This window comes from Pseudophryne corroboree, chromosome 8, assembly GCF_028390025.1.
Source record: "Pseudophryne corroboree isolate aPseCor3 chromosome 8, aPseCor3.hap2, whole genome shotgun sequence".
NCBI lineage: Eukaryota > Metazoa > Chordata > Amphibia > Anura > Myobatrachidae > Pseudophryne > Pseudophryne corroboree.
This window is the reverse complement of record NC_086451.1, coordinates 118,524,067-118,668,245: the sequence shown is the minus strand read 5'-3', so window position 1 is coordinate 118,668,245 and position 144,179 is coordinate 118,524,067. Positions and strand designations below refer to the sequence as shown.

The following is a 144,179-nucleotide window of genomic DNA, read 5'->3' as shown; positions in this document are numbered from 1 at the left end:
CAGCTTAGCTATGAAACAAGCTGAGTGGTTTCTTGGAGCTCCATGGAGATCAGCCGTAGTGCCAAGAAACCTGGACCGGGGAGCCAGGCTGCCCAGCTCTGGAGCCCAAATCCAGGCTGCAGGCAGTGAGAGGGGTCCCGGGCAGGTTTCTGGAAGTCAGTTTAGGAGGGAAAAACTTCCCCCCAGCCAGACTGAACGGCACCGGGGAGTATCCTGACTCTCCCAGATGGGAGAGTCCAAGGAGACCGACCACTCCCCACTGTCCATAGGGAACAATGTTAGGTGTGCATGAGACCAGAGCATGCACAGCTCATGGGTAAACATTGATTGGTTGTGCACCACAGGGCGGGCTTACCCCCTGTGGTAAGGGGTCTTGGAGAGGGATAAAAGAAGGGCAGTTGGCCCATAGGAGTGTATTGTAACATCTTCTTCTGCTGAAAACATCTTGATTGTATGCTGTTGCCCCTAGCAATAGGGAGGAGCCTTTTTAAAGGTTATTTGAGCAATAAACACCTTTGCCTCAAGAAGACTGCTTCATCTTGTGACCTACAGGGTTAGGCCAAACCTAGCCCCGTTCTCCGGCTGTCCAGGGAAGCACCTGACGTCTCCAAGCTCCGCCTTCCGCCAGCTACCGGTAGAGGCCTAGCAAATGGCTAGTGGGGATTCGTCAGCACCACACAGCTGTGGTAAGGCAGTGCATCGGCACATACAGAGCAGAACCGTGGTTCCAAACGCCACGGCAGGTTAGGAGTTTGGTGGTGGCAGCAAGAACCCGCCCACAACGCAGTGGGTGGAGTCAGTAACAGGCGGTTACTGACGGTAAGCGGGAATCCCCTATGTGGTCAGGCCTCGTGCGGCTTGACCTTCCATTCTGTGCGCAGTCAACGGGACGCGGCAAGCGGCGAGTGCTTCCGTACGGTACCGTCCTGTCACAGAAATTGGTGGCATAGTGGTGGGATAATCCCAGGCGGCTTTTCATCACCCGATTGGAGAAGCCGAGTTACTCAGGAGAGGAGTAACTGCAGCGCAGGAGAACGCACAAGATGGCGGAATTCAGCGGAATGTCCAAGGATGATCTGGAGATCGTATGCCAGGGGAAGGGTGTGGATATCCCTTCCAACGCGTCCAGGAGCGTCATGCAGGCGGCGCTCAGGAGCTGGGAGAAGTCTCATCAGGTGGAAGTGGAAAGCACTGACGGCTTCAGCATCGCAGAGGACGGCCCAACAGTGGACCTTCGTAAGGAACCGGTGAGAACCACAAGCCCCGCCCTCTCTCACAGCAGCAATGTTTCTCAGCAATCCCTAGCAGGGCCAGGATCCCAACGTCCCAGGGGGGGCGGCCCGGATACCCTAGCAGATTGGCTAGCGGAATTGGGGGAAAGGGCAACGGAGCAAGAGCGCTTGATCATCATCCAGATGTGGCGTGATGAGCGGGCACCACAGGCTGTGGTACCCCGGGAGCCGTTGTCAGCTGTTGTACACAGATCAGGACGTATACAGTTTGCCAAGTTTGCAGACAGTGATGGGGACATTGATGGACATTTGCAAGTCTTTGAAAGGACTTGTAAACTACACGATCTACCCAAGTCAGAGTGGGTGAGACACCTTGTGCCCACTCTGCATGGAGAGGCCTTGGAGGCCTATTGAGGAGTGGCGACGGAGGACTGCGGGAACTACGACGAAGTCGCGAAGGCCCTCCTCCAGCGATTCTTCATCACTCCCGAGTCTTACAGGAAGAAATTCAGAGACTTGCCTAAGAATCCTAGCAGCACCCATGAGCAGTTCGCCACCCAGCTGCGGCAGTACGTGGTGAAGTGGGTGAAGGATTCGGAAGCCACTACATGGGACGCACTGATCGACCTGATCTGCAGGGAGCAGTTCTACCGCAGGTGCGCCCAAGAAGTGAAGGAGTGGGTGCTAGATCGGGAGCCACCCAGCTTAAAAATGGCTGCCCAATTAGCCGACAAATATGTGGCAATTCGGCCACGGGGGCAGAAGCGCCCCGCCAGCAGCCAGCTCCAACAGACTGTACCACCAAGGGGACCACCCTCTTCAGCTCATCAACCCCAAAGACAAGCATCTTCCAACCCGGGTGCTCTTGGCCAGCAACCGCACCGCAGCGTCCCTGCAACTGATCAGAGATCATCGGTGCCACGACTGGAGAAGAAGTGCTACGGCTGTGGGAAAATCGGACATCTGAGGATGAACTGTCCTGCATCCCAAGCACCCCAGACTCGTGCCCCAAATCCGAGTGCTGGAGCCCGGCTTGCTTGTTTGACGAGAGGAGATGAGATTACAGAGACTGTTCCCCCTCCAGTCAGTCCGATGGAGTGTGGCGAGAGACAGGTGCACTCTGCGGAGAGAGTCACCTGCATGGCCAAACAGCCCCTACACAACATGTGGAGGCACCTGCAGCCAGTCCACGTGGGACCCCTGCAGGGAGAAGGCCTAAGAGACTCTGGGGCCTCAATCACTGTGGTGAGCCCCCACCTTATAGATCCTGCTGCAGTATTGCAGGGTCGCACTGCCACGGTCACCCTGGCAGAAGGAACAGAAAAAGCGGTTCCCATGGCAAGAGTCTACCTGGACTGGGGAGCTGGACCAGAGTTGCAAGAAGTTGCCATCATGGATGGTCTCCCAACTGATGTGGTCCTAGGAAATGATCTGGGTGGTGGGATCGTCACTATGTTTGTTGGCGCCATTCCCCGGAGTCAAGTTCCAAAACCACCGTTGACATCAGCTACTCCAGCACAGCCCAGCCCAGAGGAAAAGACTACAGCGGCTAGACAACTGCCAGCACAGCCAACCACAGCATCAACCAGCCCAGAGGAAAAGATCACAGCGGCTAGATCAGTACATCGACCCCGCATGCCTTTTGCCTCTGGTATGCCTACGTCCCCTAGCAACACAGAGGATGTCGGTTCCAGCTCGTGTGATCCTGTGGGGGTGCCCAATGATGCTCCTGACCCAAGTGGTTTGCCAACTCCGGCGGTGAGTATGAGAAACCACACTGACTTTTCCATGACTGACCCCTACCAGACTGACCCTAGTAGTCCCCACCTAGATCCCCCTGTAGAGTGTCCCAATTTAGGAGAGATTGAGGGCCACAGGCAGGAGTTTAGGGATGCTCAACTCTCTGACCCATCCCCGAAAGGCATGAGGCGCCACTCTGGCAGCGGCCTTGACAGGGTTGGGGCGGGGAGTTTGACCTGGCGGGAAGGGTTAAGGTACAGGGTAGCCAGGAAAGTGGGAGGGAATAGACCAGATAGGGAATGTGTCCAACTGGTCCCCTCAGGGAACGTTCCTGCGCAACCGGTGTCGGTTGCCAGCGAAACCCCTTTGGACAGTAACCCGGAGACAGACCGTACCCTGAAGTGCCTGACACAGAGCTTACCCTGGTCTGGAATGTCGGATGACGCCCAGATCAACTGTAAGGCTGGTGCCATGCGTTGGCAGCCGGGGCACTCCAGCGGTTGTGTTGTCTCTGGGCCTCTGCCCATAGGAGAACCCTTGCAGCAAGTTGCTGTGGACATAGCAGGTCCCCTGCCTGTGCGCAGTAGATCGGGGAAGACACGCAGCCTCCCTGTAGTGGATGCCACACAGGATCCAGAGGCTGGTGGTCTGGCCGCCATCACTGTGGCACAGGTAGCGGACGAGGAGGAAGGAGTAGGCCTAGGTGACAGGGTAGGTTTCCCGAGTCATAGGTCGACAGAAAAGGATTGGAGGGCAGGTCTGACAGTTAGGGCAGACAGTTGCCAGATAGGTATGACGGAGGTGCAGTGCCTGGGGCACCATGTGGGAGGAGACAGGGGTAGGCCCAACCCAGAGGGGGTGGAGGCAACCAGAGGCTGTCCCCGACCCACATCACCCAGACCGGTACTGACCTTAGAACCTGTAAGGCCCTACGGACATGTTGTCATTGACTTTAATCCTGTAGTGAACCCCTTGACAGAGATGGCTAGGAAGGGCATTCCCAAGTCAGTGGACTTTGCACCCGCTTGCGAGTTGGCATTCCAGTCATTGAAAGAGGCTCGGGTACCCGCTCCAGTGCTGATGGCGCACATTCTTGACCAGGACTGTGTGTTACGAACTATTGCGCCACTGCACGGACTGGGAGCAGTACCGAGCCAGAAAGAGCCATATGGGCAGGAGCACCCTGTGGCCTGGTTGAGCAGGATACTGCTATTGTGGGAGGTGGGGTACGCCACAATTGGGACACCGTGGGTGGCACTTGTTTGTAACCGGCCCCCCACCGTGGTGACTTACCACCTACCTGTCAGGTGGCTGCAACCTACCTTGGGGGAATTGGACAGACTTTTGTGGTGGAGCCTTGAACTTGGACTTCAGGGGGACTATTTGAACATTGTGCACCCACGAAGAGAGGCCCACTACACTATGGATGAACTGTCTAGGCAAGAGCCTACACCCCCCCCAGGTAGCGTCCCCTTCACCCCAACGGACTGCGGGACCAGGACCCAAATCGTTGGGACATGGGTCCCTGGTTGACCCGCTTGAATGGAGGGGGGAGGAGTGTGGCCGGAGAGCCCCAGCCACGAGGAGAATGGCCGCCTGCGGCACTGAAGGGGTTAACCCCTAGTGCCCGGCGCCATTCTTAAGGACAAAGGGCGCTTGGCGCCAGATTTGAAATATGTGGGGCGCTAGGCGCCGTGTTTATAAAAATGTTAAAATCCTGTATTTTAAACTGTGCCGTGGTCCCGGACCCCTCCGGAGACCACGGCAGGGAGGACAGCCCCCCGGCGCGCTCAGCAGAGTGTGCACGCCGGGGGAGAGGGCAGCCGCTGACCGCCGGAGTCCGGGAGCTCCGCTCCCGGCAGCGGCCGATGCAGCCCCGGGCGCACTGGAGTGTGCGCGCCGGGGAGAAGGGTGAGCGCTGCGGCTGGGAGCTCGGCTCCCGCTGCAGTGCTCTCTGTGAGAGCCGCCGCTGGGGGCCGGGAGCTCTGCTCCCAGCGCCTCAGCCCAGCACGGGTGGCCAGCCGCAGCAGCCGGGACGGACGTCCCGGGCTGCTAGCCGGCGAGGGGGGTGCGCTGCAGCCCGGCTCCCCGCCGGATGCTGCAGCGAGGCCACAAGTCAGCACCGCTCACGGGGGACCGGGCTAGCCGGCTCCCTAGCGGTGTGGGGGAAATTAGGTTGGCAAGCAGGCTGATGAGCGCTGGGGTCCGGGAGCTACGCTCCCGGCGCCTCAGCGCTGCAACAGAGCCAGAGTCACGGCGGCCGGGACAAGTGTCCCGGGCCGCCGGGCTTCAGTACAGGGGGGTGCGCCGCTGCGTGCGGCGGGGCCACAAGAGTAGTGCCACACTGGGGGGACAGGGAGAGCCAGCTCCCTGGACCCCAGTGGCAGGCAGACAGGCTGGAGGGTGGGGGAAGCCAGCCCCATACCTCCAGCACACAGAGAGCCCTAGCAGCCAGGCTGCAGGGCTAGTACACAGTAGTTACAGAACGAAACATTGTGTAAAATAATGACATACAGTGTGTTGTAAGGCACTGCAGTGCCTGAGTATGTAGAGTCTGTGCAGGGCACAGGCTCAGTGTATATTTACAGGGAAATGTACAGTGTGATTTAAAATGTAATGTATTTAAAGATAAATTGCACTTACTTGATTGTGTGTCCCAGGAGGGGGGAATCCATAGCTGTGCAGGCTGATGGATTCTCCCAGACCTTTTCCCCAAAAACGGAATGTTTTCCCATCCAGCCTCACATTTCCAAGAGGCACAGGGAGAGAGAGAAGCAGCTTAGCTATGAAACAAGCTGAGTGGTTTCTTGGAGCTCCATGGAGATCAGCCGTAGTGCCAAGAAACCTGGACCGGGGAGCCAGGCTGCCCAGCTCTGGAGCCCAAATCCAGGCTGCAGGCAGTGAGAGGGGTCCCGGGCAGGTTTCTGGAAGTCAGTTTAGGAGGGAAAAACTTCCCCCCAGCCAGACTGAACGGCACCGGGGAGTATCCTGACTCTCCCAGATGGGAGAGTCCAAGGAGACCGACCACTCCCCACTGTCCATAGGGAACAATGTTAGGTGTGCATGAGACCAGAGCATGCACAGCTCATGGGTAAACATTGATTGGTTGTGCACCACAGGGCGGGCTTACCCCCTGTGGTAAGGGGTCTTGGAGAGGGATAAAAGAAGGGCAGTTGGCCCATAGGAGTGTATTGTAACATCTTCTTCTGCTGAAAACATCTTGATTGTATGCTGTTGCCCCTAGCAATAGGGAGGAGCCTTTTTAAAGGTTATTTGAGCAATAAACACCTTTGCCTCAAGAAGACTGCTTCATCTTGTGACCTACAGGGTTAGGCCAAACCTAGCCCCGTTCTCCGGCTGTCCAGGGAAGCACCTGACGTCTCCAAGCTCCGCCTTCCGCCAGCTACCGGTAGAGGCCTAGCAAGTGGCTAGTGGGGATTCGTCAGCACCACACAGCTGTGGTAAGGCAGTGCGTCGGCACATACAGAGCAGAACCGTGGTTCCAAACGCCACGGCAGGTAAGGAGTTTGGTGGTGGCAGCAAGAACCCGCCCACAACGCAGTGGGTGGAGTCAGTAACAGGCGGTTACTGACGGTAAGCGGGAATCCCCTATGTGGTCAGGCCTCGTGCGGCTTGACCTTCAATTCTGTGCGCAGTCAACGGGACGCGGCAAGCGGCGAGTGCTTCCGTACGGTACCGTCCTGTCACAAATACGCTTAACAATTTTAATAAAATATTATGTTTAAACATTCATTTATACTGTTGCAACAGATTATAAAACAATAATGTGTGTATTTAAAATTTTTAGGGCAAAAGTATAGCACTGCAATAGGTTTTGAAAAGTCCCATATATTTAGTATGGATTGTATATTGTTGGCCGGTGCTCATAAGAGCCAGTTCATCCCCAAAATAAGTGCCACAGTCCAGGAACAACTCTATGCGAATAATATATTACCAACTGCAGTTAGATTGACCTCGCTGACTTGGTTCAAGATGTTTACTTGGTCCGATTAGTCGCTTGGGTCCAGATTTTGCAGGTGTTCAATTCGCTGATGGCAGGTTCCTATATCTGACTTCTAGGCGTTTGTAGGGGGATGATGTAACAACGTCCAGCCAATCCACCAACGCGTATCGCTGTTTAGCACAGCTTTTTCAAGGTGACATGTTGCAGTGACTGGATGCCCTTTATATAGCAGTGCTAGTTGCCCATGTAAAACAGGTGTGTCAGGTTAAAAACATATAAATAATACATAAATTAGAATTCTATCCAGTTTCCAGATAAGGTGACAGGTTTTGAGACTTTAAAGCTATTAGTATATGCTGTTTTTCTAAATACAAAGCTCTTTTAACATATAAACTGTAAGATAAGTATCGTTTCCCGATCATGTGATCGCGGGTTTTACTTCCTGTATCTGGAGCTCACATGCGCTCCAGTTTCCTGTATTTGGAACGCAAACTGGTTCCTATTGGTTAGTGTCCGGTCACGTGACCGGAACGAGGCCAACCCCCAGCAGGCTCCGCGCCCTGTTACCAGGCAACGAGCCACACAAAGGGATTAGCTCCGGCCACGTGACCGGACGCTCAGCATCAGTTTATGCATCGCTTAGGGTCTCCATTACCAGATACATTTTAATATCATGTGACCAAGCGAGCCAGTGATCTCATATACATTTAATTAGGTGGTTTCAATAGATACATGATTATTAAATATCGAGACTAAGAAGAAGGACTATATATGATATTCTCAACTTAACACCAACATTTTTATAAATGTTTAATCATATTTAAATATGTCTAAACCCAATTATGTTCATATGTGATACTTTAAGTATAGGGATTAGTGCCATCTTGTGGTAGTAAAATAGTATGACACTCTCCTTGTGATTTTTAATAAACCTGCTATAAAAAATCATTATCAGAGGATCATTTGATATTTTATATATAGTTTCAATAACCAAATTAGTTCTTACTCTATATTTGTAGATATATATATATTTCTATCAATTAAACCCTTTATTAGCATGTGTGGAAAAATGCTTAAAGTCTTAAATTAATACCAATTTAGAAAGAGAGAAGATGTTTTACCATTTTAAATTGTTAACTTCATCTATACTAAATAAAGGCAATATTAGAGACAACATACAAATCTATGAACAGTAGCAGATTAGGGAACATCCCAAGATAAATGTATATACAAATCAGTATATCAAGAAAAATTAATTAATCAATAGTGTGGACATATCAACCTATAAGGATAGAGCAGAGTTAGAGGACTGCATTCAGCAGTGTTCAAGACCTGTGATTCTTCAGGTAGATGGGTCCTTATTATGATGGAGAGCAAAATGTCGGGAAACGCTATGTTTACTAAACATAGCGTTTCCCGACATTTTGCTCTCCATCATAATAAGGACCCATCTACCCTAAGAATCACAGGTCTTGAACACATCCCCAAAACAACTAGGGGGGGTGATAGATTTACTAGACTCTGTAAACAGGAAATTTTTTGGACCTTTCAATTGAATACACTCTTTCCCAGCGGTCTAAACGAGGCACTTGAGCTGAATGCAGTCCTCTAACTCTGCTCTATCCTTATAGGATGATATGTCCACACTATTGATTAATTAATTTTTCTTGATATACTGATTTGTATATACATTTATCTTGGGATGTTCCCTAATCTACTACTGTTCATAGATTTATATGTTGTCTCTAATATTGCCTTTATTTAGTATAGATGAAGTTAACAATTTAAAATGGTAAAACATCTTCTCTCTTTCTAAATTGGTATTAATTTAAGACTTTAAGCATTTTTCCACACATGCTAATAAAGGGTTTAATTGATAGAAATATATATATATCTACAAATATAGAGTAAGAACTAATTTGGTTATTGAAACTATATATAAAATATCAAATGATCCTCTGATAATGATTTTTTATAGCAGGTTTATTAAAAATCACAAGGAGAGTGTCATACTATTTTACTACCACAAGATGGCACTAATCCCTATACTTAAAGTATCACATATGAACATAATTGGGTTTAGACATATTTAAATATGATTAAACATTTATAAAAATGTTGGTGTTAAGTTGAGAATATCATATATAGTCCTTCTTCTTAGTCTCGATATTTAATAATCATGTATCTATTGAAACCACCTAATTAAATGTATATGAGATCACTGGCTCGCTTGGTCACATGATATTAAAATGTATCTGGTAATGGAGACCCTAAGCGATGCATAAACTGATGCTGAGCGTCCGGTCACGTGGCCGGAGCTAATCCCTTTGTGTGGCTCGTTGCCTGGTAACAGGGCGCGGAGCCTGCTGGGGGTTGGCCTCGTTCCGGTCACGTGACCGGACACTAACCAATAGGAACCAGTTTGCGTTCCAAATACAGGAAACTGGAGCGCATGTGAGCTCCAGATACAGGAAGTAAAACCCGCGATCACATGATCGGGAAACGATACTTATCTTACAGTTTATATGTTAAAAGAGCTTTGTATTTAGAAAAACAGCATATACTAATAGCTTTAAAGTCTCAAAACCTGTCACCTTATCTGGAAACTGGATAGAATTCTAATTTATGTATTATTTATATGTTTTTAACCTGACACACCTGTTTTACATGGGCAACTAGCACTGCTATATAAAGGGCATCCAGTCACTGCAACATGTCACCTTGAAAAAGCTGTGCTAAACAGCGAAACGCGTTGGTGGATTGGCTGGACGTTGTTACATCATCCCCCTACAAACGCCTAGAAGTCAGATATAGGAACCTGCCATCAGCGAATTGAACACCTGCAAAATCTGGACCCAAGCGACTAATCGGACCAAGTAAACATCTTGAACCAAGTCAGCGAGGTCAATCTAACTGCAGTTGGTAATATATTATTCGCATAGAGTTGTTCCTGGACTGTGGCACTTATTTTGGGGATGAACTGGCTCTTATGAGCACCGGCCAACAATAAACAATCCATACTAAATATATGGGACTTTTCAAAACCTATTGCAGTGCTATACTTTTGCCCTAAAAATTTTAAATACACACATTATTGTTTTATAATCTGTTGCAACAGTATAAATGAATGTTTAAACATAATATTTTATTAAAATTGTTAAGCGTATTTCTATCCAGTTTCCTAGCGCTTTTTCTTGTTTATTGTGATCATCGTAGTCGACACTGGAGTCAGAATCCGTATCGGTATCAGTGTCTGCTATTTGGGATAGGGGTTGTTTTTGAGACCCTGAAGGGCCCTGTGACACAGTTAAAGCCATGGATTGACTCCCTGCTTTTTCCCTGGACTCTGCTTTGTCCAATCTTTTATGTAATAAAGTCACATTTGCATTGAAAACATTCCACATGTCCAACCAATCAGGTGTTGGCGTGCCGACGGAGACACCACAATCATCTGCTCCACCTCCTCCTTAGATGAGCCTTCCGCTTCAGACATGCCGACACACATGTACCGACACCCCCACACACTCAGGGATATATCTATATGGAGACAGTTCCCCCAATAAGGCCCTTTGGAGAGACAGAGAGAGAGTATGCCAGCACACACCCAGCGCCACCGTACTGGAATAAAATCCCAGTAGTACAGCGCTTTTATAGTAATATATATATAAATACACTTCACTGCGCCAAAGACATGTGCCCCCCCCCCCTCTTTTATGCCCTCTGTAACCGTGTTCAGCACGGGAGAGTCCGGGGAGCCAGCTTCTGCAGTGTGCTGTGGAGAAAATGGCGCTGGTTAGTGCTGGAAGGATCAAGCCCCGCCCCCTCACCGGCGGGCTTCGGTCCCGCTCAAATTATTTATACTGGCGGGGGTTTATTAATATACTGCCTCTGCAGTATCTATTTTATATGCCAGTGTCCCTTGAGCTAATAATGCTGCCTAGGGCGCCCCCCCTGCGCCCTGCACCCGTACAGTGCCTGTTGTGTGTGATCTGTGTGGGAGCAATGGTTACCTCAGTGAAGATCATGAAGTCTTCTTCCGCCTTTGAAGTCTTCTTTCTTCTCATACTCACCTGGCTTCTATCTTCCGGCTCTGTGAGGAGGACGGAGGCGCGGCTCCGGGACGAACGGCGAGGGTGAGACCTGCGTTCCGACTCCCTCTGGAGCTAATGGTGTCCAGTAGCCTAAGAAACAGAGCCTATCATTTAAGTAGGTCTGCTTCTCTCCCCTCAGTCCCACGATGCAGGGAGCCTGTTGCCAGCAGTGCTCCCTGAAAATAAAAAACCTAACAAACATAAGATTTTAAACCTACCGGTAAATCTTTTTCTCGTAGTCCGTAGAGGATGCTGGGGACTCCGTAAGGACCATGGGGAATAGACGGGCTCCACAGGAGACATGGGCACTAAAAAGAACTTTAGGTATGAGTGTGCACTGGCTCCTCCCTCTATGCCCCTCCTCCAGACCTCAGTTAGAGAAACTGTGCCCAGAGGAGACGGACAGTACGAGGAAAGGATTTTGTAAATCCAAGGGAAAGATTCATACCAGCCACACCATTCACACCGTATAACATGGTATATATGAACCAGTCAACAGTATGAAACAAAACCAGTATCAGTCCAAAACTGATCCAACTGAAACATAACCCTTATGTAAGCAACTATATACAAGTCCTGCAGGATGTTGTCCGCACAGGGACGGGCGCCCAGCATCCTCTACGGACTATGAGAAAAAGATTTACCGGTAGGTTTAAAATCTTATTTTCTCTTACGTCCTAGAGGATGCTGGGGACTCCGTAAGGACCATGGGGATTATACCAAAGCTCCAAAACGGGCGGGAGAGTGCGGACGACTCTGCAGCACCGAATGAGCAAACATTAGGTCCTCATCGGCCAGGGTATCAAACTTGTAGAATTTTGCAAAAGTGTTTGAACCTGACCAAGTCGCGGCTCGGCAAAGTTGTAATGCCGAGACGCCTCGGGCAGCCGCCCAAGAAGAGCCCACCTTCCTAGTGGAATGGGCCTTAACCGAATTCGGTAACGGCAATCCAGCCGTAGAATGAGCCTGCTGAATCGTGTTACAGATCCAGCGAGCAATAGTCTGTTTAGACGCAGGAGCACCAACCTTGTTGGCTGCATACAGGATAAACAGAGCCTCTGTTTTCCTAACCCGAGCCGTTCTGGCCACATAAATTTTCAATGCCCTGACCACATCTAGGTACTCGGAATCCTCCACGTCCCTTGTAGCCACAGGCACCACAATAGGTTGGTTCATATGAAAAGAAGAAACCACCTTAGGCAAAAATTGGGGACGAGTCCGCAACTCAGCTCTATCCACATGGAAAATCAGATAAGGGCTTTTGTGAGACAAAGCCGCCAACTCTGACACTCGCCGTGCCGAAGCCAAGGCCAATAACATGACCACCTTCCAAGTAAGATACTTCAATTCAACTGTTTGAAGCGGTTCAAACCAATGAGACTTAAGGAACCGTAACACCACGTTAAGGTCCCATGGTGCCACTGGAGGTACAAAAGGAGGCTGGATATGCAGCACCCCTTTCACGAAAGTCTGGACTTCTGGAAGAGAAGCCAATTCCTTTTGAAAGAAAATGGATAAGGCCGAAATCTGAACCTTAATGGAGCCTAACTTTAGGCCCAAATTCACTCCTGTTTGCAGGAAGTGGAGAAAATGGCCCAGATGGAACTCTTCCAGAGGAGCAGTCTTGGCTTCGCACCAAGACACATACTTCCTCCAGATACAGTGATAATGTTTCGATGTCACCTCCTTCCTAGCCTTTATCAGCGTAGGAATGACCTCCTCCGGAATGCCCTTCTCCGCTAGGATCCTGCGTTCAACCGCCATGCCGTCAAACGCAGTCGCGGTAAGTCTTGGAACAGACAGGGCCCCTGTTGTAACAGGTCTTCCCTGAGAGGAAGAGGCCACGGATCTTCTGAGAGCATTTCCTGTAGATCCGGATACCAGGCCCTTCTAGGCCAATCTGGAACGATGAGAATCGCCTAAACCCCTCTTCGTCTTATGATTCTCAGTATCTTTGAGATGAGAGGAAGAGGAGAGAACACATAGACCGACTGAAACACCCACGGTGTCACCAGTGCGTCCACTGCAATCGCCTGAGGGTCCCTTGACCTGGCGCAATATCTCGGAAGTTTCTTGTTGAGGCGTGACGCCATCATGTCTATTTGAGGCAGACCCCACTGACTTGCAATCTCTGCGAAGACTTCCTGATGAAGTCCCCACTCTCCTGGATGCAGATCGTGCCTGCTGAGGAAGTCTGCCTCCCAGTTGTCTACACCCGGAATGAAGACTGCTGTCAGAGCGCTTACATGACTCTCCGCCCATCGAAGAATCTTTGAGGCTTCTGCCATTGCCACTCTGCTCCTTGTGCCGCCTTGGCGGTTTACATGAGCCACTGCTGTGATGTTGTCTGACTGAATCAGAACCGGTAGACCTTGAAGTAAGACGAAGGCCGTTGTATATGGCCCTCAATTCCAGAATGTTGATGTGTAGACAAGCCTCCTGGCTTGACCACAGACCCTGGAAGTTTCTTCCCTGTGTGACTGCTCCCCATCCTCGGAGACTCGCGTCCGTGGTCACCAGAACCCAGTCCTGGATTCCGAACCTGCGACCCTCTAGAAGGTGAGCACTCTGCAGCCACCACAGGAGAGATACCCTGGCCCTGGGGGACAGGCGGATCATCTGATGAATCTGTAGATGTGACCCGAACCACTTGTCCAGAAGGTCCCACTGAAAGGTTCTGGCATGGAACCTGCCGAATGGAATGGCCTCGTAAGATACCACCATTTTCCCCAGCACTCGCGTGCAGTGATGTACCGACACCAGGGGTGTATCTAGGGGTCCAGGCGCCCCTGGCAAAGTATGGGACTGGCGCCCCCCATATTTTTAATAGGGAAGGTGCATGTGCAAAAAAGGGTCATGATCTTGTGGGAAAGGAGCATGACTATACAATAGTACCCCCTAATCAAATTACGCTACCCATCATGCCCACACAGTAGCAGTTCCCTTTACACATCATGCCTATACAATAATCCTTTTCACACTGTGGAGACATCAGCAGTGCCTGGCCTGGCCGAGGAGACAATGCCACCTAGGCCAGGTGGTATAATCAAATAGTAGTGCAGTGAAAAATAGTGCAGTGCAGCGCACCGCACTACCTAACTCAGATGTCCGGCACCACACCATACTACGAGATCAAACTGAAAATAAACTGCAGCTCCCGACAGCAAGGGTTGTTGGGAATTGTAGTTTAATTTCAGTTTCTTCCCTGTACTGCATTGTGGTGCTGGACACCGGTGCCAGCTTCAGCCTGCTGAGCGAGCCTCCACACTCCATCCCAGGCAATGCACAGGCAGCTCGGCACACCAGGTATTGCCAGACGCTATGGCCCTCATTCCGAGTTGATCGCTCGCTAGCAGTTTTTAGCAGCCGTGCAAACGCATAGTCGCCGCCCACGGGGGAGTGTATGTTTGCTTTGCAGGAGTGCGAACGCCTGTGCAGGAGTGCGCCTGTAAACACATTTTGTGCAAAACAAGACCAACCCTGTAGTTACTTATCTTGTGCGAAGATTGCTGCAACGAGTGACACGGTATTGACGTCAGATACCCACCCAGAAAACACCTGTCCACGCCTGCGTTTTTCCAAATACTCCCAGAAAACGGTCAGTTGACACCCAGAAACTCCCACTTCCTGTCAATCTTCTTGCGACTGCCAGTGCAACTTAAAGCATCGCTAGAACCTGTGCAAAACCACGATGCTCGTTGTACCCGTAAGTCGCACGTGTGCATTGCGGTGCATACAAATGCGCAGATTTGCCATTTTTTTTACCTGATCGCTACGCTGCGAAAAACGTCAGCTACTGATCAACTCGGAATGACCCCCTATGGCTTAAGGCAGGGGTCTTCAACCTTTAAGACAGTGTGGGCCACATTAAAAAAGTCAGTGAAATCCGAGGGCCACTAAACACATTTTGCTGCCTGTGCTCCAGGTCTCCGCGTGTTCCCCGCTCCCTCCCCAGCAGTTATCCCAGGCTCAGGAGGCCTTCCACATATTATATATACATATTTACAGTGGTGCAAGTAGAAAAAATGTGTTAATGGTACTGTGTGTGTGTGCGCCAAAAAATGGGTGTGGCTAATAAAAAATGGGGGCGTGATACACATATGGGGGGGCCAGATACACATATGTCACCAATAGTGCAGTGCCATATACACATACACCCCCAATAGTGCAGTGTCAGATACACATATGACCCCAATAGTGCCAGATACACATATGCTTCCAATAGTGCCAGATTTAGATATGCCCCCAGTAGTGCAGTGCCAGATGCATATATGCCCCTAATAGTGCCAGATACACATACGCCCCCAATAGTGCAGTGCCAGATACACATATGCCTCCAATAATGCCAGATTCACATATGCCCCAGTAGCGCAGTGCCAGATACACATAAGCCCCCAATAGTGTCAGATACACATGTGCCCCAGTAGTGCAGTGCCAGTCCAGATGCACATACTGTATGCCCCCAATAGACAGCACAGGCTCCATAATCATTCCCCCCTACATATAAAGACAGCACAGGCATCATGATTAATCCCCCTCCCCCCCCCCCACATTGAGAGAGCACAGGCACCATGATAAATCTCCCCCCACACACACACACAAACATATACAGACAGCACAGGCACCATAATTAATCCCCCACCCCCCCACATGTACAGACAGCACAGGTATTATGAATAATCCCCCCCCACACACACACACACACACACACACACACACATGTACAGACACCATAATCGCCCACCCCCCACATATACAAACACCATACCTCCCAACATGACCCTCTCCAGGAGGGACAGAATGCTCTGCTCCTGGCCTTCCCTCTTAATTTATGATTGCCATCACCTGTGCTGAAACACCTTTCTAATCCATTAACCTGTTCAACACAGATGATGGCAATCATACATTAAGAGAAAAGTCCAGAAGCAGAGCATTGTGTCCCTCCTGGAGAGGGTCATGTTGGGAGGTATGCAGACACCATGATCACCCCCCTAACATAGACAGACAGCACAGGCATCATGATTAATCTCCCTCCCACACATTGAGAGACAGCACAGGCACCATGATAAACCCCCCCCCACACACAAACATATACAGACAGCACAGGCACCATAATTAATCCCCCTCCCCCCCCCACACATGTACAGACAGCACAAGCATCATGAGTAACAAACATACACACGCAGCACAGACACCATGATTATTCCCCCCCTTATATATAGACACACACTTCTATACAGACAGCACATAGACAGCACATGCTCCCGCCACGCCAGGTCCCTGTACTCACGCAGGACAAGGTTACTTCCCCGGCATATGTAAGGTTACTTCCCCGGCATATGTAAACATAATACCTCACCGCAGAAATGAGTGGAGCCTCTCACCACACACGATCAGGCTCAGCCTGAGAGGAGCACGCTACCCGGAACTCAACGCCGCGTCACGTGACACAGGCAGCTACTTCCCCTACTTCCCAGCAGCCAGTGCAGCTGCTGCAGCGCAGGGATTCATACAACGCGGCGCTGAGCTCCAGAGCGCTCCGGAGGATATTTATTTAAAAAAAAAAAGTAAAAATATAAATCAGTGCTTGGCGGGCGGATTCAACCCATTGGCCAAGGGTGGCAACGTCGGGCGGCGCCCCCTGCTCGGCTGGCGCCCCTGGCGAGTGCCATCCTGGCCAATAGGTAGATACGCCCCTGACCGACACCCTGTCTGGCTTCAACAGCTCCCTGACCAAGTCCCGCAGTTCCTGGGCCTTTTCCGTCGGGAGAAAGACCCTCTTTTGTTCCGTGTCCAGAATCATGCCTAAGAAAAGGCAATCTGGTTGTTGGAACTAATCGTGACTTTGGCAGGTTTAGAATCCAACCGTGTTGTTGTAACACCCTCAGGGAGAGTGATACTTTGACCAGCAACTGTTCTCTCAATCTCACTTTTATCAGAAGATCGTACAAGTATGGGATAATTGTGACCCCCTGCTTGCGCAGGAGCACCATCATCTCCGCCATTAATTTGGTAAAAATTCTCGGGGCCGTGGACAGCCCAAACAGCAACGTCTGAAAATAAGATTTTAAACCTACCGGTAAATCTATTTCTCCTAGTCCGTAGAGGATGCTGGGGATGCCGTAAGGACCATGGGGTATAGACGGGCTCCGCAGGAGATAGGGCACCTAAAAAGAACTTTGACTATGGGTGTGCACTGGCTCCTCCCTCTATGGCCCTCCTCCAGACCTCAGTTAGAGAACTGTGCCCAGAGGAGATGGACAATACAAGGCAGGATTTAGCAATCCAAGGGCAAGATTCATACCAGCCCACACCAATCATACCATGTAACCTGGAACATACATAACCAGTTAACAGTATGAACAAAACAACAGTAACGGTCCAAGACCGATGTCAACTGTAACATAACCCTTATGTAAGCAACAACTATATACAAGTCTTGCAGAGTTTCCGCACTGGGACGGGCGCCCAGCATCCTCTACGGACTAGGAGAAATAGATTTACCGGTAGGTTTAAAATCTTATTTTCTCTTACGTCCTAGAGGATGCTGGGGACTCCGTAAGGACCATGGGGTTTATACCAAAGCATCCAATCGGGCGGGAGAGTGCGTATATGACTCTGCAGCACCGACTGAGCAAACGCTAGGTCCTCATCAGCCAGGGTATCAAACTTGTAGAATTTAGCAAAAGTGTTTGACCCCGACCAAGTCGCCGCTCGGCAAAGTTGTAAAGCCGAGACGCCTCGGGCAGCCGCCCAAGAAGAGCCCACCTTCCTAGTGGAATGGGCCTTAACCGAATTTGGTACCGGCAATCCAGCCGTAGAATGAGCCTGCTGAATCGTATTACAGATCCAGCGAGCAATAGTCTGCTTCGAAGCAGGAGCGCCAATCTTATTGGCCGCATACAGGACAAACAGAGCCTCTGTTTTCCTAATTCTAGCAGTCCTGGCTACATAAATTTTTAAGGCCCTGACTACGTCCAGGGATCTGGAATCCTCCAGGTCACTTTTAGCCACAGGCACCACAATAGGTTGATTCATATGGAACGAAGAAACCACTGTCATCAATTCAGCTCGATCCACATGAAAAATCAAGTAGGGGCTCTTGTGTGACAAAGCCGCCAATTCTGACACTAGCCTTGCTGATGCTAAGGCCAACAACATGACCACCTTCCAGGTAAGAAATTTCAATTCAACCTTGTTAAGTGGTTCAAACCAGTATGATTTTAGGAACTGCAACACCACGTTCAGGTCCCATGGTGCCACTGGAGGCACAAAAGGGGGCTGGATGTGCAGCACTCCCTTTACAAACGTCTGGACTTCTGGAAGAGAAGCCAATTCCTTCTGAAAGAAAATCGAGAGGGCCGAAATCTGTACCTTAACAGGGCCTAATTTCAGGTCCATATCCACTCCTGTCTGTAGAAAGTGGAGAAGACAACCCAGATGAAAATCTTCCGTAGGTGCATTCTTGGTCTCACACCAAGACACATACTTTCGCCAGATACGGTGATAATGTTTTATCGTCACCTCCTTCCTAGCCTTTATTAAAGTAGGGATGACCTCTTCCGGAATCCCCTTTTTCGCTAGGATTCGGCGTTCAACCGCCATGCCGTCAAACATAACCGCGGTAAGTCTTGAAATACACAGGGCCCCTGCTGCAACAGGTCTTCCCTCAGAGGAAGAGGCCAGGGATCTCCTGTGAGCATCTCTTGTAGATCCGAGTACCAGGCCTTTCGAGGCCAGTCTGGGACAACGAGTATCGTCCTTACTCTTCTTCGTCTTATGATCCTCAACACTTTTGTGATGAGAGGAAGAGGAGGAAACACGTAGACCGATTTGAACACTCACGGCGTTACCAGAGCGTCTACTGCTACTGCCTGAGGGTCCCGAGACTTGGCGCAATACCTCCGAAGTTTTTTGTTGAGGCGTGACGCCATCATGTCTATTTGAGGAGTTCCCCAAAGACGTGTTACGTCTACAAAGACTTCTTGATGAAGTCCCCACTCTCCTGGATGGAGATCGTGTCTGCTGAGGAAGTCTGCTTCTCAGTTGTCCACTCCCGGAATGAAGACAGCCGACAGAGCGCTTACATGATTTTCCGCCCAGCGAAGGATCCTTGTGGCTTCCGCCATCGCGACTCTGCTTCTTGTCCCGCCTTGGCGGTTCACATGAGCCACTGCTGTGATATTGTCCGATTGAATCAGAACCGGTAGGTTTCAAAGAAAACTCTCCGCTTGTCGAAGGCCGTTGTAAATGGCCCTGAGTTCCAACACATTGATGTGTAGACAAGACTCCTGGTCTGACCAAAGACCCTGAAATTTTTTTCCCTGTGTGACCGCTCCCCAACCTCGGAGGCTCGCGTCCGTGGTAACCAGGATCCAATCCTGAATTCCGAACCTGCGACCCTCCAGGAGGTGAGCACTTTGCAACCACCACAGGAGGGACACTCTGGTCCCTGGGGACAGAGTTATTTTCCGATGTAAGTGCAGATGGGACCCGGACCACTTGTCCAGAAGGTCCCATTGAAAAGTCCTTGCATGGAACCTTCCGAAGGGAATGGCCTCGTAGGCCGCCACCATTTTCCCCAGAACTCGAGTGCATTGGTGAACTGACACCCTTTTCGGTTTTAGCAGGTCTCTGACCATGTTCTGGATGTCTTGGGCTTTCTGTATTGGGAAGAAGACCTTCATTTGTTCCATATCCAGTATCATACCTAGGAACGGTAGTCGAGTTGTCGGAATCAACTGTGACTTCGGTAGATTTAGAATCCAACCGTGTTGCTGGAGCACTCTCAGAGAGAACGCCACACTGCTCAGCAATTTCTCCCTTGATCTCGCTTTTATCAGGAGTTCGTCCAAGTATGGGATAATTGTGACACCCTGCTTGCGCAGGACCACCATCATTTCCGCCATTATCTTGGTGAAAATCCTCGGGGCCGTGGAGAGTCCAAACGGCAACGTCTGAAATTGGTAATGACAATCCTGTACAGCGAATCTCAGGTATTCCTGATGGGGGGCATATATGGGGACATGAAGGTACGCATCCTTTATGTCCAGAGACACCATAAACTCCCCCTCCTCCATGTTGGCTATTATCGCTCTGAGAGATTCCATTTTTAATTTGAATCTTTTTATGTACAGGTTTAGGGATTTCAGATTTAAAATAGGTCTGACCGAACCGTCCGGTTTCAGGACCACAAATAGGGTTGAGTAGTAACCTCTTCCCTGCTGGTGCAGGGGAACCTTGATTATCACTTGCTGTATACACAGCGTTTGAATTGCAGCTAACACTATATCCCTTTCCGATGTGGAAGCTGGTAGGGCCGATTTAAAAAATCGGCGCAGGGGCACCTCCTCGAATTCCAATTTGTAACCCTGGGAAACTATTTCCAACACCCAGGGGTTCAGGTCCGAACTGACCCAGGCCTGACTGAAAAGTCGAAGACGTGCCCCCCCCGGTGCGGACTCCCTCGGGGGAGCCCCAGCGTCATGCTGTGGGTTTTGGAGCAGCCGGGGAGGACTTTTGTTCCTGGGCACCTGCCGAAGCAGGTGCTCTCGTGCCTCTGCCCTTACCTCTGGCAAGGAAAGAGGATCCCCAACCTCTTTTGGACTTTTGCGACCGAAAGGACTGCATCTGATAGGGTGTAACTTTCTTTTGCTGTTGGGGAATATATGGTAAAAAAATTGATTTACCTGCTGTAGCTGTGGAAACCAGGTCCGTCAGCCCATCCCCAAACAATACATCACCCTTATAGGGTAGTACTTCCATATGTTTTTTGGAATCCGCATCACCCGTCCATTGGCGAGTCCATAAGGATCTTCTCGCTGAGACAGACATGGCATTGGCCCTAGAAGCTAGCAATCCAATGTCCCTTTGAGCATCCCTCATAAATAAGACTGCGTCTTTAATATGGGCAAAGAGTTAGGAATATAGTATCCTTATCCATATTATCAAATTGATCTGTCAGCTCATCTGTCCAAGCTGCAATTGCGCTACACACCCATGCCGACGCAATTGTCGGTCTTAGTACAGCACCCGTATGAGAATAAATACACTTTAAGGTAGTTTCTTGCCTGCGATCTGCAGGGTCCTTAAGGGCCGCTGTGTCAGGAGATGGTAGCGCCACTTTCTTGGACAAGCGCGTCAGGGCCTTGTCCACAGTGGGGGGTGATTCCCAAATCTCCCTGACCTGCTTAGGGAAGGGGTATGCCATATAAATTCTTTTGGGGATCTGCGGTCTCTTATCCGGAGTCTCCCAAGCTTTTCCAAAGAATTCATTTAATTAATGAGATGTGGGAAAGTTAATAATCTGTTTCATTTCCTTAAACATGTGTACCCTTGTGTCGGGGACCGAGGGTTCATCCACAATATGCAACACATCCCTTATTGCCACAATCATACACTGAATGGTTTTAGTCACCCTAGGGTGCAATTTTACTTCGTCATAGTCGACACTGGAATCAGAATCCGTGTCGGTAGTAGTGTCTTGTGTTAAGGGACGCTTTTGAGACCCCGACGGGCCCTGTGAGTCGGTCCAATCCGAGGATTGACCCCCTGATGTCCCCCCTAATTCAGCCTTATCAAGCCTTTTATGTAAAGATGTCACACTTGCATTCAACATATGCCACAAGTCCATCCAATCTGGAGTCAGCACAAGCGACGGGGACACACCACTCATTTGCTCCACCTCCTCCTTGGAGAAGCCTTCCACCTCAGACATGTCGACACACACGTACCGACACCCCACACACACAGGGATTAACCTAGAAGGGGACAAAACCCCAACCAGGCCCTAAGGAGAGACAGAGAGAGAGTATGCCAGCACACACCAGCGCTTAAAAACACTGGAAAAATATGTCCAGATAGCGCTTTTCTATATATATAATATGCCAATTCCCACTCACTGCGTCGCTAATGTGCCCCCCTCCTCTTTTTTCCAGCCTGTGAAGTTCAGCAGGGTAGAGACCAGGGAGCCAGCGTTTTCCTCATGCAGCTTCTGTGGAGAAAATGGCGCTGGTTAGTGCTGAGGATCAAGCCCCGCCCACCCGACGGCGGGCTTTGGTCCCAGTGATTTTTCAATAAAAATGGCGGGGGAACATAGATTTACTGCCAGCCTAATCAAACTGTATTTGCCCAAATGTGAGGTTTATTGCTGCCCAGGGCGCCCGCCCCCCCTGCGCTCTGCACCCTTCAGTGCTGCTCTGTGTGTGTGTGACTGGGAGCAATGGCGCCTTTCCTCATGAAGATCTGATGTCTTCTGCCGCCTAAGATGTCTTCTGCCTTCTCTATCCGGCTTCTATCTTCGGCATCTGTGAGGAGGACGGCGGCGCGGCTCCGGGACGAACCCCAGGTGAGACCTGTGTTCCGACTCCCTCTGGAGCTAATGGTGTCCAGTAGCCTTAGAAGCAGTGCCCAACTTCACAAGCCAGCTCTGCTTCTCTCTCCTCGGTCCCACGATGCAGGGAGCCTATTGCCAACAGGACTCCCTGAAAATAAAAAACCTAACAAAATTCTTCTTTAACAGAAAACTCTGGAGAGCTCTCTGCAGTGCACCCATTCTCCTCTGGGCACAAGATCTAACTGAGGTCTGGAGGAGGGGCATAGAAGGAGGAGCCAGTGCACACCCATATTCAAAGTTCTTTTTAGGTGCCCTATCTCCTGCGGAGCCCGTCTATACCCCATGGTCCTTACGGAGTCCCCAGCATCCTCTAGGACGTAAGAGAAATTGGCAGTGACAATCCTCCACCACAAATCTCAGGAACGCCTGATGAGGTTGATAAATGGGGACATGAAGGTATGCATCCTTTATGTCGAGACACCATATTATCTCCCTCTTCCAGACTTGCAATGACCGCCCTGAGCGATTCCATCTTGAACTTGAACCTCTCTAAGTATAGGTTTAAGGATTTTAAATTTAGAATGGTTCTGACCGAACCGTCCGGTTTCGGGACCACAAACAGGGTTGAGTAATAGCCCATCCCCTGCTGCAGCAGGGGAACCTTGACCACCACTTGTTGGAGACACAATTTTTGAATTGCTGCCAAAACTACCTCCCTCTCTGGGGAAGAAGTCGGCAGTGCCGATTTGAAAAACCGGCAAGGAGGCACCTCTTCGAATTCCAGCTTGTACCCCTGGGAAACAATGTCTATTGCCCCGGGATCCACCTGAGAGTGAACCCAGACTTGGCTGAAAAGACGAAGACGTGCCCCCACTGGAGCGGACTCCCCCAGCGGAGCCCCAGCGTCATGCGGTGGATTTAGTAGAAGCCAGGGAGGACTTCTGTTTCTGGGAACTGGCTGTAGCTGGCAGCTTTTCCCCCTTGCCTTTACCTCTGGCAAGAAAGGAAGATCCCTGAACTCTCTTGGATTTATGCGGCCGAAAGGACTGCATCTGATAATGTGGCGCTTTCTTAGGCTGTGAGGAAACATAAGGTAAAAAAGTTGATTTACCAGCAGTAGCTGTGGAAACTAGGTCCGCGAGACCTTCCCCAAACAATTCCTCACCTTTGTACGGCAAAACCTCCATATGCCGTTTTGAGTCGGCATCACCTGACCACTGTCGGGTCCACAGTGCCCGCCTGGCAGAAATCGCCATAGCGTTTGCTCTGGACCCCAGTATGCCTATATCCCTTTGAGCCTCTCTCATATAAAGGACCGCATCCTTAATATGTCCCAGGGTCAATAAAATAGTTTCCCTATCCATCGTATCCATATCCGCAGATAAGGTATCGGTCCATGCTAGTACAGCGCTACACACCCATGCCGACGCTATTGCCGGCCTGAGTAATGTACAGGTATGTATGTAAATTGACTTCAAGGTAGTTTCCTGCTGAGGTCAGCAGGATCCCTGAGGGCCGCTGTATCCTGAGACGGCAGCGCCACCTTTTTGGAAAGGCGCGTCAACGCCTTGTCCACCCTTGGGGAGGATTCCCACCGTATCCTGTCCTTGATAGGGAAAGGATACGCCATAAGAATCCTTTTGGGAATCTGCAGCTTCTTATCTGGAGTTTCCCAAGCACTTTCAAATAACTCATTTAATTCAAAAGAAGGTGGAAAAGTAACCTCAGGCTTCTTTTCTTTAAACATGTGGATCTTAGGATTAGGCACCGCAGGGTCATCTATATTATGCAGCACATCCTTTATAGCAATAATCATATAATGAATACTCTTTGCCAATTTTGGCTGCAACCTCGCATCATCATAATCGACACTAGAGTCAGACTCTGTGTCGGTATCTGTGTCAACTAACTGAGAAAGCGGCCGCTTCTGAGACCCAGAAGGTCCCTGTGACATAGGGAAAGGCAGGGTATGACCCTCTTTGTTGTCCCTGGACTCGTTTGTGCAATAAATTCACATTTGCATTTAAAATATTCCACATATCCATCCAGTCATGTGTCGGTGTTGCCGACGGCGACACTACACTCATGCGCTCCACCTCCTCCCTAGGAGATCCTTCCGCTTCAGACATGCCAACACGCACGTACTGACACACCACACACTCAGGGAAAGCTCTATCTGGAGACAGTTCCCCCACAAGGCCCTTTGGAGAGACAGAGAGAGAGTATGCCAGCACACACCCAGCACCAATAATCTTGGGAAAAAGAAAAAATATTACCCAAACACATCGCTATTCACTGCGCCCAATTATGTGCCCCCCCCCCCCCTTCTTTAAAACCCTCTGTCACCGGTGATCAGCAGGGGAGAGTCCGGGGAGCCAGCTTCTCAGCGTGTGCTTGAGGAGAAAATGGCGCTGGTGAGTGCTGAGGGAGAAGCCCCGCCCCCTCAGTGGCGGGCTTCGGTCCCGCTCTTTCTTTAAACTGGCGGGGGCTCTGAAATAATATCAAAATGAGTAATTATATTCCTAAAAGCCAGTGCTGAGGTCTACATTGCAGCCCAGGGCGCCCCCCCCGCACCCCACAGTGTGCGCTGTGTGTGTGTGTTGTGGGAGCAATGGCGCGCAGCATTACCTCTCCAAAGCTCTGAAGTCTTCTGCCGCCTGTGAAGTCTTCTGCCTTCCTATACTCACCCGGCTTCTATCTTCCGGCTCTGCGAGAAAGACGGCGGCGCGGCTCCGGGACGAAACGCTAGGAAAGACCTGCGTTCTGGCTCCCTCTGGAGCTAATGGTGTCCAGTAGCCTAAGAAGCAGAGCCTAGCATTTAAGTAGGTCTGCTTCTCTCTCCTCGGTCCCACGACGCAGGGAGCCTGTTGCCAGCAGGTCTCCCTGAAAATAAAAAACCTAACAAAATACTTTCTTTTCAGGAAGCTCAGGAGAGCTCCCTGTAGTGCACCCAGTCTCCTCTGGGCACAGTATTAAACTGAGGTCTGGAGGATGGGCATAGAGGGAGGAGCCAGTGCACACCCATACCTAAAGTTCTTTTTTAGTGCCCATGTCTCCTGTGGAGCCCGTCTATTCCCCATGGTTTTTACGGAGTCCCCAGCATCCTCTAGGACGTAAGAGAAAGTCTTTTTCAGAGAAACTCAGGAGAGCTCCCCTGCAGTGCATCCAGTCGCCTCTGGGCACAGGATCACACTGAGATCTGGAGGAGGGGCATAGAGGGAGGAGCCAGTGCACACCCATTCTATCCTAAAGTCTTTAGCGTGCCCATGTCTCCTGCGGAGCCCGTCTATACCCCTATGGTCCTTACGGAGTCCCCAGCATCCTCTAGGACGTAAGAGAAATCAGGATTTTGGTACTTACCGATAAATCCCTTTCTCCGATTCCACAGGGGCCACTGGAGCGTAGTTACAATGGGGAAATAGTAGGCAGTAATTGGGAGCTGGCACTTTAAAATTCTAACACTGTGGCTAGCTCCTCCCCTACTATCTCCCCTCCAAGCCAGTCTACGTAAAACTGTGCCCGAGGGGAGCTGGAATAAAACAACCTTAAGGTAGAGGAGGTTAATGACGCCCTGTAAACCAGGATAACACAAACTAAACCTGGAACAGAACCTAACAAAAAGCAGGTTAACCTGAACTCAACAAGCAGGCACCTAGTGATCTGCAAACCTTGAAGCAAAAAACATGGAGGAAACAGCGCTGGGCGGGCGTCCAGTGGCCCCTGTGGAATCGGAGAAAGGGATTTATCGGTAAGTACCAAAATCCTGATTTCTCCTTCATCCACTAGGGGCCACTGGAGCGTAGTTACAATGGGGACGTCCTAGAGCTCCCAAAACGGGTGGGAGAGCGCTGAGAGTCCTGCAAAACCGCTCGGCCAAACTGTGATGCAGAGGCCGCAAAAGTGTAAAACTTATAGAATTTGACAAACGTATGTCGGCCCGACCAAGTAGCCGACCGACATAAAGTAGTCATGGAGACCCCACGGGCAGCCACCCACGAAGGTCCCACAACGCGCATAGAGTGCGCTGAAATGGAAAACGGAGCCTCCTGAGCAACCGCCAATAAGACTGTCTGATGGTCAGATGTATCCAACGGCCCATCTTATGCTGGGACCCCGGCTATTTAGTACGGGAGCATCGTACAGAACAAAGAAGAAAACCGTCGAATAGCCGAAGACCTCTGTAGAGAGAGAGTCGGCGAGCCCTGACAACATTCAAAGAGGGCCGAAAACACCAGTGTCAGATTTATATGAAAAACTGACATCCCCCTGGAAGAAACGACCGCTGAGTCTGAAGCTCAGCCGTAACCCCAGTCGAAAAGGGGGAGTTGCCAATAGAGTACTCCCTGAAAGAGAGCCCGAACTTACGGCCGCCAGGCTAATTTCTTTTGGAAGAAAACCGAAAGAGCAGAGACCTAAAATTCAGGTCAACGTAGTTTGAAGCGCAGCCGAGTAAACCACCCAGAGAAAACCAAAGATGACAGCTGAATGGTAAATCAAAAGGGGAAAACCCCTGTTATCCACACTATGCCCCTTAAAGTTTCCCAAAGTGGCAAAAGCGAGAAGAGGTAACCGACTTCCGAAATCGGGGCCCAGTAGGCATAACCGAACTAGGGAACTTCTCCCTTCTGAGGTCTCGTGAACAGCCACGCAGTTAAACGAAACCAGTGTAAGATTGAACAAAGAAAAGAGGACCCTGTTGAAGTAGACAGTCCTGCAGAGGTAGGAGCCAAGGCTCCTCTACTGACAACAGGTGCAGGCTGGATCTTTAAGTCATGCGCGGCCAAACCGGAGCCACCGGGAGGACTAGCGCGCATTCTCCCCTCCTGTGTTACCGAAAGTGAGGTAGAAATAGAAAAAGGAGGCAAGATAGACTAATCAGAAACTCCCAGGAGCCCTGAGGGCATCCTCAGCTATTGCCGCCAGAGCTCCCGTCCGAGAGTAGTAAAGGGTTAAAGAGTCAGTCAGAACGCCCTGAGTTCGATCCAGAATCTCCGCCAACAGCGGACCAGCTGACAAAACTCCGGGAAATGTCCCCTCACCCGGGAGTCTGACCTGGCGGCTTGACCTGGAAGGAAGATTGTTGTCCTCCGCTCAGAGGGGAATGTAGGCGACCTCTCTTTGCGTCGCAACCTGACTGAAGTAAGAGAGTACCTGGTCCCTAGGAAGGAAAAATCCTCTGACGGACCGAGTTGAGAACCGTCTACGAGGAGCATAAATTGGACCCGTGTCGAACCAGAAGCTCCTGGATCCTCCGGATATTCAGAAGCAACCTGATCTGTAGAGTGGGATTCCAGCAGTAGATTGTCCAATTAGGGAACAAACGTCACTCCCTGCCTTTGAAAAAGAGCTATTCTGTGATCTTCCTAAACCCGTGGGAGCGGAAGAGAGACCGAATGGAAAGGACTGACCCTGAAAATGAGTATCCTGTAATGCGAATCTGAGAAAAGCCCGATGAGGAAACCCAACGGAGTTCAGTAAACAGGCATCCTTGAAGACAAGGGACGAGTAAAACCCCCTTTCTTCTTCAAACTAGCAATCGCAGACTGAAAGGATTCTAAGGCCAGAATAGGCCTGGCCGAGCCATCTGGCTTTGGCACGGGAAAAGAAAACAAAGGCCTGAGAAATGCCCAGATTCAAATGATATGTGAAAACAGGGATCAACACCCTTTACGGTTAGAAGCATCTGGAGCGCCGCCTGCAGTATGACTGTCTTGTCATCGTAAACCGGCCGACCCATGCCAAGGGACCCCTGAGACGGCTGGACTCCAAAATCGAGTCTGTAACCGCCCAAGCCTTCCCAGTCCTCCCAGTAGGACCACCGACAGGCGCCTACCCTGGGACCCCCCAGGTGGTAGGAAGGTCTGACCTGCGGTGGGTGTGTTGGATGACCTAAAATCAGACTGGACCGAGGATGCTGAACCTCTGCTTCAGCCTGCTACCATGAGATCCCTTGGCAACGGAGATACCGCCCGTGTGGAGTCGAAAGCCTGAAAGGGCACGGAAAGATCTAAAGGAAAGACTGGTAAAGGTCCGATTTGGAGCTGGGGCAGCAGTAGGGGAAAGAAAAGTGGACTTACCCCCAATGGTTTGAGAAATCATGCAGGAAGTTCCTTCCCCTGAACCAGCTGCCCCTTAGGATTCCATGTTCACTGTCGCAGCCCCAGAGGTCGTCGGGTTAAGACAGCCCAAGCGAAAATGCAGGTTCCGAGTATAAGACGTGGAGACCTCAAAAGAATATAAAGCAGAATCGTGATTCTGATCTGTCCCAAAGCATCAGTTGATCCTGATGCGAATTATCCAGTAACCTAGAGGACAATTGTTCCACAACCTACCTGCTCCGGACAAGGTCGAACCCCTGCTGTCGCATATGTCTCTCAGATGGATCCCTCAGCAAGGCTGCCCCAGGAAAAACGGCAGCCTGATGGACCGGCGATACATTGAGGGGTATACCCTGGAGAGGTTCTGATATCGTTTCCTGCTATCTGCGGGAAAAGGATAGGCAAACAAACATTGTTCGATACCTGAAATTGTGAATTCGGATGTTTCCCGGCCCCTTACCGGAGCATGCCCAGCTCATTCGAAACTGAACAAGTCGCTGTCATTTCGTCCTTGGCGTCAAACCCCGAGGGACCTGAAGTGTCCGACCTCTTTACCTGCAGCACCAGACGAACTGCTGTACAATACGCCTCAATATCCTGAGATACTGTGAAAACGTGCAGTCGGATGTCTCCAGGACCCAGAGACACTGGTTCGGACTCCACCGGAAACAGACATCCTCAGTATCCCAGACATCTATTGCCTCCTTCAAGAGAGGTCTGTCATTCGCAGCGTCGTGTAACATGGAGGTTAGCAACCTCCTTTTAGAAACCTAGGGAGAAGAAATGACGGACGGGGTCTCTGGTAACGGTGACCTTACCTGCATAAGCTGAGCTGTTCAAACAGGAACGTCCTGCAGCTGCATTGAGGGCTAATTAGATGGCTCCACCGCACAATCTACACGTAACAGGGAATTCTCTGTCCTGGGTGTTACGTTTAGTTAAACGAAAAGAGAAAAGACAGGTTAAAGAAGTGTAACCCTCTATAAACTCTGCACTATAACGTGCAGTGACAGGCACATATCCCTTAAAGTTGGTGTTTGATGGCTGATACCACACACATTCCCCCAAATTACACACAGTATTATTACCAAGTGAAAACAAAAGAGTAATAAAGGGGTGACAACAGCCGCCCTGTATGTAGTGTACTGCTAATTTAGTAAACTCCGCTGGTTGCCCAAAACGGCGGTCAGCCTGTGAGTAAAGCCGGGGGAAAAATTAATGTGGCAGGGTGAAGATATGTGGGACGTGAACCCAGGTCTGTGTTATTATAATATATGTCGGTGGAGCTTGTAGTTCTATCTTATTGTAAATATTCAGAGAGCCTAACTGTGCCCTGATAAAGAGCAGTAGTGAGCTGACTCCATATTCCATAAACAGGGGACTGTGTGTTGAATTAACAGCCATAGCCCCCCTGACAAAGGGGCACTGACCTGAGCGTTAGGTTTAAGCCCCCCCCCCCACTCTGGCGCCTAACTTTAAAATCGACGGCGCTAGTTGAATATATATGCATATATAGATCCAATCCCATATAATATTATATATAAAACAAACTATATAAAATATAATATAATATACATACAACAAAATATGTATATCTATATATACCCTGCCACAGGAGGAACACATGAAGAAAAACTACTCACTGCAGTGATGAGAAGCTGACACTCACAGCAAGCAGTGGAGTCCGGGTAGAGGTTTTCCCTGCAGAGAGGAAATGGCCGCCAGCACCAACCGAGCCGCAGGTGGCCGCCGGGAGCCGAGGTCCAAGACGGGAGGAAGCCCCGCCCCCCGTTCTGGCGCCCAAATTTAAAAACTTTAGCCTTCCAGCAGCAAGTCAGCGGGGAGCGTCCTGCCTCCCCCGCCGGTCACACAAGCCGCGGCCGGGAGCTGAGCCCGCCGAGCAGAGCGGGAGAAAGCTCCGCCCCCTATCCACCAATGTACCAAGCTCCGGCGCAAACTTAGCGGGGAGCGCCCTGCATCCCCTTACGGCCCTGCGAGCCACGGACGGGGAGCGGGGGCGCTTAGCCCGCCGGGTCGAGCGAGATTAAAGCCCCCCCCCAGTAATGGCGCCAAAATATAAAATGATAAAGGTGCCCTCCAAAATAAATCTTTTTTTTTTTTTGTCATACAATTGAGCCCATACTGTATGAGTGGAGGGGGGTTTTAAACATTGGATCCGGCTGGATTTGAACCCGGGACTCCGGGAACTATATGCACTGAATAAACCCTCTGAGCTATAGAAGCTGCTTAGACCAGGGACCCTGAGCGTGGCCCCCATGTATGGGAGCAGGGAGTGAATATAAAAGACACATCACATATCAAAGTTTCAGATTGGTGTCTGTACTCACCGCTGTTGCAGGATCCTGATTGAGTGGCCCCGACACGCAGCGGTGTCCGGCCACTTATACTCACCGCTGCCATGCTGCCGGAATCTTCTGCTGGTGGAGCGGCCCCGACACGCGCCGCACGCAGCGGTGTCCGGCCAGCTCAGGAGAGCTCAGTGTCTCCCTCAGCCTGGACCCATCCCGAGCCGCACGCAGCTGCGATGGGACCCCGCCGGCAGCTCCCGCGGTGCAGACTGGCAGTGGCAGAGCTGCCAGTCTGTGTGTGTGTGTGAAAGAAAAATAATAAAGAAAAAAATCTTCAGCTAACACCCAAGTGAACCAGCTCCCACGGGCACTAACTAAGACTGGCTTGGAGGGGAGATAGTAGGGGAGGAGCTAGCCACAGTGTTAGAATTTTAAAGTGCCAGCTCCCAATTACTGCCTACTATTTCCCCATTGTAACTACACTCCAGTGGCCCCTAGTGGATAAAGGAGAAAATAATAATATAGTGCCCATTACAATAATTTACAGTGTATTCTGCATTGTCTGTGACTTGTGCTAGCTCTGCTATCTGTTTTCTCTTTTCAGCATTTACCTTTCTCAAACAACCCTAAGAATAGGTGTTTAGGGGTTCACATACTTCACAGCTACCAGTGTCACAAGGAGGCTGCTGCCCCTCTGTTGGTCTCATGCAGGTCCTGTGCAGCGGGTTTATCACCTCAGGACATTGTACAGGATGGTTTTTGTGCATCCTGTTATATCCCACCTAACCAGCCAGCCCCTCCAACTCCTGTGCAGGCTCCCGCTTGGGCTTCCTTCTCACAGCTCCTAACACAGATAGCTGATCGCCTGGCAACCCCCACAGTGGCTCCCAGGTGCACCCCGCTATGCCGGTCAAAGCTCTGACCCCTTCCTGGGTAGACATGCTTTCTCACTCAGTGCAAAGTCTAGCTGCTACTACTTCTACTTCCTTTCAATAGATGTTACAGGGTGACAGACCCTTGCCTACTAAAGCCACTAGGCGTGGTGTGCCATCCTCACAGTCTACGTATCTTTCAGATTCTGAGGCATCATCTGGTGAGGCAAAGGAGACCGACATCTCACTGAGTCCCCCTCAGGAGAGGAGGCGCGTCAATCTACCTTAGATGTTTCTGCACCAGTGCGGGACATCAAATCTATTCTTCAAATAGAAGAAGAGGAGGAGCCCACTCCTTAACCAAAAAAGTCCCAACTATTTAAGCGCTAGAAGGTTGATAAAGATGAATTTCCTCAGTCTGAGCATCTTACAGAACTCCTGCATGAAGCATGGAATACCCCTAGTAAAAAGTTTCAGCTACCGAACCACCTAGCTCCATTTTATCCTGTTCCGGTAGCTGATTGTGGTAAGTGGGAGATTCCCCCAGCTGTGTATTCCCATGTGGCCGGTCTGGTGAAAACCTCTATTTTACCTATCCCTACCACATCTTCTTTAAAGGAGAATACAGATAGGAGGATTGAAGCCAGTCTCAAATCTGTTTTTATCCTTTACAGGGACTATTACTCGACCCACTATGGCTGCTGCCTGGTTTACCAAAACCATTGAAAGCTGGGCAGAGGCTTTGGAAGACAACCTTCCCTCTGACATTCCCAGGACACATGAGAACATCACACAGGGCACATCATGCATATCTGGAATGCTGTATTTTACCTCAGGGAAGCGGTTCTGGATACTGGTCTCCTGGCTTCCAGGGCATCTGCTAACTCTGTGGTAGCCCACCGCATCCTCTGGCTCCATTCCTAGAAAGCGGACATGGATTCCAAGAAGGCCCTGTAATTGCTGCCTTACACTGGAGGTATCCTCTTTGGCGTTTGGAGTTAGACAAAATCGTGGCTAATCTGGCTGCTGCCAAGACTGCTTTCCGACCCTCAGCCTCTGCTCCACGGTCCCTTTCGCCCACAATGCAAAGCTAAAGGTCACTCATTCCCCAGACAGGCATCTTCCACAAAGACCTCCAAGCCCAGAACCAAGCAGGCCTGGGCAGTCAGACACCAACTACCAAGCCTGATGACAAGCCCTTAGCCGGACTTCAGTTCACACACTCCTGGCATCAGACCACCACAGACGCCTGGGTGCAAAAAATAGTCTCTCACGGTTATGCTATCTCATTCCGGAGATGCCCCCCTCAGCAATTCTTTTGCACAAGCCCCCCATTAGACCCAAACAAAGCCTTGGACCTTTAGGAGGTCATTTAGTCCCCGTTGCAATCAGGGGTCATAGTTCCAGTTTCTCTCTTACAATGCAGGACTGGTTTTTACTCTACCCTATTCCTGGTTCGGAACCCCAAGAGGTCTCAATCTCAAATTTCCTCAACAAGTTTATCAGGGTGCCCTGGTTTCGTATAGAAACCCTTCACTCTACTGTCCTAGCTATGGAGCCTGGGATTTTATGGTGTCCCTGGACATTCAGGATGCCTATCTGCATCTCCCTATAGCACCTTCCAATCAGCGGTTCCCACAGTTTGCTGTACCCCAACAACATTACCAATTTTGAGCAGTGCTCTTTGGTCTTTCTGCTGCTACCAGGTTCTTTACCAAAATTATGGCCGTAATAGCGGCACAGCGGCGTCGCCAGGGGGTCAGAATACTCCCCTACCTGGACAACCTGCTGATTCTCGCATACACTCCAGTGCTGCTTTACTGCCATCTTCAGTTGACCATTGCTTTCCTACAGAAGCACGGCTGGCTCATCAATTGGAAAAAGTCATCCCTTCTGCCTTCTTAGACGATGGTGCATCTGGGTGCTCTCCTGGACTCTCAGGTACAACGGATTTTTCTACCAGCCGACAAAATTTCTGCTCAGCAGCAATGGGTCCGCTAGTTGCTTCACTTTCGACGTGTGTCAATCCACTCAGCTATGCAGGTCTTGGGGTCAACGGTGTATACCTTTGACATGGTAGAATGTGCCCAGTTCCACTCCAGACATCTACAACACCTTATACTATCCAGATGGAACAGACAACCACATCTCATCAGGTCGCAGATGATGGTCCTATCTCCAGAAGTTTGTCCGTCTCTAACTTGGTGGCTCCACACTTGGACAAAGGACATCCCTTCTGGATTCCAGATTGGGTTCTCCTGACCACAGATGCCAGTCTCTGTTGCTGGGGGGCAGAGTCCGGTCAACACTCCTTTCGGGGCCATTGGACTCCCACCAAAAGCTGCTTACCGATCAACGTCCTGGAAATATGAGCTGTCTACAGAGCACTCACGCTGGCATGGAACATTCTTCAGGGCAGATCGGTTCAGGTCTAGTCCGACAACACCACTGCGGTGCCATTCCTCAACCACAAGGGAGGCACTTGCAGTTGGTTGCTCACATCATCCAATGAACATCATCTCCTGGCCATCTCTACAGTGTTCATACCAGGGATTCTCAACTGGGAAGCGGACATCCTCAGCTGTTACAACGTGCACTCCGGAGAGTGGTCTCTACACCCAGAGGTCTTCCAGCTTCTGGTGGACAAATTAAGCCATCCAGACATGGACCTCATGGTCTCATGACACAACCACAAGTTCCCGTGTGTGGGTCCAGGACACAAGATCCCAAAACAGCCTTCGTGGACGCTCTGGCAGTGAAGTGGACCTTCCGTCTGCCGTACATCTTCCATTCCGGTCTCCCTTATTCCGTGGGTTCTTCTGAAGTTCAAGCAAGAAGGAGGCACTGTCCTGTTGGTAGCTCTGGCAAGGCCCAGGCATCATTGGTTCTGCAATCTTCAGAGCCTCTCCATGGACGCTCCATTTCCACTTCCTCTACGACCAGACCTGTTGTGTCTGGGTCCTTGTATACACCTGGAACTAGCTTGTCTGTCTTTCACGGCGTGGCTCTTGAGTCATCCCTCCTAAGGTCCAAGGATTTCTCTCGCTCTGTGATCCAGACCACACTCAAAGTGTGGAAGCCGGCCTCAGCCCTTATCTATTTCCGGGTGTGGCATACATAGTTGTAGTGGTGCACTGCAAGACGCTATGACCCCCTAGTTTTTTGAGTTTCCCAAATCCTTGCCTCTCTTCAAGCTGGATTGGATCTCGGACTACCCATAGCCTCTCTGAAAGTGCATGTCTCTGCTCTGTTAGTTTGGTTTCAGTGCAGAATTGCTCCATGGATATTTGCACCTTTCTTCAGGATGTCCTTCGTATTCAACCTCCCTTTGTCCTTCCAGTGGCTCCGTGGGATGTGTCAGTGGTTCTCCAGGCACTTCAAGAGCCTCTGTTTGAACCTCTGGAATCAGTGAACCTCAAATGGTTAACAGCAAAGACTATTCTGGCTATTGCATTGGCCTGAAGGGTGTCAGTTTAGGGGTGCTCTCCTATTGCTCTCCCTTTCTGATCTTTTATTGAGACAGGACTGTTCTTCGAACTTGTCCTGGCTACCTTCCCAAGGTGGTGTTCCGTTTCCACTTTAACAAAGAAAGAGTGGTACCGGCCTTCCAATCCCTGATCTCTCTGCAGGGAAGGCCTCCCTGGACATGGTCCATGCCCTCCGGAGCTACATGGATCGTTCCAGTTCTCTCTGGAGATCGGATTCTCTCTTTGTACTCTACAGGATTCCACAAGAGGGGCTGGCCTGCAGACAAACAGACTCTGGCCAGATGGCTTTTTATGACTTTCTCACAGGCTTACACACAGGCTGACCTTCCTGTGCCAGATAAGGTCTCTGCTCATTCTACTCGCTCTGTGGGTCCTTCGTGGGTCGCCCGCTGTGGCGCGTCTGCAGTAAAGAGCTGTGCAAGGCAGCCGGCTGTCCACACCTTTCTCAGGTTCTATGCCTTTGATACTTTTGCCTCTCAAGATGCTTCATTTGGACACCGGATTCTCCTATCCACTCAGGAGCATCCCCTCCCTTGAACAACTGCTTTGGAATCACCTGTGGAGAACCAAGGAAACCGAAGAAGAAAAGGAGAGTTATGGTACTTGATTTCAGTTTTTCAAGAACTGCTTGTGCTCACATAAGAGACAGAATTACACTTTATTTTGGTTTATACTGAACTTTTGCCTTTGAAAAAGTCACTGAAGTGACGAAACACATTGGGTTCCGATCACTATCTGTGCTTTCTGGAGTTAGTGTCTCTGCTTCAACCGCTACCTGACTAATTGCCACAGCATACTACATCCAAAGAAGCTGACACAGACTCATAGTGGCTCCACGTGCTCTATACAGCAACCTAATTTTGCTGCAGGATTTGTTTACTACAGCTATAGGGGTGAAGCAGGCACGGGTGTCCTATACCATGTTGCTTTAGTACACCTCTTACAGAACTCAATCTAGTCCCAAGCTGCTAACCGGTCACATCACAGCATCGTGATCCTCAACTACAGGACTTCCATGCTGCAGGAGGCAAAACATCTGCACAGAGACTATTTGATGCTGTGAGCATACTTACCCACAAAATATATAAAGGAGCCTGGTCAGCTACCTATTTTAGTTTATGGATACAGACTGGTTGGTATCGGGATCCTGGCATTTGGGATGCCGGCTGTCAGAAAACTGACAGCGGCATCCCGACACGCAGTATCCCAACACCTGTGCGGTAAGTATACTAAACCCCTGCATCCTAACCCTCTCCAGTGGTGCCTTACCCTCTCTCCCTCCGCAGCCTAACCCTAAACACCCCTCCCTACAGCCTAACCCTAAACTCCCCCCCTGCAGCCTAACCTTAACCGCCCCCCCCAGCTTAAACCTAACCTCAACTCCCCCCCCCCCCCCCCCCCCCCCACCACCACCATCTAATGAGTTACCACACTTGCCATCTAATGATATAAAAAAAATTATTCTACACTGGTATTCTCACTAGTCACTAAATAAGATATCATGGGCGGAATTCAAATGCTGCCGCCTCCTCATGGCCCCTATCACGCCCGCAGCTATTCAAATGTTGCAACATCAGCATTTCAGCTCGCTACCCCCGGGGGTGGCGAGCTGAAATGCGCGAAAAGTGATCCATTTGGGTGGCCTACCGGGACTTTTCGCTATTACGCCCATGTAAAGTAGCTACACCCGACTGCTAAGGACGCAATAACAGAGGACAATTGTATATCGCCCTGTCACTTAAGATGGGAGATTGAGCGTGATATATCAATTGCATCTCTCCCAATATGTGTAACCTTGTATGATGGATTTTGACTAGAAGGCATCAGGTCCTTTTTAGAATCAATCTTCAGTGTCTGCCATTTCCAATTCTTGGGGGAGAGCATTGCAAGGTTACATGACTCTTATGGTAAAGACCCCTTTGCCCAACTTAAATAATTGAGGGCATGTTTCGGATACACACATATTACAGTCCCAATTCCAGATGGCCCCATAATGTGGAGGGTTGGGATGTGGTGCCCCTGAATTGGCAGAGCTGGATGGCTTTAGTGTGGCATACCCTTACATTAACACTAATTTCTTTAGCACTATTTCTTATTTTAATTACATCTGATTTTTGTATCACTTTCTCTATAGCTTTGGCTTCTTAAACACTAATCTATTAATATTATAGTTTTTTTACTGGTATGCTGTCTAATGCTGATTTTTTTTTGGGGGTGCCACGCCCTGCACCTAGATATAGTGCTAGGGATGCCCAATATATATACAGAGAGGCCTTGACGTGGCTTGGGGGCTTACACATACATTTGCACAGATTTATGTAACCGAGATCTCTGAATTCTAAGATATTGTATGGGATTTAAATCAGGTTACTGCTATCATTCAGGGTGCTGGGGGAAACAAAAAGTGTTTTTTTTTCTTGACCAATTCCAGATGCCTACAGTGATTTTAAAGTCCTAAGTTACTAGCCGCCTCCAGCCCCATGTCAGTTATGGTATAATAGGTCGACATCAAATGGTCTACATGTACAAGGGTCGACACGTGAAAAAGTCGACATGAGTTTTTTGTATGTTTTTTTGTGTCAAATTTTCTCTTCCACCATATGGAACCACAGTTAGTGTACCGCGTTTGCTCGCCATGATTCGGATAAGGTGACTCGCTATGCTCGGCAAGGTTACTATTCCTAACCGTCCACGTGGATGGTAAAGTATGAAACAGTTGAAAACATTCATGTTGACCATATACTGTGTTGACCACTGTCGTGTCGACCCATCATGCAGATACCTCCATGGCCACAAGAGCAGTTGTCATTAGTAGTAAATGTACTTACATCTATCCTATGCTTGGTGCAGAAGATGCAACTGAAAAGTGTATAGACAGTTCATGCTTATGTCCAACTATGCATAGACTGTAATTCTGATTAAATGTCCTCACTGAATACCCCATCAAAATTTGTATGAGGGTCATACACATTATAATTGGATGTTAAGTGAGGACATTTCAACAGATTTGCGGGCTATGCATAGGGAGTACGTGCAGTGCGCAAACACACAATAATAGGATTTTAATACCTACCGGTAAATCCTTTTCTCCTAGTCCGTAGAGGATGCTGGGGACTCCAAAAGGACCATGGGGTATAGACAGGATCCGCAGGAGCTTGGGCACACTAAAAAGACTGACTGGGTGTGAACTGGCTCCTCCCTCTATGCCCCTCCTCCAGACCTCAGTTATAGGAACTGTGCCCAGGAGAGACGGACATTTTGAGGAAAGGATATTTGTTAAACTAAGAGCGAGAAACATACCAGCCCACACCACAAACATACCGTACAACTGGAGTAGCATGAAACCAGATAACAGTATGAACTAACAACAGCAACAAGCTGAACATAACTGATACACAACCTCGTGTAACCGAAAATAACCAGTATCAACCTAACTGCAAGGAACAGTCCGCACTGGGATGGGCGCCCAGCATCCTCTACAGACTAGGAGAAAAGGATTTACCGGTAGGTATTAAAATCCTATTTTCTCTTACGTCCTAGAGGATGCTGGGGACTCCAAAAGGACCATGGGGTCTATACCAAAGCTCCAGAACGGGCGGGAGAGTGCGGACGACTCTGAAGCACCGATTGAGCAAACATGAGGCCCCCATCAGCCAGGGTATCAAACTTGTAAAACTTAGCAAATGTGTTTGAACCCGACCACGTAGCTGCTCGGCAAAGCTGAAGTGCCGAGATCCCTCGGGCAGCCGCCCAAGACGAGACCACTTTTCTGGTAGAATGGGCCTTTACTGACTTTGGCAACGGTAGCCCAGCCGAAGAATGAGCTTGCTGAATCGTATTACAAATCCAGCGTGCAATAGTTTGCTTAGAAGCAGGATTTCCAATCTTGTTGGAAGCATACAGGACAAACAAAGCCTCTGTTTTCCTGGTAAGAGCCGTTCTGGCGACGTAAATCTTCAAAGCTCTTACAACATCAAGAGACTTTGGAACCGCCCCAGCATCTGTAGCCACAGGCACTACAATAGGTTGGTTAATGTGAAACGAAGAAACCACCTTCGGCAGAAATTGTTGACGAGTCCTCAATTACGCTCTATCCGAATGGAAGATCAAATATGGACTCTTGTGAGACAAGGCCGCCAACTCTGACACTCGCCTGGCAGACACCAGAGCCAAAAGCATGACCACTTTCCAAGTGAGAAACTTTAACTCAACCTTACGCAAAGGTTCAAACCAGTGAGACATAAGAAACTGCAACACCACTTCAAGATCCCACGGCACCACAGGCGGCACAAATGGAGGATGGATATGTAGCACTCCCTTCACGAAAGTCTGAACCTCTGGAAGGACGGCCAATTCTTTTTGAAAGAAAATAGATAAAGCCGAAATGTGCACTTTGACGGAACCCAATTTCAGGCCTGCATCGACGCCTGCTTGCAAAAAATGGAGAAACCGACCCAAGTGAAACTCCTCCGCCGGAGCTGCTTTGGTTTCACACCACGAAACATACTTTCTTCAAATACGGTGATAATGTTTCGCCGTAACCTCCTTCCTAGCCTTAAGGAGAGTGGGGATGACCTCCCCAGGAATACCTTTTCGAGCTAAGATATGGCGCTCAACTTCCACGCCGTCAAACGCAGCCGCGGTAAGTCCGGAAACACGCAGGGCCCCTGCAGTAACAGGTCCTCTCTTAGAGGAAGCGGCCAAGGATCTTCCACAAGCAATTCCCGAAGATCCGGATACCAGGCCCTGCGTGGCCAATCTGAAACGACGAGAATCGCCTGAACCCTTTTTCGTCGTATGATCCCCAGCACCTTTGGAATGAGAGGAAGCGGAGGGAACACATACACCGACTGAAACACCCACGGAGTCACCAGGGCATCCGCTGCACTGGCCTGGGGGTCCCGTGACCTGGAACAATACCTCGGAAGCTTCTTGTTGAGGCAAGACGCCATCATGTCTATCAGAGGAATTCCACAACGCCTTGTCACTTCTGCAAATACCTCTTGATGAAGAGCCCACTCTCCCGGATGGAGATCGTGTCTGCTGAGGAAGTCTGCTTCCCAGTTGTCCACGCCCGGGAGGAAGACTGCTGACAGAGAGCTTACGTGCTGTTTCGCCCAGCGAAGGACTCTTGTGGCCTCCGCCATAGCCGCCCTGCTCCTTGTTCCGCCTTGGCGGTTTACGTACACCACCGCTGTTATGTTGTCCGACTGGATCAGGACAAGACGACCCTGAAGAAGGCTCTTCACTTGTAGCAGGCTGTTGTAAATGGCTCTTAACTCGAGAACATTTATGTGGAGACAAGATTCTTGGTTTGACCATTTTCCCTGGAAATTTCTTCCTTGTGTGACTGCGCCCCAGCCTCGGAGACTTGCATCTGTTGTCAGCAGGACCCAGTCCTGGATTCCGAATCGGCGTCCCTCTAGATAGGCGAGAGCTTTGCAGCCACTACAGAAAAGAAATCCTGGCCCTGGAAGATAGACTTATTTTCCGGTGCATGTGCAGGTGAGACCCGGACCATTTGTTCAGCAGATCCCACTGAAACACCCGGGCATGAAAACTGCCAAACGGAATGGCTTCGTAAGCCGCAACCATCTTCCCTAGAACCCGAGTGCATTGATGAATCGACACACTTGTCGGCCTCAGAAGCTCCCTGACCATTGTCTGTATTTCCAGAGCTTTGTCTTCCGGAAGAAACACTCTCTGTAACTCCGTGTCTAGAATCATGCCCAGAAAGGGCAGCCGAGTGGCCGGGATCAACTGAGACTTTGGCAAATTTAGAACCCAACCGTGTTGTCGCAGAACCGACAGAGAAAGATCCACATTTCTTAACAACTGTTCCTTGGACCTCGCCTTTATCAGGAGACCGTCCAAGTACGGGATAATTGTAACCCCTCGCTTGCGAAGGAGAACCATCATTTCTGCCATGACCTTGGTGAAAACCTTTGGGGCCGTGGAAAGCCCAAACGGCAACGTCTGAAATTGGTAATGACAATCCTGCACCGCAAATCTCAGGAAGGCCTGATGCGGAGGATATATCGGGACGTGTAAGTAGGCATCCTTTATGTCGACGCCATAAAATCCCCCCCTTCTAGGCTGGAGATCACAGCTCGAAGAGACTCCGTCTTGAACTTGAAAATTTTCAAGTATGGATTGAGGGATTTTAGGTTCAGAATCGGTCTGACCGAACCGTCCGGCTTCGGTACGACAAAGAGGCTCGAACAGAACCCCTCCCCCCGCTGGGATGGGGGAACGGGAACAATGACCCTCTGTTGACACAACTTTTGTATTGCAGCATTTACCACATCTTTTTCCGGAAGAACTACTGGCAAGGCCGAAATGAAAAAGCGGTGAGGGGGCATCTCCTGAAACTCCAGCTTGTACCCCTGAGACACTATGTCTAAGACCCAAGGATCCAGGCCCGATTGAACCCAGACCTGACTGAAGATCCGGAGATGGCCCCCCACCGGCCCGGACTCCCGCAGGGGAGCCCCAGTGTCATGCGGTGGACTTGGTAGAGGCGGGGGAGGACTTTTGGTCCTGGGTGCCTGATCCTACAGGCGACTTCTTTCCCCTTCCTCTACCCTTTGAAGCGAGGAAGGACGAGCCTTTTCCTCGTTTGTATTTATTAGGTCGAAAGGACTGCATCTGCTGATGGGGTGCCTTTTTCTGTTGTGTGGGAACATAAGGAAGAAAAGATGACTTACCCGCAGTCGCGGTAGACACCAGGTCAGCCAGGCCGTCACCAAACAAGACACTACCTTTGAAGGGAAGCGCTTCCATATTTTTCTTGGAGTCGGCATCAGCATTCCATTGAAGGATCCACAGCGCCCTCCTGGCTGAGACCGCCATGGCATTGGCTCTTGATCCCAAGAGGCCAACATCCCTCGCCGCATCCTTCAGGTAATCTGCAGCGTCCTTGATATAACCAAGAGTCAAAAGAATATTATCTTTATCAAGGGTATCCATATCAGAAGCTAAATTATCAGCCCATTTAGCAATAGCACTACTCACCCATACCGACACCACAGCAGGTCTGAGCAATGCACCCATGTTAACGAAAATGGCCTTCAAAGAAGTTTCCAGCTTGCGATCCGCCGGATCCTTGAGAGCCGCCGTGTCAGGGGACGGAAGCGCCACCTTCTTGGACAAACGGGATAGAGCCTTGTCGACATTCGGAGACGACTCCCATTTTTCCCTGTCATCAGAGGGAAAAGGATACGCCATGAAAATTCTCTTGGGAATCTGCCATCTCTTGTCCGGAGACTCCCAAGCCTTTTCACAAAGAGCATTCATTTCAGGAGAGGGGGGAAACTTCACCTCAGGTTTTTTCCCTTTAAATAATCAAATCCTTGTTTCCTGCACAGCAGGTTCGTCAGAGATACGTAAAACATCTTTAATAGCCACAATCATGTACTGAATACTCTTAACTAGCCTTGGGTGTAAAGTAGCCACATTGAAATCGACATCGGAATCAGAGTTCTTGTCGGTATCCGTATCTACCATCTGGGTAAACGAATGTTTTTGTGACCCCGAAGGGGTCTGCACCTGAGCCAAAGCATCCTCCATGGATTTCCTCCATACTTGTGTCTCAGACTCAGATTTATCCAGCCTCTTAGACAATGAGGCCACATTTGCATTAAGTGTACTTAACATAGTAACCAAATCAGGTGTCGGATGTGCCGACAGAGTCATATCCAACTCCTTTTCTGCGCCCCCAGTACCTTCCTCGGGGGAGGAACACTCAGCCTCAGACATGCCAACACGTAGTACCGACACACCCACTGCCCAAAACTAGGGGACAGATCCACAGGGAATTCCGGAGAGAGAAACACAGAGGGAGTATGCCAGCTCACACCCCAGCGCCCATATATCATACCACAATAATATATGATGATAGCGCTGCCCTTAATGATAAAAAAGCACCAATTTATCTGTGCCCCCCCGTGCACACATAGGTGCGCAGCTTTTCACAGATCCTATGTGTTTTCGTGTGAAAGCAGATAATATTTCTCACAGTAAAAAATGGACTACAATTGGATAGCATGATAATGACCAGTGGCAAAAAATGACCACAGCTAAGGGAATATCCCCCATAGCATACAAGAGGTAGTAAAAATATTTGGCTATAGAGTGTGTGAACTATTCAGAGATTGATGGATTATCAAAGATATTCACTAAAATCAAGTTACTTTTATTGTATTTACAGATGCATACATTATACAAACACAAAATAAAATTTAAAAAGTGGCAAAAGTTCCAGTGCTGGGCTTTACAGAGAACAGAACCCTCTTGGCATATTTGGAATTGTTTGGAGTCCTATAATATTTTATAAATCACTGTCACAAACTGCAGGTTCCAGTTCTAGGTGGACAGCTGTTGATGTCATAGAAGTTGTTTTTGTTTAGGTTCTTCGATAGTTCCTTGCTGCTTATGGAAGCCAGAGCAGCAGACGGAGTTCTGGTTTGCCAGCTTAGCACAGCAGATACGCATAGCTTGGAATTCGTGCTCACATTTGCTCTCCATGTAATTGTTCACTGTGGATGCAGAACTCAAGTTAGACAGTTTTGCTGAATCATTGAGGATGTGCTTGATGCACCAACTGCTTCTCGGAGCTTACCTTGCAAGCACTTTTGGATTGCACATGCTGCTTTCTGACAGGGATCCTTTCTCTGAGACATCAGCGCCCTAGTATAGTGAGATGGTTATAACAGAGAGACCTCACTATAAATGATTTTGAAAGTTGACTGGCCAATAAAAAGAAATCTTAAAAACACGAATTCACACTTTCAAAAATGAATTCAGGCAAAGAAACCATATAGTGTAGCCATATAGGAAACTGTAACCCCTAATTTAATTTATTGGCGGTGGGGGAGGGTTATTTATCAAAGCTTGGAGAGAGATAAAATTGTGATAAAGTACCAACTAATCAGCTCCTGCCTATAAAATGTAAGTCAGAAGCTGAATAGCTATCTCTCACAATTTTATCTCTCTCTCTGAGCTTTAATAAATACCCCAAGAGAGAGAGGGGCTTACCATACTATTGAATCACACAAGTTCTGGGGCTGACTGACTTTAAACCTGCATTTCACCTAATTTTAAGCAGCTAGAGAACCTGTGTAATTCATGAGTGTAGTAGTTCCCAAACATTCTACACTGCTCAAAAAAATAAAGGGAACACTAAAATAACACATCCTAGATCTGAATGAATGAAATATTCTTATTAAATACTTTGTTCTTTACATATTTGAATGTGCTGACAACAAAATCACAAAAATTATCAATGGAAATCAAATGAATTAACCCATGGAGGTCTGGATTTGGAGTCACCCTCAAAATTAAAGTGGAAAAACACACTACAGGCTGATCCAACTTTGAGGTAATGTCCTTAAAACAAGTCAAAATGAGGCTCAGTAGTGTGTGTGGCCTCCACGTGCCTGTATGACCTCCCTACAACGCCTGGGCATGCTCCTGATGAGGTGGCGGATGGTCTCCCGAGGGATCTCCTCTCAGACCTGGACTAAAGCATCCGCCAACTCCTGGACAGTCTGTGGTGCAACGTGGCATTGGTGGATGGAGCAAGACATGATGTCCCAGATGTGCTCAATTGGATTCAGGTCTGGGAAACAGGCGGGCCAGTCCATAGCATCAATGCCTTCGTCTTGCAGGAACTGCTGACACATTCCAGCCACATGAGGTCTAGCATTGTCTTGCATTAGGAGGAACCCAGGGCCAACCGCACCAGCATATGGTCTCACAAGGGGTCTGAGGATTTCATCTCGGTACCTAATGGCAGTCAGGCTACCTCTGGCGAGCACATGGAGGGCTGTGCGGCCCCCCAAAGAAATGCCACCCCATACCATTACTGACCCACTGCCAAACCGGTCATGCTGGAAAATGTTGCAGGCAGCAGAACGTTCTCCTTGGCGTCTCCAGACTCTGTCACGTCTGTTACATGTGCTCAGTGAGAACCTGCTTTCATTTGTGAAGAGCACAGGGCGCCAGTGGCGAATTTGCCAATCTTGGTGTTCTCTGGCAAATGCCAAACGTCCTGCACGGTGTTGGGCTGTAAGCACAACCCCCACCTGTGGGCGTCGGGCCCTCATACCACCCTCATGGAGTCTGTTTCTGATCGTTTGAGTAGACACATGCACATTTGTGGCTTGCTGGAGGTCATTTTGCAGGGCTCTGGCAGTGCTCCTCCTGTTCCTCCTTGCACAAAGGCGGAGGTAGCGGTCCTGCTGCTGAGTTGTTGCCCTCCTACGGCCTCCTCCACGTCTCCTGATGTCCTGGTCTGTCTACTGGCAGCACCTCCATGCTCTGGACACTACGCTGACAGACACAGCAAACCTTCTTGCCACAGCTCGCATTGATGTGCCATCCTGGATGAGCTGCACTACCTGAGCCACTTGTGTGGGTTTTAGGGAGGTCATACAGGCACGTGGAGGTCACACACACTACTGAGCCTCATTTTTACTTGTTTTAAGGACATTACCTCAAAGTTGGATCAGCCTGTAGTGAGTTTTTCCACTTTAATTTTGAGGGTGACTCCAAATCCAGACCTCCATGGGTTAATAAATTTGATTTCCATTGATAATTTTTGTGTGATTTTGTTGTCAGCACATTCAACTATGTAAAGAACAAAGTATTTAATATTTCATTCATTCAGATCTAGGATGTGTTATTTTAGTGTTCCCTTTATTTTTTGAGCAGTGTATAATCTTGGCACCCTGTAGTATCAAAATTCTTTTCTTGGCAACCAAAAGGTTGTTCAGGAGAAATTCAGAAAAAAATATTCAATTAAATAAATTGTGCTTATACATAGGCTTACCATACTATGGGGGATATCCAATTAGCCCTGGTAATTTAAGGGGATAATTGTCCCGCCGGGGGGCTATCCTATTAGCCCCGATAAGCCGACACGATCGGCGGCTTATCGGGGGTTACCTCATGCTGCACCGGGTGCTGGCTCCTGACAGCTACCGGTGCAGCGCTGCAGTTCCGGCTCTCTCGGGTCCCATGTGACCAGGGGAAGATGGGGGATTCGGGTCATGGTGTTGCCCCGGCTTCCCCGCCAGAGATAAGCGACAAGTGCCGGCTCCTGCGCCACGGCACCCTCCCTGCAGTCCCAGCCTGCCGCTGCTGCGGCGCGCTAGGGACACTGCAGGTCGTCGTGGTTATTGGTGATTTTGTTTCGCCTGCCTACCAAATCTCCGGAAACAGTACCATTTGTGAGTTTTCGGGAGGTCCATATTGGATAGCCTGAAAAAAAAAGAAATCAGTGAAACATCGGAAAAAAAGTCAGAAATACGCCCGGTTTTTGGACCTGATGTTAATTCACTGGTAACTGGATATCCCTCTGTCCCTTTAAACCACAAAGCTCATGGATTACACAGGTTCTGTGGCTGATTAATATCAGGTGAAATGCAAATTTGAAGTCAGCCAGTGTAAATCATCAGGGCTGAAACACACGCCGGCTTTTGCCGGCCTGGAAAAAGCCGGATGGCTTTTTTCCGTGCCGGTACTGTAATTAACTGTGTAAGGGGTAGGGTCCTTTCACACTGCACGGCCCCGGCCCAGCTGCCGGGTTGCAGCCGGAAATAACCACTGGAAGGTCCGGTTGCCGGGCCGGGGCCGTGCCGTCTTTGTAGGCAGTGGACCATGTGTGTGAAGGGGAGCTTTCACACACAACGGGTTTTTTTCAAGCCGTGTCTGCTGCTGCGCATGCGCACAGCATTACACACGGCTCAAAGCCGTTGTGTGTGAAGGACCCTCCCGGATGGCAAAAAGCCGGACAAAGTTTGTCCGGCTTTTTGCCATCCGGCAAAAACCAGAGCGTGTGTTACAGCAATCAGGGTTCCAGTTTAATGGGATAGTATGATAAGCCGACTCATCCTTAGGTTCAGTTATGTGGTGGTGGACAGGATTCATTTCTGTTTGTCCACATATTTTATGACTGGAAGCCACAAGCACTCGTTTTGCCTCTTACATTGACCATGAATAATTTTAATTTGGTCCTGAACCACCAAGTGTGCAAGGTCGACATGGTTAAAAAGGTAACGGAAAATGCTGACACGAGTTGTTTTTTTTATGGGGGGGTACGCCGTAAAAAATGACTAGGCACCCCAATTAGTGCACTGCATCTACTTGCATGCTGTGGGTAAAGTGCCTCGCAGTGCTCAGCACAGCTTACTATGCCCAATTGTAATCCATATGGATGGTAAAGTATGAAAAGTGTGAAAGTGAAAATAATTGCAAAAAACTCTACCTTTTCCTGTCGACCTAATGCATGTTGACAAATAGTGATCGACCTAACGATCCACCAACCCAGGGCACCCCTGCAAGTGCCCCAAGGCACCCGGGGGCAGATTTATTATGCCTTGTGAAGTGATAACGTGAAAGGTGATAAAGCACCAGCCAATCACATACCCTCCAACTGTACCTTTTTTTATGGTCTGTACCGATTTTTGGCTCTCCAAACTTCCATTGAAATTATAGGGAAAGGGGCGTAGCCACAACCCCTTTACCCATGGCCACGCCCCTTTACTAATTTGTACCGCTTTTTATGTGTAAAATGTTGGAGGGTATGCAATCAGATCCTAACTGCCATGTCACAGGCTGGGTTTGAAAATGACAGTTAGGAGCGGACTGGCTGGTGCTTTATCACCTTCCACTTTATCACTTCACCAGGCTTAATAATTGTGCCCCCCAATTTGGTAACCACTGGACTAGTGGGATAGATAGCATTGGTCACTCAGTTAGTCTAGCTCTATAATCTGTCATGCACGTGTAAAATAATGCACAGAAGCACGCTATTCCCCTGCTACTGCCCCTGGTTTACCTCAATACCTCTCCTCCTTCAGTGCGGGCGCAGCAGGCATACTCCGAGTCCGGAATATTCCGGGAATAGCAATTTAGCAAAATAATTTCAGGCAATCAAGACAATTTTTAGCTATGTTGAAATTGTCCCCTCTTTTGGGTCCCTAAATTACATACATCGCCATTTTCTTGAAGACCAAAACTAAGGCTAGTTTACACAATTGACCCCAGCAAAATGAAGCTTGTAACGGACACTTACTGTATCTGAAGCACTGTATAGTATGTGCTGAAACGCAAACTCCGGCACAAGAGCCCGTGCTGCTACTCAGTTGGGGAGGACGGAAGATGGCGGTGCAGGCTGTGCACATAGAGGGCGATGCCTTCCTGGTCTGTGTGGCCCATTCTCTAAGCACGGAGCGGGAGGAGGTGATGGGCTTGTGTATAGGCGAGGTAACCGCAATCCCAGCTTGTCCTGTATAGCTGTGTTACCCATGTGTGCCATTGCTGCCCAGTAGTAAAGTTCGTGGTACTGTTACCCCAACGCTGCATTGTGTCCATTCTATACATGCCAATGGTTACTGAGCATCTAAATGCCTCCATTGTAATTTATTACTTTATCTGTGTGTTGTGCAAGGGAATTTCCTATGTCTATATGCACTGTTGGATGGCAGTGGGAGCAGGGCTGAAGCTTACACTAAAATAATGTGGGAGGAAATGATTTATCATGGGGCTGCATTACTAAGCATTATGCCTTATGTGTTCCATGATGAAAGTTTGTCCTTTTGCTTGCGGTTCAGTTTAAATGTTCTAACCAGTGCCACTACAGCCTGGAGAGAGGTACGGTCACCAGGGCTGGATCTAGGGGGGGTGAAGGGGGCGACCGCCCCCCCCTAACACAGTCATAGCCACGCCCACTTTTGAGCAGAAGAGAGCTCTCCTGGGAGAGCCTGAGGCAGAACGATGTGCTGCAGCATATACCACAGCAGCTCAGAGGAGCCAGGAGAGCAAGGGTTACAGAGCATTTACCCCTCAACTTGCTGGTGTGTGGGTACTAGGGCTAATAAATACAATTACCCCATAGCATAGTCACATGTACATAGAACAATCACAAGGCTCTATCTCAGTCTCACTCAAAAAGTTCAGTCAGAATTGAGAGAGGAGGAGTTAGGAGTGCAGATGGGAGGAGTTGGGACTGTAGAGGGAGGAGTCAAGATTAAACCGTAAACCGCCCCCCCCCTAAAGAAAAGTCTATATCCGTCCCTGGGGCCAGGTACAGCAAATGTACTGCTTGTCTATCAGCCAGGTACATTGGAGCAGGTGAAATCACATATATATATTATAAACTCTGTTTTAGTAAATCATTCTCATTATTGGCTCCAGCATTAAGGCACTGGTGATACAATGAAGCTGGCACTACTTATTTTTACTGTAGGCATCAGCATAGAAGCATTTTTGTTGGGATTATGGGGCATGTTTATTACAATCTGCATTTTAAATGCAGATGTGATAAATATTTTTTCTTAACTTTGCAACATGAAAATGGCTCAACCACACGGCTAATTGAATCTACCCCGTCTTAACTAGCACTGGGTATGTTGTACATAATTTTAAACAGTCTCTGGGTCTAGACTCTGAGGACGAAATTTAATTGTTTTCGGCACAGGTAGCCAGTAGATGGCGCGCAGCGGAGCTATTCAAGTGTTTCTCCATTGAGGCATGATTAGCTGGCAGGGCCAGATTAACAATGGGGCGGATGGAGCTACAGCTCCAGGCCTCCACAAAGAAATGGGCACATCAGTTGGCAGCATGGGCTGCCATAAATCAGAAGTATTAAAATTGCATTTCTATTTTCCACACACAATGATGCAATTTTTGCACTTTTATATATTTAAGGAGATGTGGGGCTGATAGTGTACGGGGCCGCGCTGGCATTTCAGCTCGCTACTCCTGAGGTGGTGACCTGAAATGTGCTAAAAGTGGCCCATTTGGGGTGACTACTCACATCGAGTGCGTTACTTTGGTCGGGTTTAGCTGCTATACGTGGCTAAACCCGACCTCTCTTGGTGCGATGTGCGCAAATAAAAATAAAGAACAATTGAACATCACCCTCTGATCTCCCATCACTTTAGGAGCGATATAACAGTTGAAGTATGCTTTCTGTTAACCCTTAATGAGCAAAACTTTATATATTTATTTTTAATTGGTGATAACTTTATTGCTTATTCTGTCAAAGTAACTTTTATATTTTATGATTGATGAATAAGTTATTTTCTCTTACGTCCTAGAGGATGCTGGGGACTCCGTTAGGACCATGGGGTATAGACGGGCTCCGCAGGAGACATGGGCACTCTAAAGACTTTAGATGGGTGTGCACTGGCTCTTCCCTCTATGCCCCTCCTCCAGACCTCAGTTAGATCCTGTGCCCAGAGGAGACTGGATGCACTGCAGGGAAGCTCTTCTGAGTTTCTCTGAAAAAGACTTTTGATAGGTATTTTATTTTCAGGGAGCACTGCTGGCAACAGGCTCCCTGCATCGTGGGACTGAGGGGAGAGAAGCAGACCTACTTAAATGATAGGCTCTGCTTCTTAGGCTACTGGACACCATTAGCTCCAGAGGGTTGGAACGCAGGTCTCATCCTCGCCGTTCGTCCCGGAGCCGCGCCGCCGTCCTCCTCACAGAGCCGGAAGATAGAAGCCGGGTGAGTATAAGAAGAAAGAAGACTTCAGATCTTCACTGAGGAACCGCGCAGCGGTAACGCTGTGCGCCATTGCTCCCACATTCACACACACACACACTGACGGCACTGTATGGGTGCAGGGCGCAGGGGGGGGCGCCCTGGGCAGCAATAATAAACCTCAAGGGACACTGGCTGACATATATATACTGCGGAGGCAGTATATTAAATAAACCTCCCGCCAGTATAAAGAATTTGAGCGGGACTGAAGCCCGCCGGTGAGGGGGCGGAGCTTGATCCTCCAGCACTAACCAGCGCCATTTTCTCCACAGCACGCTGCAGAGAAGCTGCTTCCCGGACTCTCCCCTGCTGAACACAAGTACAGAGCGCAAAAAGGAGGGGGGGGGGGGCACATTTATTTGGCGCAGTGAGTGTATTATTGATATATATAAAAGCGCTGTACAGACTGGGATTTTGTCTTAGTGTCCAGTGGCGCTGGGTATGTGCTGGCATACTCTCTCTCTGTCTCTCCAAAGGGCCTTATTGGAGGACTGTCTCCACATATATATCCCTGTGTGTGTGTGGGTGTTGGTACGTGTGTGTCGGCATGTCTGAAGCGGAAGGCTCGTCTAAGGAGGAGGTAGAGTAGATTGTGGTGTCTCTGTCGGCACAGTCGACACCTGATTGGATGGATATGTGGAATGTTTTAAATGCAAATGTGTCTTTATTACATAAAAGATTGGACAAAGCAGAGTCCAGAGAACAAGTATACTGCTATCTGAATATTTAGTACAATTATTCTGTGATATACATCCAGTATCTACGGTGCATTGTTATATCTATACTCATACATAGTAGTATGTAAATGACTAGTCCAGTGCAGCTTTATTGTTTATATGTAATAACTTCTGCATTGTACATGTGACTGGGTGTGCCTGGAGCTGCTGTGTGGATTCCATTCTTGTGTATCACACTACTCGCTATCACTATATTCTGTACCCTGGATGGCTAGGTGCGTCAGGGTCTTTATATTTATATATATATATATATATAATATTACATAGGATATACTGTTTTGGATTTGTTCTCTGTGTGTTTGTCACCTCATACCGCTCAAATCCTCTGTTTGTGCTCGGTATTTACTGTCACATAACATGGGGTTATTTGCTGGTATTATATTTGTCTGTCTATATTGTACTGTCATGCTCTAAGTCTACATTCCTTATAATTTCTGCTACACAGGGCGGGAAATCCGCGGACGCTCCTGCATCATACAGTACTTGCACCACGGATTTACCTGAGGGGGAAGTTTTAGCTACTGGTTCAGGCACTAGGTGTCATACATCTCCTAGTCAGCCCGCAGCACCTGTGGCTACTCAGGAACCACCCTGGGAAGCATTTTCAAATATGCTATCTACACTTGTATCGCGTCTTACGCCACCTGTGGGCCCTCCTGTGTCATTACAGCCACATATTGTCCCTGTGGTGAACCCGCCATGGGTGGATTTACTGGTTCCGGTATGAATGGTCGACCATGTTATGGTCGACAGTCATTAGGCCGACCACTATTGGTCGACATTGACATGGTCGACATGGACACATGGTCGACACATGAAAAGGTCGACATGAGTTTTTTAACTTTTTTTGGTGTCGTTTTTTGCGTAAAGTGACTGGGAACCCCAATTAGTGCACCGCGTCCCCTCGCATAGCTCGCTTCTCTCGCCATGCTTCGGGCATGGTGCCTTCGCTCCACTACTGCTTCGCTCGGCACAGATTACCGTTCTAATCGTAGTCCACTTGGATCGTAAAGTATGGAAAAGTTCCCCAAAAGAAAAAAAGTAAAAAAACTCATGTCGACCTTTTCATGTGTCGACCATTTTCATGTGTAGTCCATGGCAATGTCGACCAATAGTGGTCGGCCTAATGACTGTCGACCATCTGAACGGATACCGGATTTACTATCTACTCAGGTGCAAATATTATATCAATCTTTGATTGCTCAACCTGCCCCTCGAAAGGGGCCAAGGGGTCCTCTAAGCGGGCCATTTCTTCCTCCCAATCCACTAATATTTCTGATAATTCTGATGAAGAGTGGGAATATACTGATCCGTCAGACACTGATTCAGTTGCTTCTGATGAGGATTCTATAACACAGGTTGATGTTCCTGACCTAGTGGAGGCTATTAAGCTGATTCTCCAAATGGAGGATGACGCTGAACCCACTTCTACGTCTAAGAAACCTGATAAATTCAAACGTCTGAAGGTTGCTAAGGTAGTCTTACCACACTCTGACCATTTCATTGACATACGTCAGGATCCTGGGCGTCTCCAGGAAAGAAGTTTTCCCTGTCCAAGAAGATGCTAGCTCTTTATCCTATCCCTGCGGAGTTGAGTAACAAATGGGAGACTCCACCACCAGTGGACTCTCATGTCGCCCGTCTTGCGGTGTCCTCGACTCTGCCTGTCACCTCGCTGAAGGAACCGACGGATAAGCGCGTGGAGGGTTGCCTCAAGTCTATTTACACTCTTAGTGGTGCTGTGCATAGACCCACTATGGCAGCCTCTTGGGCTGCAAAAGGAATTGAAGCTTGGGTTCAGGCAATTGAAGATGAGCTACCTCAGGATTTTTCTTTCACTGCCAGGCAATATCTGTCTTATATTACCACAGCCTACCATTATATTCAGGAGGCGGCCTCTGACGCAGGAGTAATGGCGCCAAGGCATCTACTACGTCTATTCTGGCTCGTCGAATTCTGTGGTTGAGGTCCTGGAAGGTGGACCTGGACTCCAAAAAGACCTTGAAGGTGCTCCCTTTTAAGGTAGACATCCTATTTGGGGAGAATCTGAACAAGATCGTAACTGACTTGGCTATGACCAAGACAGTGTGTCTCCCAAATACTAATCCTTCTGCTCCGAAGGCTAAAATCACCGCCTTTCAGTCCTATCGGGCTCCAAGGAAAGCAAAGGGTCAAGCGTATCAGCGACAGGCTCGTGCTTCCAACACCACTAAGCCTAAATCTAAACAATCCTGGGCCGCCCGTCAGCCTGCTTCCAAACATGACAAGCCTGCTGCATGACAGGGCGGGCCTCCCCCTGGGGGACCCCAGGGTGGGAGGCCGACTTCTGCAGTTCGCCCAGGCCTGGTTAAAGACCACTTCAGACGCCTGGGTGCGGGAAGTTGTCTCTCACGGGTACGCAATCTCTTTCAAGAGACGTCCCCCTCGCCAGTTCTGTTCAATGGTAATCCCCTCGGATCCGTTGAAAGCGCAAGCTTTACACCTGGTTGTACAATCCCTCCTGGAAACAGGAGTGGTAGTGCCGGAACCTTTGTCCCAGAGAGCCAGGGGATACTATTCGACTCTGTTTCTAGTTCTGAAACCAAATGGGTCTTTCCGGCCTATCCTCAACCTGAAATCATTGAACAAGTTTGTGAGAGTGTCCAAATTCTGTATGGAAACCTTGCGCTCTATTGTGCTGGCCGTGGAACCCAAGGACTACATGGTATCCCTGGATATACAGGATGCTTACCTGCACATACCTATTGCCATTTCGCTTCAGCAATATCTGCGGTTTGCTATTGGCAACATTCATTTTCAATTCCAGGCTCTGCCATTTGGACTGGCCACAGCACCTCGGATTTTCACCAAGGTCATGGCCATGATGACGGCTTTCCTCCGTCGTCAAGGAATCAGGATCCTGACGTATCTGGACGACTTGCTGATTCTGGCGAACTCCCAAGATGTCCTCAGTCATCTGGAGATGTTGGTCCAATTCCTACAAGCCCACGGGAGGCTCATCAATTGAAAGAAGTCCTCGCCGGTCCCTGCTCGGTGCATGGTGCACCTGGGGTCGCTGCTGGACACACACAGCCAAAGACTGTTTCTGTCTCCAGAGAAGGTCCTGAAACTTCAGGACAAGATCAGATTCTTCCTCTCTCACCAGAGAGTGTCGATACACTCGGCGATGCAAGTACTAGGCCTCATGGTGTCGGCTTTCGACATGGTGGATCACGCTCAATTTAATTCCCGCCCTCTGCAGAGGTCAATCCTTTCCAAGTGTGACGGCCTGCCTCATCGGATCGGGTCTCAAATGATCTCCTTGACTCCGGAGGTTCGTCTGTTACTGAGCTGGTGGCTACAGGCCAGCAGCTGAGCAGGGGCCATTCCTTCTGGATCTCCAACTGGGTCCTCTTGACAACGGACGCCAGTCTGCGAGGTTGGGGAGCGGTGTTGGAGCAACAATTTCTCCAGCGTCGGTGGACCAGGGAGGAATCTCTCCTCCCGATAAACATTCTGGAATTGCGGGCAGTGTTCAATGCGTTGACTCTGGCCCTGCCTCTGGTACAGAACAGGCCTGATCAAGTACAATCAGACAACGCCACCACGGTGGCGTACATAAATCATCAGGGCGGCACTAGAAGCCGCATGGCAATGATGGAAGTGTCAAAAATCCTCCAATGAGCGGAACGCCATCTACCAGCCTTATCGGCAGTGTTCATTCCGGGAGTCCTCAACTGGGAAGCGGACTTCCTCAGTCGTCAGGACGTAAACGCCGGAGAGTGGAGTCTTCATACAGAAGTCTTTCAACTCCTAGTGGACAAGTGGGGCCTACCAGATGTAGACCTGATGGCATCTACACACAATCACAAGGTTCCGGTCTTCAGATCAAGGAGAAGGGATCCTCAAGCAGCGTTCGTGGACACACTGGAAATTCCATGGAACTTTCGGCTGCCATACGTGTTCCCTCCAGTGTCACTCCTACCCATACGGAAGTTCAAGCAAGAAGGAGGAATACTACTTCTTGTTGCTCCAGTGTGGCCCAGACAGCATTGGTTCTCAGATCTGCATGGTCTCTCGATAGAGCATCCTCTTCTACTTCCTCAACGTCCAGACCTCCTCGTTCAGGGACTTGTGTCTACCCGGACCTGGCCAGACTGGCTTTAACGGATTGGCTCTTGAAGCCTCATTCCTGAGATCAAAAGGGTTCTCTGAGGCGGTCATTCAAACTATGTTGAAATCCCCTAAGTCAGCTTCGGCTTGGATTTATTACAGGGTCTGGAATTCTTACTTCACTTGGTGTGCTGCTAAGAATTATGATGCATATTCTTTCAAAACTCCCAGACTTTTGGCTTTTCTACAACAAGGCTTAGACTTGGGCCTTCGTCTGGCCTCCCTCAAGGTCCATATTTCTGCCTTGTCGGTGTGGTTTCAGAGAAAAATTGCGTCTGACGTTCACACTTTCGCTCAGGGTGTTTTACGAATTCAGCCTCCCTATGTCCCTCCTGTGGCTCCATGGGATCAGTCTGTTCTGAATGCCCTACAAGAGTCTCCATTTGAACCTATTGAGTCTGTGGACCTGAAATGCCTTACGCTTAAGGTCGTGTTTCTGTTGGCTATTGCCTCTTCTAGGAGGGTGTCGGACTTAGGCGCTTTGTCCTGTCATCCACCCTTTCTGATTTTCCATCGTGACCAGGCAATTCTGAGAACTCGCCCAGGTTACTTACCTAAAGTGGTGTCATCTTTCCACCTTAACCAAGAGATTGTGGTTCCAGCCTTTATCTCTTCTGACTTGTCCCCCAAAGAGCGGTCTTTGGATGTGGTAAGGGCTCTCCGTATATATGTGGAGAGAACTGCCTCTGTCAGGAGGCCAGATACCCTGTTTGTACTATTTGGTTTCCACAAACGTGGCTGGCCTGCGAATAAGCAAACTTTGGCCAGATGGATTAGAATGGTGATTGCACAAGCTTATGCACAGGCTGGACTCCCAGCTCCTGCTGCTATTAAAGCCCCTTCTACTTGGTCGGTTGGATCTTCTTGGGCGGCACGCCGTAGTGCGTTCGCAGAACAATTTTGCAAGGCAGCTACATGGTCCTTTGTGAACACGTTCATCAGATTCTATGCCAGGCATGTCCAAACTGCGGCAACCCAGCTGTTGTGAAACTACGTATCCCAGCATGCCCTGACACAGTTTTGCTGTCAGAGAATGCTAAAGCTGTGTCAGGGCATGCTGGGATGTGTCGTTTCTCAACAGCTGGAGGGCCGCAGTTTGGCCATGCCTGTTCTATGCCTTTGATACTTCCGCCTCCCAGGATGCTTCCTTTGGACACCGGGTTCTTTTGCCTGCTACAGTGCATTCTCTCCCATGAGGAACTGCTTTAGGACATCCCCGATGTTATTCACTGTGGAATACCAGTGTACCCCGCTGCAGAAAAGGAGATTTATGGTAGACTTACCATTGTTAAATCTCTTTCTGCGAGGTACATTGGATTCCACAGGGCGCCCACCCTGACTCACTTAGCTTCTTTGGGTTTGTATGGCATTAGCCGCTAGTCCCTTCTTCTGTCGTGAGAATGTGGTTCTGTGTGACTAACATCTACCATCTCTCTTACCTGCTACTGCATTGGACTAGTTACCAAAACTGAGCTCCAGTGCCTGGAGGCAGGGCTATAGAGGATGCATTGCAGTGCATCCTGGGAATAGTCAAAGCTTTAGCCTGTTGGTGCCTCGGAACAAGATCCAACTCTACACCCCAATGTTATTCCCTGTGGAATCCAGTGTACCTCGCAGAAATATTTAACAATGGTAAATCTACCATAAATCTCCTTTTTTGTTAGCCTATTTGATTAAATCATTGGCATTATTATAGGCCTGGCTCTAATATTGATCACAGCTGCACATCACTCCTCAAAAGCAATGAATATACTCCACTTGCCAAATTCCAATAAACTAGTTACCAGCCCATCAAAATGACGGAACAACATACCAATTATGTCAGCGCTGGCGGCTGTGAGTGCCCGAATGGAGCAACACTTGAGTTGCTCTTTTGGGCACCATCTAGTGACTGCCGGTGCACAGAACTTTTGTTTCCCCCCCATAGAGGTGAGCAGGATTAGCCTTTTATTATATTGGATAAGAGACAGGATAGTGTGTGTTTATGAAAACACAAGCATTGTGCTTCTATATGATCATGGAATTTGGTCAATAGTACATAACTCCTATGATGCCATTGGCTTAAAAAGAAAGGCAACTTGCATGTTTGTCCTAGTGATTGCTTAGCAATAAATGGTTATACTTAATATCTCACAGGTGGACACCCAAAGAGTTGTGCACATTCACTCAGTGATCATCTTGCGGCGTTCAGACAAGAGGAAGGATCGAGTAGAGATTTCGCCTGAGCAACTGTCAGCAGCTACAACAGAAGCTGATATATCCTAAACATTTGTGCATATTTCTGCGTTTTGTTTTTCACTTCCTCAACTCACCGTAATACCTTGCTGAATTGTCGTAGGATACATGCATTCACAGTTTACGAGCAAATCCAGGAAACACTTTACAATATATATGTATATGTGTGCGTGTATATGTCTAGTGCAGTGAATTGTGGACAGTTGTGTATACATATTTGACTGAATAACTATTTCATGAGTACAATACATTTGTATACACTCTAATACAGTGGGCAAAGATTTTTATATAGTTGAACGTCATAGCTGCTGTTACAGTAAAGCTTTCATTTTATTTTTTTTATCAGTGGGGTATTTAGAAAGGTCTGTGGTGTATTTCAGCTAGAGATGAGCGGGTTCAGATTTACCCGAATCTCCTTATTGGCTATCGGACGTCACGTGTTTTGGTTAACAAATAAATAAGAAAAATCCAGAAAATAAGAACTGAGTAAATCCGAACCCGCTCATCTCTAATTTCAGCATCTCCTATAGCGATCAATCCAATTAGGTTTGGCTTTGCCATGCAAACTCACACCCGCGAGTCAGGGGGGCAACATCCGCACTTTACGGGAGCCCACACTCGGTCAAAAGTGATTGTAGCCCTGAGCTGATTTGGCCTAAAATCGGGCCTAGAGGGCTGCAGTTCAGGGGCCGTTTCCAGTGTTGAAACGCAATGGCACCTTGCACCTAATTGGGTTGAGCCATAGGTATCTTGTGGTGTTGCTTTACTTTTTTTGTTTGTAGCAGTTTCTTTAGTGTTTGGTATTTTTTTTCAAAGCTGTTGTTTTGGCTGTGATGGGCAAAACAATGCATGTAGGTAATATAAAGTTTGTTTATACATTTTTCATTTTTATTTTATTTTTCTACTTCACTATTTATGTTTCCCCTTAACACCTCTCTGCACAGACTGACGGAGATCACTGGACGTCCCGTGCGAGTTGTTGGCTGGTATCACTCCCACCCGCACATCACGGTTTGGCCTTCCCATGTTGGTGAGCGTCTTGGGGTAATATACCTGAGGGAGTATATGTAGCAGAAACAGAAAGAGATAAAGGTGGCTCTCGTGTGTTCCCCTCTTGTCCTTCCCTTCCAGATGTGCGGACTCAGGCCATGTATCAGATGATGGATGTTGGCTTTGTTGGACTAATCTTCTCTTGCTTTATAGAGGACAAGAACACAAAGGTCAGTGAGGATTGCGGGTTTCTCTAACGTCCTAGTGGATGCTGGGGACTCCGTCAGGACCATGGGGATTAGCGGCTCCGCAGGAGACAGGGCACAAAAATAAAGCTTTAGGATCAGGTGGTGTGCACTGGCTCCTCCCCCTATGACCCTCCTCCAAGCCTCAGTTAGGTTTTTGTGCCCGTCCGAGCAGGGTGCAATCTAGGTGGCTCTCCTAAAGAGCTGCTTAGAAAAAGTTTTAGGTTTTTTATTTTCAGTGAGTCCTGCTGGCAACAGGCTCACTGCATCGAGGGACTTAGGGGAGAGAAGTCAACTCACCTGCGTGCAGGATGGATTGGCTTCTTAGGCTACTGGACACCATTAGCTCCAGAGGGATCGAACACAGGCCCAGCCATGGAGTCCGGTCCCGGAGCTGCGCCGCCGACCCCCCTTGCAGATGCCGAAGATGGAAGAGGTCCAGAAGCAGGCGGCAGAAGACTTTTCAGTCTTCCTGAGGTAGCGCACAGCACTGCAGCTGTGCGCCATTGTTGTCAGCACACTTCACACAGCGGTCACGGAGGGTGCAGGGCGCTGGGGGGGCGCCCTGGGCAGCAATGTATAATACCTTTTTATGGCTAAAAAATACATCACATATAGCCCTTGAGGCTATATGGATGTATTTAACCCTTGCCAGATCTCACAAACTCCGGAGAAGAGCCCGCCGAAATAGGGGGCGGGGCTTATTCTCCTCAGCACACAGCGCCATTTTCCTGCTCAGCTCCGCTGTGAGGAAGGCTCCCAGGACTCTCCCCTGCACTGCACTACAGAAACAGGGTAAAACAGAGAGGGGGGGCACTTTTTTTGGCGATATTACTATATTTAAGCTGCTATAAGGATACAACACTTATATAGGGTTGTTCCCATATATATTATAGCGCTTGGGTGTGTGCTGGCAAACTCTCCCTCTGTCTCCCCAAAGGGCTAGTGGGGTCCTGTCTTCAATAGAGCATTCCCTGTGTGTCTGCTGTGTGTCGGTACGTGTGTGTCGACATGTATGAGGACGATGTTGGTGTGGAGGCAGAGCAATTGCCGGTAATGGTGATGTCAACCCCCAGGGAGTCGACACCGGAATGGATGGCTTTGTTTATGGAATTACGTGATAATGTCAGCACATTACAAAAATCAGTTGACGACATGAGACGGCCGGAAAACCAGTTAGTACCTGCCCAGGCGTCTCAGACACCGTCAGGGGCTGTAAAACGCCCTTTACCTCAGTCGGTCGACACAGACCCAGACACGGACACTGAATCTAGTGTCGACGGTGAAGAAACAAACGTATTTTCCAGTAGGGCCACACGTTATATGATCACGGCAATGAAGGAGGCTTTGCATATCTCTGATACTACAAGTACCACAAAAAGGGGTATTATGTGGGGGGTGAAAAAACTACCTGTAGTTTTTCCTGAATCAGAGGAATTGAATGATGTATGTGATGAAGCGTGGGTTAACCCAGATAGAAAAGTGCTAATTTCAAAAAAGTTATTGGCATTATACCCTTTCCCGCCAGAGGTTAGGGCGCGCTGGGAAACACCCCCTAAGGTGGATAAGGCGCTCACACGCTTATCAAAACAAGTGGCGTTACCGTCTCCTGATACGGCCGCCCTCAAGGATCCAGCTGATAGGAGGCTGGAAACTACCCTAAAAAGTATATACACACATACTGGTGTTATACTGCGACCAGCCATCGCCTCAGCCTGGATGTGCAGTGCTGGGGTGGTCTGGTCGGATTCCCTGACTGAAAATATTGATACCCTGGATAGGGACAGTATTTTATAGACTTTAGAGCAATTAAAGGATGCTTTTCTTTATATGCGAGATGCTCAGAGGGATATTTGCACTCTGGCATCGAGAGTAAGTGCGATGTCCATATCTGCCAGAAGAAGTTTATGGACACGACAGTGGTCAGGTGATGCGGATTCCAAACGGCATGTGGAAGTATTGCCGTATAAAGGGGAGGAATTATTTGGCGTCGGTCTATCGGATTTGGTGGCCACGGCAACTGCCGGGAAATCCACCTTTTTACCTCAGACCCCCTCCCAACAGAAAAAGACACCGTCTTTTCAGCCGCAGTCCTTTCGGTCCTATAAGAAGCGGGCAAAAGGACAGTCATATCTACCCCGAGGCAGAGGAAAGGGTAAGAGAGGGCAGCAAGCAGCTCCTTCCCAGGAACAGAAGCCCTCCGCGGGTTCTGCAAAGCCCTCAGCGTGACGCTGGGGCTTTACAAGCGGACTCAGGAACGGTGGGGGGTCGACTCAAGAATTTCAGCGCGCAGTGGGCTTGCTCACAGGTGGACCCCTGGATCCTGCAGGTAGTATCTCAGGGTTACAGGTTGGAATTCGAGAAGTCTCCCCCTCGCCGGTTCCTAAAGTCTGCTTTGCCAACGTCTCCCTCAGACAGGGCGACGGTATTGGAAGCCATTCACAAGCTGTTTTCTCAGCAGGTGATAGTCAAGGTACCCCTCCTACAACAGGAAAAGGGGTATTACTCCACGCTATTTGTGGTACCGAAGCCGGACGGCTCGGTAAGACCTATTCTAAATCTGAAATCTTTGAACCTGTACAGTACATACAAAAATTCAAGTTCAAGATGGAATCACTCAGAGCAGTGATAGCGAATCTGGAAGAAGGGGACTTTATGGTGTCCCTGGACATAAAAGATGCTTACCTGCATGTCCCAATTTGCCCTTCACATCAAGGGTACCTCAGGTTCGTGGTGCAAAACTGTCATTATCAGTTTCAGACGCTGCCGTTTGGATTGTCCACGGCACCTCGGGTCTTTACCAAGGTAATGGCCGAAATGATGATTCTTCTGCGAAGAAGAGGCGTATTAATTATCCCTTACTTGGACGATCTCCTGATAAGGGCAAGGTCCAGAGAACAGCTGGAGGACGGAGTAGCACTAACCCAAGTAGTGCTGCAACAACACGGGTGGATCCTGAATTTTCCAAAATCTCAGTTGACCCCGACAACACGTCTGCTGTTCCTGGGAATGATTCTGGACACGGTTCAGAAAAAGGTGTTTCTTTTTCATCCACTAGGGGTCACTGGAGTACTCTTGGGATATGGACGGGCGCAGCCGAACAAAGGCACTGAATATTTAAATTTAGGACTCTCCACCCCTCCATATCCCCGAGTACCTCAGTGTACGACCTCAGTGTTTTTTCGGTGCTCACAGCACTAACATCGGCTTGTGGGAAGATTCCCACATTTGGTGGAAGATTTTATTAAATTTTTCATTTTTACTTTTTATTTTTACACTTCCCTTCCCAGTTTCTAGAAAAACATGGGTCCGGGATGGTGCCGCTGCAAGGCAGCGCATGGCGTGTCGGTCCTCACAAAGAGCACCCTCACAGCCACAGGCAGCCCACTGTCTCCTGCAAAGAGCTGGACGGAGCTTACAGAAAAAGCCCCGTCACAGCCAGGAACAAGCTGGACGGAGCTTACAGAAAGAAGCCCCGTCACAGCCAGGAAGAAAGCCCCGTCACAGCCAGGAACAAGCTGGACGGAGCTTACAGGAAGAAGCCCTGTCATAGCCCTCACTACATGCGGCACGACGAGCAAGGTATGGTGGGGTGTCAGGGCGGTCAGCTCACGCTGCCGCCCTGCTGTGTGGGGAAAGTGCTCCTTTACCGATGGCCGCCGCTGATACATACTCCCGCCGCTGCTTACAGGTGCCGCCGCTGATTATCCAGCCACCGCTGTGCGAGGCCGCCCGAGCCAGCCACTCTACGCTGTCGCTATCTAGGGGAAACAGCTCGGAGCGGCCGCACGTCACTCAGAGACGCCGGCCGCTCTTCCAGCGCTGATTACCCGGCCACCGCAGCCCGCCGCTGATTACCCGGCCACTGCTGTAGGAGAGGCGCCGCCCGCTCTTCCGGACGCAGCTCCCCGGCGCTATACACAGCGCTCCCCTGCTTCCGCTAGGCTCCCTGCACCCGCTCCCGTCCGCTGCAGGTAACATGGGGGAGAAGCTACCTCACAAGCAGCGCAGCTGCAGGGGGGGTGAGGGGGAGTAAATGCCCATAGCAGCAGCACCATATAGCAAGGCTGCATGGGGTAAGAAGTCATAGGCTGTTCAGCTTTTTAAACAGACAGTTAGTTATAGGCTATCAGTGTCATAACCTAAACTATGTTTCTAACTGTAAGCATGGCAGCCATTTTTAACCATGTTTCCTGGTTTTTCTGTTAAGGCTGCCATATAATGTTAATACAAAATTCACTGCAGGCAGTGTTTATATTAACTGGAAGGCTAACTAAAGGCATGTATTGTAAACTGCATGTATTTTACTGTATACTAGACCTGTGATTATCACTGTATAATAGGCTATTAAGCCTATATTAACACTGCAGCAGGTATTGTAACCTGTCCTGTGATTTTCAGTGTAAGCATGGCATGGGGGCCATTTTAATCATTACTGTTTCTTCCAGTTTATAATTCCAGAACATTCCGGCCATACACCTCTACTCCACAAGGAGGCGCAGGGGTGTTAGTGGGAATTTTGGTTCAGGTTTCACATAAGTTAGCCATGTAAACTGTATTTCGACATAATTCTGGAACATTCCTGCCCTACATCTCTAAGCCACCAGAGGCGCAGGGGTGTTAGTGGGAATTTGGTTCGGGTTTCACATGCCCATGTGAACTGCTTTTCACATAAAGAATACTCTGGTTTCTCTTCACATCAAAGAAATCTTTCGCTTTTACTAAAGATTTCCGTAGAGAGAAACAACCATGAGTTTCATATCAATATGCTGTTCAGCAATAAGATATATATATGACACATAATAACTTCAATAGGTCGTGCAAGTGTCTGTCTGTTGCCTATTGTGGTGTCTGTCTACATAGCGAGTAAGGCTCTAGCGCAGACTAAAAATAATTTTAAACATTGGCAATTCAAATTAAAGGAGCGGTAACATCGGAGTCTCGGAAGTTACTCCGCCAGCTCTAACAAAAGACAGTCTTTCCAAAGGGCCAATTTCCCTTTGGGTACCAGAGTGTTTATTTGACTGGTCTTATAATTTAATGCACGATTCTATGTCAAATCTCACACCGAACGAGTGAGAAGGGTACATTAGTCCAGCACTCAGATAGTGCGGGGTTTTTGACAACCATACATAATCGTTTCCAAAATGACGCGATCCGCCATTGGTAAATGCGTCTCTGTCAAACATTATAAAAACCCAGGATACATTTGGGTCACTAGACTCTATGTATGAAACAATGACGATCACTGTTAAAAGAAGCTGCAGAGTATATCTGTAAAGCTTCTGCTAACGCCGGTTACTTTCATCGTCGCTAGTTTAAGCGCGACAAGGCCAGAGCTTGTTTGCTCCTAAATTTGATATTCAGCCATTACCGCATCCAGTATCAAAACGCAAATACTTGTACCGGCGTTTAATCCCTTTAGACTTCAGTTTTTTTTGTTTTTTTTCAAAACGGTGGTACAAAACAGTCACGCCTTGTAACGACAGGACGCTACAGTCCGCAAGCCAGTGGTTTGATGACCTCTTTTCCAATTGTGGAAGCGCGTCTTTACATGTTACATTTGCGGGGTTTCCAGACTTCAACTCATGGATGTCTCAGCTATTTACAGATTAAAAGACAAGACTGCCTCTGTCGAACGGTTTGGCAGGTTGCCATTTAGTCTCTGCTGGTTTTCAGCTGTCTTTATAATCCAGGCAGTAGTACACCAACAGAGTCAGGGTTACTTATTCCTCTCTGTTTGAAAAAACCAGACAGCTCCGTCGCAATCTCAATCAGCAAGTCATTTACTGCAGTGGGAAAATGGATTTTCTCATGTTAGTATTTGCTTATTGGAGCCACAAAATGGCATAATTGCACTTGATCTTCACAATGCGTATTTACCCATTCCGGTTTGTTCATCACAGGTTCTAGCGTTTGCAAATCGCCACAACCATTAACCATTTCAGGTCTACCGTTTCTTATCGCCTCGGGTATTTACCAAAGTGATGTTGGTGATGATAGCTCATCTCACATAAGAACTCTGTCTCAACAGAGTTTCTTTATCTTAGATGATCTGCTCATAAGAACTCTGTCTCAACAAAGTTCCTCTAACTTGCGCTACTAATGTATACTGCGGTGGCAGATCAAGTTCAAAAACAATCGCATCTAATTCCGTTTAAACGATGTCAATTCCTAGGTAAGATTATAAATACGGTAAATCAAAGACATTTACCTACTACACCAGTAAGAACAAATGTACATCTAGTAATTAGTGCAAAACACGCACACTAGCGGTACATTGGTGTATTCACCTGTTAAGAATAATGATGTGTTTCAAAGCGATTTAGTTCAACGCCCTTCACTCGCGTTTCCCACAGAGGGCCGAGGGTGTATATACTCTGGACGAGAGTCGCAGAGGTTCAGGAGTTGTAGTTAAAAAAGATCAGCGACAAAGGTTCTAAAACGGATTACGACAGATTGCTGTCGATAAATGTCCTGGAACTCCGTGCATTTTACAATGCACTACATGCTTCGCTTTCAGTCTGACCAGGGGCAGTCAGACAACGCAACGGCAGTTGCATACACAACAACCAGGGAGAACCAAAAAGCCGCATGACAATGCGGCAGGTAACTCGAATCCTCAATTGCTCAGAACACCATTATGTGGAAATGTCAACGAGGTTCATTCCGTGAGTGGACATCTGTTACACAGATGATCTCACCCGTCAGGATTTAGATCCTGAAAACTGGACATTAAATCCACAGGTGTTTCATATGTGAGTCCACAGAAGGGGGTTACCCTCATGTATACATGATGGCATCTCGCCACAATTACAAAAGCTCAGTATGTGTAACAAGGGCAGTGGCGGTGGAGTCTCTCACATTCATGTGGTCATTCAGCATCGTGTATCTGGCTCCACCATTTTTCCGCTGCTCTCTCCGTTGCCAAAACGGATCATAAGACAGTTGTCACAGTCATACTAGTGATATCTCATGGGTTTCGGAGAGCTTGCTTCTCGAATCTCCAAGGAATACTTGCACACGATCTTGGGCCGCTCATAATACGTCCAACCTGTTACAACAGGGAACGTTCTGTTACCCATAGTTACCTATGTACCTATTACCTATGTACCGCAGCTGCGGTTGACGGGGTGAGGGTTCAGACCTCCCTCTTAAGAAATAGGGCATTACAGTATTGGTTATACCAACCATGTTACGAGCTAGTAAGCCGCTTAAGGCAGCTCATTATTACAAAATTTCGTGTGCTTACATAGGTGGTAGAGCTCGGAAGTTTCCGACATCATCCTTCAAGTTACCCGTATTCTGTTAAACGGGGTGGGATGGAAAACTGCGTTTATCTGCACTGAGGGTGCAGGTATCTGTGTGGTAAACTTATTTCAAAGACGTTTGACTCTATTGCGTCTGTACACACCTTTCTACAAGGTGTCATCAAAGTTCAGACTCCATTTATCCCACCTACAGCGCCAGGTGACTTGAGGTTGGGTTCAGATTTCTTACAGTTTTCATATTTTGAACCCTTACAACAAATGGGGATTAAGTTTCTCACTTTGGAAAACATTTTTCTTCTAGCCTTGGCTTCGGCAAGGGTTTTGTTTTCATATTTGGGTGCCTTGTATTCCAAGCCACCGTATTTGAGTTTTCTCATGACAAAGCAGATCTTCGGACGAATTCCGCTTTCGTATTCTTCACATCAATATACCAATAGTGGTTCCTGTGTGGACAGCACATTCTAGAATTCTGAATGTGGTACACGCATTACGCGTTTATATATGTCCCGAACGTCTACAGTACGTGATACGGATACGTTGTTTGTTCTCGATGATGCTGCCAACTGGAGTTAGCCAGTTTCTCAGCAGACATTATCCAGTTGGATAATAATGACTACAAGTCAGGCTTACTTTAAGGCTAAGTTACAATCGCCTACGTCAGTAATAGCTCATCCCACAGGTTCTGTGGGAATGTCAGACCCAGCGGGTCGTGGAGCGTCTACGACGCGGCTACATAGCCTTCAGTGCACCACGTTTGTGCACGTTTACACGTTATGAATGGTGGCGGCATCAGCATCTAGCTTTGGCTGCCTACTGTTACAAGTATCAAACAGCTCTCCCGCCCACGAGGGAAGCTTTGGTACGTCCCAAGAGTACTCCAGTGACCCCTAGTGGATGAAAAAGAAAATAGGATTTTGGTACTTACCAGGTAAATCCTTTTCTTTGAATCCATAGGGGGCACTGGACGCCCACCCAGAGCAGTTTTACCTGGGTTGTTTTAAGCTCAAAGGAGCTTAGGGTAACACGTTTTACCTAGTTGGTATTAAGCTCAGAGGAGCTTATGGTAACACATTTTCACAGATTGGTTCAAATTATAAAGTTCTGTCGGTTATGGTGTCAACTGTTTAGTTGACAGTAAAGTTATGGGTCAACTTTGTTGTTGTCCGTTATGTTATAGGAATTCTCCATTGTCAACCTCTCTATATAGTTCCTGTTCGCTCAGTAAAAAACACTGAGGTCGTACACTGAGGTACTCGGGGATATGGAGGGGTGGAGAGTCCTAAATTTAAATATTCAGTGCCTTTGTTCGGCTGCGCCCGTCCATATCCCAAGAGTACTCCAGTGCCCCCTATGGATTCAAAGAAAAGGATTTACCTGGTAAGTACCAAAATCCTATTTTCTTCCGGAGGAGAAAGCCAAGGAGTTATCCGAACTTGTCAGGAACCTCCTAAAACCAGGAAAAGTGTCTGTGCATCAATGCACAAGAGTCCTGGGAAAGATGGTGGCTTCTTACGAAGCAATCCCATTCGGCAGATTCCACGCACGAACTTTTCAGTGGGATCTGCTGGACAAATGGTCCGGATCGCATCTGCAGATGCATCAGCGGATAACCTTATCGCCACGGACAAGGGTGTCTCTTCTGTGGTGGTTGCAGAGTTCTCATCTGTTAGAAGGCCGCAGATTCGGCATACAGGACTGGGTCCTGGTGACCACGGATGCCAGTCTGAGAGGCTGGGGAGCGGTCACACAGGGAAGAAACTTCCAGGGAGTATGGTCAAGCCTGGAGATGTCTCTTCACATAAATATACTGGAGCTAAGAGCGATTTACAATGCTCTAAGCCTGGCAAAACCCCTGCTTCAGGGTCAGCCGGTGTTGATCCAGTCGGACAACATCACGGCAGTCGCCCACGTAAACAGACAGGGCGGCACAAGAAGCAGGAGAGCAATGGCAGAAGCTGCAAGGATTCTTCGCTGGGCGGAAGATCATGTGATAGCACTGTCAGCAGTGTTCATTCCGGGAGTGGACAACTGGGAAGCAGACTTCCTCAGCAGACACGATCTACACCCGGGAGAGTGGGGACTTCATCCAGAAGTCTTCCACATGATTGTGAACCGTTGGGAAAAACCAAAGGTGGATATGATGGCGTCTCGCCTCAACAAAAAACTGGACAGGTATTGCGCCAGGTCAAGAGACCCTCAGGCAATAGCTGTGGACGCTCTGGTAACACCGTGGGTGTTCCAGTCAGTGTATGTGTTTCCTCCTCTGCCTCTCATACCCAAAGTACTGAGAATTATACGGCAAAGGGGAGTAAGAACGATACTCGTGGCTCCGGATTGGCCAAGAAGAACTTGGTACCTGGAACTTCAGGAGATGCTCACGGAAAATCCGTGGCCTCTACCTCTAAGACGGGACCTGATTCAGCAGGGACCGTGTCTATTCCAAGACTTACCGCGGCTGCGTTTGACGGCGTGGCGGTTGAACGCCGAATTCTAAGGGAAAAAGGCATTCCAGAAGAGGTCATTCCTACACTGGTTAAAGCCAGGAAGGAGGTGACTGCACAACATTATCACCGCATTTGGAGAAAATATGTTGCGTGGTGTGAGGCCAGGAAGGCCCCCACGGAGGAATTTCAATTGGGTCGATTCCTACATTTCCTGCAAACAGGATTGTCTATGGGCCTCAAGTTGGGGTCCATTAAGGTTCAAATTTCGGCCCTGTCGATTTTCTTCCAGAAAGAATTGGCTTCAGTTCCTGAAGTCCAGACTTTTGTAAAAGGAGTACTACATATACAGCCCCCGGTTGTGCCCCCAGTGGCTCCGTGGGACCTTAATGTAGTTTTGGATTTTCTCAAATCCCATTGGTTTGAGCCACTCAAATCGGCGGATTTGAAATATCTTACATGGAAAGTAACCATGCTACTGGCCCTGGCTTCAGCCAGGAGAGTGTCAGAATTGGCGGCTTTATCGTATAAAAGCCCATATCTGATTTTCCATTCGGACAGGGCAGAACTGCGGACGCGTCCTCAATTTCTGCCTAAGGTGGTGTCAGCGTTTCACCTGAACCAGCCTATTGTGGTGCCTGCGGCTACTAGCGATTTGGAGGATTCCAAGTTGCTGGACGTTGTCAGGGCATTGAAAATATATATTTCAAGGACGGCTGGAGTCAGAAAATCTGACTCGCTGTTTATACTATATGCACCCAACAAGCTGGGTGCTCCTGCTTCTAAGCAGACGATTGCTCGTTGGATTTGTAGCACAATTCAACTTGCACATTCTGTGGCAGGCCTGCCACAGCCTAAATCTGTCAAGGCCCATTCCACAAGGAAGGTGGGCTCATCCTGGGCGGCTGCCCGAGGGGTCTCGGCATTACAACTCTGCCGAGCAGCTACGTGGTCGGGGGAGAACACGTTTGTAAAATTCTACAAATTTGATACCCTGGCTAAAGAGGACCTGGAGTTCTCTCATTCGGTGCTGCAGAGTCATCCGCACTCTCCCGCCCGTTTGGGAGCTTTGGTATAATCCCCATGGTCCTGACGGAGTCCCCAGCATCCACTAGGACGTTAGAGAAAATAAGATTTTACTTACCGATAAATCTATTTCTCGTAGTCCGTAGTGGATGCTGGGCGCCCATCCCAAGTGCGGATTGTCTGCAATACTTGTACATAGTTATTGTTACAAAAAAATCGGGTTGTTCTTGTTGTGAGCCGTCTGTTCAGAGGCTCCTACGTTGTCATACTGTTAACTGGGTTCAGATCACAAGTTGTACGGTGTGATTGGTGTGGCTGGTATGAGTCTTACCCGGGATTCAAAATCCTTCCTTATTGTGTACGCTCGTCCGGGCACAGTATCCTAACTGAGGCTTGGAGGAGGGTCATAGGGGGAGGAGCCAGTGCACACCACCTGATCCTAAAGCTTTATTTTTGTGCCCTGTCTCCTGCGGAGCCGCTAATCCCCATGGTCCTGACGGAGTCCCCAGCATCCACTACGGACTACGAGAAATAGATTTATCGGTAAGTAAAATCTTATTTTCTGTATGAGCCATCATTCAGTATTGGACTAATATTTTACTTGCCAAACTATACAGATCTATTTCTGAAAAAGATATTGTCGAATCATTGTATCTTGTATTTTAGAATCTGAATGAAACCATGGGGGTAATTAATCCCAGCACAAAATTTGTTAGCTAATGGGCAAAACCATGTGCACTGCAGGTGGGGCAGATATAACGTGCAGAGAGAGTTCGATTTGGGTGGGTTGCATTGTTTCTGTGCAGGGCAAATACTGGCTGCTTTATTTTTACACTGCAATTTAGATTTCAGTTTGAACACACCCCACCCAAATCTAACTCTCTGCAAATGTTAAATCTGCCCCACCTGCAGTGCACATAGTTTTGCCCATTAGCTAACAAATTTGCTGCTGCGATCAGATCTGAATTGTTGCTTTAAGCAAGGGCATAGGTGCAGGGGGTGCAGCTGCTATGGGGCCCAGAGCTAAATGGGGCCCATCTTCTTTGTGTAAGTTACATGTGTCATATAAATTTCTCTGACGTCCTAGTGGATGCTGGGGACTCCGTAAGGACCATGGGGAATAGCGGCTCCGCAGGAGACTGGGCACAACTAAGAAAGATTTAGGACTACCTGGTGTGCACTGGCTCCTCCCTCTATGCCCCTCCTCCAGACCTCAGTTAGAATTTTGTGCCCGGCCGAGCTGGTTGCACACTAGGGGCTCTCCTGAGCTCTTAGAAAAGAAAGTATATTTAGGTTTTTTATTTTCAGTGAGATCTGTTGGCAACAGACTCACTGCTACGAGGGACTGAGGGGAGAAGAAGCGAAGCTACCTGCTTGCAGCTAGCTTGGGCTTCTTAGGCTACTGGACACCATTGGCTCCAGAGGGATCGAACACAGGCCCAGCCTCGATCGTCCGGAGCCGCGCCGCCGTCCCCCTTGCAGAGCCAGAAGCAAGAAGAACATCCAGGAAATCGGCGGCTGAAGACTCCGGTCTTCATTAAGGTAGTGCACAGCACTGCAGCTGTGCGCCATTGCTCCCTATGCACACCACACACTCCGGTCACTGATGGGTGCAGGGCGCTGGGGGGGGGGGGCGCCCTGGGCTGCAATAAGAGTACCTTAGCTTGGCAAAAAAACACATAATATAGTCAGTAAGAATATATATGTGTAAAATCCCCTGCCAAAAATATCCTGAAAAAAGCGGGAGAAGTCCGCCGAGAAGGGGGCGGGGCTATCTCCCTCAGCACACTGGCGCCATTTCCTCTCACAGCTCCGCTGGAAGGACGCTCCCAAGGCTCTCCCCTGCAGTTTCCAGGCTCAATAGGGTAAAAAAGAGAGGGGGGGCACTAAATTTAGGCGCAAACTGTGTATTATAGCAGCTATAGGGGAAAAATCACTGTGTGTAGTGTGTATCCCTGCATTATATAGCGCTCTGGTGTGTGCTGGCATACTCTCTCTGTCTCCCCAAAGGACTTTGTGGGGTCCTGTCCTCAGTCAGAGCATTCCCTGTGTGTGTGCAGTGTGTCGGTACGGCTGTGTCGACATGTTTGATGAGGAGGCTTATGTGGAGGCGGAGCAGGTGCCGATAAATGTGATGTCACCCCCTGCGGGGTCGACACCTGAATGGATGGACATGTGGAAGGAATTACGCGACAGTGTCAACTCCTTACATAAAAGGTTTGACGACATAGCAGATGTGGGACAGCCGGCTTCTCAGCCCGTGCCTGCCCAGGCGTCTCAAAAGCCATCAGGGGCTCTAAAACGCCCACTACCTCAGATGGCAGACACAGATGTCGACACGGATACTGACTCCAGTGTCGACGACGATGAGACTAGTGTACATTCCAATAGAGCCACTCGTTATATGATTACGGCAATGAAAAATGTGTTGCACATTTCTGATATTACCCCAGGTACCACAAAAAAGGGTATTATGTTTGGGGAGAAAAAGCTACCAGTGGTTTTTCCCCCATCTGATGAATTAAATGAAGAAGCGTGGGCTTTCCCCGATAAGAAACTGGTAATTTCTAAAAAGTTACTAATGGCGTACCCTTTCCCGCCAGAGGACAGGTCACGTTGGGAGACATCCCCTAGGGTGGATAAAGCGCTCACACGTCTGTCAAAAAAGGTGGCACTACCGTCTCCGGACACGGCCGCCCTAAAGGAGCCTGCGGATAGAAAGCAGGATGCTATCCTGAATCCTGTATATACACACTCAGGAATTATACTGAGACCGGCTATTGCTTCAGCATGGATGTGCAGTGCTGCAGCTGAGTGGTCAGATTCCCTGTCAGAAAACATTGATACCATAGACAGGGACACTATATTGCTAACCGTAGAGCATATTAAAGACGCTGTCTTATACATGAGAGATGCACAGAGGGATATTTGCTGGCTGGCATCTAAAATAAACGCAATGTCCATTTCTGCCAGGAGAGGATTGTGGACTCGGCAGTGGACAGGAGATACAGATTCTAAAAGGCACATGGAAGTTTTGCCTTACAAGGGTGAGGAGTTGTTTGGGGATGGTCTCTCGGACCTCGTTTCCACAGCGACAGCTGGGAAGTCAGCATTTTTACCCCATGTTCCCTCACAGCCAAAGAAAGCACCGTATTATCAGGTACAGTCCTTTCGACCCCAGAAAGGCAAGCGGGTTAGAGGCGCGTCCTTTCTGCCCAGAGGCAGAGGTAGAGGGAAAAAGCTGCAACATACAGCCATTTCCCAGGAACAAAAGTCCTCCCCCGCTTCCTCTAAGTCCACCGCATGACGCTGGGGCTCCACAGGCGGAGCCAGGTACGGTGGGGGCCCGTCTCAAGATCTTCAACGACCAGTGGGCTCGCTCACGGGTGGATCCCTGGATTCTACAAGTAGTATCTCAGGGGTACAAGCTGGAATTCGAGACGTCTCCCCCTCGCCGTTTCCTCAAATCTGCCTTGCCGACAGCTCCCCCGGACAGGGAGGCAGTGCTGGAGGCGATTCACAAGCTGTATTCTCAGCAGGTGATAATCAAGGTACCCCTCCTTCAACAAGGACGGGGTTACTATTCCACAATGTTTGTGGTACCGAAACCGGACGGTTCGGTGAGACCCATTTTAAATTTAAAATCCTTGAACACTTATATAAGAAGGTTCAAGTTCAAGATGGAATCGCTCAGGGCGGTGATTGCAAGCCTGGACGAGGGGGATTACATGGTATCACTGGACATCAAGGATGCTTACCTGCATGTCCCCATTTACCCTCCTCACCAGGAGTACCTCAGATTTGTGGTACAGGACTGTCATTACCAATTCCAGACGTTGCCGTTTGGTCTGTCCACGGCACCGAGGGTATTTACTAAGGTAATGGGCGAAATGATGATACTCCTTCGGAAAAAGGGAGTTTTAATTATCCCGTACTTGGATGATCTCCTTATAAAGGCGAGGTCCAGGGAACAGTTGTTGATCGGAGTAGCACTAGCTCGGGAAGTGCTATAACAGCACGGCTGGATCCTGAATATTCCAAAGTCGCAGCTGGTTCCTACAACGCGTCTACTGTTCCTGGGGATGGTTCTGGACACAGAACAGAAAAAAGTGTTTCTCCCGGAGGAGAAGGCCAAGGAGTTGTCATCTCTAGTCAGAGACCTCCTAAAACCAAAACAGGTGTCAGTGCACCACTGCACGCGAGTCCTGGGAAAGATGGTGGCTTCTTACGAAGCAATTCCATTCGGAAGGTTCCATGCAAGGATCTTTCAGTGGGATCTGTTGGACAAGTGGTCCGGATCGCATCTTCAGATGCATCGGCTGATAACCCTGTCTCCAAGGGCCAGGGTGTCGCTGCTGTGGTGGCTGCAGAGTGCTCATCTTCTAGAGGGCCGCAGATTCGGCATACAGGACTGGATCCTGGTGACCACGGATGCCAGCCTTCGAGGTTGGGGGGCAGTCACACAGGGAAGAAACTTCCAGGGAGTCAGGAGACTTCCCTACACATAAGTATTCTGGAACTAAGGGCCATTTACAATGCCCTAAGTCAGGCAAGACCCCTGCTTCAACACCAGCCGGTACTGATCCAGTCAGACAACATAACGGCGGTCGCTCATGTAAACCGACAGGGCGGCACAAGAAGCAGGATGGCGATGGCAGAAGCCACAAGGATTCTCCGATGGGCGGAAAATCATGTGTTAGCACTGTCAGCAGTGTTCATTCCCGGAGTGGACAACTGGGAAGCAGACTTTCTCAGCAGACACGACCTCCACCCGGGAGAGTGGGACTTCATCCAGAAGTCTTCCAAATGGCTGTACACCGGTGGGAAAGGCTACAGGTGGACATGATGGCGTCCCGCCTCAACAAAAAGCTAAAAAGATATTGCGCCAGGTCAAGGGACCCTCAGGCGATAGCTGTGGACGCTTTAGTGACACCGTGGGTGTACCAGTCGGTTTATGTGTTCCCTCCTCTTCCTCTCATACCCAAGGTACTGAGGATAATAAGAAGGAGAAGAGTAAGAACTATAATCATTGTTCCGGATTGGCCAAGAAGAGTTTGGTACCCAGAACTTCAAGAAATGATATCAGAGGAACCATGGCCTCTGCCGCTCAGACGGGACCTGCTGCAGCAGGGACCCTGTCTGTTCCAAGACTTACCGCGACTGCGTTTGACGGCATGGCGGTTGAACGCCGGATCCTGAAGGAAAAGGGCATTCTGGAGGAAGTCATCCCTACGCTGATTAAAGCTAGGAAGGAGGTGACCGCAAACCATTATCACCGCATATGGCGTAAATATGTTGCGTGGTGTGAGGCCAGAAGGGCCCCAACGGATGAATTTCAGCTGGGTCGATTTCTGCGCTTCCTACAGTCAGGGGTGACTATGGGCCTAAAATTAGGTTCCATTAAGGTCCAGATTTCGGCTCTGTCGATTTTCTTCCAAAAAGAACTGGCTTCACTGCCTGAAGTTCAGACGTTTGTTAAAGGAGTGCTGCATATTCAGCCCCCTTTTGTGCCTCCAGTGGCACCTTGGGATCTTAACGTGGTGTTGGATTTCCTTAAGTCACATTGGTTTGAGCCACTTAAAACCGTGGAATTGAAATATCTCACGTGGAAAGTGGTCATGCTGTTGGCCTTGGCTTCGGCCAGGCGTGTGTCAGAATTGGCGGCTTTGTCATGTAAAAGCCCTTATCTGATTTTCCATATGGATAGGGCGGAATTGAGGACTCGTCCCCAATTTCTTCCTAAGGTGGTATCAGCGTTTCATTTGAACCAACCTATTGTGGTGCCTGCGGCTACTAAGGACTTGGAGGATTCCAAGTTGCTGGACGTAGTCAGGGCCCTGAAAATCTGTGTTTCCAGGACGGCTGGAGTCAGGAAAACTGACTCGCTATTTATCCTGTATGCGCCCAACAAGCTGGGTGCTCCTGCTTCAAAGCAGTCTATTGCTCGTTGGATCTGTAGTACGATTCAACTTGCACATTCTGCGGCTGGACTGCCGCACCCTAAATCTGTAAAAGCCCATTCCACGAGGAAAGTGGGCTCTTCTTGGGCGGCTGCCCGAGGGGTCTCGGCTTTACAACTTTGCCGAGCTGCTACTTGGTCGGGTTCAAACCCATTTGCTAAATTCTACAAGTTTGATACCCTGGCTGAGGAGGACCTTGAGTTTGCTCATTCGGTGCTGCAGAGTCATCCGCACTCTCCCGCCCGTTTGGGAGCTTTGGTATAATCCCCATGGTCCTTACGGAGTCCCCAGCATCTACTAGGATGTCAGAGAAAATAAGAATTTACTCACCAGTAATTCTATTTCTCGTAGTCCGTAGTGGATGCTGGGCGCCCATCCGAAGTGCGGATTGTCTGCAATACTTGTATATAGTTATTGCCTAACTAAAGGGTTATTGTTTGGAGCCATCTGTTTGAGAGGCTCAGTTGTTATTCATACTGTTCACTGGGTATAGTATCACGAGTTGTACGGTGTGATTGGTGTGGCTGGTATGAGTCTTACCCGGGATTCCAAATCCTTTCCTTATTGTGTCAGCTCTTCCGGGCACAGTTTCCTAACTGAGGTCTGGAGGAGGGGCATAGAGGGAGGAGCCAGTGCACACCAGGTAGTCCTAAATCTTTCTTAGTTGTGCCCAGTCTCCTGCGGAGCCGCTATTCCCCATGGTCCTTACGGAGTCCCCAGCATCCACTACGGACTACGAGAAATAGAATTACCGGTGAGTAAATTCTTATTTTATCACCATTGGTTGGTAGATAGGGGCCCTTACAAACTTTTGATATGGGTCCCACAAATATCTAATTACGTACCTGGCTTTAAGTGTAAAATACTATCATCTATGAAGCTCCATATAATTGTTGTTTTTAGTGTGCCATCACCGTTTTAAAGTAATTTAATCATTTTTAATTTATATTATGTTTTTACAATAATTATATTAACACAGTTGTATCCTAATAGTGGACTAGTGAGAGGCTACAGTGCTATCTGTTGTTGAAACTTAGCATTTGATGGCAGAGAAGAACCACTAGTTCTGGTCTTCCCTAAACTCGTACATGTACAGACTAAGGTTTTTTTTTTTTTTGGTTTTTTTTTATTGGCAGACAATTAACCTATCAGTATATTCTGTGGGAGGAAACCAGAGTACATGGAGGTAACACTAGCACAGGGAGAATATTCAAACTCCACACAGTTAGAGCCATAATGGGAATCAAAGCCATGACCTCCGTGCTGCCAGGCAGTAATGCTAACCTTTACACCATCTGTACTGCCTATACTGAATATAGGGTTACTGTACATGGCAAAAGAGTTAAAAAGTGATTATAATAACAAAGATTCCAGTCTTAACATCAGTAGTTAATATTAAGGCAATTGGGTTGGATGCCTGTGTACTTGTACAAAAGTTTCAAATGACTATTCTTTACAGTAAGTTTGATACAAAAGGGGGTGATTCAATTATTTTTGGACGTCTATTTTTCTCATGTATAAGGGATTTTTACACGCCCCAAACAGTCAGTATTTAATTGTTTTTGATTCCCATGCATGCCGTGCCCAAACATTCAAGGTTTAGCTGCATAAAACGGCTAAACCAGTCTAATGTCCAAACTCACCTCAGGAGGCTGCAAGAAGAACTGTCACCTGCAGCTACTGGGTGTCTAAACAGAGCAACAATTGAATTGCTCCATTTTACGTCCCCTACTGGTCACCGCTGGGGAAAACAATTGAATAGTGTGCAACCATTGCTTACCCATGGAGTGGGAGGGGATGGTGCAGGACATTCTGTTGCCCCCCCCCCCCCCATCCCCATTTTGGTGACTTCATAAAGTGTGAATAAATTGAGCTACATCCAAAAGATATTACTGTTCCACCTCAGCTGCAGACAGAAGTGAAGCGGGATTTGGGGACATTGTAACCAATAGATTCCATATCCAATTTCATGGTTTAACTGGCATTTAAAACACAAAACACACTAGTAAATACTTCTAACACCAGTAGGTAACTGGCCTTAAGCAAAAAGTAACTCTGCAAGCCTTTCTAAAGCTTCATATCTATATGGAGCTGAATATGTTACTTCTAGTAAATGTGTAAAATTAATTTCTGCTCTCCTTACGCTAAATAAATGGTGGTTAGAAGTTCCCTTTTTTTTACAATAGTTAAGAACCCTGATAGTGCTCTGTGTCCTTTTAATTGAAAAGTTGTGGGTGATCTTTGGATCTCACCAATCTGCCAGCCATCTATATTCAGACAGGCAGAGTGGGGCAGGTTCATAATTGTGAGGTGGTTATTCCCTTAGCGATTATCATGACTGGTTCTGGGGAGTTTCCTTCTGTCTTCGATCTGGTAATGCAAATGAAACATGGCCGTAAAATGCTCATTGATGAGATAAACAGGCAGTAATATTGGCTACACTGGGGCTGCTGCAGAGTTGAACACAAGTTGGGCGTAATTGCACTTGTGTTGTGCACATAGAACTAAAAGTGTATACTCGCCCATGTGTTGAGTTATATGCTCCTCTGTGGCTGTACCACCCTAGCAGTATGCTTGGTTTCATAATAGTCATTGTTGCCAGAGCACACTTGCACCAGCCTTATCCCTGGTGCAAAAGATCCATCTGAAAACAGACATAAATATAGCTCTGCCATAGTCTGCAATAGTGTCCCTGCCCTCACTGAAGTTAGCCTATGTGCAACCAACCCATTACTGCCCATTTATCCAGAAGTGGAAATGCAACTGAGTTGCATACGACTGTGAATCAGCCGTGCTAGCGTAAGCTGGTCCGGAGCATGTGCAGGGTGGAGACACGCAAGGTACAGCCACAGAACTAGCTTACAGTCACTCTGCAGCAGCCCCTTTGTGTTACATAAATATCCTGATTATGAAGAACAGATAAAATAATGTTAGGAAATATTTGAATGTGTTGTCAGTTGGCCCATCCCTATAAGTAGCTGTATTCTGATGCTGCCTGTGAGAGAATAGGGGCTCCTGCCATATTTTCAATAGAAAAAGGGGCAGAGAGTGGAGAATATCTCTGCAAAATAGATATGCAATATATTTAACTTATAAAAGCATTATATATAAATGAACAATAGTCTCTCGGGTGCTCAACATGCATCCTTCCAGCTGTTGTCGAACTACACTTCCTAGCATGCCCCTCCACAGTTTATTAGGGAATGTTCCAACTGTAGCAGGACATGCTGGGATGTGTAGTTCAACAACAGCTGGAAGGCTGAATGTTGAGCTGCCCTGGCCAATTGTATGCTAGTATGGCACTGTATTGCTGGTATATTCTATTACCATAAACAAATCATTATTCCTATCATTCTTAAAAGACTGGGTAGTCCTTGTTGTTTTCCAGTATTTGTAGATAGCCAATATAAAAAGTAATAAATGTATAAATAAAGTATTTGTATAAACTAAAAGCTGGTCTGCTCTACTTATTCACATAGGCAAAAGCATTTACTCAAACCACAACAGAGAGACAGTACAATCCTTGTCCATCAATTGTTGGAATTAACAAAGTAGAGAAATCTTTTGAGAGCAGATTACATCTCAGAAAAACCAAAGAAAGATGCATAGTCAATATATAAAGACCTGAATCTATTTTAATTTATTTAAATATTCCTTTATCGATAATTATGAGTGGGATTCATCCTTGGCATGTATATTAGATTTATTAAAGATGAACCCCATGTATCCTTCGCACTGAGATAAATGGGGGGGATGGGGGACTTTACAAAAAAGCTCCCATTGCTGCTAATTGTTGCTGGAGCCAGTAGGAGATTATTATTAATAATAATAATAATAATATTTTTATTTATGTTGCTAACTCATTGCGCCAAAGGTGTGATCATATTACACCCTGCCCCTACACAGCAGAAGTCCATTATAGAGTGCTAGGGAATGCGTGGAGTGTACGAAAAGCTTTTTTCCTAAACCTTGCACCTACAGACATCAGGGAACCCTCATTTGAAAGACCCGAGTTATTTATCAGTCTGCTACTCAGAGGGGCCAGGGGATTGGGAAAATAACTAAAGTGTACCTTGTTTATAGAGATAACAACAATACTTCTTATAACCCTGGTTAGTTGATTAATGTCGGGGAGAATAGATCCTTCAGTCCACCTTCTTGTTGCCTCCAGGTAAATAATGGCTTGGCGTCTGGAAGGTGTAGAACCTTATTCTTATTTTCATCTGACACTTTTATTTATGTTGCTAATTATTTTTTCCCCAACTACTCAGACGGGACGTATTCTGTACACGTGTTTCCAGTCAGTCCAAGCCCAGAAGAGCACTGAGTGAGTCATGTTTTTTTCTCTTGGGTAAACTGCGCTTCCACTTAAATCTTCTTCTTGTTCTGGGCCTTTCCCCCAATACGTTTCTTTTTATTCTGTAATGTGTTGATTTTTATTTCTTAAATATATATTTATGCATGTTATGTTTTCTGGATTTTTTTTAACCTACCGCTTCTTTTTCATTTACTATGATGTTTGTCCTTCTACTTATGCTATTTTTCTCAATTTTCTGAGGCACTCAATGTTCTTACTGTTGCTTTGAACGATGTGGTTTTGCTCTGCTATACTGGAAAGTGGGGGAAAGCAGGCCATACATTAAATATGGTCAGGCTCAGTGGATATTGTGACGGTGTAGTGAGTGCATTAGAGATGGTAATTGTAGGTGTGAGTAGGTTAAACACAAATAAGGAGCTATATTTTCGGAGAGCATTTAAAGATGTGGTAGGGAATCCCATTAGGGGGTAGCAGCGCAGCAGAATTCTTTGTATGCAGGAGTTAGAGGTGGTTATCAGAGGTGAGGCGCAAGTCAGAGGTAGATCTAAAGTGGGGTACATACGGAGAGATCCGTGCTTAAAATCTAAGCAATCTAACTAGACTCCCAGCGATAGAGCGCATCGCTATCGCCGGTGCTAGGTCTAGCGGGTCGCTCACTTCAGCGCTCTGTGAAGCGAGCTGCCAATCGCGCCCCCCCACCCCCCCCTCCTGCTCAGCACACATCGCGCTGAGTGCTGAGCGGGGGGAGAGATGTGTGCCGAGTGGTCTGTGATAGATCGCTCAGCACACATCTCTCTAGCAAGAGGTTGAGTATGTTGAAATTAAATTACCCGTGTATTAAAGAATGGCGGTGTTAAAGGCTTTGCAAGAATGGGTGAATGATTTTAAATATATTCTGGAGCAAAAAGGGAGCCAGTGCACCTGAAATAGGTCGACATGGTCACTAGGTTGACATGGAAAAAGGTCAACCTGAGTGTTTTAAGGTTTTTTTGGTGTCGTTTTCTTCGTAAAGTGACCGGGAACCCCAATTATTGCACTGTGTCCGCTCGCCATGCTTTGGGCAAGGTGCCTTGCTCCGCTTCCCGCTGCACAGGTTACCATTCCCAATTGTAGTCCACGTGGATCATAAGGTATGAAAAAGCTCAAAAATTTTTAAAAACGTCAACCTTTTTCCATGTCAACCTATAGACAATGTCGACCTAATGCATGTTGACCAATAGTGGTCGACCTAATGACTGTCGACCTATGGACCGGATACCAGTGTAGAGAGGGGTAGGTCAGCCTTGCTTCAGAATTTAATAATGAATTAAACAGTTAAAGATGGATCAGGGGAATTCCAGTTAGGAGGAGGTTACAGTAGTCAAGGTAGGAATTGATGATAGAGGTGAAAGAGTTTTAGTTGAAACCATGCTAAGAAAATGGCAGATTATGATAATAATTCTTACGTGGAGGCAACCAGACTGGGAGAGAGCCTGGATTTGGGGAATCCTAGTGTAACACCAAGGCAGCAGGCTTGAAAGAGTGGGATATTCTGGTTTTATTGGCAGTTAGGGAGGCTTCAGAGAAGTGGTGACTCTGGGAAGGAGGACGACTATCTCTGTTTTTGACCTTTTGAGCTGTAGCTAGTGTTGGGAAATCTATGCAGAGATGGCAGAGAGACTGTTACAGAAGGGGAAAGGTAAAGAGCGGAGAGCTAGATTTGATTGTCATCAGTGCAGAGGTGGTACTGGAAGCCAAATTAGCACATTATTTCCCCAAGAGTATTTGTGTGTCCCTGAAAAATCAGAGGTTCAAGAACATAGAAATTCTCCATTTAATATAGTTCAGAGTGTAAAGGAATGATGAATGTTGATGAAATATGATGATGAATGTTGAAAACATGTATACCTGTAGAAAGATTGGTCGTTCCAGTGCTTCTCAATGTGTAGAGAATTTTGTGGTTACTGAAAACAGAAAAGAAATGTGTGTATATAGTGTACACTGAGTAATGCAAGTGGTTTGCTCACAATTTGGTGTAGAGAATTACTGTACGTCTTAGGTAAAATTGCCGGTGGTCTCTGTTTGCAATGTTGGATTTATTGGTATATGTGCTGAAACACACTACCCGGCTTTTGCCGGCCGGGAAAATGCCGGACGGCTTTTTCCCGTGCCGGCATTGTAGTTAACAGTGTGAGGGCTAGGGTCCCTTCACACTGCACGGCCCCGGCCCGGCTGCCGGGTTGCAGCCGGGTCTCACCACTGGAAGGTCCGGCGGCCGGGCGGCCGCCGGGCCGTCTTTGGAGCCAGTAAACCATGTGTGTGAAGGGGAGCTTTCACACACAACGGTTTTTTTTGAAGCCGTGTCTGATGCTGCGCATGCGCACAGCATCACACACGGCTCAAAGCCGTCCTGTGTGACAGACTCTGCCGGTTTCTCCCGGATGGCAAAAAGCCGGACAAAGTTTGTCCGGCTTTTTGCCTTCCGGGAAAAACCGGAGTGTGTGTTACAGCCCTATCACTTGCAGTGGTTGAAATCAGTCTCTGATTCACCTTCAAAACTTCTACCAGCCCAATGACAGGCATAGTTTCATCCGTCTGCACATGGTGTCCTTTGTGAGCTGTGTTTTTGTCTGAAACCGCTGTCTACCTAGGCACTCCTGTTACCTCTCAGGAACTCTCACTTAGATCCACACTCCCTATTTCTAAATTTGGTCTGTGTGTATTCATGGGGACTCATGGGCAGTACTTACAACATTGGCCAACAGTGTGCGTATCGCAATATGTCTCCTCAGAATTTGGCCCTATGAGGTTTAAGGATCAAGGTTTTGTTGCATTCCCTTTTTGCTGAAATCTGTAAATCTGCAGCGGGGTACTCTGTGTTCCACAGGGAAAACATCTAGTGTAGAGTGGATCTTGATCCAGAGAAGCACCAACAGGCTAAATCTTTAGGCTTTCCCAGGATGCATTGTGGGGCCTCCTCTATAACCCCGCCTCCAGGCACTGAGAGCTCAGTTTTGAGTTGGTGCCTGTAGAAGCAGTTCACTAACAGGAGGGCTGCGCTGGGCAGCCCTGAAGAAAAGCATTTTCAGAAGACTTCAAGGGATGCAGCACTGATATGTCAGGGTGACATTCAGTGCTGCTTTTCAGTCACCTCCCAAGCGGCGTCGCATACTCCCGCGGTCTGTTCCCGGGTACTTGCGGCGGAGACCATACGGCTCTAGGCACACGGTCGCAGACGCTCTCCTGGTTCGCGTGCCTGCTACGGGGAGGAGGTAAGAGGGTCCCCCAGACGGGATCTGCCATTAAATCTCTTTCCGATCGCATGTCTAGGGAGACGGACTGCGACGCTGGCGTGGACACTGTCACCGAACAGGGACCCCACTATATCCGCCAGGGCATAGGAGTACAGGTCGGGTGTACTAACGCCCCTTTTTAATAAAGCTCCATAGTACCGGCGGTAGGGGAGGCGGCGCTTGACCTGTAGTTCCTCCCCGGCCCAGGGCGCCATCTACTGCAGATTTCTCTGGCAGGGCCCACAGGTAATCCACAGGATAACAATGGGATATGATGGAGCGACAACGGATTGGCACTAAACGATCACAAGCTTTCAGTCCTCCCAGGATGCAACGGGCTCGTCCATATATATCCCCGCCCACTGGCTCAGGCAAATCAGTTTTTTGTTTGGTGCGGCAGGAGCCGGACCATGGTCGCAGGGCTGCTGTTCTTTGGCAGTCCTAAGCTTTATTAATTTATTTTTATAGTCTTACTATGTTTTCTGAGTGATCTTTCCTAACAGCGTCTTACACGCATATTGGAAAGAGTCGCTCCAACAACGCTTACCCACGGTACAAGTGCTGTCTCAACGGGCGTCTGTGTCGGATATACTAGCAGGTCCAGCAGACGTTACCAGGCTGTTGCCGGAGCATGGGGAGAAGGTAAGGCATCGGTTCCACTTAGAAGGGGAATACGGACACAACCGCACTGTATTGGGAGGAGACTACCAAACAGTAGCTGGCGCGCCGCCACCACGGGTGCTCCAGCGCTAGGCCTTAGGGATTATAAAGCTCCAGGATTAGTATGAGGCTGCGATCCCTAGGGTTGATGTCAGCGGTGGGGAGTCAGACGCTCTCCTGGTCGACCCCCCCCAGTTCATGACCAGTTTCCGCGAGTCTCCCCCCATGAACTGATTACTTCACTTCCGTCTCAGACGCTACCACGAGGGGTCTCGGTCACAGCATAGGCCGCTGCATCTGTGTACACTAAGTATTACCGCGAGGAGACCGGGTCGCAGACTGGTGCGTCTGCATGCACAGTACGTTCACTGAGCGTCTGTGTTCACTAAAAGTTCCCGGAGCGGCAGTGTACACTAGTAGCGTCTGGATCCACTCAGCGTTCGCTAACGTATTGATCGATCCTGGAAGTGGGGAGTCTCCCTGTACCCCACTCTACTGAGTACGGGTTATACAGCACTAAAATTCTATCTACTTTTGTAAGTATGAATAGTTAACTTTAGTGCCTATTGCATATGAGTCTGTGCGAAGAAAACCACAGTAATGTACAATGCGTCTAAAAAAAATTTGAATTGTGATAGGTACTTTATCTCACTCCTGCATGATTCTCATCCCTGCAACTTCTATGCTTATTTTTTGAATTGTGATAGGTAACCTGCGTCTTTGTTTATAGTTATTCCTAACTACCACTATAGTAGGAATTACTAGTGGGGGATGTCCTGCTCTATTGTTATTCACACCCGTAGCTTACCTTTTGTTGTGGGTGGGGTCTCAGTGGGTGGGGACTGTTAGCAATCTAGGCTGTATCTTTATTTAATCAGTATATATTGGGCTGCAAGCCTCTGGCTGCAATGCATCTTAGCTGTGAAGTATGTTAGTGTTAAGTATGCAGATATGACCTTGGAGATAATCGGAGATGAACAGGAGAAGAACAGAAGGACAGCAGACTAACTTCCCCACCTGCAATCAACAGCCTACAGATAGTAACCTAATCCGGTACCACCAACGCCTGCAATCCACACAGCCTGGACACTGACCTCCCTGTCTGATTAAGTAACAGCCATACTGCTCTCACACATTGCTTTCTGCACCTCATTTATACTCTCTTCAACCACTGTAACATTCTCAGTGTTTCCATTCCCTCCATTATTCACAGAAAAACTGGTCTTCACTGTCTCTGCTTTGACTACATCCCCCTTCTCATTGTTCTTTCTTTATTACAGCCACTCCATTCAATACTATTCCTCTGAACAACACTACTGAACAGGAATTATGGCTCCTCGATCCTGTCCCATACCAATCCTCACTGCTAGATCACCCGCCACCCAAATTTCCAGACTACCCACACGCATTCAGAACCCAGCCAACCTGATCCCCATCTCCCCCGTCCCCTCTCTTCCCTTCTCCTGTGCACTCTGGAATGCTAGATCAATCTGCAACAAGTTGGCAATTATCCACGACCTCTTCATCTCCCACTCTTTTAACCTTCTCGCTATCACTGAAACCTGGCTCTCCTCCTCTGACACCACCTCCCCTGCTGCCCTCTCCTACGGAGGCCTCTCCTTCACCCACACGGTCAGACCTGATGGCTGCCAGGGTGGAGGCGTGGGCATCCTTCTCTCCCCTAGCTGCACCTTTCGTGTCATCCCTCCTGAGCCCTCCCTCACCTTCTCCACCTTTGAGGTCCACACTATCCGCCTCTTCTACCTCATTCACCTCCATGTGGCAGTGATCTACCGCCCCCCTAGCCGCTGTTCACCTTTCCTTGACAACTTTGCTGCCTGGCTTCCCCACTTTCTCTCCTCCGACCTCCCCTTTATCATCCTCGGTGACTTTAACATCGCTATTGACATCACTAATGCAGCTTCCTCTAACCTTCTTGCCCTTTCCACCTCCTTTGGACTTTCTCAATGGTCCTCTACCCCTACTCACAATATCGGCCACTCACTCGACCTTGTCTTCACCCACCGATGTGATCTCTCTGATTTCTCTAACTCTTCCTTCCCTCTCTCTGACCACCATCTGCTTTCTTTCACCCTCTCCTCTTCCCCTCCGCTCCACACCCAGACCTACCATCACCAGACGTAATCTCGGGTCCCTCAACCCCGCTTTCCTGTCCTCCCTCGAGACCTTCCTCTCTCCTCTTTCCACTATGACTTGTCCCAACCAGGCAGCCTCCTTGTATAACTCTTCCCTTACTGCTGCTCTTGACTCTGTGGCCCCCCTCTCCTCTGTCCCCCTCCGCCGCTCCAAACCACAACCCTGGCACACCAAACTTACACGATTTCTTTTTTTTTTAAATGTGTTTTTTTATTGATCAGCGAGGTAACAGTAAGGCAAGATTTACAGTAAACATTGCATAAACAGTATTGCACTAACATTTAATCTCTGTAAATATACTTTTACTCCGCTTAAGCCCTGAGTAATAATGATTTTGAAACAGTAGAGGGTGTGTGTCAACATCTGGGATAAGTGAGGTTTAGCTGGTGTATATAAGTGATGTGGAGTCTTAAGCTCAAAATCTCAGAAATTCAAAAATTCAAAATTCAAAAGTTCAAAAATTCAAAAGGGGGGAGGTGTTGAGTCCAAAGTCTCTAGCAAGTACCATTTCGTATCTTTGAAACATTTCCGCAGAACTTCTTTTGTGACCTGGGGGAGGGTCTGAACGTAGGGTAGCCAAATATGGAAAAATTTCTCGGTCAGTTTATCTTTTTGTAAAGTGGTGTTGGTCCAGTCTAGATGGAATAGGTGAGAGATCCTAGGGTGTAGTAGTGAGATGGGGGTGGGGTCAGTGGATATCCATTGTGAGAGAATCGTTTTTTTTGTAGCAGCTGCCAGTTTAATTAACAGAATGCGTTGTCCTTTGGACAGATCGGGGGTGTGTTGTTTCGGGGTTATGCCCCAGAATGCCCACGTCTTAGTAATGGTAAATTGTAGCTGTAAGTCTGTTGTGATGTATGATTGGAGCGCTTGCCAGAGTGCTTGTACCTTTGGACACGACCATAGGCAGTGTACCAAGTCTGCTTCTGGCTCGGTGCATTTGAAGCAATGAGAGGAGGAAGCTGCTCCGATAAGGTATCGTAGTTTTGGGGTGATGTATGCTCTATGCAGGATTTTTTGATGCATTTCAGAGTATGTGACTGAGCCTAATGTTTTGTCTAAGTAGATATTGGCCTCAAGGATCAGTTTCATTGTGAGGTCTGGGAATTCCAGTTTCCACTTTAGGAGGCCTACTGAGCCGGTTTCCACATCTAGTAGAGTACGGGAGTATGTGTATATGAGAGCTGTGGGAAAGTTACTATTTTGGGTGCGTCGTAGTGTTTTGTCTAGGGCATGGGAGCTATCCTGTAGAGATATCGAGGAGGTAACCTTTTGTACATAGCTACATGCCTGCAGGAAGGGGAAAATTGGAATCATTAAAGATGGAAAACGTGCTATAAGTTGAGAATGTGTTAGTAAGGTTAGAGTTTCGGTATGTAGGAAGTGGTGAATGAATTTTAGACCGCCCTCGTACCAAGTCTGGAATATAGGGGAGGTGTTGTGAGGCTTCAAATTTGGGTTATTCCAGAGAGGTAGGAATACTGATGTATATTGGGATATTTTCAGTCGGGAGCGAATCTGTCTCCATGCTACGCAAGTAGAGGAGATAAGTATATTGTCTGCCACGCAGTGCGGTATGGAGGTGGGTGTGGTGTGTAATAAAGATACTAGATTCTGAGATGGAGTAAAAGATTGTTCCAACTGTGTGTTGGCATATATGTCTTGACCGCTAATCCAGTCCAAAGCGATTCTATAGTTGGCTGCCAAGGCATAGGAGTGAAGGCATGGTAAATTTAGGCCACCAGGAGAGCGAGGTTGGCGTAATTTGAATAATGAGAACCTAGGGTGTTTATCTGCCCAGATAAATTTGGTCAGTGCTTTGTCCAATTGAGCTAGTGTGTGTTTGGGAGGGATCAATGGAAGCATCTGAATTATATAAAGGAGGCGGGGAAAACTTATCATTTTGTATAAGTGACTCCTGCCAGTATATGTAAGGGGAAGGTGGGACCACCTGGCAAAGTCTGTGTATGTTCTGGCCAATAATGGGGAGAGATTAAGCGAGTATATCTTGGATGGGTGATCAGGGATTTTAATCCCTAGATAAGTAATGCAGTTGTTTGTGGCCCAGTGAAATGGGAATGTTTCCCCCCAGCCTGCTTTAATTGAGGGAAAAAAGGCAAGTGCTTCTATTTTGGAGTGATTAATTTTAAAGCCCGAAACTAGTTCAAATGAGTTTAGAATGTCAAGTAGGTACGGCATGGCTTTTCGGGGATTGCTGAAGTAAAGTAGGATGTCATCTGCAAATGCTGATAATTTGATTTCGTGATTGGCCAGTTTTATACCTTGCCATCTATTTTCTCTGTAGAAATGGCGAAGCAGGGGGTCTAAAGCTAAATTGAATAAGAGGGGGGATAGAGGGCAACCCTGTCTGGTGCCGCGGTATAAGGAGAATAGTCTCGAATTGTGGCCATTCACCGTCAGGAAGGCTTGTGGCGTTTGGTAGATGATATGAAATATCTTAACAAAAGCGGTACCAAAGTTTTGAAGTCTAAGTAGTCTGTCTATGTGGGCCCAGGACACTCTGTCAAATGCTTTGTCTGCGTCGCAGCTCAAAACCATATTGTCTAGTTCCATTGAGTCGTGAGTTTTATACACAGCTGCCAGCAATGAGCGAACATTATGTACTGAGTGTCTATTACGTATGAATCCTGTTTGGGCAGGATGTAGCAGTTTTGGTAGGACTACTTGGAGACGGGTGGCAAGAATTTTTGTAAGTAATTTAAAGTCTTGGTTTAGCAGTGAGATTGGGCGATAGGATGAGACTAGGGTATGGTCCTTATTGGGTTTAGGGAGGACTATGATTCGGGCCGTGTTAAAGTCAGTCGGGGCGGGGTGTCCCTCCAAAAGCGCATTATATAATCGCCTAAGGTGTTCGCTTATGTGTGGGAGGAGTAGCTTGTAATAGGTTGCTGACATACCGTCGGGCCCTGGGGATTTCCCATTTGGTAGGGATTTGATGGTTGATTCCAATTCTGTTGCGGTAATGGGGCTGGTGAGGAAATCTCTGTCGTCTTCAGAAAGTGTAGGGAGATTTGCCTGTGTCAAAAACTCCACACCTGCTGTGGGGTAGTCAGGCGGTGCAGTGTATAATTTCTCAAAGAAAGTTAGGAAAGTGTCGCTAATCTGTTCTTGTGTCCCTGAGGGGGATCCGTCTGTGTCTCTAATTGAGGAGATGTATTTTGGTTTGGCATGAGTTTTCACCATGTTTGCTAACCGCTTTCCTGGGCGGTTGCCCCAACGAAAGTATTTATTAGATTGAAAGGAGAGAAATAGCTTGGCCCGTTCAGCACAGAGAGTGTCATGTATTGATTTGGTGTCTTTATATAGTTTCCTGTTAATCTCAGATGGGTCCGCTAGCAATTGGGAATAGGTCGCGGCTACCTGAAGGGATGTCTCTGCCATCCTCTCCCGAAGTTGTCTTTTCCTGGCAGCAACATAGGAAATGATTTGCCCTCTAAGGACGGGTTTAGAAGCCTGCCAGAAAAGGTTTACATCATTGACATGTGCTGTGTTGTCCTGTGAATAGTTGAGATATGATTGTGTCAAGAAGAGTTTGAAGTCTTCCGAGTGGGCAAGATATTCAGGGAATCGCCAGGTGTAAGAGTAGTGTCTGGGTGTGGTTAGTTTTATTGTCAGGGTGATGGGGGCGTGATCAGATATGAGTATATTGGCTATGGTGGAGTCTATTATTCTGTGTATTGAAGAGGTTGGTACTAGCCAGTAATCTAGTCTGGAGAATAGTTTGTGTGGGTGTGAGAAGAAGGTGTATTCCCTAGAGTCAGGGTGGAGGAATCTCCATGGATCTAGTAGTTGTAAGGAGTCTTGCAGTAGTGATAGGGATGGTGGAAGTGATCTAGTGTGATTTAGCTGTCTGGGGCCACCGGACACATCTAATAATGGGTCCAATACAATATTGAGGTCTCCCCCTATGATCAAGACTCCCTCCGTCCAATCCTGCAATTTAACATAGATGTCTGAGAAGAAGGAAGCGTTCGGTCCTGTAGGGGCGTAAATACAACCCAGGGTAAAAAGTTCTCCCTCGATTTCCATCTTTAGGAACAAAAACCTGCCCTCAGGGTCTACCCAGTCGTCTTTGATCGTATAGTTCAAAGATCTGCGAAATAGAAGTAGTACTCCCCTTGTTTTTGTCGTATAGGAAGCGCTTTTGAAGTCTCCAACCCAGGTGTCTCTAAGTGTGTTGGGATCATTGAGACGCCAGTGTGTTTCTTGCAAGAATACTATATCAGGGTGAAATTTTTTGAGGTGGGTCAATACCTTTTTCCTCTTGATTGGTGTGTTCAGGCCCTCTACGTTCCACGAGACTAACTTAAGGGACGTCTTTGAGACCTCAGTAGAGGCCCCAGTGTCCCTAGGGGCTGTCATTATCCAATTCCCAGTCTGGTGGAATGCAGAAGGAGAAGCCACAAACGAGAGTCCTTTCCCCTGTCCCAGCTTGCAGGGGGAGGACTAGTGTGATGTGTCGGGCGAACTAACGGAGATAGGGTATACATATTATAATCAAACAAAATAGTGCAAAAGGAAAATTGTAGCCACTGTAGTATCGGCCACCAGTCATAACAATTTTTTAATTTTTGAACCAAGGTAGACAGTAGCGAAAACCGTCCATCTGTAACAGAAACTTTAGGTTGGTTAGTGGGGGGGGGGGGGGAAGGTAATAACAACCATATAACAACAATCAACCATGTGTTATCCATTGGACAAGGGAAAAAGATGTAATTTCGGAGGGAAATACTTGAGTCTGGAAAAGTCAGTCAGCATCATCCATACGAAGGGTAGTTGGTGATGATGAGAGAGACTTGAGGAAATTCCGAGCTGTTTCTGGTGTGACGAAAAAATAAGGCTTACCGTCATGAAGGATTCTCAGTTTTGCCGGGTACAAGAGGGCAAATCTGATGTTTTTAGCATGGAGTTCTTTGCATATAGGGGAGAACTCCCGTCGTTGTGTTGAGACTTGAAAGGAGAAGTCCTGAAACAAAAGGAGTTTGAATTCCTTATATCGTAGGTCAGGGCATTTGCGATATGCTTCCATGATCTTGACTTTGTCAAGGTAATTTAATAGCCTGAAGATGACTGGTCTAGGGCGTGATGGAGAGGATTGTGAGGATTGCCTGTCAGGGCCGATGCGATGGGCTCGTTCCACCAGATAAGAGGTAGGGGAAGAGGGTAGGTTAAGGGTTGTGGGGAGCCATTGTGTGACCAAGTCCATTAGATCTGTTTGTCTGACGGTTTCTGGGAGGCCAATCAGGCGCAGGTTAATCCGGCGATTCCGATTTTCTAAATCTTCGATCTTGTCGGACATGGCCGCTAAGGTGTTATCGTGTGTTTGTTGTTGGGATTGGATAGTTTGGTAGTCGTCTTCTAAGGTAGATATTCGGTCCTCGGCTTCAACCAGGCGTTGGGTGTGTTGGGTCAGTTGCGCTGCTGCTGACGTAATTGCTTCCATTAGGGGTGCTAATTTCGCATCCAACAAAGGAGATATGATGTCTGAAATTTCTCTGGCCCTCTGTATTGAGGACGGGCTAGCATGGACGTCAGTAGGTATCGTGTATTGATTTATGGAATCTTATTTAAGAATATTAATATTTAATATATCATATATGGTATTTAATATATGGATATATTTCAATTAATATGCATTATCATATATATCTGCAAATATATTATGTCAGGCTTACAAATTAATGGGCTGATAAATATATGCAGTCCTTATATATACATATGACATGAAATTATGAAGTTAAGATTCCTTAAAGAGAGTTCAAGCTTGAATATTACCGCTCTTTTTATATGATTCTTTATTTACAGGCAGATCAAATCGTACAGAATAAGATATACACAGTAGTGATATATATACTAATTATAATTATATTAAGCTATGCTATGTTTCCTTCGTTACATAACATAAAACAACATGACATAAGTTTCACAAACAGTTTCAATTATTATCATATTTATACTTGCAAGTTAAAGATTGCCATCCCAAGAATCATTCCTTCTGCATGTTCTCCATGACTTCTCCTCCTGACTGACTTCCTTCCTTCTCCTTCTTCTTCTCCCTCTCCCTCTTCCTTCTAACTCCTAACTACAAGTCTGGTCCTTTTATCTCATATTTTACCAATTCAAACTATCATATTCTCATAGTTTCCAATGGAATAGGTAATTATAGGTTTGTCAGATTCCAAGGTGTAATAAAACAAACATTGAACTGGGCTGTCGTGTCCTGTTCACGGAGGCATGGTGTCATAAAAGTGTGGTGTCCACACTGCCTTAAGCAAGTATAGTATTGTAAAATCTGGAATGTCTTTTCATCCAAAGTTCTGTTGTATTGACAAGTTTTCCTGGGGTCGGTTACACAATGTTTTATCAATGGATGTGATCTCTTTTCATAGTAGTTAATTTATGCTCCCTAGCTTTTAACATTCACTGGACAATAGACAAACCAGTAGATTCTGATCTACTGTAAGCACACCTGTGAATTCCAATGACCAACAGAGCTCTGTCACATACCTATTATCATTTATGGCCTAATACCTTTTCTCTACAATGACTCTTGATCTTACTGTAACCTCTCTGGCCTTATTTATGACTAGAGCAGAATAAACCTGTTCCCTACACTATTTTATTACCATCTTGCAGTAAAACACAAATATACAGTATATCTATATAAACACATACACAAACCTAATCTCTTAAATCAGCTAAACATTACCTCATACATTCAAACTTATTTCATATCTATTCCTTACTATATATATCCACTATACTGTCCACTATGGTAACATCGCCTATTTATAATGAATTATATTTTGATTCAGACAACATCTATTGCCCTAATATTAGACTAAGTGCAGACAATTACCTATAAGGCAACAGTCGCCCCCTTGTGGCCATGAGAAATTATTTTGATTGGCCACACATTAAACTAGCGTAATTGCTTCCAAATACATTTCAAAATATTTCTTCAAAACATAACTTTTGTTGTAACCCTAATATATACCATAAGTGTAATAATAATAACCATTATGATTTTAAAAATCTCTAAAAATTCTTAGCTTACCTAACCTTATTCTACTTTTTAACTAAAGCAGACAAGACTGAGGTTTTTATTCAGTATTCATGAGGAAAACTAATTTCTACAGACATTTGGAATACCATAGCCCAATTGTAGACCTTTTTTTCTGTATCTGGATCAGTACGTTTGGACATTTTTGCTGTTCTTGGCTGTAGCAATTTACTGGGAGAGTAATGTCATCTGCGTGGTTTGCTTGCCATTGGAGACGTATTACGTTTGCATCATGAAGGCAGTTGAAGTAGAATTCTTCATAGCAGCTGCTCCTTTGCTTGCCATTTCGCTGTTTGAGGCAGAGGGCTGTGTACGTCGAGTGCTGTGTCTTGAACATTCAGTACTTGTGACGACCCTCAGTAATGGTCTTTAGCCTTGTGCGTCCTTTAAATGTTTTTCCAATGCCGCAGTTGTGACAAGTGTCCATATTGCTTTTGCACAAACAGGTTGTGATTTTGAATAGAACAGGCATATATGAAACAGTCTTTTTTTTTTTTCTCTTTCTTTCTTTCTTTCTTTCTTTCTTTCTTTCTTTCTTTCTTTCTTTCTTTGCTTGTTAATAGTAGGTCTTAATTGTCTTCGGGCAATAGTACCACAAATGGCTGTGAGTAGTACACCTACTCTGTTCTGTATTTCCTCACTGAATAAATTACCATGCAGTCTTAAGTCTCCTTATTCTACCTTGAACCTATTTATACATCTCAATCTTAAATAACCCTATACCAGTTTAACCCATATAAAGGCGTTTTCTATCCTACCTATATTTTGACTAATAATTATTTAAAATGCTTTTGATGTGTATATAGTAACATGCTATCAATACAATAAATGAATACAATTTTGCTTCAAATAGATATTAAATATCATTTAGGAATGGCTTTGACTAAATCTAATTCCATCCAGTATTAGATATTTAATTACTTTTGAAGCTTTTACGAAGGAAGCATAGGTAGTATCTACTGTGTAATATAAAAAAAAACATAAAATATTTACAAGGTATATAATACAATGATATAAAATATATATCAGACAAATGTTTACATATATGTGATTAAGGTATATGAAGGGATGAGACAGTTCTGTATAATCACAGTGATGAGATGTGCTGTACACTGTTGTGGGGGTGTACATGTAGTTTGAAAGACAAGTAATGATTACTTGTGATGAAAGGGTTAATGAAAACCTTCCCCTTTCTTGTGAAACTGGAAAACTCCTTGAGGATTTGTCCATATATCAGTCTTTAGGGATGCTATGTAGATTTTGCTGGATAGCAGCGATGAAAGGGTTAATGAAGACCTTTTCCCTTGTAAATTGGAGTCTTTTTTGGAGTCTTGCACCATTCTGTATACAGGTTGCCAGGTTTACTATGAATCAAACAAAAAGACATACAATGAATATCACAGATATTTATACAGTGATTTAACATACCGTGCTATGCATTCTGTCCTATCTGCTGCATGTTATCAGGTACAGAATTTACAAATGTGTCTTTAAAGATTGAATAACAAACAAACAATTGTTTCTGGCCTGTGCCAATCTTTCCTGTCACATTGTGTGTCAATGACAGCACAATTGTCGCTGCAGATATGATGCAGGTTTAATTTGGAAACTGTGGCTGTTTGAACATCAAAGCAAACAATGGCTACATTGGATCTAACAAGTAAAGGAATGATACTACCGTATTCACTTGTGACCATACTCCCTTGTGACGCAGTCTGGTCCCAGACTGTCTTCAACCATAGCGTTTGCTGCTTGGCATGGCTCCTTAGTCTGGAAGAATCTTGGAGCTTCTGAAAAAACCTACTTTTGTGGGGAGAGAAACTTGTTAGACTTTGCCAAATATGTATTGCAGGTCCCAGGGCTTTCTGTCTTTCCACACCTGTAATAAAATGGTTATGGCACCAGGGCATAAAAACATTCTCATCCTGGTGATACTTTTTGTCATTGTTAATTGGTGTGTGGTTTGCAGAATGACACTCTGCATGTGGTCTCTCTGAGAGCATGCAAACATTTGCACCATCACTAGATGTCTCTGAGTGTTGTGTGGGGGTTACAAAAGTTTGGGAACTTTGTTTGTAAACATGCATTCCTGAATTAATTTCATGGATTTCCCCTTTAAACATGTTTCCAGGTAAATACATTTCAAGGTTTGCAACTCTGGTTGCCATGGGAGTTTTCACCATGGGGAACTTCTCCACCCCTGTGTGCACTGTACTGCTGCTATCAGTGTTTAAATCTGCTGACAATTCACCTTTGCCTAAGGGCATAACAAATTCTTCATTTACATTGGGAACTCTGAGAGTGTATTCAGCAGAATACTCATAATCTGAGTTACAATAATCTTCCCCTTTAGTAGAAACAGTATAGGGGACATCTCCTATTGCTGCTACCTCCTTTACATTAATGTGCTGTCTGATGATAGACACATCCTGCACATTGCTACTTTCTTCCTTTACCAAAGAGGCTGTTCTGCTGGTGGTCTGTGTGACCATAGCAGACTCTGTGTGCTGCACATGGACAATGCTGTCCTGAGTCTCACCTACATCTACAATGTTCTCCCTTGTACTTTCTTTTATCTCCTCCTGAGAGGTCATGACAGTTTGCTTACAATCTGCCAGGCTTTTTGCTTCTGCCCCAAACTTTTTTTGTTTATTTTTCTGTTTAAGGGACTTAAATAATGAATGCATTTTTGCATTAATGGTCAGGCACGCCTTACGAAGACGAGAACCTGATTCTTCTTTACATTTCTGTTTGGCTTCTAAAGCCGCAGTTCTGCGCATTTTTCTTAATGCTACAGAAAACTTTTGCATTTTTAACATTGCAATCATTTACAATGCTAAATTTTTATATTCCTTGTTTTTGTACTGACGGTATCCTCTCCTTAAGATTGACCGGTGTCTTAAGGTTAAACTCTAATACCTGGTACATTTATTCATTTATTTGGAAATACTCATTTCCACTGTGCACATTTTCTACTCTAGGCCTTTAAATTCTTTATTCTCATTTGTAACCTATTCCACTGTGATCTTGTACTTTGCCAGCAGGCTTATAGCCATTGGTGCTGCTTCCTAATAGATATTATGTTAGTTAAAATAACGTATATTGCACTAACACATTTATCCTAGGTTATACAGAATACAAAATTGACATTACACAATGGTAATAAATTTTCATAGATACATCCCCACCGTGATTCTGCAGATTTGGTAGCCAGCTTATAGCATTTGCTACTCCTCATAAATATTATAAATCAGATAATCAGATTCAGTAATAACAAGTCCAATTCGTGGTCGCCAATATTGCTTTATGGAATCTTATTTAAGAATATTAATATTTAATATATCATATATGGTATTTAATATATGGATATATTTCAATTAATATGCATTATCATATATATCTGCAAATATATTATGTCAGGCTTACAAATTAATGGGCTGATAAATATATGCAGTCCTTATATATACATATGACATGAAATTATGAAGTTAAGATTCCTTAAAGAGAGTTCAAGCTTGAATATTACCGCTCTTTTTATATGATTCTTTATTTACAGGCAGATCAAATCGTACAGAATAAGATATACACAGTAGTGATATATATACTAATTATAATTATATTAAGCTATGCTATGTTTCCTTCGTTACATAACATAAAACAACATGACATAAGTTTCACAAACAGTTTCAATTATTATCATATTTATACTTGCAAGTTAAAGATTGCCATCCCAAGAATCATTCCTTCTGCATGTTCTCCATGACTTCTCCTCCTGACTGACTTCCTTCCTTCTCCTTCTTCTTCTCCCTCTCCCTCTTCCTTCTAACTCCTAACTACAAGTCTGGTCCTTTTATCTCATATTTTACCAATTCAAACTATCATATTCTCATAGTTTCCAATGGAATAGGTAATTATAGGTTTGTCAGATTCCAAGGTGTAATAAAACAAACATTGAACTGGGCTGTCGTGTCCTGTTCACGGAGGCATGGTGTCATAAAAGTGTGGTGTCCACACTGCCTTAAGCAAGTATAGTATTGTAAAATCTGGAATGTCTTTTCATCCAAAGTTCTGTTGTATTGACAAGTTTTCCTGGGGTCGGTTACACAATGTTTTATCAATGGATGTGATCTCTTTTCATAGTAGTTAATTTATGCTCCCTAGCTTTTAACATTCACTGGACAATAGACAAACCAGTAGATTCTGATCTACTGTAAGCACACCTGTGAATTCCAATGACCAACAGAGCTCTGTCACATACCTATTATCATTTATGGCCTAATACCTTTTCTCTACAATGACTCTTGATCTTACTGTAACCTCTCTGGCCTTATTTATGACTAGAGCAGAATAAACCTGTTCCCTACACTATTTTATTACCATCTTGCAGTAAAACACAAATATACAGTATATCTATATAAACACATACACAAACCTAATCTCTTAAATCAGCTAAACATTACCTCATACATTCAAACTTATTTCATATCTATTCCTTACTATATATATCCACTATACTGTCCACTATGGTAACATCGCCTATTTATAATGAATTATATTTTGATTCAGACAACATCTATTGCCCTAATATTAGACTAAGTGCAGACAATTACCTATAAGGCAACACGTGTCGTCAGAGAGTTGCCTGTTTGGTGAATATGGGGATCCCTGTGAGATAAGGTTGGGTTCTCTCTCTGTGGCCGTTGGTTTATTTTTGTTTTGAGGATTTTTATTCGCACGGGATGTTTTGGCCATGTATCTTTCCATGTTGGGGAATATATCCTCCAAGAGGGGCCTGAGGTCTCCAACGTTCTGGACTTCGGTCTTGGGAAGTAGGGGACCCCGGTTTTTGTGATAGGGGGGGGGGGGGTGCTTGTTACACACGGTTGTGTTTTATTAGGGTGAGTTGAGGTGGGGGGGGGTAGCACGGGATCCTGGGGGCTAGCAGGTGAGAACAGCGACTTGCTGTCAGATGCCAGGGATCCCTCGGGCAGCCGGGTCAGCACCTCCTTCAAGACCCAAGATGGCCGCCGTCATTTATTGCACACTTATTTGTGTACGTATCGGTGGATGTTGGGGGGGTGAGTGAATGAAATACAATTCAGCACAGCATGGGTGCGGGTGAACCAGTGGCAGGTCTCGCCCCTATCCGAGGGCTATTAGTTGTGGAGATAGGCCCTTCGGTATCGATTAGATAGATATGCGGCGTGGTATAGTGCACGACTGTATGGAAATATTTATGAGCAGGTTCCTAGTAGCGGACATCAGGTGGCTATGATGTCAGGACCTATTCCCTATTCCAGGGTATCAGTGGGTCTGGGGGGGTGTAGATAAGCGGGTCCAGGGGGTCTGCTATCACTGCTCGGTCTCAGCGGGGTTATAATAATGATGAGGGCCAGCTGTAGGATAGGGGTGCAGTGCGGTGTTGCTGCGTGTCCCCGGTAATTAGCTCGGTGCTGCTAGCTGCGGCCGGCCGCTGATGTGCGGAGCAGGTGTTAGTGGAGGGAGAGTGCGGCAGGGGGTCAGCTCACCTCTGTAGCTGTATGTAGCCGCCGGGATGTGTGTCCGTCCCGTCGCGTCGCTGCTGTGCGGGTCCCGAGACCTAAGATGGCCGCCACCTCCGGAGCTCCGTGTCCCCGGCGTCTCTCCTCTCTCCCGTAGAGCAAGGTGTTGTATTGGTTCGGGGAGGGGGTCCGGTTCCTGATGGTGCAGGCGGGTGCGGTCTGGGGGATACCTCCGGGCTTCCGGGCTTGGTAGTCTGCACGGCCCGCTACGTCAGCGTCTGTAATTTAGGCCCCGGCTTCAGTGGGGTGGGCAGGCTGCAATCCGCGGGAGCCAGTATACCGGCTCCCCGATTCCGCAGCTCTGCTCCACTGTAATGGGGAACTCCCACAGCCGTAGGGGGGTGAGGTTTGGAAGGATTCTGCGGGATATGGGGAGAAATAGTGGGGTTTTTGTGCTCAGGCCTAGTGGAGCTTTCTGCTTGTGTTGCCTTTCACTTCAGCCTCCAGGCCACGCCCCCAACTTACACGATTTCTAAAAAAAATGTTCACGCTCCGCAGAACGCTCCTGGAGGAGATCCCACTCTCTGGCGGACTTTCTCCATATCAAGTTTATCCTCTCCTCCTATAGCTCTGCTCTTTCTCTCGCCAAGCAATCCTTTTTCCAAACACTCATCTCTTCTCAGTCCTCCAGTCCACGCCGACTCTTTGAAACTTTCAACACTCTCCTTCGCCACCCTCCTCCTTCCCTCCCCTCTTCCCTCACTCCCACTGACTTTGCCTCCTTCTTCATCTCCAAGATTGAGGATATTCAAAACTACATCTCCTCCCGTCACCCCTCTGCTTGCCCCCCTGCTCCCACCATCCCTCCCGTCCATCTATCCCACCCTGTCCTGCTTCCGTCCCACCTCAGACAAGGAAGTCCACTCCCTCATCTTCTGTCGTCGTCCCCCCCCCCCCCCCCACACAACCTGCCCCTTGGATCCTCTCCCCTCCCATCTTCTCCGCTCCCTCCCCCCCCACTGCCTGCTCCCACCTTGCTCACATCTTTATCGTTCTCTACTGGCATCATTCCCTCGCCATTCAAACATGCTCTGGTATCCCTTATTCTCAAAAAAGCCAACCTCGACCCTTCATCACTCACTAGCTACTGCCCCATCTCTCTTCTCCCTTTCGGCTCCAAACTACTTGAACGACTGGTCTACAGCCGTCTCACAAGCTACCTTCTCTGACCCTCCATCCTTGATCCACTACAATCTGGCTTTCGCCCACTCCACTCCACCGAGACTGCCCTGGTGAAAGTCACCAGTGACCTGCTTTCGGCCAAATCCAAGGGCCACTTCTCTTTGCTCATCCTCCTGGACCTCTCTGCTGCCTTTGACACCGTGGATCACCCTCTCCTCCTCCGCACACTCCAAAACGTTGGCTTCTCTAGCACTGTCCTTGACTGGTTTACCTCATACCTCACTAACCGCTCCTTCTCTGTGTCTGCCTCCGGAACCACCTCACACCCTTCCATCCTTCCTGTTGGTGTCCCTCAGGGTTCTGTCTTAGGCCCCCTTCTGTTCTCCCTGTACACCTCTTCCCCTGGGTGCACTCATTAACTCCTTTGGCCTTCAATACCACCTCTATGCTGATGACACACAACTCTACCTCTCCTCTCCTGATCTGTCCCCCTCTGTCTTCTCTCAGGTCTCCAGCTGGGTGGTCTTCTGTATGCCGACTGACGGGATACCGGCGTACAGAATACCGGCGCCGGGATCCCGACAGCCGGCATACCGACACTTATTCTCCCTCGTGGGGGTCCACGACCCCCCTGGAGAGAGAATAAAATAGTGTGGCGCGCCACCGTGCCCGTTGCGTGGCGAGTGCAGTGAGCCCGCAAGGGGCTCATTTGCGCTCGCCACACTGTCGGTAAGCCGGCGGTCGGGCTCCCGGCGCCGGTATGCTGGTCGCCGGGAGCCCGACCGCTGGTATATCGTAGTGAACCCCTCCAGCTGCCTCTCTGCCATCTCCTCCTGGATGTCTGAGCGCTCTCTGAAGCTCAACATGGACAAAACTGAACTTATTATCTTTCCCCCAACCAGAGCAACACCCCCTACAAATATCTCTATCACTGTTGACAACACTATCATCTCCCCCGTTCCCCAACTCCGCTGCCTGGGCGTCACTCTTGACTCCTCCCTCTCCTTTGCACCCTACATCCAAGCCCTGGCGCAATCTTGTCGGTTCCAGCTACGCAACATTGCTCGCATCAGGCCATTTCTCTCCCAGAGTGCAACTAAACTTATCATCCACTCACTGGTCATCTCACGACTCGACTACTGCAATGTGCTCCTCACTGGCCTTACATGCTCCCACATCGCTCCCCTCCAATCTGTTTTCAACTCCGCAGCTAGGCTCATCTTCCTCTCTCGCCGCTCCACTTCTGCCACTCCCCTTCAACAAAATCTACACTGGCTCCCATTCCCCTACAGAATCCTCTTCAAACTCCTCACCCTCACATACAAGGCCATCTCCAATTCCACTGCTCCCTACATCTCCAACCTCCTCTCCGTTCATACTCCCTCCCGCCCACTACGGTCGGCTGATGACCGTCGCCTCTCCTCTGCCTTGGTCACTGCTTCCCATGCACGAGTTCAGGATTTTGCCCGTGCTGCACCCCTTCAGTGGAATGCGCTCTCCCGCTCCATTAGACTCTCCCCGACCTTGCAAAGCTTCAAACGTGCACTGAAAACCCACCTATTCATCAAAGCGTACCCCTCCAATGCATAACCTAGTCCTTTGGCTGCTCCTCCATCCCCATGCCTTGGACATCTCTGCTTTGCTCGCATACCACCATCAGGCTTCTACCTGCTTGGTTGCACCTCATGTCATCTGTCTGTCGCCCCTCCCCACTAGATTGTTAGCTCTTCAGAGCAGGGCCCTCTTTCCTCTTGTCTAAGCCCTCTTCTCGACACATTTCACTCAGCGACCATCTTTACCTGCTTTTTCTCCTACTGGTAAATGGCCCCTCTCTATCTATGGCCGCCAGCCCCAAGTAGTACAATGATTACTCCCTCGCTACTTACATCTAAGCTGTATTATGTTTTGAGAATTATGGTGTTCTTTGTTACCTGCAATCCATTTTTGTTATTTATTTACTGTTATGCTAAGTTTTGTCTCCCTGTACTGTCCTTTGTACGGCGCTGCGAAACACTTGTGGCGCCCTATAAATAAAATATAATAATAATAATACGTTAAAGATCTGTATAGAACAGAATTCAGTAATATGTACTCCTACATACTTTCAGATGTGTTTGTAGTTGATAATATGCTCATATGACTAATATATAACATGTGACTGACTGCTAGTGTGAATGCTGACCTAATATAAATGATTGTCGAAAAAGGTGAGGTAAAGAAGAAGATGGCGCTAATGTGTCTAAATGAGGAATGGGTGAATACAGGCCAAATGATTGTCGGTTGATCTTCTGATCCTCAATGCAGGTGCATGGTAGGGTCATACATGATATCACTTTAGGAAAAAGTGGTTACAGTCACAAATTGTGTCGTACACTGTGAAAGTGCTGATTATTTATCATGTCTAAGAGCGGCAAGGGTACACTTACAGTAACACCAACACCCATACATTATTGTTTTTGCAAAAACTGTATTATCCTCTATGATCTGGTACAAGATAGTTTATGTGTAAAATGGTTGCTGTTTAGCATAATACTTCCCTGTTTTACATCAGGTATAGATAGAATGTTTGCACAGACCTTGTCCAGTTTAGCTGAAAAGTTAATTCTTACACTATTAACCCATGCAGCTCACTACTTACGGTATGTCCCCAACAGCTTCTCCAATAAGACAAGCTGATGAACCAAAGGTAAATAAATCATCAACTTCACAGACTACACATGATAATCATCAGACGATGAAAGCTCTCTATACTCTACTTCAGCATACGAAGAACAGGTAAAGGGTATCGGCTAAAGGAATAAGCTGAATAAATGAGAGCAAAAAGGCTAGTCTGTCAATAAAGGCAGCAGAGCCTGGGGTAAAAATAAGGTACCTGTGTTTAAACGTCCCAAAGGGCCACTTCACGAGGGCAGAATTGAGGAAAAGGGTTTGGGTTACACCCAATAAAATAGAATACCCGGTAAATGGGATTCCAATATCTTTTTCCAGCCGGGGACTGTTTCAAATAGAAAGTGCCTCCCTAAATAGATATGCATGTCATCGATAGTGCAAAAATCTATATGGCCTCTGCCATCAAAAGAGGAATGATTTTCAAAAAAGACCATATTCCCTTTGTCTGGGGCAGTCATAAGGCCAGCCATGACTTCACCTTGCAATCTACGGCTAAACCACATTGGATAGGCCCAATCTCACTAGATCTTGGAAGCTAAGCAGTGTTGGGCCTGGTTAGTTCTTGGAAGGGAAACCACCTTGAAATACCAGGTGCTGTAGGTACATTGGGCTGAGGTACTGGAAGACAGGTTTTCAGTGCCTGCAAGTGAGCAAGAATCCCATATAGCTCATATGGACACCAATGTTCTAGGGCATCAGCAATAACAGTAGCTGTTCGCAGAGTTTGGCTCACATACATGGAAAGCTGATTCAGAATCTAAGAAGGTTCTGGAAACATAAAACATTGCCTTGGCTGGAAGTTTCTGTTTGGGAAGGAGTTATCAGTCATTCTGGAGTCCGAAACAGACTCTAAGAAGGTCACGTTTCCTTCCACATATAATCCCAAACCTATGAGTCCGGTTTTGGCCTTGTCGGTCATAAAGGAACGTAACAGCCTCAATACAATAAGTTTGGTAAGGCAAAAAAGCAAAGGCAACCAGAGGGCCAGCTTCCAAACCAGGGGATAAGCCATCAGCATGATGGTGCGGACCTCCGTCTGGAGGACTCCAAAATAATGGGCCGACTTCTTCAATTTGCACAGATCTGATAGCAGTCTTCAAACAGGTGCCTGGGTGCAAGAAGCAGTATCTCTAGGTTATACTTTCCTTTCAAGAAGCATCCTCCTCAAAGGTTCTTCTGTTTCATCCCGTCTCTGGTAGAGGTGTAGGCGAGGGATTTGCATGAAGCAATTCAGAAAATGTTTTTGTCAGGAATAGTCATTCCAGTAACCCATGCACAATGGGGGGGGGGGGGGGGGGGGTTTATTCCCACCTGGGTCAAAAATGATCCCTCGCCCCATTCTCAATTTCAAAAAGTCAAAACAGATAAATTTGGGAACCACGGTTCACATGGAGACATGGCACGCCATAGTTTGGGGGGGAGCCAGTACATTACATTGTATTCCTGGATAAGTCAGGAATCTTACCTTCAGGCTCCTATAGCACTGTCCATCAGTGTTATCTCAAGGTTAGTATCCTTCAGCAACATTCAGTTTTAGGCCTTACCCTTTGGGTTAGCCACAGCCCCAGAGTATTTACCAAAATGATTATGGCAGTTTATCTCCGCTGGCAGGGGATAAGAAAATTGCCATACCTTGACCACCTTTTTATCCTGGCACAAATACAGGAAAGGTTTCTGTGCCATCTACAACACACAATAACTTGTCTGCAGAGGCACGGGTGGTTCATAAATTGGCAAAATCATCTCTGGTTCCGTAACATCGGATGACTCACGGTGGGCCTGTACTGAATTCAAGTCTGCAGAAAATAGTTACCTCGGAGCAAGATATCCAAGGTGCAGTTAAGGACTCAGAAGTTGTTACACAGTCAAACAATATCAATTCACGCAGCAATGCGAATGATGGGTTTGATGGTGAATAGACATGGTGGAGTGGCACAATTCCACTGAAGACCTCTCCAGCATCTGTTTCCATCTACAGCCGCATCACACTGCATATGCCCAGTCGCATTGATATTGGAAGTTAAGCAGTGTTGTGCCTGGTTAAATTCTCTGATAAGAGACCACCTGTGAATACCAGGGGGTGTAGGTGGGCCAGATGGACAATAACCATCTACAGCCATACCACACTGGATATGCCCAATCTCTCCTGATCTTGCAAGCTAACAGTGTGGGGCCTGGTAGGTACTTGGATGGGAGAGCTCCTGGGAACACCAGGTGCTGTCCGTATAACACAAACAAGTGGTACTGGCAGAAAAGGAAAGAAAGTCAGTAGCCTGGGGGCTACAGACATTCCATCTAGACCAGAGGACACCCTTTTGGATATCAGGTTGGGAGATCCTGACAACAAATGCCAGTCTTCAGGGCTGTGGGGGCCATTGTCTGGAAGATTATGATTCCGGGGACTATGGGCCACAGAAAAAAGTTGCCTGCTAATAAGCCTGTTAGCACTTCGGGCCATATACTGGGTCCTGCTTCAGGCACGGGACATTCCTAAAGGAAAACCGGTCCAGATCCGCAAGGACAAGGAAATGGCAGTAGTGTACCTCAACCAGAGGAACACACAGCTAAACAGCAAGGAAAGGAATAGCAAAAAACCAGAGATAAACAAATTTAACTGTGATTTAAAAGCGCCTCAATATGATAAATGTATGTATATCAGAAGCCCTCTGAATTACTGCGCAGCCTGCAACTATATGTGTAATAGTAGGGAGAAGTAAACTGAAAAAGGGGAACTGGCTGCGCTGAATTTCAGAAGGATTCAAATAACGAAGGAGAGAGCCAATGTATCAGTATAAAAAGACAGCAAGATTTATTTAAAACATAATAACGTGTTAAAAAATAAATAAATAAACATATTGCATGAATAATAACACAGTCCGGTGTCTCACAGTGTCAGCAGTGTGTTGGACTTATACAGAATTGCCTCTGTAAATGTGGTGTGTTAAAGTCCAAATTCCATACCAGGTATTATGTGCCGTTCGTGATGCTCAGTAATGATGCATGAAAAAATGCAATGTATGAGATTCCAATATTGGATCACGTAGGGGGGCCAGTGAGTCCGTGAGTAATAGACGGATCAACCCACTGGAGAGGTAATCGTCCATTACTCACGGACTCACTGGCCCCCCTACGTGATCCAATATTGGAATCTCATACATTGCATTTTTTCATGCATCATTACTGAGCATCACGAACGGCACATAATACCTGGTATGGAATTTGGACTTTAACACACCACATTTACAGAGGCAATTCTGTATAAGTCCAACACACTGCTGACACTGTGAGACACCGGACTGTGTTATTATTCATGCAATATGTTTATTTATTTATTTTTTAACACGTTATTATGTTTTAAATAAATCTTGCTGTCTTTTTATACTGATACATTGGCTCTCTCCTTCGTTATTTGAATCCTTCTGAAATTCAGCGCAGCCAGTTCCCCTTTTTCAGCAAGGAAAGGAGGTAAGTCACATACTAAAGTGTGCAGAACTCCATCTTCCAACCTTGTCCACAGTGTTTGTTCCGGGAGTCCTAAACTGAAGCCCAGTTTCTCTAACGTCCTAAGTGGATGCTGGGGACTCCGTAAGGACCATGGGGAATAGCGGCTCCGCAGGAGACTGGGCACAAAGTAAAAAGCTTTAGGACTACCTGGTGTGCACTGGCTCCTCCCCCTATGACCCTCCTCCAAGCCTCAGTTAAGATTTTGTGCCCGAACGAGAAGGGTGCAATCTAGGTGGCTCTCCTGAGCTGCTTAGAGAAAAAGTTTAAAGTAGGTTTTTTACTTTCAGTGAGACCTGCTGGCAACAGGCTCACTGCATCGAGGGACTAAGGGGAGAAGAAGCGAACTCACCTGCGTGCAGAGTGGATTGGGCTTCTTAGGCTACTGGACATTAGCTCCAGAGGGACGATCACAGGCCCAGCCATGGATGGGTCCCGGAGCCGCGCCGCCGTCCCCCTTACAGAGCCAGAAGACTGAAGAGTCCGGAAAATCGGCGGCAGAAGACGTCCTGTCTTCATTAAGGTAGCGCACAGCACCACAGCTGTGCGCCATTGCTCTCAGCACACTTCACACTCCGGTCACAGAGGGTGCAGGGCGCTGGGGGGGGGCGCCCTGAGACGCAATAGAAATACCTTTTTTTTGGCTAAAAATACATCACATATAGCTCCTGGGCTATATGGATGTATTTAACCCCTGCCTAAATTACAATAAAAAAGCGGGAGAAAGGCCGCCGAAAAGGGGACGGAGCCTATCTCCTCAGCACACTGGCGCCATTTTTTCCTCACAGCTCCGTTGGAGGAAGGCTCCCTGACTCTCCCCTGCAGTCCTGCACTACAGAAACAGGGTAAAACAAGAGAGGGGGGGCATAAAATTGGCATATAAAGATATACAGCAGCTATATTAGGGAAAAACACTTGTATAAGGTTATCCCTGTATATATATAGCGCTCTGGTGTGTGCTGGCAAACTCTCCCTCTGTCTCCCCAAAGGGCTAGTGGGGTCCTGTCCTCTATCAGAGCATTCCCTGTGTGTGTGCGGTGTGTCGGTACGTTGTGTCGACATGTATGAGGAGGAAAATGGTGTGGAGGCGGAGCAATTGCCTGTGTTAGTGATGTCACCCTCTAGGGAGTCGACACCTGACTGGATGATCTTATGGAAAGAATTACGTGATAGTGTCAGCACTTTACAAAAGTCTGTTGACGACATGAGACAGCCGGATAATCAGTTAATACAGGCGTCTCAAACACCGTCAGGGGCTCAAAAGCGCCCGTTACATCAGGTCGATACAGACACGGACACTGACTCCAGTGTCGACGGTGAAGAAACAAACGTATTTTCCAGTAGGGCTACACGTTACATGATCACGGCAATGAAGGAGGTTTTGAACATTTCTGATACTACAAGTACCACAAAAAAGGGTATTATGTGCGGTGTGAAAAAACTACCCGTAGTTTTTCCTGAATCAGATGAATTAAATGAGGTGTGTAATGAAGCGTGGGTTTCCCCCGATAAAAAACTGCTAATTTCTAAAAAAAAAATTATTTGCATTATACCCTTTCCCGCCAGAGGTTAGGGCGCGCTGGGAAACACCCCCTAGGGTGGATAAGGCGCTCACACGCTTATCAAAACAAGTGGCGTTACCGTCTCCTGATACGGCCGCCCTCAAGGAACCAGCTGATAGGAAGCTGGAAAATGTCCTAAAAAGTATATACACACATACTGGTATTATACTGCGACCAGCAATCGCCTCAGCCTGGATGTGCAGTGCTGGGGTGGCTTGGTCGGATTCCCTGACTGAAAATATTGATACCCTGGACAGGGACAATATATTATTGACTATAGAGCGTTTAAAAGATGCGTTTCTATATATGCGAGATGCACAGAGGGATATTTGCACTCTGGCATCAAGAGTAAGTGCGATGTCCATTTCTGCCAGAAGAGGATTATGGACGCGACAGTGGTCAGGGGATGCGGATTCCAAACGGCATATGGAAGTATTGCCGTATAAAGGGGAGGAGTTATTTGGGGTCGGTCTATCGGACTTGGTGACCACGGCAACGGCTGGGAAATCCACCTTTCTACCCCAAGTCACCTCGCAGCAGAAAAAGATACCGTCTTTTCAGGCTCAGTCCTTTCGTCCCCATAAGGGCAAGCGGGCAAAAGGCCACTCATATCTGCCCCGGGGCAGAGGAAGGGGAAAAAGACTGCAGCAGACAGCCTCTTCCCACGAACAGAAGCCCTCCCCCGCTTCTGCCAAGTCCTCAGCATGACGCTGGGGCCTTACAAGCGGACTCGGGCACGGTGGGGGCCCGTCTCAAGATTTTCAGCGCGCAGTGGGCTCACTCGCAAGTGGACCCCTGGATCCTGCAGGTAGTATCTCAGGGGTACAAATTGGAATTCGAGACGTCTCCCCCTCGCCGGTTCCTGAAGTCTGCTTTACCAACGTCTCCCCCCGACAGGGAGGCGATATTGGAAGCCATTCACAAGCTGTATTCCCAGCAGGTGATAATCAAGGTACCCCTCCTACAACAGGGAAAGGGGTATTATTCCACGCTGTTTGTGGTACCGAAGCCGGACGGCTCGGTGAGACCCATTTTAAATCTGAAATCCTTGAACACTTACATAAGAAGGTTCAAGTTCAAGATGGAGTCACTCAGAGCAGTGATAGCGAACCTGGAAGAAGGGGACTATATGGTGTCTCTGGACATCAAGGATGCTTACCTCCATGTCCCAATTTGCCCTTCTCACCAAGGGTACCTCAGGTTTGTGGTACAGAACTGTCATTATCAGTTTCAGACGCTGCCGTTTGGATTGTCCACGGCACCCCGGGTCTTTACCAAGGTAATGGCCGAAATGATGATTCTTCTTCGAAGAAAAGGCGTCTTAATTATCCCTTACTTGGACGATCTCCTGATAAGGGCAAGGTCCAGAGAACAGTTAGAGGTCGGAGTAGCACTATCTCAAATAGTACTACGACAGCACGGTTGGATTCTAAATATTCCAAAATCGCAGCTGATTCCGACGACACGTCTGCTGTTCCTAGGGATGATTCTGGACACAGTACAGAAAAAGGTGTTTCTCCCGGAGGAGAAAGCCAGGGAGTTATCCGACCTAGTCAGGAACCTCCTAAGACCAGGCCTGGTGTCAGTGCATCAATGCACAAAGGTCCTGGGAAAGATGGTGGCTTCTTAAGAAGCGGTTCCATTCGGCAGATTCCACGCAAGAACTTTTCAGTGGGATCTGCTGGACAAATGGTCCGGATCGCATCTTCAAATGCATCAGCGGATAACCCTGTCTCCAAGGACAAGGGTGTCTCTCCTGTGGTGGTTACAGAGTGCTCATCTCCTAGAGGGCCGCAGATTCGGCATTCAGGATTGGGTCCTGGTGACCACGGATGCCAGCCTGAGAGGCTGGGGAGCAGTCACACAGGGAAGAAATTTCCAGGGCTTGTGGTCAAGCATGGAAACGTCACTTCACATAAATATCCTGGAACTAAGGGCCATTTACAATGCCCTAAGTCAGGCATGGCCTCTGCTTCAGGGTCAGTCGGTGTTGATCCAGTCGGACAACATCACGGCAGTCGCCCACGTAAACAGACAGGGCGGCACAAGAAGCAGGAGGGCAATGACGGAAGTTGCAAGGATTCTTCGCTGGGCGGAAAATCATGTGATAGCACTGTCAGCAGTGTTCATTCCAGGAGTGGACAACTGGGAAGCAGACTTCCTCAGCAGACGCGATCTCCACCCGGGGGAGTGGGGACTTCACCCAGAAGTCTTCCACATGATTGTGAACCATTGGGAAAAACCAAAGGTGGACATGATGGCGTCCCGCCTCAACAAAAAACTGGACAGATATTGCGCCAGGTCAAGGGACCCTCAGGCAATAGCTGTGGACGCTCTGGTAACACCGTGGGTGTACCAGTCAGTGTATGTGTTCCCTCCTCTTCCTCTCATACCAAAAGTACTGAGAATCATAAGAAGGAGAGGAGTAAAGACTATACTCGTGGCTCCGGATTGGCCAAGAAGGACTTGGTACCCGGAAATTCAAGAGATGCTCACGGAAGACCCGTGGCCTCTACCTCTAAGAAAGGACCTGCTCCGTGGGCGTGGCCACGGCAGCAAGGTACTAGGCAGCAGGATCGAGGAGCTCCCTGGAAAAAGATCCTGAAATAATCCTGGGGCTCTATACTGCGGTCTTCCCTGGTCCCCTCTCCTGCCTATCAGTACTGGGGAGGCAGCGGGCACTGTTACTGTCCGAAACGAGCACTCCCGGCTCGCGCCAGCGGCCGCCCGGACCTCGGGCCTAGGCCGCAATTCAATCCCCGGCCTCAGTTTTGGAGCTCTGCCGGGCGCGTGTGCGCGCGCGCGATCCCGCGCCGGAGGCGGACACAGCGGCTGGCGGCTCCTGGGGACAGCGACACCTCACTCCTGCACCCCCAGGGCTTCACACAGGCATAAATCAGCTCCCCTGAAGGCTGGTGCAGGGTGAGAGGAGGGAATGATCAATGTGCTGGGCGGCCATCTTGCTTGCAGCTTCCTCCCTTCCTCCTTACAGCAGGGTGCAGTGAGTGTGTGATTGTGCTGGGCTGGAGGAGCTTGGACTGGCCCCAGCTGCCTTCCCCTGCCTTTATCCTTGGAACATCACATATTGGATTTACATTTATATACCACTGAATTCACCTGGTTCCCCCCTTCTCCCACTGGCCTGGCAGCTGGCTTTCCCAGTGCCTGGCAGCTGCTGATACTGCATTTACCACCCTTCTGCTATACCTCTTGACACTGAATATCGAGACTCTGAGCTGTGCTGGGCATTGATACGATGGTGAGGGGTGGCCAGAGCGCTGCCGCTGCTAAATTGGAGAAGTTTGCACGACAGCCTGCAACCCAGTCGACGCAGCCATCACCTAAGGCCTCCCCCCCTGCCAGAATGGATCCCTCGGCCGGGGCCGACTCGGGGGCGAATACACAGCCACCCGCTCCCTCCATCCAGCAGGTCCTGGAGGCTATAGCGGCCAGCGAACAACGTCTGCCGGACAAAATGGAGAAGGTACAGTGTGATCTATCATTGATGCGGCAGGACGTCCAGCGAATACGGGAGAGAGTGGGCGAAACCGAAACAAGGGTCTCCAACTTGGAGGACCTCAGTGGGCCTCTTCAGAGATCGGTGTCTGCAGTCACACAGCAAGTCGCGACAATGCAAACTAAACTCCTGGACATGGAGGGCAGACTCCGCAGAAACAATGTGAGATTCGTGGGCCTCCCCGAAAAGGAGGAGGGGGCAAACCCTGAAGATTTCCTGGAGTCCTGGCTAAAAGAGGCATATGGCGCGGAATCCTTCACCTCCCAGTTTGCAGTGGAGCGGGCTCACCGTGTGCCCTTCCGGCCTCTGCCCCCAGGCGCCCCGCCACGAACTTTTATTGCAAAGTTCCTGCACTACAAGGATCGGGACTCTGTCCTGCGCCTGGGCCGTGTGAAGGGCCCCCTACTCCGGAATGGAATCAGGGTGTCGGCATTTCCGGACTTTGCAGCGGACGTTCAAAAAGACCGGGCCCAGTTTCTTCCCATCAAAAGACGTCTTCGTGACTTGAATCTGCCCTACTCGATGCTGTTCCCCTCCAGGCTCCGCGTGGTGGCGGACGGGGAGACAAAGTTCTTCGGCTCGCCGAGGGAGGCGGCGTCCTGGCTGGACAGGTATGCTCCGGGGGACCGCCAGCTGGCTCCAGGCTGACACCGGGTCGCCCTCCTATATGGGCCAACACTCCGCAAGTATAAGTCCAGGGAGCTTCCTCTAGCTTAATGGTTCTGGACTTTGCTGAGAAGTGACATTAACGTACAAAAGGGTTTTTGTATTGGGGTTGATTGATCTGTACACCTGGTACAGTGTTGCCGTAGGCTTTGGGATCTCCAAGGTTAGAGTTTAGTTAGGGATATGGGTATACCACAGTTCGGGGAGGTATACGGGGTGGGGGGAAGTTTGGGGGCCGCCGTTGGCCTCTCAGCAGTTATTATGTTGCTCGTTTTGAATTTAAGAAGCCTATATGCTTGTCAATTGGAGGGTGTGGTGGGCTTGCACTGTTTTATGGGGTCCGGCTCGGGGCCTGCGGGCGACATGATTATAGGTGCGAAACACCGGTTGGACTGGTGGTTGCTAATAGAGCTGCGCCCCTGCTGATACTTAGACTGACATGCCTCCCTTGAAATTTCTGGCGTGGAATGTCCGGGGCATCAACAACAAAGTTAAACGTTCCCTAGTATTTAAAATGATCAAGAAATATGGCCCGGATATCATTTGCTTGAGTGAAACTCACTTGGAGGGGAATAGGCTGTTATCGCTCCGCAGGCCTTGGGTGGGGTGGGCGTATCATTCCTCACACTCCTCTTATTCCCGAGGGGTGTCGGTGATGATAAGGAGGACTGTACAGTTCGAGATGATCAGGGTAAACACAGATCCTTATGGTAGATACGTATTTCTAGAGTGCAAACTGTTTTCACGAAATTTTTTCCTATTGTCTGTGTATGTTCCCCCCCCCATTCTCCTACGATGTCCTGCAAAAGGCTGCCTCATTCGTTGCCTCCTCCCCCCATACTCCTGTCATCTGCCTGGGAGACTTCAACGCTGTGTTGGATGCCTCTTTGGACAGATGGAGGACTCCTTCGAGACAGGGAGCGGGGGGCGACTTGATTCCTCCCAAATCTAAATTTGCAGAGTTCCTAGACAGTATGCAGTGGGTAGATGTCTGGAGGGTTCGAAATCCTACCCTTCGGCAATACTCCTGTTACTCGAGTACACATGGCTCCTTTTCCAGAATCGACCTGGCCCTGGTCTCACCTGAGCTTGTGCCTGGCGTGATGGACGCTCATTACGAGGCACGGGGGGTATCCGATCATTCACCCCTGGTGCTGTCACTGGTAGGGGACTGTCAGAGGGGACAATCATATTGGAGGTTGCATCCATCCTGGCTTGCCCAGCTGGGCGAATGCCCAGAATTAGCGCCCACATGGGAGGGATTTTTCGCGGATAACGCAGACACGGCCCCGGCTCCGGTAGTTTGGGATGCATTCAAGGCGTATATGCGAGGTACCTTAATTGGCAAAATTGCTGCCTGCAAGGTGGCTCGCAGGGCGACAGAAAGACAGCTTGAGACCGAGTGCAGGGACCTGGAGACACGCTACCTGACTGAGGGCACCCCTGCGCTGAAGGCCCGATGGCAGACGGCTCAGGGGGCCTGGCTGGCTCACCTCTCAGACAAAAATGCACGCTCCCTCTTGTTTAGGGCCAATAATATATACATGCAAGCGGACAGACCAGGTAGCTTGTTGGCCCACCTGGTGCACTACGACAGGCCTGGGACCACGATAGTGCAGCTGCTCGGCGCCGACGGCTCCATTACAGATAACACCCCCGACATTGCACAGCTACTCCTTTGTTATTTTAGGGAGGTATACAACAGTCGACTGACATGCTCCGGGGAGGAGCTAGACCTCTACCTGACAAATATCCCCCTTTCTAAACTTTCCCCTGAGGATAGGGACGCCCTGGATGCGCCTCTGACCTTGGAGGAGGTGATGTCGGCGGTTGAGGCGGCTCCCAGTGGTAAATCCCCGGGTAGTGACGGTATTCCCACGGAACTATATAAACAGTACATTAAGTTCTTTGGACCTCAACTACTAGACATGTTTGTTAACATATATGCCGCTGACTGCCTTCCTCCCTCAATGTCCGAGGCTATTCTAATAATGCTTCCAAAACCTGGTAAGGACCCTAAACTCTTGGAGTCATACAGGCCGATCTCCCTTATTCCCACAGACGCTAAGATCTTAGCGAAAATTCTTGCGGTCCGTGTAAACACGGTGATTGAATCCATAATCCATCCCGATCAAACCGGCTTCATGCCTGGGAAATCCACGTCCATTAATTTGCGCAGGCTGTACACTATTTTGCAGGCTCCTCATGATTTCCCTTCTGACGAGGTCGTGGTCTCATTGGACGCGGCCAAGGCTTTTGATAGTGTTGAGTGGCCATACCTGTGGGGAGTTATGAGGAGCATGGGCTTTGGCCCTAACTTTATACAATGGGTCAAACTGTTATACCAGAATCCACGCGCCAGGGTCCTGGTGAATGGATACATTTCCTCCTCATTCCCTTTGACACGGGGCACCAGACAGGGATGTCCCCTCTCTCCCGCCCTGTTTGCCATAGCCATGGAGCCCCTGGCCTGTTTGATTAGGTCACACCCGGACATTAAGGGAATCAGTACGGGTCCCTGCACTGACAAATTGGCCCTTTATGCGGATGACCTGTTGCTATTCCTTCGAGACTACGCGGTGGATATGCCCATTGTGTTGCGGGTCATAGAGACCTTCGGTAGGTACTCGGGTCTCCGCATAAACTGGACCAAATCGTTTATCATGCCCGTTATGGGCTCCCCCCCCCCCCCCAGACCCCGAAAATATCCTTACCGCTGTGTTGGACAGCCCAGTTTAAGTACCTTGGGATCCTGGTCACCAATGACCCATCGGACTTTGTGCCCTTAAACCTTGACCCTGTGGTACAGATGGTTGTGCGCAAATCGAGAGCTTGGTGCAAGCTGCCACTGACAATGACGGGTAGAGTCGGCCTCATTAAAATGGTAGTGTTGCCTAAACTTTTGTATGTTCTATTGCAGTCCCCTGTTTACATATTTCCAGCGTTCTTCAGAAAATTAAATAGTGTCCTGACGTCCTTGATATGGGCCAATAGAAGATCCAGAATAAAATTATCCACTCTTACCAGACAAAAAAGGGACGGCGGCTTGGCATTACCCCACTTCCAACTGTATTATTATGCTGCTCAGTTATCACACATTGGCATGTGGCTCCGAGGAGGGGAGGAAGATGGACTAGGCCGGGCGTTCCTTAGATGCTGTTACCCAAGTCTTTCCCCGGCACAGGTTTTGGCGGGGGGTAACCCTTCCAGACTATCACCTCCTATTGTCTTCCAGGCTATGAAGATATGGTTGGCATTGAAGGCCCTACTTGGGTATGAGGGAATGGACCCAGACACTTCTCTGTGGCACTCCAGATTGCTCAGTGAACTGGGGTCCCTGGGGGGTGAGGAGGTATGGGCTCCGTACTTGATAGTTTCGGTGTCCCAGCTATATAGCAATGGCACGTTAAAATCATTTCAGCAATTGAAAGAGGAGTTTGGACTCCCGAACTCTCACTTCTATAGATTCTTACAACTGAGACATGCCCTGCAGGCGCAATTCGCAGATTCTGCCCCAACGCTTTTCCCCTTCCCCATGAAAGCATTTCTACATTCACTGGGCCGAGTTAAGGTGATCTCCTTCACCTACTCGTATCTCCTTCAAACGACACATGCAGACCCGCTCTCAAGTCTTAGGGAGAGATGGGAGAGTGACGTAGGTCCCATGGACGGGGAAGACTGGGAGGGCGCTCTGGGTAACCCGAGCCAGGTCACCAAATCGCTGCGGTTTCAACAGATACAGTTTTTTATTCTACATAGATCATACATGACACCGAGCAGGCTGGCCAGATTTAGGACAGATAGCGCTGGTGCTTGCCCCAAGTGCGGGGTTGCCGGAGGCACATTCTGGCACCTCACATGGGAATGCCCGCTGCTGCAGGTGTTCTGGGCCGGGGTCGGGTCGATTCTGGAACATACGGGGATACAGAGAAGCTCGCTGACTCCGAAATTCTGCATTCTGGGGGTGGGAGACCCCGATTCTGGGTCCCGCTGGGAAGACTTGTACGCCCGCAACATGTGCGCCCTTGCAAAGGTGTGCATCGCGCGGACGTGGATGGCCCCGCGACCTCCCACGATACATGCTTTTAAAGGTTTGGTAAATGATACTCTAACAAAAGAACGATCTGTATACATGAAATATAATGCCCTTACCAAATACGAGAAGATATGGTCTCCTTGGATCAATTCCACATACTCATCCCTTGCCCTTCGGACTTAGAGGCACCGACCTTCGCCGCGGTGTGATATTTGGGCCTTGGAGCGCTGAGCCGGACCTTCATCTCTCCTCTATTATAGCTGTTTACATATCTGGTCGCCACACCACACCACACCACGCATATGTTAGATAACTAGGCTTAAGTTAGTTAAAGGGTTTGTTTGGGGCTAGAGGGGTTGGGGGCTATTTAGGGCCTGATAGACGGGGTAATTTTTAATACAGGTCCTGGGTGGGGGGGTGGGAGGAAATACAAAATGTTAAGTATGTGAAACGCGACCTGGTTACAGACTTCAGAAAATATGTATATGGTGGGAAGAATGCACGGGAACTGTAAAATGGGAAATGTCATTTGTATCAGTATAAGTACACGTATATCCTTGGTGACAATAATGCTTTGAACAACGTGTAATCCCAATGTGCCTCCCAGTGTACACTGAAATGTCTGTATATATAAAAACGCTGTTGAATAAAAATTACTCTATTTAAAAAAAAGAAAGGACCTGCTCCAGCAGGGACCATGTCTGTTCCAAGACTTACCGCGGCTGCGTTTGACGGCATGGCGGTTGAACGCCGGATCCTGAAGGAAAAAGGCATTCCGGATGAAGTCATCCCTACCCTGATCAAAGCCAGGAAGGATGTAACCATACAACATTATCACCGTATTTGGCGTAAATATGTTGCGTGGTGCGAGGCCAGGAAGGCCCCTACAGAGGAATTTCAACTGGGTCGTTTCCTGCAAACAGGACTGTCTAAGGGCCTCAAATTAGGGTCCATTAAGGTTCAAATTTCGGCCCTGTCAATATTCTTCCAAAAAGACCTGGCTTCTGTTCCTGAAGTTCAGACGTTTGTCAAGGGAGTACTGCATATACAGCCTCCTTTTGTGCCTCCAGTGGCACCTTGGGATCTCAATGTAGTTTTGGGATTCCTAAAATCACATTGGTTTGAACCACTCACCACTGTGGACTTAAAATATCTCACATGGAAAGTGGTAATGCTGTTAGCCCTGGCTTCAGCCAGGCGTGTCTCAGAATTGGCGGCTTTATCCTATAAAAGCCCTTACCTGATTTTTCATACGGATAGGGCAGAATTGAGGACTCGTCCTCCATTTCTCCCTAAGGTGGTTTCAGCGTTTCACCTGAACCAGCCTATTGTGGTGCCTGCGGCTACTAGGGACTTGGAGGATTCCAAGTTGCTAGACGTAGTCAGGGCCCTGAAAATATATGTTTCCAGGACGGCTGGAGTCAGAAAATCTGACTCGCTGTTTATCCTGTATGCACCCAACAAGCTGGGTGCTCCTGCTTCTAAGCAGACGATTGCTCGTTGGATTTGTAGTACAATTCAGCTTGCACATTCTGTGGCAGGCCTGCCACAGCCAAAATCTGTAAAAGCCCATTCCACACGGAAAGTGGGCTCATCTTGGGCGGCTGCCCGAGGGGTCTTGGCTTTACAACTTTGCCGAGCAGCTACTTGGTCATGGGCAAACACGTTTGCTAAATTCTACAAATTTGATACCCTGGCTGAGGAGGACCTGGAGTTCTCTCATTCGGTGCTGCAGAGTCATCCGCACTCTCCCGCCCGTTTGGGAGCTTTGGTATAATCCCCATGGTCCTTACGGAGTCCCCAGCATCCACTTAGGACGTTAGAGAAAATAAGAATTTACTTACCGATAATTCTATTTCTCATAGTCCGTAGTGGATGCTGGGCGCCCATCCCAAGTGCGGATTGTCTGCAATACTTGTACATAGTTATTGTTACAAAAATCGGGTTATTATTGTTGTGAGCCATCTTTTCAGAGGCTCCTTTGTTATCATGCTGTTAACTGGGTTCAGATCACAAGTTGTACGGTGTGATTGGTGTGGCTGGTTTGAGTCTTACCCGGGATTCAAAATCCTTCCTTATTGTGTACGCTCGTCCGGGCACAGTATCCTAACTGAGGCTTGGAGGAGGGTCATAGGGGGAGGAGCCAGTGCACACCAGGTAGTCCTAAAGCTTTTTACTTTGTGCCCAGTCTCCTGCGGAGCTGCTATTCCCCATGGTCCTTACGGAGTCCCCAGCATCCACTACGGAGTATGAGAAATAGAATTATCGGTAAGTAAATTCTTATTTTTCTCAGTCGACACGCCACTCAGGTAAGCGACTGGGCGTTGCACCCTAAAGTCGTTTCAGACTCGGGTAGACAAGTGGGGTTGGCCAGAGATAGATCTCCCGGAGTCCCATCTGAACAACAAAGAGCCATAATCAGGTCATGAACAAAGGATCAAGGAGTGATCTTTGTGGACGTCTTTTTAATGAGAATTTAATTTCACTTACGTGTTTTCTCAAATCATCCTGCTACCCAGGATAGTGAGGAAAATACAACAAAGATGCCGGGATACTAATAACCCCCGGCTTGGCCCAGAAGGCGTTGGTACACGGATCCACAGAAGATGTCGAATACATTTTCTGTTTCCTCTACGCCCAGATCTACTAAGGCAGGGTCCTTGGTATCACAGATATCTGGATCGACTGTCTTGATGGCGTGGCTCTTGAAATCTATATCCTAAGAGGATTCTCACAGATGCTCAGAGCAAGGAAAGCTTCCTTGGCTCGTATTTATCACCAAATATAGCAAGCCTATATTCATTGATGCAATGGAAAAAGTATGGACCCGAAATCTTTCAGAGTTTCCAGGGTTTTAGCATTCCTTCAGGCAGGAATGGATAAAGGTTTAGGGGTGGCTTCCTTGAGAATACAAGTGTCAGCATTGACTGTATGGTTCCGAAAGAAAATTGCCAAATTGCAGGATGTGCGCACTTTTCCCAGGGAATGCTGCGCATTCAACCTCCTTTTGTTCCTACTACAGTGCCTGGGGACTTAAATCTAGTCATCAAAGCCCTTCAAGTTGCTCTGTTTAAACCACTAAATAAAGTGGATTTTAAAATCCAGATAAAGTAGTTCTCAGAACTACATCTGGGTATCTTCCTAAGGTGTGGTCTATATTCCACCTTAATGAAGACATTGTGGTCCCGGTTTTTCAGGAATCGTAATTTTATGTGGGAGATGCGTCGCTGGACGTAGTCCGGACATTAAGGATCTACATGGATCGTACCAGTGCCATCAGAAAGACAGACAGATTCTCTCTTCATCCTCTACGGATTTCACAAGTGGGGAGGCCTGCCACTAAACAGATGCTAGCACGATGGCTTCGAATTACTATTTCAGAAGCATATTCTCAAACTGATCTCCCTGTTCCGGCTAATGGCCCTCATTCCGAGTCGTTCGCTCGGTATTTTTCATCGCATCGCAGTGAAATTCCGCTTAGTGCGCATGCGCAATATTCGCACTGCGACTGCGCCAAGTATCTTTGCTATGAAGATAGTATTTTTACTCACGGCTTTTTCATCGCTCCGGCGATCGTAATGTGATTGACAGGAAATGGGTGTTACTGGGCGGAAACAGGCCGTTTTATGGGAGTGTGGCTGAAAACGCCACCGTTTCCGGAAAAAACGCAGGAGTGGCCGGAGAAACGGGGGAGTGGTTGGGCGAACGCTGGGTGTGTTTGTGACGTCAAACCAGGAACGACAAGCACTGAACTGATCGCACAGGCAGAGTAAGTCTGGAGCTACTCTAAAACTGCTAAGTAGTTTGTGAGCGCAATATTGCGAATACATCGGTCGCAATTTTAAGATGCTAAGATACACTCCCAGTAGGCGGCGGCTTAGCGTGTGTAACTCTGCTAAATTCGCCTTGCGACCGATCAACTCGGAATGAGGGCCAATGTCTCTGCTCACTCTACACGTAAGGTAGGTCCTTCATGGGCAGCACAACATGGTGCTTCAGCAGAACAGATATGTAAGACAGCCACATGGTCTTCCAATAACACATTCATTAGACATTATGCCTTGAATACTTTTGCCTCTCATGATGCTGAATTCGGGCGCAAGGTTTTCTTATCTAATCAGGAGTGTCCCCACCACTAAAAATTGCTTTGGGAAGTCCCATTGTTATCCTGTGGATAACCTGTGGAACCTGCCGGAGAAATATACGTTATGGTAAGAACTTACCGTTGATAACAGTATTTCTCCTATGTCCAGATGTTTCCACAGGGATCCCACCCTGACGCACCTGATTTGAGGATCTTTATACTCCCTAAACTCTTCCCTCTTGCATGGAAGGGTGTGCATGTGTGTTCTTCTTGCCTGAATAGGGTTCTACATAATGCTCCTGCCTAAATGCTTTGGTATACAACTAATTTGCCTGAGCCAGTGGGCGGGGATATATGGACGAGCCCACTGAAGAGGATTGTACTGTCCTGTCAGACACTGAATCTGGTGTATCTGACGAGGACTCTGAATTACAAATCGATGTTCCTGCTCTAGTGGTTGCTATTAAGCAAATCCTACACATCACTTATGATGAAGAATCCACTAGTGTCGCAAAGAAAACTGATATGTTTAAAAGGTAGAAGGTGGTTAATAATCTATTGCACCATTCTGACCATTTGGTAGACATCAGGCAGGAACCCTGGGCTAATCCATGTAAAAAGTTCCCTCTCTCTAAACGGGCCTTGGCTCGCTATCCTCTCCCTGCAGAGTTATCTAATAAGTGGGAAAATTCACAGACGGTGGATTCTCATGTCCTCATCAGTCATCTTCAACTGATGGTAAGCTTCCTGCAAGCCCACGGGTGGCTCATCAATTGAAAGAAATCCTCGCTGGTCCCAGCTCAGAGCATGGTCACCTGGTGGCATTCCTGGACACACACAGTCAATATCTGTTCCTGTCTCCAGAGAAAGTCCTGAAATTTCAGGACAGGATAAGATACTTCCTTTCCTGCAACAGTGTGTTGATACACTCGGTGATGCAAGTACTTGGCGTAATGGTGTCGACATTCAACATGGTTGAGCACGCTCAATTTCATTCCTGCCTTCTGCAGAGGCTAATCCTTTCCAAGTGGGACAGCCTACCTCATCGGATCAGGTCTCACATGATCACTTTGACTCCGATCGTTCGGCTATCGCTGACCTGGTGGCTGCAGGAACAGCAACTGACATGAGGCTGTCCCTTCTGGATCCCAGACTGGGTCCTGTTGACAACAGATGCCAGTCTGCGGGGATGGGGTGCCGTGTTGAAACAACACTCTTTCCAGGGTCGCTGGGCCCGGGAGGACTCACTCCTCCTGATTAACATTCTTGAGTTGCAGGCGGTGTACAATGCGTTAACTCTTGCCCTGCCTCTAATACAGAACAGGCCTGTTCAAGTAAGGTCAGACAATGCCACCACGGTGGCATACATAAATCATCAAGGCGGAACTCGAAGTCACATGGCCATGAGGGAAGCGTCAAAAATTCTCCGTTTGGCGGAACGCCATCTGCCAGCAATATTGGCGGTGTTCAGCCCGGGTATCCTAAACTGGGAAGCGGAATTCCTCAGTCATCAGGACGTGCATGCCGGAGAGTGGAGTCTTCATCCAGAAGTTTTTCAACTCCTAGTGGACACATGGGGTCTACCAGATGTAGACCTGATGGTGTCTCGACACAATCACAAAGTTCCGGTCTTTGGATCAAGGACCAGGGATCCTCAAGCAGTGTTCGTGGACACACTAGCCATTTCATGGAACTTTTGGCTGCCTTACGTGTTCCCTCCAGTGTCACTACTGCCCAGAGTCCTGTGGAAGTTCAAGCAAGGAGGAGTACTACTTCTAGTCGCTCCGGCGTGGCCCAGACGGCATTGGTTCTCAGACCTGCAGATTCTATCATCAGAGTGTTCCCTTCTATTTCCTCAACAACCAGACCTCCTCGTACAGGGCCCTTGTCTCTATCCAGACCTGGCCAGACTGGCTTTGATGGCGTGGCTCTTAAAGCATCACTCCTGAGGGCCAAAGGATTCTCTGAGACGGTCATCCAAACTGCTGAAAGCCCGCAAACCAGCATCTGCCCGGATCTATTACAGGGTCTGGAATTCTTACTTCATCTGGTGTGCTGATAAGAACTATGATGCGTACAGATTCAAAACATCCAGAATCCTTGCTTTCCTGCAACATGGCCTAGACTTAGGCCTTTGTCTGGCCTCCCTCAAGGTTCACACATCTGCCTTGTTGAAGTGGTTTCAGAGAAAATTGTGTCTATACCTGACGTTCATACATTCACTCAGGGTGTGTTGCGGATTTAGCCTCCCTATGTCCCTCCTGTTGCTCCATGGGATCTGTCTGTTGTCCTGCATGCCCTGCAAGAATCTCCGTTTGAACCTCTTGAGTCAGTGGACCTTAAATGGCTCACAGCCAAGGTCCTGTTTCTGCTGGCTATTACCTCAGATAGAAGGGTGTCGGACTTAGGCGCTTTGTCCTGTCATCCACCCTTTCTGATTTTCCATCGTGACCAGGCAGTTCTGAGAACTCGCCCAGGTCACTTACCTAAAGTGGTGTCATCTTTCAACCTTAACCAAGAGATTGTGGTTCCGGCCTTTATCTCTTCTGACTTCTACCCCAAAGAGCAGTCTTTGGATGTGGTAAGGGCTCTCCGTATATATGTGGAGAGAACTGCCTCTATCAGGAGGTCAGATACCCTGTTTGTACTATTTGGTTTCCACAAACGTGGCTGGCCTGCGAATAAGCAAACCTAGGCCAGATGGATTAGAATGGTGATTGCACAAGCTTATGCACAGGCTGGACTCCCAGCTCCTGCTGCTATTAAAGCCCCTTCTACTTGGTCGGTTGGACCTTCTGCGAACACACCACGGCGTGCCGCCCAAGAACAATTGTGCAAGGCAGCTACGTGGTCCTCTGTGAACACGTTCATCAGATTCTATGCCAGGCATGTCCAAACTGCGGCCCTCCAGCTGTTGTGAAACTACATATCCCAGCATGCCCTGACACAGTTTTGCTGTCAGAGAATGCTAAAGCTGTGTCAGGGCATGCTGGGATGTGTAGTTTCTCAACAGCTGGAGGGCCGCAGTTTGGCCATGCCTGTTCTATGCCTTTTGATACTTCCGCCTCCCAGGATGCTTCCTTTGGACGCCGGGTTCTTATACCCGCTAAGGCGCATCCCCTCCCTTGAGGAACTCTTTTAGGACATCACCCAATGTTTTCCCTGTGGAACACAGTGTACCCCGCTGCAGAAAAGGAGAGTTATGGTAGACTTACCATTGTTAACTATTTCTGCGAGGTACACTGGGTTCCACAGGACACCCACCCTGACACACCTAACTTCTATGGGTTTGTATGGCATTAGCCGCTGGTCCCTTCTCCTTTCGTGAGAATGTGGTTCTATGTGATTAATATCTGCCTGTTCTCTTACCTGCTCCTGTATTGGACTGGTTAACGAAACTGAGCTCACAGTGCCCGGAAGCGGGTTTATAGAGGAGGCCATACAATGCATCCTGGGACAGCCTAAAGCTTTAGCCTGTTGGTGCCTCTCTGGATCAAGATCCACTCTACACCTGATGTTTTCCCTGTGGAATCCAGTGTACCTCACAGGAAGAGAGTTAACAATGGTAAGTCTACCATAACTCTCCTTTTTGTATTTTGTTACTTTCAAACTTGTGCTCCTCTTTTAATATTGATCTCCGCTCCTCTTTTTAGATCATGTTGAACTTAATAGACTTGATGTTGTTTCCCCTTGCCTTACTTCATTATCTTATCCAAGTTTCATTCATCTTTCAATATCTGCATTATCTCAAATCACCACTGAGTCTAAAACGGTTTCCTTGTGTATAAGCGCAACAGTCGCTGATTAAGTTGGTAAAAGTTATCAGAAGACCCAACCACCACCGAGGTTCAGATTCTGGTTATTAACAAGCTAGGTCATGATGCCGTGTGTGCTGGTAGCTGTAGATCGATATTTCTCCTGAATATAGGCTGGTGAATAAGCTGTGACCAGTCATTGCCTCATTTTTCCATCCTAAACTAGTTGGTTTCATTCTTAAAAGTCAGGTGTCAGATGGCATCCTACCTTCCCAATTACATTCTCTTCCGGTAGGATCTAATAAGATCTAATTTGCCTGGCATATGGTGAGTTGTCATCATTTTATTCCACAGCACTTTGCATATAATATTTAGTCATTCATGAGTCCCTGCCCCAGTGGAGTTTACTATCCATATTCCTTACCACATTAACTTGACAAGACTTTGGGAGGAAGCAAACTCCCTTGTGGGGAATTGAAGAAAGGATATCATTGCCGTGAGGCAGCGAGTCATTGCGCTACCCCTCTTCTTCCTCCCTCCATGTACAGATGTGTCCTCCTACGTCCTTGCTGCAGTCATGTTAAACAGGCCTTCTAGTCGCACCTTGTCGTGAGCGCGTTTACTTTATTTCCTTGAAAACACTGTAACATAGCATTTTGTATGCAGATACAGCCACAGTCACACACAGAATATAGGCATGCCGCATATTTTAATAAGCAGAGTTGTCTTCTGCATCTTATTCGCATAGGTAATTTAGCATTTTCGGCAAAAAAGGACGCCCAACGTTAGCAGACCTGTCGGCTCACTCACAGCAGGCCTCCTATATATCCAAATCTGAATATTCCATTGGTTTGGTGCTTGGGTCACATAGTCTGATCGTATTGACCCTGTGACCTATTGTAGAGGACACAAGGTGGTATGATGATGATTGCATATGTAGTAAGATTCCATCATTGCCTGTCATTCTTTAAGGAAACCTTTTGGATCTAAAATGAAGTATGGTTACGTTCGGACTTCACGCTCACTAGTTTTCATTACATTAGTCTTACTAATATATCTATCTATCTATCTATATATATATCATATATATATATATATATATATATATATATATCTATCTATATCAAACAATAAAATAACCAAATTGCGCTATTTGTAGAATCCCCGCCTTAGACCCAATAGTCTTTGGGGAGGAGCAGCTGCTAATCTCCAATACATGTCCTCCTGCCAGTCGAGAACCAGTAATTCAGCAAAATAGAGATGGTTGTACGGAGAGCGCTCTATTGTGTAAACAGTCTCTTTGTGGTTCCTTCAAGGATACTCCTAAACGAATTTGACAATATATATATAAATTATTTTTATTTTTATTCATGCTAGAAAAACCATTGTTGCTATTATCTTCATAACTATATTTGTTATTGGCATTGCAGTAGGGCTCTGCTTTCCAGTGTTTGGAACGCATGTTGTTCTATCCATATGCTTTAACTGTGGGGTAGACGCATTGTTGTAGCCTATGGTATCCTCCAATCACTAGTGAAAATGATAATCGCAAACGTGAACTTTTTTATACTTTTCACGCAGGCTACCAATTGGGATACCTGGCCTAAGTTTATTGAAGGACCGGATTATTACTGCAGAGAAAAACTGGCTGCACTATGCCGCATAACAAATCTAAATGAAATGGCAATCATTGATACTGCATTATGTACATTTATGAATGTGCCTAGCCTTGTTCAATCATTGTATAGCTCTTAATCTTTCCTAATTTAACGTATATTACCGAACACATTCAACAGGTATGAGAGAATTGAAATACCACTTCATGTAGTTCCGCATGACACAATAAGGAAGGTTTGTTTGGAGTCCGCTGTGGAGCTACCCAGAATCCTTTGCCAGGAAGAGCAGGATGCTTACCGCAAAATACACAGGTAGTTTATGGCATGTTTTTATGAAAAGTATATGACAAAGAATGCACTTAAATATTTGAAACACTTGGCAGATGGAGAGAAAAAGAACACCTACAGTATAAGAGAGTATGGAATCTTGTTGGGACTATTTTATGCTGTGATAGGCAGACTGTCTCTTTTCTGAATGGCTTTCGTTTATGGTTCAGAAGCTACATGAACCTGCTGGTGCACCTTTAGCTTTAAGTAGAAGTTTGCATGTTAACGTTGCATATTAGATGGTTGTATTGGGCAAGTTGCAGCAGCTGTCCAATCTGCAGTGTCTGCATGTAAATCTTCATTGTGGGAAAATGTTGAGATGTTCTGCTTAGTGAAGCGTTGTGCAGAGGTAACAGTGACTGGAAGAATGTCCACAAAGCAGGGCAGTTAACCTTTATTGCTGCATGTTGACTTTATCTAGCTGGTGTACTCATTCCATGCTAATGTAGCCTGCGTTCCAGGTGGCATATGTAAATGGAGGGAATAGCATCACTGCAGCTCACATGTAATCATGCGACCCTCTCTGAGAAAGTAGTGTGCACCACAACTTTAAATAAGTCCTCAGAGATAATGGTATTTAGGTTTTGCTCAATTCAGCCACTTCAGATACACATAGACATTACAATGGCCAGGACATAAATCACCCCAAGTAATGGGTCTATAAGAGGGAATTCAGTTGTGGGTTAATGGATTCACCTGGCCAAATTAAAGTGACACCCGTAGGGCTACCCATAGGTTAGCAAAACATTTTTAGCAAAAGGGGTGTGAATAGGGCTGCCATTGCGAGCATTTAAACACTGTTGCATCTGCAATTTGCACTCTTTGCCCACAATGGAATTCTCCCCTATGGAATGCAAGTGATAAATAGTACGGTGGAGGCCTAGACAATTAGAGTGCATTGTGTGGGAGGGGACAATTAGTGAGCATATGCAATGTATGAGAATTGTGAAGAGTGTTGGGCAGTACGGATGGTGTAATGGTTAGCATTACCGCCTCACAGCACTGAGGTCAGGGGTTAGATTCCCACCATGGCCCTAACTGTGTGGAGTTTGTATATTCTCCCCGTACTTGCGTGGGTTTCTTCCCACAATCCAAAAAAATAAGATTTTAATTACCTACCGGTAAATCCTTTTCTCGTAGTCCGTAGAGGATACTGGGAAACCATTTAGCACCATGGGGTATAGACGGGTCCACTAGGAGCTATGGGCACTTTAAGAATTCGATAGTGTGCGATGGCTCCTCCCTCTATGCCCCTCCTAACAGACACAGTCTAGGAAACTGTGCCCGAGGAGACTGACCTACTTTGAGAGAAGGATATAAAAGGATAGTGGTGAGATTCCGAACCAGCACACACAACAAGAGGAAAGCTATGCTAACCAAACTTAAAAACAGGAACAGCAACAGCTGAACCAAACAACAATACCTAACCAAGTAACAGTGCAGGAAGAACGAAGCACTGGGCGGGCGGGCGCCCAGTGTCCTCTACGGTCTACGAGAAAAGGATTTACCAGTAGGTAATTAAAATCCTATTTTCTGCAGCGGGGTACACTTGGATTCCACAGGGAATACATTGGGGGTGTAGAGTTGGATCTTGATCCGAGGCACCAACAGGCTAAAGCTTTGACTGTTCCCAGGATGCACTGCGCCGCCTCCTCTATTCTCTTTTCAGGGCTGCAGCCCTGAAAAGAGAATGACATACAGTGCTGCAGCCCTTGAAAATTCTGACATTCTGTGCTGCGGCTCCATCACCACCCCAGCAGCGCTGCATACTCCCACGGCCAGGTTCTCGGGTACCTGCAGCGGAGGCGCTCCGGTCATTAGGCACACCACCGCTGATGCTCTCCTGGATCGCATGGCTGCACATCAGGGAGGAGGTAAGAGGGTCCCCCAGGTGGGGCCCGCCAGTAAATCGCGGCTCCAGGAGACTGACTGCGCTGCTGGCGTGGACACTATACTGTACCGAGACCCCACTATATCCACCAGGGCTGGGAGCACAGGTGGATTTACTAAAATCCGTTTTACATAGGCTCCACAGTACCTGGTAGTGAGGACCCGCATAGGGAATAAGGCGCTGACCTGTAGTCCCTCCCCCAGCTCCGGGCACCATCTACTGCTGGTGTTCCCGCCCTGGAGCTGCATTTCACTCTCCCTCACTCCCTGACAGAGATTTAGGTGCCATCTTTACACAATTAGCTGAGCTGATCTCCGGGACTGCAGGGCACTGTCTCCTCTGTAAAGCCGCCTGTCTCATCAGCGCTGTGTATTTACAGGCACTTAGTATTCTACATGTCATTTTAGACAGTGTAAGTTAAGAACAAGTGTACTGCTACCTGAATATTTAGTACAAGTATTCTGTGATATACATCCAGTATCTACTGTGCATTGTTATATCTATATGCATACATATCTATATGTAGTTTTACTAGTCCAGTGCAGTTTTGTTTATCTGTAATAACTTCTGCATTGTACCTATACATAGTGCTACACAGTATATACTGTGTTGTATTTTTTACTGTGTATTTCAGTCACCTCATACCACTTTAATCCTCTGTTTGTGCCCTGTATTTACTGTCGCATAAATCAGGGGGTTATTTGCAGGTATTGTGTTTGTCTGGCTATATTGTACGGTTACGTTCTAAGGCTACATTCCCAATAATGTCCGCCACACAGGGCGGGAAATCGGCGGATGCGTCTGCATCATACAGTGCTGGCACCAAAGATTTACCTGAGGGGGAAGTTTTAGCTGATGGTTCAGGCATTGGGTGCCATACGTCTCCCAGTCAGCCCGCAGCACCTGTGGCCAATCAGGAACCACCTTGGGCAGCGTTCTCAAGTATGATGAATATGCTTGTGACACGTCTTACGCCCCCTGTGGGACCACCTGTGCCATTGCAGCCACATATTGTCCCTGTACTTAATCCGCCCTGGGCGGACACTCTGTCTATCCAGTTACAACAATTAAATCAATCTTTGGTTAAACAAAAGTCTACCCCACGCCCCTCTGGGGTCAAGGGGTCATCTAAGCGGGCCATTTATTCCTCACAATCCACTAATATTTCGGATAATTCTTCTGATGAGTATGGGGAATATACTGATCCGTCGGATACTGATACAGTCGCTTCTGATGAGGAATCTACAACCCAGGTTGATGTTCATGACCTAGTGGAGGCTATTAAGCTCATTCTCCAAATTGATGATGAGGTCGATCCCACTACTGCGTCTAAGAAACCTGATAAGTTCAAACGTCGGAAGGTTACTAAAGTAGTCTTACCACATTCTGATCATTTAATTGACATACATCAGGAACACTGGTCATCTCCAGGAAATAAATTTTCCCTGTCTAAGAAGATGCAAGCTCATTATCCTATCCCTGCGGAGTTGAGTAACAAATGGGAGACTCCACCACCAGTGGACACTCATGTCGCCCGTCTAGTGGTGTCCTCAACTATGCCTGTCACCACCGTCACCTCGCTGAAGGAACCGACGGATAAGCCCGTGGAGGGTTGCCTCAAGTCTATTTACACTCTTATCGGTGCTGTGCATAGACACACTATGGCAGCCTCTTGGGCTGCAAAAGGAATTGAAGCTTGGGTTCAGGCAATTGAAGATGAGCTACCTCAGGATTTTTCTTTCACTGACAGGCAATATCTGTCTTATATTACCACAGCCTACCATTATATTCAGGAGGCGGCCTCTGACGCAGGAGTAATGGCGCCAAGGCATCTACTACGTCTATTCTGGCTCGTCGAATTCTGTGGTTGAGGTCCTGGAAGGGGGACCTGGACTCCAAAAAGACCTTGGAGGTGCTCCCTTTTAACGGAGACATCCTATTTGGGGAGGATCTGAATAAGATTATGACGGACTTGGCAACTGCTAAGAGTGCATTTCTCCTAAGTACTAATCCTTTTGCACCAAAGGCAGAGATTACCACTTTTCGTTCCTTTCGACCTCCAGGGAAGGCAAAGGGTCAGGCATACCCGAGACAGGCTCGTACTTCCAAATCCACTAAGTCCAAACCTAAACAATCCTGGGCCACCCGTCAGCCTGCTTCCAAACAAGACAAGCCTGCTGCATGACAGGGCGGGCCTTCCCCTGGGGGACCCCAGGTTGGGAGGCCGACTTCTGCAGTTCTTCCAGGCCTAGATAAAGACCTCTTCGGACGCCTGGGTGCGGGAAGTTGTCTCTCACGGGTACGCAGGCTCTTTCAAGTGACGTCCCCCCTCGCCAGTTCTGCTTAACTGTTATCCCTTTGGATCCGTTGAAAGCACAAGCTCTACACTTGGTTGTGCAATCCCTCCTGGACATGGGAGTGATAGCGCCGATACCTCTGTCCCAGAGAGGCAGGGGATACTATTCGACCCTGTTTCTAGTTCCGAAGCCAAATGGGTCCTTCCGGCCTATACTCAACCTCAAATCATTGAACAAATTTGTGAGAGTGTCCAAATTCCGTATGGAAACTCTGCGCTCTATTGTACTGGCCATGGAACCCGAAGACTATATCATATCCCTGGACATACAGGATGCTTACCTGCATATACCTATTGCCATATTGCAGCAGCAATATCTGCGGTTTGTTATTGGCAACCTACATTTCTCTATCGTCCTAGTGGATGCTGGGGTTCCTGAAAGGACCATGGGGAATAGCGGCTCCGCAGGAGACGGGGCACAAAAAGTAAAGCTTTAGGATCAGGTGGTGTGCACTGGCTCCTCCCCCTATGACCCTCCTCCAAGCCTCAGTTAGATTTTTGTGCCCGGCCGAGAAGGGTGCAATCTAGGTGGCTCTCCTAAAGAGCTGCTTAGAAAAGTTTAGCTTAGGTTTTTTATTTTACAGTGAGTCCTGCTGGCAACAGGATCACTGCAACGAGGGACTTAGGGGAGAAGAAGTGAACTCACCTGCGTGCAGGATGGATTGGCTTCTTTGGCTACTGGACATTTAGCTCCAGAGGGACGATCACAGGTACAGCCTGGATGGTCACCGGAGCCTCGCCGCCGGCCCCCTTGCAGATGCTGAAACGAGAAGAGGTCCAGAATCGGCGGCAGAAGACTCCTCAGTCTTCTTAAGGTAGCGCACAGCACTGCAGCTGTGCGCCATTTCCTCTCAGCACACTTCACACGGCAGTCACTGAGGGTGCAGGGCGCTGGGAGGGGGGCCCCCTGGGAGGCAAATGAAAACCTTTTTTGGCTAAAAATACCTCACATATAGCCTCCGGGGGCTATACGGAGATATTTAACCCCTGCCAGAATCCATTAAAGAGCGGGAGACGAGCCCGCCGAAAAAGGGGCGGGGCCTATCTCCTCAGCACACAGCGCCATTTTCCCTCACAGAAAGGCTGGAGGGAAGGCTCCCAGGCTCTCCCCTGCACTGCACTACAGAAACAGGGTTAAAACAGAGAGGGGGGGCACTAATTTGGCGTTAGAAATATATAAAAGATGCTATAAGGGAAAACACTTATATAAGGTTGTCCCTATATAATTATAGCGTTTTTGGTGTGTGCTGGCAAACTCTCCCTCTGTCTCTCCAAAGGGCTAGTGGGTCCTGTCCTCTATCAGAGCATTCCCTGTGTGTGTGCTGTGTGTCGGTACGTGTGTGTCGACATGTATGAGGACGATGTTGGTGAGGAGGCGGAGCAATTGCCTGTAATGGTGATGTCACTCTCTAGGGAGTCGACACCGGAATGGATGGCTTATTTAGGGAATTACGTGATAATGTCAACACGCTGCAAGGTCGGTTGACGACATGAGACGGCCGACAAAAAATTAGTACCGGTCCAGACGTCTCAGAAACACCGTCAGATGTTTTAAAACGCCCGTTTACTTTAGTCGGTCGACACAGACACGGACACTGAATCCAGTGTCGACGGTGAATAAACAAACGTATTCCTTATTAGGGCCACACGTTAAGGGCAATGAAGGAGGTGTTACATATTTCTGATACTACAAGTACCACAAAAGAGGGTATTATGTGGGATGTGAAAAAACTACCGTAGTTTTTCCTGAATCAGATAAATTAAATGAAGTGTGTGATGATGCGTGGGTTCCCCCCGATAGAAAATTATGGGCGGTATACCCTTTCCCGCCAGAAGTTAGGGCGCGTTGGGAAACACCCCTTAGGGTGGATAAGGCGCTCACACGCTTATCAAAACAAGTGGCGGTACCGTCTATAGATAGGGCCGTCCTCAAGGAGCCAGCTGACAGGAGGCTGGAAAATATCATAAAAAGTATATACACACATACTGGTGTTATACTGCGACCAGCGATCGCCTCAGCCTGGATGTGCAGAGCTGGGGTGGCTTGGTCGGATTCCCTGACTAAAAATATTGATACCCTTGACAGGGACAGTATTTTATTGACTATAGAGCATTTAAAGGATGCATTTTCTATATATGCGAGATGCACAGAGGGATATTTGCACTCTGGCATCAAGAGTAAGTGCGATGTCCATATCTGCCAGAAGATGTTTATGGACACGACAGTGGTCAGGTGATGCAGATTCCAAACGGCACAAAGGTGTATTGCCGTATAAAGGAAGAGGAGTTATTTGGGGTCGGTCCATCGGACCTGGTGGCCACGGCAACTGCTGGAAAATCCACCGTTTTTACCCTAAGTCACATCTCTGCAGAAAAAGACACCGTCTTTTCAGCCTCAGTCCTTTCGTCCCTATAAGAGTCATATCTGCCCAGGGATAGAGGAAAGGGAAGAAGACTGCAGCAGGCAGCCCATTCCCAGGAACAGAAGCGTTCCACCGCTTCTGCCAAGCTCTCAGCATGACGCTGGGACCGTACAGGACCCCTGGATCCTACATGTAGTATCCCAGGGGTACAGATTGGAATGTCGAGACGTTTCCCCTTCGCAGGCTCCTGAAGTCTGGTTTACCAAGGTCTCCCTCCGACAAGGAGGCAGTATGGGAAACAATTCACAAGCTGTATTCCCAGCAGGTGATAATCAAATTACCCCTCCTACAACAAGAAAAGGGGTATTATTCCACATTATATTGTGGTACTGAAGCCAGAAGGCTAGGTGAGACCTATTCTAAATCTAAAAAAATTTGAACACTTACAAAGGTTCAAATCAAGATGGAGTCACTCAGAGCAGTGATAACGAACCAGGAAGAAGGGGACTATATAGTGTCCCGAGACATCAGGGATGCTTACCTCCATGTCCAAAATTTGCCCTTCTCACTAAGGGTACCTCAGGTTCGTGGTACAGAACTGTCACTATCAGTTTCAGACGCTGCCGTTTGGATTGTCCACGGCACCCCGGGTCTTTACCAAGGTAATGGCCGAAATGATGATTCTTCTTCGAAGAAAAGGCGTCTTAATTATCCCTTACTTGGACGATCTCCTGATAAGGGCAAAGTCCAGGGAACAGTTGGAGGTCGGAGTAGCACTATCTCGGATACTGCTACAACAGCACGGGTGGATTCTAAATATTCCAAAATCGCAGCTGATCCCGACGACAAGTCTGCTGTGCCTAGGGATGATTCTGGACACAGTCCAGAAAAAGGTGTTTCTCCCGGAAGAGAAAGCCAGGGAGTTATCCGAGCTAGTCAGGAACCTCCTAAAATCAGTGCATCATTGCACAAGGGTCCTGGTAAAGATGGTGACTTCCTACGAAGCAATTCCATTCGGCAGATTTCACGCAAGAATTTTTCAGTGGGATCTGCTGGACAAATGGTCCGGATCGCATCTTCAGATGCATCAGCGGATAACCCTATATCCAAGGACAAGGGTGTCTCTCCTGTGGTGGTTACAGAGTGCTCATCTTCTAGAGGGCCGCAGATTCGGCATTCAGGATTGGATGCTGGTGACCACGGAGGCCAGCCCGAGAGGCTGGGGAGCAGTCACACAAGGAAAAAATCTCCAGGGAGTGTGATCAAGTCTGGAGACTTTTCTCCACATAAATATACTGGAGCTAAGGGTAAATTTATAATACTCTAAGCTTAGCAAGACCTCTGCTTCAAGGTCAGCCGGTATTGATCCAGTGGGAAAAACATCACGGCAGTCGCCCACGTAAATAGACAGGGCGGCACAAGAAGCAGGAGGGCAATGGCAAAAACTGCAAGGACTTTTCGCTGGGTGGAAAATCATGTGATAGCACTGTCAGCAGTGTTTCATTCCGGGAATGGAAACTGGGAAGCAGACTTCCTCAGCAGGCACGACCTCCACCCGGCAGAGTGGAAACTTCATCGGGAAGTTTTCCACATGATTGTAAACCGTTGGGAAATACCAAAGGTGGACATGATGGCGTCCCGTCTGAACAAAAAACGAGACAGGTATTGCGCCAGGTTAAGAGACCCTCAGGCAATAGCTGTGGACGTTCTGGTAACACCATGGATGTACCAGTCGGTGTATGTGTTCCATCCTCTGCTTCTCATACCTAAGGTACTGAGACTTATAAGACGTAGAGGAGTAAGAACTATACTCATTGCTCCGGATTGGCCAAGAAGGACTTGGTACCCGGAACTTCAAGAGATGCTCACAGAGGACTTATGGCCTCTGCCGCTAAGAAGGGACTTGTTTCAGCAAGTACCATGTCTGTTCCAAGACTTACCGCAGCTGCGTTTGACGGCATGGCGGTGGAACGCCGGATCCTAAGGGAAAAAGGCATTCCGGAAGAGGTCATTCCTACCCTGGTCAAAGCCAGAAAGGAGGTGACCGCACAACATTATCACCACATGTGGCAAAAATATGTTGCGTGGTGTGAGGCCAGAAAGGCCCCACGAAGAAATTTCAACTCGGTCGATTCCTGCATTTCCTGCAAACAGGAGTGTCTATGGGTCTCAAATTGGGGTCCATTAAGGTTCAAATTTCGGCCCTGTCGATTTTCTTCCAGAAAGAAGTGGCTTCAGTTCCTGAAGTCCAGAAGTTTGTCAAGGGAGTATTGCATATACAACCCCCTTTTGTGCCTCCAGTGGCACTGTGGGATCTCAACGTAGTTCTGGGATTCCTCAAATCACATTGGTTTAAAACCAGTCAAATCTGTGGATTTGAAGCATCTCACATGAAAAGTGACCATGCTCTTGGCCCTGGCCTGGACCAGGCGAGTGTCAAATTGGTGGTTTTTTTCTCAAAAAAGCCCATATCTGGTTGTCCATTTGGACAGGGCAGAGCTGCGGACTCGTCCCCAGTTCTCTCCCTAAGGTGGTGTCAGTGTTTCACCTGAACCAGCTTATTTTGGTGCCTTGCGCCTACTAGGGACTTGGAGGACTCCAGGTTGCTAGATGTTGTCAGGGCCCTGTAAATATAGGTTCCAGGACGGCTGGAGTCAGGAAAACTGACTTGCTGTTATCCTGTATGCACCCAACAAACTGGGTGCTCTTGCTTCTAAGCAGACTATTGCTAGTTGGATGTGTAATACAATTCAGCTTGCACATTCTGTGGCAGGCCTGCCACAGCCAAAATATGTAAATGCCCATTCCACAAGGAAGGTGGGCTTATCTTGGGCGGCTGCCCGAGGGGTCTCGGCTTTACAACTTTGCCGAGCGGCTATTTAGTCAGGGGCAAACACGTTGGTAAAATCCTACAAATTTGATACCCTGGCTAAGGAGGACCTGGAGTTCTCTCATTCGGTGCTGCAGAGTCATCCGCACTCTCCCGCCCGTTTGGGAGCTTTGGTATTATCCCCATGGTCCTTTCAGGAACCCCAGCATCCACTAGGACGATAGAGAAAATAAGAATTTACTTACCGATAATTCTATTTCTCGGAGTCCGTAGTGGATGCTGGGCGCCCATCCCAAGTGCGGATTATCTGCAATACTTGTACATAGTTACAAAAATCGGGTTATTATTGTTGTGAGCCATCTTTTCAGAGGCTCCGCTGTTATCATACTGTTAACTGGGTTCAGATCACAGGTTGTACAGTGTGATTGGTGTGGCTGGTATGAGTCTTACCCGGGATTCAAAATCCTTCCTTATTGTGTACGCTCGTCCGGGCACAGTATCCTAACTGAGGCTTGGAGGAGGGTCATAGGGGGAGGAGCCAGTGCACACCACCTGATCCTAAAGCTTTACTTTTTGTGCCCTGTCTCCTGCGGAGCCGCTATTCCCCATGGTCCTTTCAGGAACCCCAGCATCCACTACGGACTCCGAGAAATAGAATTATCGGTAAGTAAATTCTTATTTTTCAATTCCAGGCCCATTTGGACTGGCCACGGCCCCTTGGATCTTCACCAAGGTCATGGCCGTGATGACGGCCCTTCTCCGCCGTCAGGGAATCAGGATCCTGCTGTATCTAAATGACTTGCTGATCCTGGCGAACTCCCAAGGTGTTCTCCTCGGTCATCTGGAACTGACTGTCCAATTCCTACAAACCCATGGGTGGCTCATCAACTGGAAAAAGGCCTCGCTGGTCCCTGCTTGGAGCATTGTGCACCTGGGAGCACTGCTGAACACACACAGCCAGAGATTGTTTCTGTCTCCAGAGAAAGTCCTGAAACTTCAGGACAGGATCAGATACTTCCTCTCTCGCCCAAGAGTGTCGATACACTTGGCGATTGGTCACATAAGAGACCATTTGCAAATGTTGTAAACACTGATACCGACACGGAATCTGATTCTAGTGTCGACGATAGTGAATCCAGAGAGATAGATCATAAATTGGCAAAAAGTATACAATATATGATTGTGGCTATAAGGGACGTGTTGGACGTTACAGAATGCACTCCTGTACCTCTGGAGAAAGCTTATTTATGTAAGGAAGAGAAATCCAAAGTCACGTTCCCCCCTTCACACGAACTAAATGCTCTGTTTGAAGGGATGTGGGTGAATCCTGATAAAAAAATGTGCATTCCCAAAAGGATTCACGTAGCTTATCCTTTCCCGGTTGAAGACAGGAAAAAATGGGAGTCACCCCCAGTGTTAGACAGTGCACTTTCCAGGTTGACAAAGAAGGTAATTCTCCCTGGCACGGCTTCTCTTAAAGAGCCGGCAGACCGCAAAATGGAAACGACATTGAAATCCAATTTTGTTACCAATGGTACATTGCTCAGGCCCACTATTGCCTGCGCATGGGTGAGTCGTGCTATTGAAAAATGGTCAGAAAGCGTGTCATCAGAAATTGACACTATTGATAAAGATGAGATACTCCTCAAGTTAGGGAATATCAAGGACGCTGCCGCCTACATGCTGGAAGCAATGAAGGATATTGGACTCTTGAGTTCACAAGCCGCTACCATGGCAGTATCTGCTAGGCGGGCCTTATGGATTCGCCAGTGGAACGCGGATGCAGATTCCAAAAGAAACATGGAGGCTCTCCCATATAAAGGTGAGGCCTTATTTGGCGATGGCCTGGATGCGTTAGTCTCGGCAGCTACCGCAGGTAAGTCAACATTTTTGCCCTCTGCGCCTGCACCGGCAAAAAAAACAAAAAACAAAACAAAAAAAAAGACCTATCACCCGCAAATGCAGTCCTTTCGGCCCAATAAATACAAAAAGACGAGAGGTTCCCCCTTCTTTGCAGGTAGGGGAAGGGGAAAGAAGCCCACACCGGCTCCAGGTTCCCAAGAGTAAAAGTCTACCCCTACTTCTGCCAAATCCTCAGCATGACGCTGGAACTCCCTTGCGGGAGGCTGCTCGGGTGGGGACACGTCTCAAACTCTTCAGCTAGGGTTGGATTCTGTCTGGCCTGGACCCCTGGGTGTTGCAAATAGTATCCCAGGGATACAAACTAGAGTTTCAAGACGTTCCCCCATGCCGATTTTTCAAATCGACCTTGCCAGCTTCTCCGCCAGAGAGAGAAGCAGTAACCGCGGCAATCCAAAAATTATGTCAAGACCAGGTCATTGTCCTGGTACCATTGTCACAACAAGGGCGGGGTTTTTATTCAAGCCTCTTTGTTGTTCCAAAGCCAGACGGCTCGGTCAGACCGATCTTAAATCTAAAAGATCTGAATTTCTTCCTGAAAAGGTTCAAGTTCAAGATAGAATCACTTCAGGCGGTGATTGCCAGTCTGGAGGAGGGGGACTACTTGGTGTCGGTGGACATAAAGGATGCTTACCTGCATGTTCCCATTTATCCTCCTCACCAGGCTTATCTGATATTCGCGATTCAGGATTGCCGTTACCAATTCCAGACGTTACCTTTCGGTCTCTCCACGGCGCTGAGGGTATTCACCAAGGTGATGGCGGAGATGATGGTCTTCCTTCGTCAGAAAGGAGTCAATATAATCCATTATCTGGACGACCTCCTGATAAAGGCGAGATCCAGGGAGCAGTTATTACAAAACATATCCCTCTCCCTGTCAATACTCCAACAACACGGGTGGATCATAAATTACCCAAAGTCACAGTTGGAACCGACGACAAGGTTGTCTTTCCTCGGGATGATTCTGGACACAGAAGTTTAGAGAGTATTTCTTCCGCTGGAAAAGGCTCTGGAAATCCAGAAAATGGTAAAACAGATATTGAAACCATCAAGTGTGTCGATCCATCAGTGCATTCGGTTGTTGGGGAAGATGGTGGCGGCCTACGAGGCCATACAGTTTGGCAGGTTCCTTGCCAGATTATTCCAGTGGGACCTGTTGGACAAATGGTCGGGGTCACACCTACACATGCACAGAAAGATAATCCTGTCGTCAAAAACCAGGATTTCGCTCCTGTGGTGGTTGCACAGCTCTCACCTGCTAGAGGGACGCAGGTTCGGGATTCAGGACTGGGTCTTAGTAACCACTGATGCAAGTCTCCGAAGCCGGGGAGCAGTCTCTCAGGGAGAAAACTTCCAGGGACGTTGGTCACAACAGGAAGCCTGCCTTCCCATAAACGTTCTGGAGCTAAGAGCCATTTACAACGGCCTTCAACAAGCGGTACATCTTCTTCAAGACCGTCCCGTGCAGATCCAGGCGGACAATGTAACAGCAGTCGCATACATAAACAGGCAGGGCGGAACGAAAAGCAGAGCGGCAATGGCAGAGGCGACAAAAATCCTCCGCTGGGCAGAAAAACATCTACAAGCTCTGTCGACAATATTCATTCCGGGAGTAGACAACTGGGAAGCAGACTTCCTCAGCAGGCACGATCTCCATCCAGGAGAGTGGGGCCTCCACCAAGAAGTCTTCGCAGAGGTGACAAGTTTTTGGGGATTTCCTCAAATAGACATGATGGCGTCTCGTCTCAACAAGAAGCATCAGAGATACTGTTCCAGGTCGAGAGACCCTCAAGCAGTAGCAGTGGATGCACTGGTGACCCACTGGGTGTTTCCGTCAGTGTATGTTTTCCCTCCACTTCCGCTGATCCCAAAAGTACTCAGGATCATAAGAAAGACAAGGGTTCGAGCAATCTTCATTGCCCCAGACTGGCCAAGAAGGGCTTGATAGCCAGATCTTCAGCAGTTACTCATAGGAGATCCTCGGCCTCTTCCTCCTCGGGAGGACCTGCTGCAGCAGGGGCCGTGTGTGTACCAAGACTTACCGCAGCTACGTTTGACGGCATGGCTGTTGAGCACCGTATCCTAGCCAGGAAGGGTATTCCTAAGGAGGTCATCCCCACCCTTATTCAGGCCAGAAAGGTCAAAACATTACCACCGTATTTGGAGAAAATATGTGTCTTGGTGTGAATCCAATAAGGCTCCTTCGGAAGAGTTTCACTTAGGACGTTTTTTCCATTTTTTGCAGGATGGTGTGGAGGTGGGCCTACGATTGGGATCAATCAAGGTCCAGATTTCGACCTTGTCAGTGTTCTTCCAAAAACAATTGGCCTCTCTTCCAGAGGTTCAGACCTTCGTGAAAGGGGTTCTGCACATCCAGCCTCCAGTGGCACCATGAGACCTTAACGTGGTATTGCAGTTCCTTCAATCGGATTGGTTTGAGCCTCTACAAAAGATAGTTGAAGTTTCTCACTTGGAAAGTGGTGATGCTTTTGGCATTGGCATCCGCAAGGCGGGTGTCAGAATTGGGGGCCTTGTCTCACAAGAGCCCTTACCTGATTTTCCATGAAGATAGGGCAGAGTTGTGAACTCGACTACATTTTCTTCCTAAGGTGGTTTCTGCTTTTCACATAAACCAACCTATTGTGGTGCCAGTAGTTACTGACACATTCACTGATTCAAAGTCTCTAGATGTGGTTAGAGCGTTGAAAATCTATGTTGCTAGAACAGCTTGTATACGGAAAACAGAGGCTCTGTTTGTCCTGTATGATCACAACAAGATTGGCTGTCCTGCTACCAAGCAGACTATTGCACGTTGATTAGAAATACGATTCAGCAAGCTCATACTACGGCTGGATTGCCGTTACCGACGTCTGTAAAGGCCCACGCCCCTAGGAAGGTGGGCTCATCCTGGGCGGCTGCCCGGGGGGTCTCGGCATTACAACTTTGCTGAGCTGCTACTTGGTCAGGGTCAAACACATTTGCTAAGTTCTACAAGTTTGACACCTTGGCCGATGAGGACCTAAAGTTTGGTCAATCGGTGCTGCAGGGTCATCCGCACTCTCCCGCCCGTACTGGAGCTTTGGCATAGACCCCATGGTCTTGATGTCGTCCCCAGCATCCTCTAAGACGTATGAGAAAATAGGATTTTGATAACCTACCGGTAAATCCTTTTCTCCTAGTCCGTAGAGGATGCTGGGCGCCTGTCCCAGTGCGTACTTTACCTGCAGTTTAGTTATTACAGTTACACAAGTTGTGTTATCTTGGTTTCAGCATGTTGCTACAATTAGTTCATGCCTGTTGGCGTGTGTTATGTGGAATGCCATGTGTGCGGCATGGTTGAGGGTGTGAGTTGGTAGATATCGCACCACTAGTTAAGTAATTCCTTTCCTCGAAATGTCAGTCTCCCTGGGCACAGTTCCTACAACTGAGGTCTGGAGGAGGGGCATAGAGGGAGGAGCCAGTTCACACCCAATGAAAAGTCTTTAGCGTGCCCGCATCTCCTGCGGATCCCGTCTATACCCCATGGTCTTGATGTCGTCCCCAGTATCCTCTACGGCCTAGGAGAAAAGGATTTACCGGTAGGTTGTCAAAAATCCTATTTTTCTGTGACAGCCTGGATACTGATGCATCCACTATTGGTGGATTTTCCCTTTTTTTCCTGTCCTCAGGAGGAAAGGGAAAAGATTAGATCAACCTTTTAGGGATTTGAAATTTCCTATCAGGATTAACCCACGGTTCTTCAAACAGGGTATTTAGTTCCTTTGACACAGGAAAAGTGGCTGAGGATTTCATTTTTATATTAAAATAAGATTCCTCAGTCTCCTCTGTTACCTTATCAGGGATATACAGGACTTCTCTGATAGCTTCTATGAGAGCCTCTATTCCCTGTGACAGAGTAGCCTCCCCAACCTCTGAGTCCACCTCCCCCTCCTCCATATCTTACCCCTCATCATCAGTGTCAGACTGCAGGATATGGGCCAAAGGACGTTTTTGCGGACAAATGGCAGGGGACTGAGACGCTGGTTGGGGTACTGAGTCTCTGTTCAGAAACTCAGTCATCGATTGTCTTAAGTATTGTGTTTCTTTCTCATTGTGGGACAACTTAGTAGAAATATTGGAAATCATTCCCCTAATGGAATCCAGTCAAGCTGGCTCTGCCCTGCTAGTGTGGGAAGGTACACTGCACTGAGTACACTGTAGTGAACCCCCTGGAGAAGAGGAACACTGTGCCTTACATAAAACACACTCTTTGTCTGACATACTGTGACAGTGACCGCACACACAGGAAAAGGTTAAATGCACAATTAACCTACAAAGAACCCTTCAAGAGAGACAGAGATAGCCTGGAGCCAGCACATAGCGCCCTTACCGCTAATGTCAAGCTTAGCTGGGTAGCAGACTAAGTACCCAGATTGGGGACTTAGTACACTAGTAAGCGCTCCCCCCCGCTATGACCCCCTGGTACCGCTGAGGTAATCTGGAGTCTCTCCGGAGGAGCTGCGCGTCCCTGTCAGTCAGCGTCTGTGTCCACTGCAGAAGGAAAATGGCGCTGGTGAGCTGCTGGATCTGTTCACAGTGAAGCCCCGCCCCTTCAATGGCGCACGGTCTTCCTGCTTTTTTATACTGGCTGAGGTAATTTTAGTGCTTTAAAATGGATTCAGTCGCCCCTTTAAGTCTGTAATGCCAATCTGGGTACTGTGTTCACCCATAGTGTACTTAGACTCGGTTTGCACCCCCAAAAGCGGTGCGTCTGCACTGTGTACTGAGTCTGGAGAGTCATCCGCCCCCTGTAGAAGCCGTGCGTCTCCGTACCCTCATGCCGCCATAATGGCTGGCAACCCCGCTAACTGGGACGCCGGGTTAGTACTCGCCACTCTTCTATCTTCTGGCTCTGTTAGGAGTGACGGTGTCGGGAATGTACGCTTCCCTCAGGAGCTAGTGTCCTGTCAGCAGGGAACGGGACCAATAACCCTTCAAGAGGTTGGGGCCATTCCCTGTGTCCCCCCCCCCCCCCCCCCTCCCTCCAAGTCCTACGAAGCAGGCAGGCCGGTGCCATCCAGTCCTGCCTGAAAAAAACAAATAAATAGATCAAATAAATGCAGAAAACTCTTCAGGAGTTTCCAGCTACGTGACCGGCTCCTCCGAGCACATTTTCTAAACGGGGTCTGGTAGGAGGGGCATAGAGGGAGGAGCCAGCACACACTATCAAATTCTTAAAGTGCCCATGGCTCATAGTGGACCTGTCTATACCCCATGGTACTAAATGGTTTCCCAGTAGTATCCTCTAGGTGGTATGAGAAATATACTTGTAGGTTAATTGGATCCCAACGAAAAATTAACCCTAGTGTGAATGTGTGTGCGTGTTCATGTGGTAGGATAGATTGTAAGCTCCACTGGGGCAGGAACTGATGTGAATAGCCAAATATTCTCTATGAAGCGCTGCGGAATGTGTGCGCTATATAAATAACTGGTAATAAATAAAGAGTGTGATAGTTATGTAAAAGTTCATAAATGTTTTTCTTTCTCTTCTTAGTCTCGGACATCTGGATTCTGTCACCAAGATTCACAATGGTTCCAGTAAGTGATGAGATTTCTAGTGTATAATATCAATCTATTATGCTGTTTAATTGGATGTGAAAAAAGTGGGTGGTCTTCTTTTGTGCGTGGACATTTATTTGATGTGAGTTAACATGTTGTTGAGTCCTGGAATGCTCCAAGAATAGAATTGTGTGATCCCTGTTGGATTACATGTGGGGAGGCAGCCATCTAGGGCATCTTCTCTCCTACACCCACAGGACCCCCTGCTGTGTACCAGTGGTTATGTTATTGAATAGTGTTTTGGAGAGCTCTTCTTTCTGAGTGACATTGTAGTTCCTGTGATATCATTTATACTAAATCCTGAAATGAGTAGAAGTCACTGGTTAGACCAAGAAAATAACATAAATATTCTATCCTTCCTGTAGTTCCCATTACTGCTAATTGGGTTAAGTCTGTGCTGATTAAATGGTTTGTCTATATACATGTGTTGTTTTTTTGTTTTGGTTTTCAGTTTTCACAAAGAACTTATGTGGTCAGATGTCTGCGGTTAGTGGACCACTTCTTCAGTGGCTGGAAGACCGCCTACAGCAGAATAAGCTGCGAGCCCAGGAGCTTGAACAAGAAAAGGAGAAACTAATGCATGAATTGGAGAGCCTGGACTGATCAGAGTCTCTGCTATGAAGCTCCTGAGCCTGGAGAAAGTAGTGAGGTGTCCTGCAGTACACACGGTAACCAAAGTTGTGTATGGATTCTGAGAATCTAACCGTAGATATTAGCTGTGTGGAAATAGTGAAACGCCATGCAGATACTGACTCTGTATTCTCCCATCTCTGGTTTTTCCCCCATAAACGGCACATCTTGGGTTCAGTAACAGACACAGAAACGTCTCTTTTAAATTTTGTCAGTAAGGGCATACTTACTATAAGGGACGGAGATGTATACTCTGTAGCCTTCCTCATGCTTTTGTTTATATCATTTTTTTTGTAAATATACTTCTGTGATACATTTGTGACGACCTGCAGAAATGCCTGTAATAAAGACAGTTGTCATTATGTGTGTGTGTTTTAGAGGTTGTAATTCTGTTTATAAACGGAAGCATGTTTACCTAATCCATTTTAAAGAACTACCACAGTCATTCTTGTTTAAAAGCCTGTTTGGTTTCCAATATCTACAATACTGTGCCAAGCTTCAGTGTGATTGTTTGATGATCCCCTTTATGCCATGTTGGTGTGCATCACATTACTTACAGTAAGAGCAAAGTCCTTTCTGACGCAGGTTCCCCCAAATGAAGAATACGTAACACTCCTGTAAAACCAGTATTGGCTGAGCATCACAGGCCAGTAATTCAATCACATACAGAATATATAGACGACCATTAGTTTGAAATGACTGACCTCTGACAATTACCGAATAAATCGCTGGTTTTAAAGAAGCGTTACTGATTCTTCAGATTCTCTCAGAATCCGTGTAAGAGCAAACACCACCAAATGACTTTAATTCCCTGAGTGCACAGGGCACAGATCTGCATTCTTCACACTTCTTACAGTGCAGAGCAACACGATTGCAGCATGTATAGTGAGAAGTCTTATGCCGGCCATACATCTGAGCCATGGTTCCCTGTTCTGCTGATCTGA

General features: G+C 47.8%; 2 protein-coding genes, 1 non-coding gene and 1 pseudogene across 8 annotated transcripts; 3 read left to right on the top strand and 1 right to left on the bottom strand.

Annotated features, from left to right (window-relative positions):
- Positions 1 to 43,302: 43,302 nt before the first annotated feature.
- On the bottom strand, positions 43,303 to 48,291 carry CMC4 (C-X9-C motif containing 4). 6 transcript variants are annotated; one of them, XM_063936901.1, is made up of 3 exons: positions 48,208 to 48,291; positions 43,750 to 43,817; positions 43,303 to 43,666 (listed from the first exon to the last, which is right to left on the bottom strand). In XM_063936901.1, the coding sequence occupies exons 2-3, from the start codon at positions 43,808 to 43,810 to the stop codon at positions 43,515 to 43,517; spliced, it is 213 nt and encodes a 70-aa protein (XP_063792971.1). In that variant the 5' UTR covers positions 43,811 to 43,817; positions 48,208 to 48,291; the 3' UTR covers positions 43,303 to 43,514. The 6 variants fall into 6 exon arrangements, with proteins under 6 accessions (XP_063792971.1, XP_063792968.1, XP_063792970.1 ...); XM_063936898.1 differs by lacking the exon at positions 48,208 to 48,291 and adding an exon at positions 47,979 to 48,115; XM_063936900.1 differs by lacking the exon at positions 48,208 to 48,291 and adding an exon at positions 47,971 to 48,077.
- A 2-nt stretch (positions 48,292 to 48,293) lies between these two features.
- Positions 48,294 to 143,597, top strand: BRCC3 (BRCA1/BRCA2-containing complex subunit 3). Its single transcript, XM_063936897.1, has 8 exons — positions 48,294 to 48,398; positions 57,708 to 57,828; positions 58,750 to 58,836; positions 58,938 to 59,026; positions 80,011 to 80,066; positions 125,501 to 125,632; positions 142,541 to 142,584; positions 143,057 to 143,597. The coding sequence occupies exons 1-8, from the start codon at positions 48,294 to 48,296 to the stop codon at positions 143,206 to 143,208; spliced, it is 786 nt and encodes a 261-aa protein (XP_063792967.1). The 3' UTR covers positions 143,209 to 143,597.
- Positions 63,720 to 63,839, top strand: LOC134953791 (U5 spliceosomal RNA). Its single transcript, XR_010185784.1, has one exon. It is a non-coding gene; the product is annotated as a U5 spliceosomal RNA (small nuclear RNA).
- On the top strand, positions 103,068 to 103,186 carry LOC134952728 (5S ribosomal RNA; annotated as a pseudogene).
- Positions 143,598 to 144,179: the final 582 nt, after the last annotated feature.

Excerpts from the sequence above, each read along its gene's own strand:
- CMC4 (XM_063936898.1), bottom strand. The coding sequence starts at position 48,010 with ATGCCTGCTGCGCCCGCACTGAAGGAGGAGAG. Across the intron at positions 43,818-47,978 it reads CCCGCACTGAAGGAGGAGAG|GGCGCTGATGTCTCAGAGAA; the intron begins GTATTGAGGTAA and ends TCACTATACTAG. Across the intron at positions 43,667-43,749 it reads AATCCAAAAGTGCTTGCAAG|TGAACAATTACATGGAGAGC; the intron begins GTAAGCTCCGAG and ends CTGCATCCACAG.
- BRCC3 (XM_063936897.1), top strand. The coding sequence starts at position 48,294 with ATGGCGGTGCAGGCTGTGCACATAGAGGGCGATGCCTTCCTGGTCTGT. Across the intron at positions 58,837-58,937 it reads GGTTTGGCCTTCCCATGTTG|ATGTGCGGACTCAGGCCATG; the intron begins GTGAGCGTCTTG and ends CTTCCCTTCCAG. Across the intron at positions 142,585-143,056 it reads CAAGATTCACAATGGTTCCA|TTTTCACAAAGAACTTATGT; the intron begins GTAAGTGATGAG and ends TTTGGTTTTCAG.